General features: G+C 54.5%; 3 protein-coding genes across 8 annotated transcripts; 2 read left to right on the forward strand and 1 right to left on the reverse strand.

The window, feature by feature from the left end:
* The first annotated feature begins 23,229 nt into the window (after positions 1-23,229).
* On the forward strand, positions 23,230-110,112 carry PEMT (phosphatidylethanolamine N-methyltransferase). Of its 5 annotated transcripts, none has more exons than XM_030294658.1 (7): positions 23,230-23,321; positions 39,448-39,555; positions 90,349-90,464; positions 104,263-104,408; positions 106,953-107,064; positions 109,527-109,601; positions 109,814-110,112. In XM_030294658.1, exons 2-7 carry the CDS (start codon positions 39,463-39,465, stop codon positions 109,869-109,871), a joined length of 600 nt encoding a protein of 199 aa, XP_030150518.1. In that variant the 5' UTR covers positions 23,230-23,321; positions 39,448-39,462; the 3' UTR covers positions 109,872-110,112. The 5 variants fall into 5 exon arrangements, with proteins under 5 accessions (XP_030150518.1, XP_030150519.1, XP_030150520.1 ...); XM_030294659.1 differs by lacking the exon at positions 23,230-23,321 and adding an exon at positions 23,381-23,621; XM_030294660.1 differs by lacking the exon at positions 23,230-23,321 and adding an exon at positions 23,855-24,037.
* A 5,389-nt stretch (positions 110,113-115,501) lies between these two features.
* On the forward strand, positions 115,502-117,394 carry RASD1 (ras related dexamethasone induced 1). 2 transcript variants are annotated; one of them, XM_030294648.1, is made up of 2 exons: positions 115,502-115,975; positions 116,280-116,362. In XM_030294648.1, exons 1-2 carry the CDS (start codon positions 115,690-115,692, stop codon positions 116,360-116,362), a joined length of 369 nt encoding a protein of 122 aa, XP_030150508.1. In that variant the 5' UTR covers positions 115,502-115,689. The 2 variants fall into 2 exon arrangements, with proteins under 2 accessions (XP_030150508.1, XP_030150506.1); XM_030294646.1 differs by having other exon boundaries at positions 115,505-115,975; positions 116,206-117,394.
* A 1,224-nt stretch (positions 117,395-118,618) lies between these two features.
* On the reverse strand, positions 118,619-133,360 carry MED9 (mediator complex subunit 9). The gene is made up of 2 exons (XM_030294661.1): positions 133,049-133,360; positions 118,619-120,571 (listed from the first exon to the last, which is right to left on the reverse strand). Exons 1-2 carry the CDS (start codon positions 133,273-133,275, stop codon positions 120,355-120,357), a joined length of 444 nt encoding a protein of 147 aa, XP_030150521.1. The 5' UTR covers positions 133,276-133,360; the 3' UTR covers positions 118,619-120,354.
* Positions 133,361-139,581: the final 6,221 nt, after the last annotated feature.

A 139,581-nucleotide genomic window follows, 5' to 3' on the forward strand; every position in this document is an offset into this window, starting at 1 on the left:
TCTGTGAATTTGAGCCCCGCGTCGGGCTCTGGGCTGATGGCTCAGAGCCTGGAGCCTGTTTCTGATTCTGTGTCTCCCTCTCTCTCTGCCCCTCCCCCGTTCATGCTCTGTCTCTCTCTGTCCCAAAAATAAATAAACGTTAAAAAAGAAATTAAAGGGGCGCCTGGGTGGCTCAGTCGGTTGAGCGTCCAACTTCAGCCAGGTCACGATCTCGCGGTCCGTGAGTTCGAGCCCCGCGTCGGGCTCTGGGCTGATGGCTCAGAGCCTGGAGCCTTTTTCCGATTCTGTGTCTCCCTCTCTCTCTGCTCCTCCCCCGTTCATGCTCTGTCTCTCTCTGTCCCAAAAATAAATAAACGTTAAAAAAAAAAATTTAAAAAAAAAAGAAAAAGAAGAAAAAAAAAAGAAAAAAAGCTAAAACTATAAAACTCTTAGGTGAAAATATAGGAAGAAACCTTCATGACTTCGCACTTAGCAAAGGATCCTTAGATATGATGCAAAAGCACAAGTGACAAAAGGAAAGGAGATAAATTTAATGTCACCAAAACCAAAAACTTTTGTACATCACAGAACACCGTCAAGAAAGTGAAAGGACAGCCTACGTAATGGGAGAAAATATTTTCAAATTATATTTCTGACAAGGGTCTGGAATCCAGAATACATAAAGAACTCCTGTACGTCATGAACAAAACAGCCGACCAATGCTAACAGTGGGCCAATGATTTCAAAGTAGATATACAAGCAGACAACAAGCACATGAAAAGATGCGCCACATCATTATTCATTAGGGAAATACAAATGAAATACCACGATGAAATACCACATCACACCTACTAAGATGTCTGTAATTAAAAAAAGAAAAAAAAGAAAGGACTAGGTGAGGCCCGTTTCCTATTTGGCACTTTTTTTTTTTTTAATAATTTTTTTTTTAACGTTTATTTATTTTTGAGACAGAGAGAGACAGAGCATGAACGGGGGAGGGTCAGAGAGAGAGAGAGGGAGACACAGAATCCGAAACAGGCTCCAGGCTCTGAGCTGTCCGCACAGAGCCCGACGCGGGGCTCGAACTCACGGACCGCGAGATCATGACCTGAGCTGAAGCCGGCTGCTTAACCGACCAAGCCACCCAGGCGCCCCGCTTTTTCCGTATTTTAGATACTTTGCTCAAAAGAGGAAGAACTAAAGAGGCTTAGGATGGGTATTTAGAGGGTTGTGAAACTCGGCGAGGCTTCTGTGTGTGAATTTGCGAGTGTGTGAGTGTATGTTAGTGTCTCCCCTCGGCTCCCCCAGAACGGGGACGGGGATCATGACAAGGGTTATCGTAGCCCAGCACCTAGGATCAGTCAGGGACCCTCCACACACACCCCCTGCCCCTTCCAGCAGCCCCAACAGGTCCCCACTTTGCAGAAGAGGAAACGAGGCTCCGAGAAGCGAAGTGACTTGCCTAAGTTCGCACAGCGAGCCAGCGGCAGAGCTGGGATTTGAGCCAGGCCTGGGGCTCTCCTGACCTGCCCCGCGAAGCTGCCCGAAGGGCAGGTCATGTTTACACGGCCTCCACTGCAGATCCCTGCTGCGCAGTGCGCAGCCCCGATGACCCGACACGGCAGCCCAGCCCTGGGAGGTTCTGTCTGTTGGCCCCAAGACTGAACAAAGCAGGGGTCCTCTCTGACCTGAGAGTTGGGTCCTGTGTGCACAACTCGGGGAGCCTCCCGCTGCCCCAGAGGACGTGGTGACATAGCACGGCTCATCAATGGCTGTGGTGTGTGTGAGCCAGCTGGTTGTGCCTCAGAGTTGACATTTCCTGGCCGAGCTCCTCTTCTTAGAAAGAAAACACGGGATGTAGGGCAACTCCAACAGCTGTGTTTAAATGCCAGACTTCATTTGACCTTCAGAAGCAGAGAACGTTGTCCTGTTTCTCACAAACATTCCCATCTCTTCTCAAGGGAGCCCCGTTACTTACAAACACGGCAATTCTACAATGACCATGACTGCCAGGCAGCACTGTGCATGTTGTGCACTGCCTAACTCTAGGGAGAACACCAGTCTACGTAAAAGCACCCTTTTTCTGTTGCACAGTGCTCAACCTGTGCAACAGTGCCTGGTGGCCCTGAGCCTCCAGAAATATTTCCGCTGGGTAGACAGGTGAGTGGGTCCTCTGAAGCTTTGAGAGGGCAGGTGTGCTTGCCTTCTTGTCGATATGCGTCAAGATGTCTCACTTACCTTCCCCTACCCCCACATTCCAGCGGGCCCAGACTTGGCTTGTGTTAAAAGTCTCCGCAGCAACCCTTCCATATCTGACTCTTAATTTCTTGGGGTGGGGGGGACTTCGATGTACTCGCCCCTGTGTCTTCTGCCTCCTCTCCTGGTCTCTGCCATCTCCCTCTGCCACCGCCATTGTCCGGGTTGCTTAGATCCCGAGCCCTGAGTCCTCCCTGACTCCGCGACGTCCCTCCCTGCCACGGCCCAGGTCAGTAAGTCCTGGTGGTCCTGCCTCCTAGATACACTTGGGTCCCCTCCTTCTTCACCTCCCTACCTCCTATGTGTCCAGGCTGGCCAGCATCCCTCACCTGATGGGGGCTCCAGCCTCCTTCTGGCCTCCCTGCCTCAACGACGCCCCACTGCAGACCCTTCTTTTCCCTGTGGCAACCAGAGGGGGCTCTGAGAAATTAAATCGAGAGAAGCCAGACCCCAAAGGCCCCCTACTCTATGATTCCTTGTATATGAAACGGCCAGCAGAGGCCAATGCACAGGGACAGAGAGCAGATGGCTGGTTGCCAGGGGCTGGAGGGAGGGAGGATGGGGAGTGACTGCCCAGGGGTTCGGGGTTTCCTTTCGGGGTGGTGGGAGTGTTGTGGAGCCAGGTAGAGGGCAGTGACCGAAAGAACGAGATGCTGCTTCATCTGCATACTTAAAACATTGAATGGTGGGGGCGCCTGGGTGGCGCAGTCGGTTAAGTGTCCGACTTCAGCCAGGTCATGATCTCGCGGTCCGTGAGTTCGAGCCCCGCGTCGGGCTCTGGGCTGATGGCTCAGAGCCTGGAGCCTGCTTCCCATTCTGCGTCTCCCTCTCTCTCTGCGCCTCCCCCGTTCATGCTCTGTCTCTCTCTGTCACAAAAATAAATAAACGTTGAAAAAAAAAATTAAAAACAAAACAAAACAAAAAAAAACATTGAATGGCGGATTTTATGTTATGTGTGTTTTACCACAATCAATACAGAATTTAATCAGATGTGGTCTGATCAACCGCCCTCCCCCCCACGGCTCCCCAGATGCCCTCACAATAACCCCAAATTCGGTGTGGGGCCCCCAGGCTCCAGAACCTCACCTGCCCCTGGAGGGCTCAGTCCTCTGCATATCCCGGGGGTTCCTCCTCCAGGCCTCTGCATGGTTTCCCCTCCCCCTTTCCTCAGACTTTCCAGGGCTGCCTCTTCCCCACCTTTGAGGCTGCACCCCTGCTGACTCCTGAGTGCCTGGGACCGAGTCGGGGGGGGGGTCTTTGTGGTCTGGATGAACGGAACTTACCAGCTGGGTGGGTTCCTCTCGCCCCGTGCGGCTTCTGGCCACTGGCTCGCAGGGGCCTCTGGCCAGCTGGTCAACCCTCGCCCTCCTGCGGGCCCGCCAGAGCTGAGCCCTGAGCACGGCCTCCTGGGAGCCCGGCTTCGTCTTTGCCCCTCAGAATCCTTTCTTCTGGCAAAAGATTCATCCCTTTGGCACGAGCAGCGTCGGATTCTGCCTCAGTGCTTTCTGCTTCTGCAAATCCTCCGGGCTCCCATGCCCCTCCCTGCTAATACCCGTGCCCTTGAGAACTTTCGACTTCTTCTGGCTTCGGGGAGGGGTTGTCCAGAGAACCAGAATCACACCCAGCACTTGGCACACACCACGGGCTAGACCACGGGGTAGGAAGGGCAGCACCGGGCTTGTTCTGAAACGTCCCTACCTGTGTAGCGATGGTTCCTAAGGTGAAGGTCAGGAACGTCTGTACCTTGTCAGCTGCTATGGCTGCCTTGAAAAGCCCTCGAAACTTTACCCGAAAGTCACCTTCTCAGTGAGGGGACCTTCCTACTTAAAATTGCACCCCTCCCATGCCCTCCCTGCCTCATTTTTCTTCAGAACCCTCATCACCATCGATGAACGGGGCAGAGGCTTTCCTAGTCCATAACTGCCTTGTCTGAATTGTTGGGGCGATGCTCACAGGCGGTCAGAGAACAGCCAGCCCGCCCCCCTTGGCTCCTCAGGGCACAGTCCTGGCTGGGCGTCGTCCTTCCTCTCCAGGACCATCGACGGCCCTTGCCCAGCTCCCTGCTCTGGCTTCTCGCTTCCAGACCTCCCTTGGAAGGGGCTGCCCAAATGCAGACCTTAGCACTCCTCGGCTTAGCACTGACCGGGTGGCTTCTCAACTTCCGCACCCCTGACACTGTGGGTGGATAACCCCCCATTGGGGGAGCTGCTCTGACCATTGTAGGACGTCCAGCATCCCTGACCTCAACCCCCCCGAGACGCCAGGAGCACCCGCCCTTGTGACAATTAAAAATGTCTCCAGATGTTGCCAAACATCCCCTAGGGGCAGAACCGCCCTTGGCCAAGACATCACCTTTTCTCTTAGGGATAATTTCAAGCAGATACAAAATCAGGGAGCACAGGGTGAAGAACCCCCCGGGACCTGTCACCCAGCTGCACAGTTATCAACCCCTGGTCAACCTTGTTCCATTCCCACACCTACCCAACACTCTCTTTATTACTTTGAAGCAAATCTCAGACATCGTAGTATTTTGTCTGCAAATATTTTGACAGTTCCCTCTGGAGAACAAAGACTCGGGGCACCTGGCTGGCTCATTCGGCAGAGCGTGCGGCTCTTGAACGCGGGATCATCGGTTCAAGCCCCATGGTGGGTGTAGAGCTTACTTAAAATAAAACAAAACAAAACAATGGCGTGTCTTCTAATCTATGGGCTTCTTGTCCATCTCTTTGATCCCTTGCAGTTTATTTGTTGGAGAAACCAGCTCTTGACCCCCAGAGTCTCCACGGTCTGGATTTTTCCTGGCTGCACGTCTGTGGTGGCGTTTGGTATGTTCTTCTGTCTCCCGTATCTCCTGAAATTTGGTGGTTGGGTCCAGTGCTTACGCAGACTCGGGGTGGATTGTTTCTGGCGAGAAGGGTTCGGAGGCAGTGCTGGGTTCTTCCATCAGGAGACGCACAGTGTCTGGTGTTCCTGTCTGTGATGTCAGCGGCTGCCTACCTTAAGCCCTGGCAGACTGCTTCTCCAGCTGCCCGGTGCCTGCCTCGGCCTGCCCCGGGCTTGTTGCGGGACCACACCGCTTGCCTGCGAGATGTTTCCCGGGCTGCCGGGGTGGGGTGGCGGTGGGGGCAGGCTCTCAGAGGCTGTGCCTGCTCTCCCCAACATCGTGGGCGCCTTAGCTGGGCAAGCAGGTCTCGTGCCTTGAAGGCCGTGCTGTGCACCACGGGAAAACTCTGTGGCCAGGACTCTATCTCCCAGAAGTCAGAGGTGAGGACTTCTCTCCCAGCCCTCGGGCAGTGGTGGTTTCACAGGTAAAGGGGAGAGAGAGGGCACCGGGGCAGCAGCTACAGCTGGGTAATGGGACGGGGGGTAGCACACAGGCCCCATGTGGGACCCGAGACTGGTGGAATGCTGTGGGCCCAGGAGGAGCAGTGGGCGGGCCTGCCTGCTCTCGCTGGATGCCGGGCTGTACCCTTCGCTTACGTATCAAGGCACCTAGAGACTTTAGCCTGAGCTCCCTGCTTTGGTGGGAGAACTACGCAAATCTGGGTGCTGGGGGATAAGAAGGGAGAGCTCTGCTGGGCTGGGTGTCTGAGGACCTCTCAGAGGGAGCGACACTTGACCCGCATCTTCAAGGACATCTTCTTCCTCTGGACACGTCGTCCGTGCGCAGTGGGGCCCACAATAGAGATGTGTTTAAACGCTTTTGTCTCCCCAAGGCGGTCAGCCTGCAGCTGGTGCTCACCATGTGGGAATGGTCTGGAAGGGTCCAAGGGAAGAGGAAGCCACCGTGGGAGTGGGTGACAGCCACAGAGGTGCGTGGGAACTAGCGAGTCAGGGCTCCTAACACCAGCTCCCGTGGGTTGCCCTGGAGGACCCACTTTACGTGGATTATTTTATCACAAGAACCCTATGAGAATGGAAGTATTATTGACATTTAACAGACCAGCAAACTGAGGCTTAGAGTGGTCAGTGATTCACTCTAGTCTCGCAAGTGGTAGAGGCGTAATTCAAACCCAGTTCTGGGTGATTCTAAAGGTGTAGAAAATGTAACTGACTGTGGTTCCTTAAGTAAGTCAGGGATCAATTGTCACCTAAAAGATGACTGGAGGTGGGGTCGAGGGCTGGCTTGGCAGTTGCACAAAATCATCAGAGTCCCAGGCTCCACCGTCCTCACTTTATGGCTTCCATCTCCAAAGTCACCTCATAGCCCAAGATGGCTGCTGGAGCTCCAGCTGTCTCATCTGTTTTATAGGCAAGAAGAAGAAGAGAGGAGAAGGAGCACAGACCTTCCTCCTACTCTAATTGGCTCTTTAAAGAGGGTCTCTATTAGTCCCACTCAAAAGCTTCCAGATCATTGGCTACCGCAGCTCCAAAGGAGGACGGGAAATGCAGTCTTAGTTGGGCACGTCGCTGTGCAAAGACCAGAGCTCTGTGAGCGAGGAAGAGGGAGATGATATTATAGGGCCTCCCTCCCCACCTCACCAGTCCCCAGGGGAGCCATTTTCCACGCCTCCCAGTTTCCCCGGAGCAGCGTGTCCCAGGACGCATGTAATCCAGACCCACCGATGGGAGTAACTTGAGGCTTTGCAAGTCATTCAGCCATTCTCTTCTGGACTGCTTTGCTGGGGGACGCAGGCCCAGAGAGGCATGTCCTGGGCCCTGTGCTGCAAGATGAAGTGTCACAGTCTCGCCGCTCGTCCCTGGCTTTGCCTGTGGTCTCCTACGGGGGACCCACGGCGCCGTCTGATGCGCGTAGAATCTGTGCTCGTTTATTACGCCGGTTGGTGGTTTCGAGCGTGTGGGCTGGTGTCAGCGAGACCCGGCTTTGGCCCTTGGCTCCGCCTTTCCCTGGTTGCATGACCATGGGCAAATGTGCTTGCTTGTTCATGAATTTTCATCCCCTCGCCTGTGAAACGGGCATCACAATTCTGCCACACGTATGTCGAGGGCTTATTTGGCGCCAGTCCATGCTCCATGGACACTAATATACTGAGCCTCACCAGTGGGCCTGTGAGATAGGGACGGCTGTCATTTCCATTGCATGGGTGAGGAAACTGAGGCACGAGGAGTTTAAGTACAGCGAGGGAATCACCAGGCTGGGAGAGAAACCTTATCTGACCGGAGCTCACTGAGGTCTGTGACAGGCTCCATTTAGTACCTCGTGCATAGTAGGTACTTGGCACACGTTGGCTAATGCTACCCTGTTCCCCAGTCCCCTGGCCTTTGGTGCCCACACTTGGCTAAACATTGTCTGCCTGGCTCTTTGTAGTTCCATTCGTTCCACTGGCTGTTTTTATTTCTATTTCCTTGGAATTCTGGATTCTAGATGTGAGTCTCAGTGGTCATTTGCAGCACACATGAGAAGACCAGGGCTTTGGGGCGATGTGACAGCTTCCCAAATGGGAGTAACTGGGAACGCGATGTTTATTCTGCAGAAACCAGTGACCCAGCTGCCTTCCCTGGGGGAGTGACCCATGGACTCTTCTTCCATAGCTTTGCCAGAGTGACTGGGATGGTCTCTGCTGGGAGAGGCCATGCGAACAGGGTGTCATGTCTATGCTGAAGGCTTACTGGGAAGAAGCACCAGGACAGGGCAGCAGGCAGATGTGGGAGAATAGGGATGGGAGCCATGAACTCTCCTGCCATTATTTCTTCACAGAGCCTCGGGCCTGGAGAAGACCAGGCCTGGTGGCCCTCTCAGTCCTAGAACAATGGGACTTTCTGACAACAGCCCTAGAAACAGGACTGGGGATTGAGGCAGACCCCGCCGACCGACTTCCTAATACCTATTCTGTTTGTGTTGACAAAACATCGCTTGGCTTTTTAATCAAAAGAGCCAGCCATGACCATTCTGTCACCAAATGCTCATGCTGATCATGTGACCCAGGCAATCGGTACTGAAGTAGAAGTTCTGCTCGGGGCATTTCTGGGAAAGCTTTTGCTCTCCGGACGAAAACAGGCAGGTGTAGTTAGCGTGGCCGGTGACCTTTCCCCGTCCGTGGACTTGTCTTGTATCCAAGTGTGAGGACTAGGGCCATGGCACAGCCATCTTGTGACTCCAAGGCCAAAGCACGAGGATGGAAGGTGAATTATATTAGGGAAGGTGGAGTCACAGTCCCTAATCCTAGCAGCTGCTTGCTTCTGGTTGTGTTATGTGAGAAAGAAAAAGAACCCCCTGCCTATTTGTTTAAGCCTCTATCGGCTGGGTTTTGTTTTTTGCAGGCGAATGTGTTCCTAACTGAGACCGAAGTGAAGGCAGAGGGTGGGTTGGGCCCATCAGGGACCCTGCGTGCTCAGAGAGGCTCATAACTCATCCTCAGGACTGCTGTGTGCTAAGGCCTTTACTGGGCCTTGGTGACATCCGGCAAATCGGGCCCAGACCCTTCCCTCTAGGGGGTCATGGTCCATCAAAAAAGAGGACACAAATTGTTCATTGGAATAGACTGTTGTACAATGCTCCGGGTATAAGAAATCCCTTCCCTTTGCAAAGTCAGGTGAAACCCTGCTCCAAGGCCCACATACCAAGCTTGGCAAAAACTACAATTGCTCAGGATCACCGGGAAACTGAGGGCTTGGTCAGCCCTAAAAAATCGAAGGGGACCTTTGTCTTCCGCCTTTCACATTTCTGCGGACCCGGTCTGGTTTTCGTTAAATAAGATTAGCTGCTATAACGAGGAAACCCCGAAGTCTCAGGGTACAGCACCATGAAGATTTATTTCTTGTTCATGTGAGTTGGGTGTGGGCTGGTGGGAGCTGGTGACTACATGGGGGTCAGCTTGGTGCAGCCTTTCCATCTTGTGGCTCTGCTTCCTCTAGGTAGGTCTTCGGGGTCCTCTCATTCAGCAGGGAGATGGGGAAGGAGAGATGAGGCCGGCACATAGGAGGGTCTTTGGCCTGGGAATGATGTCATCACTTCCTCTCATGTTCCATTGGCCGGAACTTGGTCACGTGGCCATCCCTTACAGCAAGGGAGGCTGGGAAATGGAGTCTCGTTGTGTGCCCAGAGATACTGTGGACACCTGTTGGCCCTCAGAGGTGATGGCCAGCGGTCTCCCTTCGTCACCTCTCCAAGCCCCTGTCTACAGCTGTTTCTCCTCACAGAGCAGCCAGTCAAGGCCCTTGGAGCACCTGGACCTTCCCAACATAAACACCTGAGCATGGGCCATCTCCAGGAAGCCCACTTGACCGGGGAAGGGCCCTCTTCTCTGGAGGCACCCACACCTGGGGTTAGAACAGGGTTTCTCAATCTCGGCACTATTCTGTTTTGGCTTAGATGGCTTTTGGTGGTGGGGCTATCCTGCACACGGTAGGATGTGAGCAGCATGCCTGTCCTCCACCCACAAGATGTCCATAGCACCTCCCAGCTGTGACAACCAAGTCTCCAGGCGTTGCCCAATGTCCCTGGGGGTGTGTATGTGGCAAAATCGTACCTGGTTGAGAACGCTGCATTAGGAGATGCCAGAACTTTAAATAAAAAAGGCTGCCTTCTCCTTGGTGGACGGCTGAGGTGCAAGGAGGGAGAGGCACACGTTGTGTCCTGGCATGTCTGTGGCAGCAGAAAATAAAACCAAGATGGCAACTCACTTACCAGAAAATCATAGTTAAAATAACAACGAGATGAGATCAACATTGTAACGAGGTCTCTGTAGGGCTGGGCGTGTTCCAAAGGCAGGACTGTCAGGTCAACTGCACGGGATCAGGGCGCTTTTCAAAGGAGGAGGCACTTCAACCAGGTCACAGGCTGGAGGACTTTGCCCAAAGGCCTTCGGTGGGTCTCTAAAGGCATCATGGTGCATTCTGGGAGTTGGAGGTGCCTTGATGTGACTGGAGTAGGAGTGGGTCCTGGTGAGCTACCTCGTCCAAGAGTCTGCCTTCATGCTGGGTTTAGCCCCCGCCTCTCTGTCCCTATTGTCCCCGTGCAGGCCCACTGTACCACTGGTCACCCTGCAATGATTTGCTTCTTCTCTAAACCCTGTCTTTTGTCCTACTGTGTCCCAGTGCTGTGCACATAGTAGGTGCTCAGGCTACTAAATGAATGAAGCAATCAATCAATAAATGAAGGAACTGATCCAGCACAAGAAGATTGAACTTTGGTCTGTGCAGTAAGGAGCCATTGCAGGGTTTTGAGCAGGGGAGTTGCCTGCTGTTGGGTGGAGGCAGGGAGGCCAGCTGTGGTGACTGTTCAGGTGGGAGCTGATGAGAGCCGAGAAGAGCTCTTTCAGAGAAACAGTTGTTGATGACTGATTCGTTGTGGCAGGGAGGGAGAGAGGGAGGAGTCTGGGTGGTGCAGAGAATGGGCGCCTAGGGTCACGGGCTAGGAGTGGAGGGGGGTGGGAGCGAGGCGCCTGGAAGACCACACACCGCCTTGTGGGGAGGAGTCCAGCAGGTGGGAGAGTCTGGGGTCTGAAAGGGAAGTTCAACTGAGCAATGGAAAATTAGGAGTCATTCACGTGTAGTGGCTGGAAGAACAAACACGTAATTCTACTTTTCGGAAGCTGGCTGTAGCTGTTTCTGCAAACACACAAGGCAGTCGCAGCCCTGATGTTCTGAGAAAGAGCAACTTTCCTTTGGAAGAATAGTCGAAAGAGCTCTTGGCTGGGTTACAGGTCTTGGGTTTGCCTGGAAGCAAGGTCGAAGGGGGAGAAGTGCTCCATTTCCCCCAGAGATGGGGAATGGGTGTGTGTATGTGAAAACGCCGGAGGGCAGGAGCAGGCCATTAAGAGACAGGGTTTCCTCAGAGACAGGGGCTGACACCCTTGAGAAGCTGAGATGGCCAACATTTCGTTTTAAATGACTCCTCCTGTGTAATTACCCTTTACGTTTGAACTCCATAATAGAAAGGTAAATAACCCAATTAGAAATGGGCAAAGGATCTGAACAGGCATTTCTCCAAAGGAGATAAACAGCTGATAGCACAGGAAAAGATGCTCAATATCATTAGCCGTTAGGGAAATGCAAATCAAAACCACAAGGAGATACCGCTTCACACCTAGGAGAAGGACGAGTATCAAAAAGACAGAAACAAGGGGTGCCTGGGTGGCTCAGTTGGTTAAGTGTCCGACTTCAGCTCTGGTCATGAGCTCACCATCTGTGAGTTCAAGCCCTGCATTGGGCTCTCTGCTGACAGCTCAGAGCCTGGAGCTTGCTTGCTTCAGATTCTGTGCCTCCCTCTTTCTCTGCCCCTCCCCTGCTCATGCTCTGTCTGTCTCTCTCTCAAAAATGAGTAAACATTTTTAAAATTAAAAAAAAAAAAGGCAGAAACGAACACGTGTTGTTGAGGCTGTGGAGGAGTTGGAGCCCTCACGAACTGCTGGTGGGAATGTAACATGGTGTAGCCACTGTGCAAAACAGTCTGGAAGTTTCTCAAAAGCCTCAGTATGACTCAACAATTTCACTGCTAGAGAACACCCAAGAGAAACGAAAAGGGAATCCATTAAAAAAAGAAACAAATAAAACCAATCAACCTGTACATGAAATGTCCACGGCAGCATTATTCACAACGGCCAAAATACGGAAACAACCCAGTATCCATCAACGGATGAACGGATGAACAGAATGTGGTATGGCCATACGGCGGAATATGATTCAGTCATAGAAAGGCATGAAATACTGATACGTGCTCCCATGTGGATGGACCTTAGAAACATTATGCTGAGCAAAATAAGCCAGGCACAAAAGGTCACACGTGTTGTGCGATTCTTCCAGAAGATGCGAATCTGTAGAGACAGAAGGTAGGTTAGTGGCTGCCAGGGGCTGGGGCGGGGACGGGGTGCAGGGTGACGGCTACATGGGGTGATGGAAATGTTCTGGAATTAGATCGTGATGATGGTCACACGGCATTGTGAATGTGACTAAAAATGACCAGTACACTTTAAAATGGTTAAAATAGTTCTTTGAGGAAGATGTGGTGGCAGCTGCAGCAGAGGCGGGGTCACCTACTCCTGCCCCTGCCTCCCTTCAGTTCCCTCTCCCCGAGGAACAAGGAATGAGGAACCGGTCAGTCAGGAGGCCACAGCACGGCTTCCGCTTCTTGAGATAGTGGAAAGACAGCCGCGGAACCAGAGGTGGCGGATCACCAAATTAGGATGACTCTGAGCAGCCATAACGTAAAATCTTTGGAGAAGGTGTGTGCTAACTTGAGCAGAGGTGCAAAGGAAAAGAATCTCACTGTGAAGGGACCAGTTTGAATACCTACCAAGGCTGTGAGAAACACTGCAAGAAAAACTGTCCGTGCTGAAGGTTCTAAGACTTGGGGTCCTTGCCAGATGAGGACCCGCAAGCCGCTCACTGGTTGACATTGTCCTGTGGCTGCTTGGCAGACATAACCTCCATCAGCAGCGAGCCAGCGGTCAAGGTTGAAGTGACCACTGCAGGTGCTTTAAGCGGCATTTCTCATACATCGATTACCAATTGTTAAAAAAATAAAAGAAAATAAAATGGTTAAGGGGCACCTGGGTGGCTCCGTTGGTTAAGTGTCTGACTCTTGATTTTGGCTCAGGTAATGATCTCATGATTTGTGAGTTCAAGCCCTGTGCTGGGCTCTGCTCTGACAGTGCAGAGCCTGCTTGGGATTCTCTCCCTCCCTCTCTCTCTGTCTCTCCCCTGTTCGCACTCTCTCTCTCAAAATAAATAAACAAACTTTAAAAGAAAGAAAGAAAGAAAGAAAAGAAAATGGTTAATAAAATGAAGTTTATCTCGACACAAAAAAATTTCTTAAAGTAGGTTCCGTGCCCAGTGTGGGGCTTGAACTCGTGACCCTGAGATCAAGAGCTGTGTGCTCCACCTACCGAGCCACCCAGATGCCCCCCGCCAATATTTTTAAAGTATATGGGAAGTCTCTGTACTTTCTGCTCACTTTCCCCAGAAAGCTAAAAGTACTCTATGGTGTATTAATTAACAAAACACACAGAAAAACACGAGGTGGCCATGAAGGGTAGGAAAGCTGTAGCCTCGGGCCCCGTGGCACCACCTGCAAGCTACTAGGCGTGGGGACACCCTCCCTGTGCATCTACTGTTGTCACCGCCAGCCTGCACCTCCCTGGCCCCGCCACGGTTCTCCCCTTCCTCTTTCTGAATGACTGAGCTTCCCTTTGGTCAGCAGAGGCTGCCTACAGAGAGCCCGTCAAAGGGCTTGTTTGTTGCCTTTGACCCTCATGACAAGCCCGTGAGGAATCGAGGGTTCAGGGAGGTCAGGACATTTGCCCAGGATCAATGAGTGGTTAAGTGGCAGAGCCTGGCCGGGCGGCACCTCGGGTGTGTCCGGTCCCAGTGTGCACAGGAGAGGGGCGTTGCCGTTGGGTCAGTTCCCAGGCAGCCCCTGGACAGCCATGCCCTGAGTCTGGAGACAATACACCCACTGGCCTGGAGACACAGAAGCACACTCACACATTCTGACACATGGACGTATACTCCCCCTGCACGGATCACACCTACACACACCCGCTGGCACCGAGATACAGGCAAGCACACATGGACACACACCTGCACTCACACTGAAACAGTCGCATCCACGTGTGCACTAGACACGCACTCGCATAGATGCTGAAGCACATTCGCCCACCTGGAAACACACACACACACACACACACACACACACACCGAAACGGACATTTATACCTACACAGTGAGACATAGACCCAGACAACTCATACACACACAGACACGCACAAATGCAGAAACACAGACCCAAACAGTAACACATTCCCATGAGGGGCTGGGCTCGGTAGCTGGGCTCCAGCCTGCAATTTAAAAGTGCTGATTACCTAAGTCCTGGGCTGGAGGAGGGGGAAACAGGCTGGCTCTGAGTTTCCCGTGGCCTGTGGGTCACTCTGACCCGGCCAGGCCTCACCACAGGCACTTAGCCATCTGGTGCCCGGGCAGCCGGCTCCAGCTGCTCTCACTGGGGAGAGTAGGAATCAGGGAGAGGGCAACTCGGGGACCAGGGCGGAGTGCTCCTAGGGGCCGCTCCCCTTAACCTAGGGCCACGTCTCCTTCCAATTCCTTAACCTCAGACTTTCAGAGTCCTTGAGTGTGGCGGTTACTGAATCCTGACGGTCACAGCTAACGGTAATAGCAGCAGCAGTGACAGCATTGCTGAACAGCATCGATTTGCTAAACATCTTCTGTGCGCCAAGCACCGTGCTGAGAGCGTTATCACCTTTGACCCTCACAACAAGCCTAGAAGATCAGTACTAGCCTCGTACCATTATGCTGATGAGGACACAGAGGTCGGCAGAGGCAAAACACCCTGCCCAAGCTGGTCTTAGAACCCAGGTTGTATCAGTCAGCTCTTGCTACAATAATGCTGCATAACAAACCAGCCCGGACGCAGGGGCTTACGGAGAGCGTTTATGCTCCTGTACGTGTCTGCGGGGTGAGGGTAGGTTGGCTGGTCTAGTGTGAGCTGGTCTCCTCCATGTTGGTTTGTTCTGGGGCCCAGGCTAAAGGGGCGGTGGTCACCCAGGATTTGTGCTTCTCATGGTAGGTCACCAGAGCACCAGAGGGCAGAGCATACCGCACAAGCCCATTTGAGGGCTCTGTTTATGTTATGCCCATTCCCGTTCCGTTAGCCAAAGCAAGCCGCCTAGGCCCAAAGTCAATGGCGCGGGGAAGTCTGCTCTCCCCACAACGGGAGGGGAAGAGTGAGGGTGAATACCCGCTGAGCGACAATTCAATCTCTCGCTCAGGTTTAACTCCGAAACCCGGGCTCACCACCGGTATGTGACGTTGCCTCTGTGGGCGGATAGCCTTGCACAGGATGGGACATTAAGGGTCAGGCTTCCTGGGGTGGAGGTCCTGGCTCCGACACTTCCTGGCTGTTGCTTAAGCTTTCTGGGCCTCACTTTTCTCATCTGTGCGACGGGTTGTGTGCAGTACCAATGGGATGATGTAGATCAAGTGCTTGCTACGAGGCCAGCACGTGGGAAGCCTTCAGCAGACAGCAGCTGATGTTACTGGCTGTTGTCTCTAGCCGTTCTCACCTGGGGGCCGCAACCCCCTTCCCAGAGCCATCTGGAAATGTTTGGGGGGGGGGAGTATTTCAAAGCGAGGGCCGGGGACACTCCATGTTTGCAAGACCCGCCCACACCACAAAAAATGGTCTGGCTCAAATGCTGAGCGCCCTCCTCCGGAAACCGGACAGATTCTCACGCGGGCACTTCGTGTCACAGATGGAGAGATCGAGGCCCGAGGAGGGGTGGGGGCTAGACCGGGAGGTGGCCTTGGGGTTCCTCGGTAAATACAGCGAGTCAGCTTGCCGCTGGGATGCCATGTACCAAGGACGCGTGGAGCAGGCAGCAGGGGTCACTGGTGAGGGGGTGGGATGACAGCTTTCCCGGGGGTGGCCCCACCGGAACTCAGCTGTACCGGCGCTACTCTCCTGAACCGGGCTGCCAAGCCCCAGTTTTATGAAAACAAGAACAGGCCAGCGGGTGACGACACGCACACCTCTGCGGAGGAGCGATCAGACGCTCACAGCGATCAAAGCTCAGGCCCCAGGATGGGCAGCGACACCACCACACGCGGGGGGGGGGCGGGGCGCAGCCGCACTTCGGTGACGTCCTGGCCGCCAGAGGCACAGCCTCGGGGAATCATGGGAGACAAAACCCACCCGAGGGGCAGTCTGCAAAATACCCTGTGTTCTCCCAAAGTGTCAGTGTCGTGAAAGACAAGGTCAGGCGAAAGGAATGTTCCACATCAAAGCCGGCGGAAGGCAACACGTGGTCCTGCGCTGGAGCCTGGATCTGATGAGAAAACGCACCAGGAAGGATGTTTTCGGGACAATCGGTGAAATTCGAATGTGACCTATATGTTGGATATGATCTTGTAGCAATAATACACTTCCTGATTTGGGTCACAGTCTCGAGGTTTCGTAGGAAAACATCTTTGTTCTTAGGAAATAGCCACTGAAGTATTTAGCGCGAAGAGTCTGCAATTTACTTTCAAATAGTTTATAAAAAAACATGATTACATATGGGGTGCTTGGGTGGCTCAGTTGGTTAAGCATTCGACTTCGGCTCAGGTCATGATCTCACTGTTGGTGAGTTCGAGCCCCACATCAGGCTCTGTGCTGACAGCTCGGAGCCTGGAGCCCGCTTCAGATTCTGTGTCTCCCTCTCTCTCTGGCCCTCCCCCACTCTTACTCTCTCTCTCTCTCTCTCAAAAATAAATAAACATTAAAAAAAAATTACATATAAACAGACAAGGCAAATGCTGGGAAACGATAATAGGCAAACCTAGGTGAAAGGTATATGGGTTTATTGTATAATTCTTGCAAGTTTTTGGTGGGTTGGGAAATTTTCCAGGTAAAAAAGTTTTTAATCACTTAAAATGTGCAGCAGTCTGGTTCGTGTCATTAAGAAGTTCAAGAGATTGTTAAAGAGTTGGGGCGCCTGGGTGGCTCAGTCGGTTGAGCGTCCGACTTCAGCTTAGGTCACGATCTCGCGGTCCGGGAGTTCGAGCCCCGCGTCGGGCTCTGGGCTGATGGCTCAGAGCCTGGAGCCTGCTTCCGATTCTGTGTCTCCCTCTCTCTCTGCCCCTCCCCCGTTCATGCTCTGTCTCTCTCTGTCTCAAAAATAAATAAAATGTTAAAAAAAATTTTTTTTTAAAAAAAGAGTAAGGCTCATGAGTCTTTTTGAAAGAAGGCACAGGAAGTGCATTGGTAAATAGTGCAAACAAAACAGTATTCTAATCAGAAAGAAAAGCACTTGGGGAAAATGCCCAAAATTGTAAATAATGGGAGAAAAAAACCAAATTAAGTAAGGTATAATTATTCAACTATTAAATCAATGTAAATATGTTTGGAATAATAATATTCGCTGCGGGCAGGTCAGGGAAATGGAAACTTCACACTTCTGCAGAGGCACAAAGCCTTATTTATTTTTTATTGAAGTACAGGTGATGCACGATGTTGTGTTAGTCTCAGGTGTATGGCATCGTGATAGGACAAGTCTGTCCACGTGCTGTGCTCACCGCCAAGTGTAGCGACCGTGGGTCACCATCCATCGCTATTTTTTTCAACACCACTGACTGTATTCCCTGTGCTGTGCCTTTTATCCCGGTGACTTCTTCATTCCGGAGCTGGAAGCCTGTATCTCTCCCTCTCCCTCTTCACCCCCTTTGGCTCATCTCCCCCACAGCTCCCTCTCCCCTCTGGCAACCATTGATTTGTTCTCTGTATTTATGGATGTTTCTGCTTCTTGTTTGTTGGTTCATTCGTTTTGTTCTTTGGATTCTGCATATGAGTGGAATCATATGGCCTTTGTCTTTCTCTGTCTGACTCATTTCTCTTAGCAGAATGCCTTCCAGGCTCATCCATGTCGCTGCACTCCTTGGGAAAGGAGTCTGGCTGTCTGGACCCTTTGCCTCTGGGGGTGAATCCTAAGGAAATAATCCTAAACCAGACTTCACACATTAAGATGACCCATGTGCCCCAAGAGGCAATGTCTTTGCTGAGGCCTGGCAACCCTTAGTTCTCATTGCTTCCCCGCCTCCTTTCTGGGTGCACCCCTGCTGAGATTTCCAAGTCACCTTCTAGCATTTGGGGCCACGGCTGCCTGTTTCTGTACCTGTGGCAGCCCCCGTTTGCCTCCCCAGCACTCAGTAGCACTCAGAGCTCCGCCCCACCCCCACCAGAGTGTTTCTGGAACCAAGCCAATAAACGGGAAATGCCATCTTCTCCTGGAGTCCCGTCGCTCGCCATTCCCCGGCCACCGTTGCTTGACTGGGGTGGGTCACCTGACCCAAAGGTATAGTTCTCACACCCTCAGCCACCTGGATGGACACCTGGCTCGCGTGGAAGCAAATGGATCTCATTTCTGAGGTTTATTATTTTTTAGGATTTTATTTTTCAAATGTTTAATTTTGAGAGAGAGAGCGAGCGAGCAGGGGAGCAGCAGAGACAGAGGGGGACAGAGGATCCGAAGCAGGCTCCATGCTGACAGCCCGACGCAGGGGCTCAAACCCATGAACTGTGAGATCATGACCTGAGCTGAAGTCGGACGCTCAACCCACTGAACCACCCAGTCGCCCCTTTTAGGATTTTATGTTTAAGTAATCTCTACACCCAATGTGGAGCTCGAATTCACAACCTGGGGATCAAGAGTGGCCAGCCAGGTGTCCCTCATCTTTGGGGTTTAAAAAACAAACGTATTATCTAATTTCCAGACGTTGGGAGATGTTCCAAACATTGGGATTTGCTTGCTAGCTTAATCCCAGTGTTTAGGAAAATAAACTATGTGATTGGAATCCCTTGAAATCTGTTGAGATTTGCTTTATGCCCCAGCATATGGTTGATTTTGGCAAATGTTGTATATGACCTTGAAAAGAATGTATGTTTTGCACTTGCTGGAAGGACTTTTTTTTTTTTTTTTTTTTAAGTAGGCTCCACGCCCAACATGGGGCTTGAACTCACGACCCTGGGGTGGAGTCAGGTATTCTACTGATTGAGCCTGCCAGGTACCCTGAGGGCCATTTCTGAGGAGATCACGGTATAGAGTTGGCTCCTCACGTTCAAATATGTAGCCCCACAGGGTTTTTCCTGCTTTTTCCCTCAGTTACCGAGACAAACATTTTAACCCCACAAGATTTTATTAGTTTCACCATCTTATTTATTTTATTTATTTATTTTTAATGTTTTTTATTTTTGAGACAGAGAGAGAGAGAGAGAGCAAGCGAGCATGAGTGGGGGAGGGGCAGAGAGAGAGGGAGACACAGAATCCGAAGCGGGCTCCGGGCTCCGAGCTGTCAGCGCAGAGCCTGACGCGGGGCTTGATCTCGAGAGCCGTGAGACGGTGACCTGAGCCCAAATCGAGTTGGACGCTTAACTGACTGAGCCACCCAGGCGCCCCCCTCCTTGTTTCCATTTTTGAGGGACGGCTTCACTGGACTAAAATTCAGTTTTGGCCTTCCTCCACCCACCTGACCTGAGAAGAGGTCGGTGTGGCTGGAATACAGACACAAGAACTGGAATGGCGGGGCCATATGGGACCTCTGGAGGCCATGGTGAGGAGTAATGACTTACCTCAGTCCTTAGAGGAGTAGTCAGGCTTCTTAGAAAAGATGAAGCTTTAACTGGACCTTGAAGGGTGGATGTGATGGAAAGAGAAAGGAGCAGAAGCATGATGTGTTTTGGGCATTGAGTATTTGGATAAGCGCTGATTCCGCGCTGGGTCCTGTGCTCGGCTTTTTATGTCATTTCCTCCGTCCTAGGGAGGCAGGGTTGCACACTGGTAAAAGGCCAGGGCTGGCTTTGGGCTGGCTGGCTTGAAGCGCATCACTTACTCAGCTGTCTGCCTGTGGGCCAGTCCCTTCCCCAGAAGTTGGTTCCCTCATCTGGAAAGCCGGAATAACACTCCCCGCCTCACAGGGCAGTGCCGAGGCTTAAGCGGAGTCTGCAGCTTTGTAAGAGCTTGAAGAGCTTGGCTGTTTGTTTTAATTGGTAGAGTTTTCTCTTCTGCTGAGCATCAGAGAGGGTAAGTCACTTGCCCCAGGCCCACAGCCAGAAAGTTGGGGGGGAGGGGGACTTCGAGTCTCACTTGCTGCTTTGATTTCCTACTCACAGATCCCATCCCTCTCCGCTTTCCATGGACAGGGTCGCTGGGGCCCAGAAAAGTGGTTTGCCCAAGAACACCCCAAATGTGGGAGTGGTAGAATCATTCATTCATTCATTCATTCATTCATTCCTGATTGAGTGCCTGCTTTATGCCAGGCATGATCCAGATGCCACGGAGAGAGTTGTGTATAAAAGGGATAAGAATCTCCATCCTCGTGAAGCTCACATTCTAGCGAGAGTGACAGATACTACACAGAATAATAACTAAATCAATTTGTTAGATGACTGTGGAGGGGCTGTGGAGGGAAATAAAGTTGGGAAGAGGATGGAGACTGGAGGGGGAGGTTGACATGTTCATAGAGCAGAAAGGTGATGCTCGACCTGAAGGAGGTGAGGGAGGGAGCTCTGAGGACATTGAGGGAGCAGCATTCCAGGCAGAAGGCGCGAGGCAGCGTGTGCAAAGGCCCTGAGGCCAGGGTGTGCCTGGGGTGTTCCAGGAACCACAGAGAGGCCAGCAGGAAGGCGGGGGTTGTCTGCTCTGTGGACGCTGAGGGGTCAGGGATGCCCTGCTAGTACCCACTTCTTGCTGGCCTTCAATGAATGGATTCAGGTGAGCCCTCTTCTCAGCCATAGGAGGTCAATGGGAGAGAGGCTCCTTCCTGAGCCTGGGGAGGAAGGGAGGGTTTACTCATTACCACTAGCACTGCCCTGCCCCAGCTCCCACCCCGACTCCCGCTGAACCTGCTCCTCTCTGGTTCCTGGACACTCCTCGGGCACAGTGGGGACAGGGGGGCCTGAATACAGGAGGGAGGTATTGGGCATTGTGGCTATGACTCCTCATTACCCTCCTGTCTTTATTTTTATTTATGTATTTTGAGAGAGAGTGTGTGCGCGTGGAGGGGTGGGTGGGGGGGTGTGGGGTGATAGTCAGAGGGACAAAGAGCGAGAATCCCAAGCAGACTTCATGCTCATCGATAAGCCTGACACAGAGGCTAGATCTCATGACCGTGTGATCACGACCTGAGCCGAAATCAAGAGTGGGACGCTTAACTGAACCACCCAGGCGCCCCTATCGTCCTGGTTTTAGACAGCATGCATGAGGTCTCCCATGCATGATGCCTACTCCCGCCCCCCATCCCTGCCCCCACCCCCCTCCCCAGGCTGTCTGCCCTGCTGGCTTCTCACCCCCTCTCTTCCTGGGAACTCAGGGGGCCTCTGAGCTGGGCTGGCCCTAGACCCCAGCACGTCCATGAGGGTAATGAATGTGATCTAAGAGCTGAGCCTCCGTTATATACAGAAGAGGCAGACAAACATTTGTTGAGAACCCACGGCGTGTTGGGCGCTTTTGTGCTTATTACCGATGCTGATCCCCGTGTCAGTCTTGCTCAAGAGATATTATGCCTATTTTGCGATTCAGAATAGGGAGAGGCTTCAGTTTTACCCAAAGTCACCCAATATGCAAACGCTGATTTTATTTTATTTATTTTTTTAAATTTTTTTTTCAACGTTTATTTATTTTTGGGACAGAGAGAGACAGAGCATGAATGGGGGAGGGGCAGAGAGAGAGGGAGACACAGAATCGGAAGCAGGCTCCAGGCTCCGAGCCATCAGCCCAGAGCCTGACGCGGGGCTCGAACTCCCGGACCGCGAGATCGTGACCCGGCCGAAGTCGGACGCTTAACCGACTGCGCCACCCAGGCGCCCCTCAAACGCTGATTTTAGTAATAGAAGCCCATTTAGTGATTGCTGGGAGCCACACAGCCAGATCCAAGGCCAGGGGAGGGTAGGGAGAGGAGGGGAAGGCAGTGAAGAAATGAAGAAGTGGCTTTTAGTTCTGATCTCCTTTTGTAGCAAGTGTCCAGCCACTGGCCAGCAAGGTCATCAGCAGATGTTTGCCCTGGAGCCGACTAGGAGATGTTGTGTGATAAATGGCTTCCCATATCTGAAGAGTAACCAAGGGGCAAAGAGAGATAACCCTGAGGGTGGAAAAGAGCTCTGTTTGTTACCACTTCAGGAAGGGTGACTTTGGGTTTGTATCATTAATACACACCCTGTTCAACAGTGGAGCAGGCTACTTTTGGAAGTGATGAGTCTCCCATCACTTGGGGCATGTAAACAGAAGTGGCTTTTCTATTTGCCAGGGATGCTGAGAAAGGAATATTCCAGTGAGAGAGGTTGGCCTGGATGATTTCTGCAAGCTTTCAGACCTGGGAGTTTTCCAATGGTCGAGCAAAGACTTCTGCCCCAAACTATCTTCCGCAGGAGGCTTTTGATCTGAACAGACCCAATCACATTTGAGTCTGCAGTCTGGCTTCTCTATGCCTGGGTGTTTTCTTTTCACAGAAGGTGGCAGGGGGTGGATTAGGGGTGGAGGAGTGGATTTCTCTAGTTGCATCAGCTCTGGTGTGACCTCTGACATTTACCTTTCTTTGTTCCCAGATAAACCAAACACACACAAACTAATTTTTCTGGCTTCATAAAACAACCAGAGCAGCCAGGTAGGTCAGGAGGAAACTGGAGCTTCGGCAAAGTAGACATGTGGTGGGGGTAGGGGAAAGGCCCTTAGGAGCACTCCACCTTGGCAGGCTCCCCAGAACGGACTCTGGGTCCAGGAGGCCCTGCCTGGACACCCCGAGGAAGAGAGCCCCCCCGACTCTTGTAACTAACTGATTAGGAGGCAAACCAGCTTTTGAGCACCTGTTGGGTACTCAGCTCTGTTGTGGCCAGTGGTAATTAAGTGCTTCCCGTGGGTCAGATCATGTGTGCTGAGTTTCACTGACACGTTATTTCCCTTTTACTTTTGAGGAAACTGAAATTTGCCCATAGTCATACAGCTGGTGCATGCTCCAAAGCCAGCGTCCTTCCTGCCCTTCCTGTCTTGTTGGTGGACCTGCTCCATCCTAAGGATGTGGTGAAGGTTGGGACTAGGTGTAAAGCAGTCGGCACAGGGGCAAGCACACCAGGGCTAAGGGGGAGAGAAGCAAGCCACCTAAATCAGGAAGCAGATGGCCTTGCAAACGTCCTGCGTGGGCTGGCAGCTTGCTGGGTGACTGCACAAATCTCTGGGAATCTGAGTCTATTTCCCTATATACGTAACACCCGGCTACAGAAGGGGCTCTCTGGGACCTGACCATCTAAAACCCCACCTACTTTTCTAAACTTCCTTCCCATTCTAGTGGGCACCTCCTCCACCACCACTCCACAGATCATCAGCCGTTTCTGGATTCCTGAAATATCCCTAGTCCTGTCCTGTCTCCTGGCCTTTGCACATACTGCCTCTCTTCCCAATTTGTCCTGCCCTCACACTTCACATGCCTTGCACCTTCTCCTGTGTTCAGGCCTCCCTCAAGGGATTCTCAGGCACTTTGCCTTGTCATCATCTGACCCAGCCCCCGGTTTCCTTCCATCTTAGAACTTACCCAAGTTATAATCCGTTATTCATGTTTTGTCTCTTCCATTAGGAAACAGTGAGGGCAGGGACCTGTGTTGTTCCCTACTGTACCCGCAGTACACAGACAAGTTCAGCAAGCACCCGGTGAGTGTACCAGAGAATGAATGAACAAAGAAGTGGAGGAGGTGTCTCTGACCGAGCCAAAGAATAGGGAGGCCGCAGGGGCGGGGGCCCAGGGTCCCGAGGAGTAGCCTCTGCTGGAGGCTACAGAGTGTGCTCGTCCTGTACCGCCTCTGGGCGAAAGCAAATTTCAGAAGGGGGCAGGGGACCCCGAGCCTGGGCCAAAGTCCAAGTCCGCAGGGGGCTGCGCAGGAAGCTACTTATACATAGGACCCGCAGCCGCCGCCTCCGAGCCCCACCGCCAGCCAAGGACAGGGAGGCCAGGTCAGTTGCGGGCCGGGTGCGGGAGCGGGGACCGAAGGGTCTAGGCGAGAGCCGCCTCGGAACTGGCAGTCACTGCGGCGCACGACCCTGGGACATATAGCTCTGGGCTCCGCGAGATGCCGTCGCGAGCTCCAGGAAAGTGGCGCTTCGCGAGGACAGGGGACTACATTTCCCAGAAGGCCGGGAGGAGTTGGGGTCACAGGCAAAGCGCCCCGGGCGGCAGAGCTTCCCGGCACCACAGGGCGGCTTCGGGCGGGGGCCGGGGGGCGAATTGGCGGCGGCCGCGAGGCCCCGGCGTAGTCTCTCTAGAGGCGGCCCGGCTGAGAGCATCTGGCGGCCCGGGAGCGGAGCCTATGAGCAGCTCGGTGGCGGGGCCGGACTGCTGCGGAGGCTTCGGCAATGTTGACTTTAGGCAGGTACTGACCGGGCCGCGCCGCCGGGGAGGCGGGGAGAGGGATCCCGCTGCCAGGTGGGTCTTCCGGGCTCTGCCGCCGCCGCCAACGCCCAGTGGGCGGGGCCACCCGTTACCAGGCAGCGGGGGCGGGGCGCGGTGGGGGCGGGACTGCGCGCTCGGGGGCGGGGCGCTGGCGTGTGCGCGCGTGCGAGAGGGATCGTGGATGTCACAGAACGAGTTCCTGAGATTTTGTGTGTGGGGGGCGGGGCGTGTGTGCGCGCGCGCGCCCGCGCGCCTCTGGGATTGTGTGGTCAGTTGCCCCAAGAGTGTGTGCCCTGAGTGTGAGTGTGTGGGACTGGGACTGGGCGTGGAAGCGTGTGAGGGAGGCCACGCAGGTGTATTTGGGAGTGTGCGTGGTGGCAGCATGTGGCTGTGTGGGACATGGGAGGCCCCTGCCGCAGTTGCGTCCCCCCTTCCCGGGGCTGGAGGCCAGCTCTGCAGCGGAGTCAAGAGAAAGGTTTTGCACCCTGGCATCTCCACCCCCTGGCGCTGAGCCGGCTGCAGAGCGTCGCCTCCTTCCCGGGTGGATGGGTGGAAAGAGTTTACAACCTTTCAGTGTTGTGCTAGGATGGGGTGGGATGGGCCCTGCTGGCTGGAGACCCAGCTGCCCGAGTCAGCCCCTTTGCAAAGTCATAGGCCAGAGAGTTTGTATTTTCTTGCTGTCTCTCCCCAGGCTCCCCCTTCCAATGGCTGTTCTCTCCAGGGTGTTCCCTCCTATCAGAGCAGCTTCCTTTCCACCTTTCCACCTTTCCACCTGTTTCACTTGTCAGCCACTCTCTAAGGAGCCCGGGAGATGTGCCTCTGCCCCAAGCGGCCTTTCTTTAATCTAGAGCATCTTCCCCCCCTTTATTCATTCACTGATACAGTCAGTCTTTGAGAACTTTGAGAGACAGTAAGCCCAGAAGCATAGAACCTTCTCTGATGGGGGTGAAACTGGTCAATGTTTTAGAGAGTAGCTGGCGGAGAGGTGGGATTGAAATCCCTATATCTGTGAGGAGTTGACCTGCAATCTGAGACCCGAGTGATAAGCCAGCGGGGCCAGATGCCGTGGGTGGAGGGACAGCAGGGCAAAGGCCTTGAAGGGGGGGAGTATTTGTTCATCCAACAAAGAGCAGGCTAGCATCTGACCCTGAGAGAGTGCAGGATGACTTCAAGTGGATAGGTGGCCTCGTGAGGATGATGTTATCCCATGGAATCCTTATGCTCTTTTTTTTTTTAATGTTTATTTATTTTTGAGAGAGAGAGAGAGAGAGAGACAGAGCGTGAGTGGGGGAGAGCAGAGAGAGAGAGGGAGACACAGAATCGGAAGCAAGCTCCAGGCTCTGAGCTGTCAGGACAGAGCCGGACGTGGAACTCAAACTCGTGAACTGCGAGATCATGACCTGAGCCACAGTCGGACGCTCAACCAAGTGAGCCACCCAGGTGCCCCCTTACACTCATAAACTGTAAATGGCCATCCAGGGATCTCTGGGCCACATGGTCCGTGGTGGGACTGCGATTCCTGTGTTCTGCCTTAGCAAGTGTTAGGAGTTTGGAATGCCAGAGCGACCTGGCTTAGGGGGCGGATGCTTCCTGGATGAATGACTCCGGGTGGAAGGGTGGGTCGCCATTGACCTGAGGTGGGACGTCTTTGAGCCGGAGGCCACCATGGGAGGGGGCAGCGGGCCCAGCGCAGGCCCAGTGGAATGTTAGGGTGCTGCCGGCTAATCTGAGCAAGGCCTGTGTTCTAGACCTGGCTGCAGGGGTGAGAATCAGCCACGGGGAAGGGATGATTAACTGGGTGTGTGTGGGAAGGGCTTTTCTGCTCTCTCCCTTCCAGAGCTTGGTGGGGCTGTGCGGTCGGAGAGAACGGGGAGTGTTTCCAGGGACAGGTCAGGGTGACCCTGGCTGACTAAAATTCATTTTTTTCCACTGCTGTTGATACAGATAAGCTTCCTGTTACCGAAGGATTTTTTTTCTTAAAAACGACAACAACACAACATTATTATGTATTTGTCTTGTGGTAGTTCTCCTCCTTCAATCAGAATCTCTCTGTTTTTTTTTTTAATGTTTATTTTTTATTTATTTTGAGGTGGGGAGAGGCAGAGAAAGAGGGAGAGAGGGAATCCCAAGCAAGCTCCACACTCAGCAGGGAGCCCGATGCGAGGCTCAATCCCATGACCCTGGGATCATTACCTGAGCCGAAATCAAGAGTTGGATGCTCAACCGACTGAGACGCTCAGGCGCCCCCCCACAATCTCTGGTTTTAATCAGTCCCTGGCCCAAGTGAGCACCAAGGTTTCTCTTCACTCCATGGACATCTGTGCTAGCCCAGCACCATCCGATAGAAATAAAATGTGTCCCGTTTATCATTTAAGCTTGTCTAAGGGGCACTTGGGTGGCTCAGTTGGTTAAGCGTCCGACTTCAGCTCAGGTCATGATTTCGAAGTTCATGGGTTCGAGCCCTCCCATCAGTCTCCATGCTGACAGCTTGGAGCCTGGAGCCTGCTTCAGATTCTGTGACTCCCTCTCTGCCCTTCCCCTGCTCAGCTCTCTGTCTGTCTCTCTCTCAAAAATAAAATAAACGTTAAAAAAAACCAAACAAACTTGTAGCCACATTTTAAAAAGTAGAAAGAGGGGCGCCTGGATGGCTCAGTCAGTTAAGTGCCTGACTCTTGGTTTTCGGCTCAGGTCATGATCTCATGGTTCATGAGTTCGAGCCCCCTGGTGGACTCTGTGCTGACAATGCAGAGCCTGCTTGGGATTCTCTCTCCCTGTCTCTCTGCCCCTCCCTCACTGGTGCCCTTTCTCTCTCTCAAAATAAAATAAATAAACTTAAAAAATAATAAAAAAAGGGGCGCCTGGGTGGCTCAGTCGGTTAAGCATCCGACTTCAGCCAGGTCACGATCTCGCGGTCTGGGGGTTCAAGCCCCGCGTCGGGCTCTGGGCTGATGGCTCAGAGCCTGGAGCCTGTTTCCGATTCTGTGTCTCCCTCTCTCTCTGCCCCTCCCCCGTTCATGCTCTGTCTCTCTCTGTCCCAAAAATAAATAAACGTTAAAAAAAAAATTAAAAAAAATAAAAATTAAAAAAAAAAGAAATCAGTGACGTTGCTTTTGACAGAATATTTTATTTAGCCTAATACCTGAAAAATACTATTTCGTCATGTGGCACACTGCAAGTTCTCAATAGCCACCTGTGGCAGGTGGCTGCCCTATTCGACGGAACAGGGCAGCCCTTGGGTACGACGCTCTTAACCAGCTAGTTTTTGTGTGCCTGTTCCAGCTGGTACGGAATGTTGGTTTTGTTTTTAAGTTCAAAAAGTCCCTCGTTGGGATGAGGAGTTTACCTGCTGTGACCTCACCGATCGAGGTCGTTCTTGGCCCTCCCTACCCTCCCTGCCATGGGATGCCAGAGCCTTGCTCCCCAGCCTGCCAGTTTGCTGTTCACAGACAGGGGCGCCTCCAGGACTCAGCAGATGGCTCCAGTGGGGCCTAGGGGTCCCGGCTTCTTGGAGAACCCAGTGTGGCAGGGCACAGTCACATGGGCGCCTCTCATGCCCTTTTCCATACGGACTCACCTGCTCTCGTGAGCAGATGGATGGTGTCAGGTGTCAAGAGACGCGCTTCCGTTTCTGGATCTGTAAAATGGGGGCAACAGTTACACGGTCCTCGTTTGTGATACAGGAGCCTGGGTAAACCATTGAAGACAAAATCCCTGTGGCAGGTGTGGGATGTCTTGACTGCCTTTCGGGGAAGATGTTTGCCTGCGATACAAATTGTTTTTAAAGAATCTTTTGATGTTGGGGCACCGGGTGCCTCAGTCATTTGAGCCTCTGACTCTTGTTGATTTCAGACCTGACCCAGGGTTGTGGGATCAAGCCCCGCGTTGGGCTCTGCACTGAGCGTGGGGCCTGCTTAAGATGTTCTCTGTCTCTCTCTCTCTCTCTCTCGCTCTCTCTTTCTCTCGGCACCTGGGTGACTCAGTCCATTAAGCATCTGACTCTTGGTCTTGGCTCAAGTCATGGCCTCTCAGTTCGTGAGTTCGAGCCCCACATCGTGCTTGCTGCTGTTAGCGTGGAGCTTGCTTGGGATTCTGTCTCTCCCCCTCTTTCTCTCTGCCCCTTCCTCACTCATGTATGCACTCTCAAAAATAAATATTTAAAAAATTAAAAAAAAAAAGATTCTCCCTCTCAGATGAATTTTTTAAAAATCTTCTGATGCTATTACTTTATTTAAATAAATATCAGTCCATTTTATTGGATGACTTATTTTGTGAAGTTCTCAAGGACATAATTTTTCTCTTCAGTATTTTGGATCAGTCAAGACAGGAGGGCTGGGGCTTTTTTCTGCCCCTCGTTGTAACCTTGGAGAAGTCATTTAAACTCACAGAACCTCAGTTTCTTCTGCTTCTGTTGAAATGATCATGCGGCTCTTCCTTATTTGTCTGCTAATGTGGGGAATCACACTGATGCTTTGATTGTTGAACCAGCCCTGCATTCCGGGGGTGACTCAGGATCCTGATGTGTTAATCATTTGTGTATGTTGCTAGAGTTGCTTTGCTTTGTTTTATTGTTGAGGATTTTGGTGGCCGTATTCATGAGGAGTATGGTTTGTTGTTTTCTTGTTGTGCCTTTGTGTGGTTTTAGTATTAAGGTAATGCTGGCCTCTTAGTGTGAGTTGTGAAATCATCCCTCCTATACTGATTTCTGGGGGATATTGTGTGGTTTTGGTGTTATCTCTTCCTTAAATGTTAGTAGAATTCATCCAATGAAACCATCAGGGCCTGGAGCTTTCTTTTTTGGAAGGTTTTTAAATGGGAATTTATTTTCTTTAGTAAATATAGGGCTATATCTTGGATGAACTTTGTTGGCTTATGTCTTTCCAAGATTGGACCATTTCATCTGAGTTGTTGACTTATGGGCATAAGCTCCTTTATTGCCCCTCTAATGTTTGTGAGGTCAGTAGGGGAGGCCCCTCTTGTATTCTCGGTATTGGTAATTTGTGTCTTCCTTTTCCCTTGGTCAATGTAGCTAGAGGTATTTTTTCCCAAAATACATGTTTTCGGTTTGATTTTTTTTTCCTCTGTGTTTTTCTCTTTTCAGTTTGATTGATTTTTGCTTTTATTTTTTCCTTTTGCTTGCTTTGAGTTTAATTTACTTCTCTTTCTCTATTATGTCAAGGGTGAAGCCTATGTTACTGTTTTGAGCCTTTTCTTTTTCATCAAGATAACACTTGTCTCTTAGCCCTCTGGCCCGCAATTTCTTTTTTTTTTTAATTTTTTTTTTAACATTTATTTATTTTTGAGACAGAGAGAGACAGAGCATGAACGGGGGAGGGGCAGAGAGAGAGGGAGACACAGAATCGGAAACAGGCTCCAGGCTCTGAGCCATCAGCCCAGAGCCCGACGCGGGGCTCGAACTCACGGACCGCGAGATCGTGACCTGGCTGAAGTCGGACGCTTAACCGACTGCGCCACCCAGGCGCCCCTGGCCCGCAATTTCTGATACTGCATTTTCATTTTCGCTCAGTTCAAAATATGTTAAAATTTCCCTTCAGACTTCCCCTTTGACCCATGGATCATTTGGAAGTGTGTTCTTTAGCAAATATCTGTCTGTTATTGATTTCTAGTTTAATTCTGTCATGATTCAGGAGCATTCTTTTATGCTTTCTGATTCTTTTATTTATTAAAAATTTTTTTAAGTTTACTTATTTATTTAGAGAGAGAGAGAGCACAAGTGGGGGAGGAACAGAGAGAGGGAGAGAAAGAGAATCCCAAGCAGGCTCCACGCTGTCAGCACAGAGCCTAAACCATGAGATCATGACCTGAGCTGAGATCAAGAGTCAGACGCTTACCTGACCGAGCCACCCGGGTGCCCCCTGATTCTTGGAAATTTAAGATTTGTTTTACAGCCCGATTTGGTCTGTCTTGGTGAATGTTTCCATGCTCCTGGGAAGAATGTGTTTTGCTGTTATCGTGGGACGTTCTACGAACGTCAGCTAGGCCAAGGGGTTGACAATATTGTTCAGGCCGTCCTCGTCGCTACTGATTTTCGCTCCTGCTGCTCCTACCTGCTCCCTCCTGCTTCCTAGCTGCTCCCTCAGTTCTGAGAGAGGTCTCCAACTGTCACTGTGGATTTGTCTGTTTCTTCTTTCAGTTCCGTCGGTGTTTTCTTCATGTGTCGGCCTCAGTTTTTAATCTGCAAGATGGGCGTGTCTCACAGTGTTGTCGTGTGGACTGAATAACACAGTAATAATAACTAACATCGATCCGACTTTGCCAGGTGCCAGACACGGTACTAAATGCTTTCTTCGCATTATCTCATTTAATCCTCCTGACAGTCCTGTGAAGGAGGTACCGCTACCTCAAAGCTTATGGAGGGCAGGATACCTGGGTGGCTCAGTCAGTTTAGCACCGGACTCTTGATTTTCTCCTCAGGTCATGACCTCACGATTTGTGAGGTCGAGTCCCGAGTGAGGCTCTGTGCTAACAGTGCGGAGCCTGCTTGGGATTCTCCCTCCCTGTCTCTCTGCCCCTTCCCCCACTTATTCATGCGCTCTCTCTCAAAAATCAATAAATAAACATTAAAAAAACCAAAGTTTACTCGGGCTCGTGGGGGGTGGCTCAGTCAGTTGAGCGTCCGACTCTCGATTTCTGTTCAGGTTACCATCTCATGGGTTCGTGGGATTGAGCCCCACATCAGGCTCTGCCCTAGAGTGCGGACCCTGCTTTTGCTGTCACTCTTTCTCTGCCCCTCCCTTTCTCTCTCTCTAAAAAAATAAATAAATAAACAAACACGAAAAAAATAAAACAAACAAACAAACAAACAAAGCTTACTGAGGGCACTTGATTTGCCCAAGCTTGTGAAGGGTTTGTGGAGCCCGACCAGGCTGGGGTGCACCGTGTCTTAGGACTGTGCTCTCTGTCCTGCCTCATTAAAGCCACGGCTGGGTGCCCGGTAACTTCCCAGTGAAGGTCAGCTGGCTTATTGTCATGATTACTCTTAATATATGACACTTATTTAAATAAATGTACTCAACAGCATCGGCCTAGTGGGGTGTGTCCTGGGCCCTTGAGGGTGAACAAAAGAAAAGGGGTCTGCAGCTCACGATCACGTTGCGCAGTTGAGAGGGCACCCAAGGTGAGGTGAGGGCCTTGAGAAGCACGGGACCCGTGGATGCCACTCCCAGGCCCGGGGCTCACTGATTAGGGTGCACGTGAGCCGCCAGGGTGGTTTTGCACTTGGCCCAGGACACACGAGTTGAGTGAAGCATGAATGAACATCTTCCTCCTTCCTGAAAGGAGTTGCGGATTTGGGGGAATTAGAGCAGCTGCTGGCCATTTCTTTTTGTTGTGGGATTTAGGAGCGCTTCAAATGCCAGCTGGGGGCTACCTTCCTTGGATCTGTGTCCCCTCTCTACCTTTTCCTTAGGATGACTGTATTCCTGGAGGGCCTCTCCAGAAGAGGCGAGATGTCTGCCAGCAAAACAGAGGGAGGGGACACAAGAGCCTCAGCCTTAGAAGCACCCTCTGCACCTCGTACTCTGATACTCGTTCTCTCCTCTGCCCAGAATGTAACCTTGGGGGCGAGGGGCAGTCTTGTCACCCCTACGTCATCAAAGAGAAACCCTGGGCTGAGACTGGTCACGGAAGGCCTGCCCAAGTGGTCCTTCCTGGAGGGTGGGAGTACCCTGACCCCAGCCCAGATTGTGAGCTGCCCGGAGACCTTCTTCTGAGCCAGATGCCCCCCCCCCCCCCGCCCCCGCCCCATGCAGAGGAGCTAAAACGCGGTTGGGAGCCTGCCTGAGTATAAAACTTCTTTGAGGAAAAAGACTCCAGCACATTCATTCTTGTGTCAGACACAGGGCTCTAACCAAAAGCTGCCCAGTAAATGTTGCCTGAATCGACCGAGAACGCCAGGGGCCCGCGGGGTCCCCCGGGAAAGGCAGCCCCCACCCTCACCCCGCTCCTCCTGCCCTTTGCTGTCTGTGGTGTGTGGATCCCACTTGCGATCGATGTGACTTTGACTCTCTGGGCCTCTACTGTTTGTTTGGATGTCACAATGTGACCCTGGGTGCTGTTGACCTGCGGCGAATCCTTCCCTGAAGTGTCCTCAAAGCCTGTAGGCAGTACAGTGAAATTGCCATGAGCCGCTTCCTTGCCGAGTCGTAGCGTTTCAGGAGCTGAGCCCATTCGTCCGTGACCTGAGTGGAATTCTTCCGTGGTTGGGTAGGTAGCGCCTCTCCTCTGTTCAAACACAGAGGTCTGCAGTCTGTGACCTTGGAGCGGAGTTCCATTCTTAGAATTAGCCGGTAGAGAAAGCCAGGACTTTTGCTGCTTTAACAAGATTGGGGCAGGGACGGGAGGGGTGCGGGACCCTCCCCTTAGTCAAGGCTGGCTGCCCACTTGTGTGCAGGGGTGACCGAGGGACCAGGGATCCAGGACCCTCCTGATCTGCTCAAGTGTGACCCGGGGTGTTTTGTTCTTTCCAGTTTTAGGAGGGAGGTCCGCCCTTCCCAGGTGAGTTTTGGGAAGTGACGACAATCAGGAAAGGACCTTCAGGTCTCTGGAGTGGGAAGCCAGAAGGGCCTCCCCTCTGCTGCCCGGAATACCCCTGTGGACCATTAGTCATTCTCCCCTGCTGAGCAGGCCCTTCTGCAGGCAACGCAGATCCCCCGCTCTCAAGGTGACCGAGGTGACCGGATGCTTCCTTCCCAGCAAGACAGTTTGACCCCAGGGCACGGAGACCTGGGTGGGAGCCGAGGTTTCGGTTTTACCCCGTTCAGCCCTAGTTGGGGGATCCTGCTTGATGTTACCTGCTGCCAGCTTCGGCAGGTGTTGTTAGCTGGTTAACCTTTCAGTACCTCAGTTTCCCTTCTCTGCTTCAGCTCCCACAAAGGGTGAAAGAAAGAAGCATATTTCTCCTGCTCCTCTGCTGTGTCTCTTTGGGAGCGTTCAAGACTTTTGTCCTTGCCCCACCGGCAGCAAGCAGTGGCTGCAGCACCTCTGAGTCCCAACAGAAAGCCCCAGTTTCTGTCAGGAATCCGGAAGGGCTGATCTGGCCAAGGCCTGGCTCTGCTCTCCTCCTGTGATCTGGGAGCTTCTCTGAGCCTTTGGCTTTCTTATCTGCAAAGTGGGCATTACAATAGTGCTTGCCGGGATGAGGTATGTGAACTTTAAATAAATGCTTTTTGATTGTGGTACCTGGCATCGTGAAGGTTCTTGAAGGAGGTCTTAGTCCTCAGACCCCCGCCCAGAGTAGGGCCTCCCTAGTAGATGCTCAGAAAGACATTGAGTTGAATCCTTAAAAATATCTGCCGCATTTCCAGAGGACATTGTTTTCCCCCAAGGGCCTGGTGGGGAAATAGGGGACATAGTTCCCAGTTCCCAGGCTGAGGCTGTTGCTCAGTTTCCTCCCTGGGGAGGTGTAATTTACACGCAGTGAAATGCCCAGACCTTAGCGCCCAGTTGGAAGGTCTGACACGCAAGCTCCTGACTGGCTATCCAGGCTCCAGTTGAGATGGGGAATATTTCCATCACCCCAGAAAGTTCCCTGTGCTCCTCCCAGTCAGTGCCCCACCTTGCTTCCCAGGCGGTCACAGTCCAGGTGGCTGCGCCTTCTTAGGCCTGCGCTGAACCACCGGTCCGGCTCTCTCCTGCTCAGTGTCCCCAGGCCTGGGTTTCCAGCCGTGACGCCCTGGCCATCGTCTGCACCCTGTCTCCAGCTACCTGGGACTCTGCTCTGTACCTCACGCTTCACCCTCTTTCCTCTGGCTTGATCACGCTGGCACAGGGTCAGCCCGTGGGACGGGAGGCGCCACGCTGAGGGCATGCCAGGTTTGCCTGGGACTTTGGGATTTCTCGTCCTCGGCCAGCCACTAGCTCGCGGCAAAAAGTGATGAGGAGCTGGGAATCCCAAGGCAGCGCAGGCTGTGTGGGCATGGCATGGGGCCCTGAGAATCACACCCGCAGATAACGCAGTTTGCCTATCCTTGAAATGAGGATGCTGATGATGGCGGGGGAGAGGGCTGGAGGGAGGGCTGTGGGAGAGGATATTTTACTTCTCTGTACTTCGTGAGAATAGACCACTGCCAGCTGCAGACCCTGACTGTTGTTCTTTTCATTGTCATGAGCAAACGCTGCCTTAACTGTGTTGGAGGGCAGGCGAACAGGAACAGAGAGTTCTGGCTTAGAAGAATAGTGGCCCTAAAAGGGAGTCTGGCTAACAATAAAATCCTTGTCTGTCCCGTTGCCGTATGAATTCCCGTGGGAAGTGTCTGCTCTTGTGAAAGCTAGCAAGGGTGAAAAGTACATTTCACGTGTCAGGTGTGCTGGCCCTAAGCTCCGCTGTTTGATGATTCAGAGGGCAAGCCTGGGTCTTAGAGGACCTTTTGTGGGCAGCCGTGGGTGGATCGATCGTGAGGACGCCTGGCTTATAGAGTTGATAAATGGGGTGAGTAGTATCTGGAGGGGACGATGGGTAGTGGAATTCAGGGAAGGGGGGGGTCAGGACTTCAGGACTCCTAGTAATCCCTGGTGCTCCTCTCTACACACACCTCCCACCTAGCTGTACACCCTACAGACGGGCAGGCCCCACCCGGGGAGACTGACCTGTCTTGAAGAGATCCCATCCCTGGGGTTTCTGAGAACCTGAGAAAGCCCTACCCCGCCCCTGGTCCGGCCAAACCACCTCCCGCCAATGCCTGCGAACACTGCTTGATTTCCCAGTGTAAAAGATGCCGTAAAAATATTTCCGAAGTGCAGCATCTGGGCGGCTGGTGAATCTGCGGCCTCAGAAGCAGAGGGATCCGCCGGCCGCCTGCCGGCTGTGCGCCGGCAGAATCTCCACGGTGGCCACTTGGGCAATTTCCTGCCTTCAGTTTGAAACCAGGAGGGAGGGGATCGGAGTCCCAGGAGCACAGGCAGCTGAGCTGGAGGGCTCCTTAGGGATGTACCTTTAGCCCCTGCTTTTTGCTCGTGATGAAATGAGAGCCACTCGTGGAAGATACAGAGAGGGAGGAAAAAAATGGCCCTTAGCCTGGAGGAACGATTATGCTATAGGGACAGATGACCAAATCCTCATAATAGGGTGGACACTAAGGGCACAAAAGAGAGTGCCCTGGGTGAAGTTAGAGGAGAGGCTCCCACTGGGTCTTGAGGGATGAGTAGGAGTTTGCCTAGAGGTGTCAGAGGCGTGGAGAGTATTTCAGACATGTGCAGACCCATGGTAAAAGGGTCTGGAGCAAGGTGTTTGGTGTGAGTGATAGGGTGGGGCAGGAAGGGTGGCAGGTGAGATGGACGCAGGGGAGTTCGTCGCCTGTCAGTGAGCGCTGGGATGGGTGAGCCCAGGGCAGGGGAGGAGGCCTGGGGATCAGAGCATGGCAGGAGGTGAGGCATGGGAAGCTGGCTGGGACTAGAGTGCCCCAGCCTGAGGGCAGTGGGATCAGTGGGGTCAACGGACATATCGGAGTCACGGACGAGAGGGGAGAAGGGTCAATGATGGGCAAGTTGTGGCTGGGTGTTGAGGGCTGAGATGGGGACCGGGGAGGAGGGGCAGTGAGGCAGGTGCTGCTCTGTAAGTGGCTGAGCAGGCCCAGAGCAGCACTCTGGTGGCTCCCCAGACCAGCTCTCCTTCCATCCCCCCCGCAACCCCACCCTCAGCCCCATCACAGACTCTCAATGGGCGGGTCCTTCCAGGCCCGGGTGCTTGATGAATGTTTCTTTTCACGCAGAAGACAGAACGCCCTTTGGTTCGGTCCCAGGTTCTAGAGGCTTTGGGGCTGAGGTGTGCATGTCTGTCTCTAGGGTGGGCGGCCTGTTTTGAGGCCCGCTCTGGCTGTTTGGTCCTTCATGGGTGGCTCCGCCTCTCCTGGCGTGTGCTCCAGGGCAACTTGGAATTTCTGTCATGGCCCGAGGCTTCATGAGGGGCCTGTCCTGAGAGCTTGGTACTGGCGCAGGGGGACCTCTGACCTGGGAGCAGACGGAGGAGGAAGCTCGAAGGCAGGCCAAGGGGTTTCCGGCCTCGTGGGTGTTGGCAGCGCCCGGGGTGCCCAGAGGCTGTGGTCGCTGTGAGGCCAGGGTCTGTTTGAATGTCACCCTTCCCCGTTCGCTGAGTGGGTCCTCCTGCGTCATTCGTTTATTAATAATGGGCTTGTGTGCCCGTGTGGCCACTTTGCCCCTCAGTCACCTTATCCACGTGTTTACTTAGTGGTGCCTTTGTGGCTTTGCTGGTTCATTCATTGGGTTCATTCATTCTTAGCTCTGCCCTTGGCCTCGTAGAGGTGAAGGTTTGCCCTTGCCTGGGAAGGATGTGCCGGGCCACGTCCTCCATGCTCAGTGACTTTCCAGAATCTTCCCACGCCACACTCTTGGGCACTGTCTAGATGGCAGGCTGAGTTACGCTGGGAGAAGGGGGCTCGGCGAAGCAAGAGTTGGAGTAGAGGGGGCTGCTTGTCCTCCAGGGCTGGGTGACCTGTGGGGCCGACCAGGTCAGGAGCATTGCCTACTCAATCCCCAAGAAAGGTAGAGACGGAGATATTCCTTGAAAGGATACTATTAGGATCCCCAAACGAAGTGAAACAGAACAGAAAATACCATCAAAGCCAACATTATGAGGGGCGCCTGGGTGGCTCAGTCGGTTGAGCGGCCGACTTCGGCTCAGGTCACGATCTCGCGGTCCGTGAGTTCGAGCCCCACGTCGGGTTCTGTGCTGACAGCTCAGAACCTGGAGCCTGTTTCAGATTCTGTGTCTCCCTCTCTCTCTGCCCCTCCCCTGTTCATGCTCTGTCTCTCCCTGTCTCAAAAATAAATAAAACGTTAAAAAAAATTAAAAAAAAATCCAACATTATGACAACGCTGTCACTCTGATGGACTTAGACTCATTTTACAATTTAGGCTTATTTTTACTTTGATTTGACGTGGAGAGTCACCATATTTTCAGTGCATTGGCCCTCAAGTCCTTTCTAAAAGCAGAAAGAAAAAGTCCAGAGAGTAATGTAGGGATACAGCAAATACCACTTGAAATCGGAAGTGTCCTACTATTTTTTAAATATTTATTTATTTTTGAGACAATGCAAGAGACAGAGTGCGAGCAGCGGAGGGGCAGACACAGGGAGACACAGAATCCGAAGGGGGCTCCAGGCTCCAGCCCAGAGCCTGACGCGGGGCTCAAACTCATGAACCATGAGATCATGACCTGAGCCGAAGTCGGACGCTCAACCGACTGAGCCACTCAGGCGCCCCTATCTTTTTTTTTTTTTAAGTTTTTATTTATTTATTTTGAGACAGAGAGAGAGAGAGAGAGAGAGAGAGAGCGTGTACCACCCCCCAGACACACATGAGTGGGGGCGGGGCAGAGAGAGAAAGGGAGAGAATCCCAAGCAGGCTCCACACTGTCAGTGAAGAGTCTGATGCGGGGCTTGAACTCACAAACTGTGAGATCGTGACCGAAGTTGAAATCAAGAGTTGGGCTCTCTACTGACTGAGCCACCCAGGCACCCCCTACCTTTTTTTTGAAGAAAGAAATCGGTGTTCCAAGTGTTCAGCTCTTCTGTTTTCTTGTCCCCAGAGGCAGGATGTCTCAATTCTGCCCGTGGGGGGATGCACTGGGGCCATGCCTGGAGACATTTTTGGTTGTCGCAACTGGGCAGAGCTACCAGCACCCAGTGGGTGAAGGCCAGGGGTGCGATTGAACACCCTAGGGTGCAGGGACGGCCTCGCCACAGAAAGTGATCCTGCCCCAAGTGTCAAAGTGGAGGGCAGGAGACCCCACTACGGATGTGGAAAATAGTGTGAATGTGTTAGCACGTTGCATGCCAGTCTTTTTTCTAAAACACACGCACAGAAAGAACATTTAGCACTGTATGGTTTGTGTTATTTTCTAAACATGTGTATATATGCTGTGGGAAATCTACAGCTCTCTTGATTCATTTGACTTTTTTTTTTGAGATTTGTTTAAGGGATCTCTCCACCCAACATGGGGCTCAAACTCACGACCCCCAGATCAAGAGTCGATACTCCCACTGACTGAGCCAGCCAGGTGCCCCTCATCTGACATGCTTTTCTTTAATGTTTATTTTTGAGGGAAAGAGAGAGAAAGGGTGTGAGCAGGGGTGAGCAGAGAGAGAGGGAGACACAGAATGCGAAGCAGGCTCCAGGCTCTGAGCTGTGAGCACAGAGTCCCGTGCGGGGCTTGAACTCACGAACAGCGAGATCATGACCTGAACTGAAGTTGGACGCTTCACCGGCTGAGCCCCCCAGGTGCCCCAGCACATGTTTTGAAGAATATCACAAGTCAGGGCGCCTGGGGGGCTCAGTCGGTGAAGCGTCCAGCTCTTGATCTCAGCTCAGCTCTTGATCTCAGGGTGGTGAGTTCAAGCCCTGCGTTGGGGTCCGTGCTGGGTGTGAAGCCTACTTAAAAAAAATATATATGGGGCGCCTGGGTGGCTCAGTTGGTTAAGCGGCCGACTTCGGCTCAGGTCATGATCTTGCGGTCCGTGAGTTTGAGCCCCGCGTCAGGCTCTGTGCTGACAGCTCAGAGCCTGGAGCCTGTTTCAGGTTCTGTGTCTCCCTCTCTCTGACCCTCCCCCGTTCATGCTTTGTCTCTCTTTGTCTCAAAAATAAACAAACATTAAAAAAAAATTAAAAAAAAATATATATGTCACAAGTTGACACAAACGGCTAGTTTGTTTTAAATTCTGTAGTTTCGCTCCGTTAGGAATGGGCCACATTCCATTTATCCTTCTTCCACAGGTGGACAGCTAAGTGGTCATGCTTTTCGTGACAGGCGTGCCAGATGGAAACATCTTTGCACATGCGCTTTGCACACTCACGGGCCTGTCTCTGGGACAGGTGCTCGGGAGTGAAATCGCAGGCAGTAGGAACACAGCTTTCAGTTCACACCTTCCTCAGCGCTCAAGACTATCTGTCGTCAGGTTTGGCGAGAGGAGGCTCGTTAATGTTGCTTCAGTTTGCATTTACCTGATTGCCAGCCCCTCGGCTTTGCTCCAAAGCCCTCTGCACGGTCCAGTGACAGCACCTGGTGACCCAGACATTGGTCCTGGCGGGGTCACTCCCCCTGCAGGGTGCTGGCTGCTCATCCTCTCTCAGAGCCACCGATTTCCGGGCATAGCGTCCCCGCACTCCGCTCTGCTGCTGCAAGCCCGGCCACCCTTCGACAGGGCACCACACGGCTGACCGGCTTTCGCCTTTTATCTTCCGTTTTATGATTACACAGCAGTAACCTTCGCTGGACTTGCCTGTGCCCGCGCCTCCCGGCGTGTTCCCGGAGGGTAACTTTGTTTCCGAGTTCCGGAGGCTTGTCACTCCTTGTCCCGCAGGTGGGGGTCGGCGGGGGACTGGGCAGGTCTCCTGCTGACGCTGGCTGTGTCCCTGCAGGCAGACGTCTGCGTTATGACCCGGCTGCTGGGCTACGTGGACCCCTCGGATCCCTGCTTTGTGGCTGCTATCCTCACCATCACTTTCAACCCGCTCTTTTGGAATGTGGTAAGTACCCTGCGCCCATATTATCTGGGCCAGCTGCACGGACGGACAGATGGATGGCTCTTCCCTCCCCACGTCTGTCTCTGCCAGCGTGGAATCGTCCTTTCTGTTTCCCCATCAGTCTCAGAGCCCAGGTAGGGGATGCGGACCAGGGAAGCCCCTCATTTTGGGGATCCCACAGCCCTGGGCTGCTGTGGGCTGGGCCCGTGGGGCTGTCCTGTGGTGCGGCTGCCCAGCTGTGCCCGACGATCTCAGCCTTCTCCTCGGTGAAGTAGACGGCCTCGGCTTGGGGGCTGCCTTCCTCCTCTGCCATGCTTCGCAGGGAAGCCGCTTTCTCGGGAATCCTCGCCCCCTCGGATGTGCTCCAGAAACATGATTATTTGTCCTGAATGAGGCTTCCTGTAAAAGGGTCCGCACATCGCTGGACTTTGTGTGCTGGGTGGCAGGGAAAACAGGAGACAGAGCGGCACCCAGTTCTTCTGTGGGTCCAGGGGACGCCCAGGGGACGCTTGGAGCACGGAGAGCCGGGTGGGACCAGGCTGTGTGGGAAGGGGGCCCCGAACCCTCTGAGGAAGGTGTGGGAATGCAGGACAGTCTCTCCTGGCCCCTGCCAGGATGTGGGGGAAGCTCGTGGGGTTTCTGGAAGCATGGAAAGGGGCGGCAGCGGTGCCCCCTGAGGCTCCTGCCCTGTGCCTGATCTCGGGTTTGCTGATGCAGAGCCACGGACATCCTGTGATCACCCTTGAGGGTAGCCTGAAGAATAAGGCCAAGCTCAGCGTTAGCAACATGCTGTTCCAGACTGTTTTCATTTCAGGTGACCACTTGGTCCCAGGGGCAGAACAGGACATGTTTTTCATCTGGTTTATGAGTTAGGTCTTTTCTCTATCTGGGGAGGTCACAGGTGGGTGGAAACGGGGGGTGGGGTGGGGGCGGGGCTGCTCATCTCAAGGAGGCCGCATTCGGAATGTTCTGTCCCTCCTCTGGCCGCCCTGAACACGCTGGGCCCACACCCTGAGGTGGTTGGTGGCGGCCCCCGTCTGAAGGCGACCTGAGGGGCGGGATGAGCTCTGAGGGCTTGCTTTGCCTAAAACCATTCCTCGGGCCTTCGGGGACCCCCGCCACACCCCACACGGGACCGCCTCCCTGTTCATTTCTGCTCTCCGTTCCTTCTCTGCCACTCACCGTCCCCACCCCCCAGCTTTCCTCCGGCAGCACAAGACAATGAAGGGTAAAAAGGGTATGTGGCAGGCTGAAAAATGGCCCCCGAAAGATGTCCACACCCCGATCTTTGGAACCTGTAAAGGTTTACCTTGGATGGCAGAAAAGGGGAGCTCTGCAGGTATTAAGGATGTCTGGATGGGGAGATTGCCGTGGATTGTTGGGGTGGCCTGAAATGTAGTCACATGTGTCCTTATAAGGGTGGGGGGCAGAGGGAGATGTGAACACACTGGCTTTGGACGCTGAGGTGATACGGCCACCAGCCAAGGAAGGCGGGGCCACTGATGGGGAAGGCGGGGCCACCAGAAGCTGGCACAGGCCAGGACTGGATTCTCACCTAGAGCCTCTGGGAGAGTGGGGCCCTGCTGGCTCCTTAATTTGGCCTAGAGACACAGATTTTGGACTTGTGGCCCACGGAGCTGTGAGAACGTGCATTCCTGTTGTTCTAAAGCACCTGGTTTGTGGTGATTGGTTACAGCAGCCACAGGAAACTGGTGCAGGATATGAGACAGGTTGTTGGTCCCTGCGAGAAGAACCTGCAGTCGGCTAGGAGTGTGCAGTGCTCTCCCCTGTTCACCATCCTCCCCCGGAAGGCCTGGCTTTGACCGCCAGTCCCACAGGCCTCCCCGTGCTGGGGGCTCGGCTCGCCGGCCTGCTGGGTGCGCAGTGGGTCTCCGGGACACTTTTTCATGCACAAGCCCCTTCCATTATTTCCCGCTGGGCCTTCCAACACTGTGGTTTTGCAAGTTCATTTTGAAGTCACTTGGTGGCCCACAGCCAGGTTGAGGTGCTTAAGATTTGCGAGGCAGGCAGCTCGTGTCTGTGCGCTCGTCGTAAGGCTGGTTTCTTTTGTCGTAGCGTTTGATTTGCCTTGTTTCTGCAAAAGTTGTACGCTGGCACGGTGTGTGGTCATTAGCGGGAGGGAGAGCTTTTCGGTCGGTTCAGAATGGGAGAAGTTATGGAAACACATTATGGTTTAGCGGGCTGCCGCTGGCTGGGCAGTGGGAACGGGACCGGGAGGCTGGAAGAACTGGTCTGAGTGGGACCCCAGCTCTGTGACACCCTGGGGACGAGAATCCCAGCAGTAAGGGAGGTCCCACCTGTGAAAGCCTTTGATGAGCATCGATTCAGTCCTCCCTCCCCGTGCTTGGCCATTGTGCTGAGTGCGGTTCACGCAGGATTTCAGCTGATTGTCACAGCAAAGGCTGTTATTATCCCCTTGGGAAACCAGCCTCCAAGAGGTCCACTCATCTCTTACTTACTGACGGCCCACTGCATGCCAGGCGCGGGCGGCACACTGCCCTGGTTCTAAAGGAACTGACGTTCCAGGAGGCAGACACCGTGTGGGTAAAAACACGCACTGCATACAGCAGGATGGGGCTGGGGGAGGGGGCGATGAGGCAGGGAAAGGGGGGAAGCTGGTCAGGGCAGGGGTGACCTTTGAGCAGAAACCTGTCCTCGTGTGGGAGGGAGCCCTCGGGTATCTGGAGAAGAGGAAGCAAGTGCAAAAGTCCTGGGTGGTTTCAAGGCTGGAATCCGACAGAGAGAGCGTGGAGGGTGGCAGGTCAGGGAGGGGGCTGGCCTAACAGAGCAGGCCTTGTAGGCCGTGGGCAGCACGTGCGATGGTTTCTGAGTGGGGAGCCGTGGAATGAATGGCCTGATCTGACTCCGGTTTTCTAGGCTGGCGTGGGCTGGTAAGAGCAGATGAGGGGTGAGGGTGGGGCGAGGGGGGGGCTGGAGGCCGTCACAGCGCTTGTGACCCAATGGTGGCCTGGACCAGGGTGGCACCAGCGGGAGTGGGAGAAGTGGTCAGAGTCTGGGCATGATTTGAGAGCAGGAAGAGTCAACGGGATTTACCCTGGTTTGGTGGGGAAGTACAAGAGAGTTCTAGTTGGGACCTAAGAAATAGGTATTTGGTCTTCAATCTGGCTCACAGCTGCCCGAACCCTTGAAATTTCCTAGGTGCTGAGTGTCATCAAGGTGTCTTGTTATGTTAATGAGGTGACTTATTAATGACTTATTAATGAGGTGACTTATTAATGAGGTGACCCCCCCCCCACACCATCCTAAGGACTGGGGAAGGGTGCAACCTTGCCAGAGGAACCAACCACCTGACCTCCGGGGAGGGGGGAGGAGCTGGAGGTCAGTTCAGTAGCCAATGGCTACCAAATAATGTAATCGGTTGCCTCTGTAACGCAGCCTCCATTAGAACCCGAAACGATGGGTTCCAAGAGCTTCTGGGTTGGTGAGCATGAAGATGTGGAGAGAGTGGCATGAGAGAGCGTGGACACTCTGCACCCCTTCCCCGTCCCCCCCCCCCCCCCCATTCATCTTTCCGTCTGGGTGACAATTCCTACCCTTTAGTATCCTTTGTAATAAACTGGTCATCAAGCAAATAAAATGGTTTCCTGAGGTCTGTGAGTTGGGCAGATGGTGTCAGACTTGCGTTGAATTGTAGGACTCCCCCTCCCCCCCCTCGCCCGCCAGCTAGCGTCAGAGAATTGGTTGGACGTGTGGGTACAGACTTGTAGAGGGCATGGCCACGTGGGACAACCTAGGGGCTGAGGGCCGTGGGGAAGAGACCTCTGTTCTGCCCGTGCCTGGGAGATTCTCGGTGGGGACGCAGGCCTTGAGGGTCTGGAATTCAGGGCAGTGGAATGGCTGGGGTTGGTGATGATGTCTGGAGTCACAGAGAGTGGCCGCCCTGGCCGAGCCTGGCCTTGGCTCCGGGCCGTCCGATTCTTCCATGGCCCACTGTCTGCCTCCCCGGGGCTGTAGCTCCTTGAAGAAGCTACGCCATTGGCTGGAGGGGCCTGCCCACTTGTCAGTGTCGCGGGTAGATGCGTAGGCACATCCTCCCCACCGGCACCGGCCCGGGGCCCATCTCTGTCTTCTTCCCGCCCCCTCCTCTCCCCGCAAAGGACTCTTTGTTGCTTCTGCCCTCTCCTTGTTGAAGCTTTGGGGAAACCAACACTATTGACCTTCACTGTTTCTTGAAACCCTGTGCCTCACACTGCTTTTCTGGCTCGCTCGGCTGTTCCTTGTGAACAGCTTTTCCTCTGCCTGTCATTCATTCATTCATTCATTCATTCACTCATTCCACAAACGTTCATAGCAGACAACAAACTGTGCCAGGCACTGCGCGAGTCTGCAGGACCCAGGGAATAAAGCTGCCCGGTCTCCATTGTTAGAGGTCACAAATAAGTTTGTAATTAAAATGGTGAAAAGGTCAGGTGCTGCAGAGGGACTAATTGGGGCTTTTCCCAATTAGTCATCTCAGGGCACCAGGACCTGTGGCTGCACCTGGGCATGTCCAGGCCCAAAAGACAGCTTGCTGTTTGAACTCTGGCCAAGAACCTCCCTGTGTGCTCCCCTACCAGGGGCCCAGGGCAGAGATCCAGGGGCCGGCCTTCACTCCTCACTGTCGCCCACCCGCCAGGATCTGTCCTCAGCAGTCCACTTGCTCGCCCGGTCAGCACTGTGGCCTTCCAGCCAGGTTCCCCGGCACCCCCTGTGCCTTTCCAGCCTTCCTCCTTTGTGAACGAACACAGGCCAGGGCCCAGGGCCAAACCACCCAGTGCCCCAGCTCTCAGTTGTTTAAAGGTAGGTGCCCCACACCTTCCAGCAGAAGGTGTGAGCCCTTTCCCCGGCCCCTGGAGCCCCTCTGCTGGGCATCCCGTTGTCTGCACACTCAGTCATCCTGGTCCCTGCCCTTCCCTGGTGATTCAGCCTCTTGCCGGGGGCTTCTTGCGTACCCTGTGTCACCTCTTCCGGGCAGTCGTCCCTGCTTCTCACAAACCCCCTCCCCAGCCCACCCTCCGGGTCAAGGTTGCCAACACTGGCACTGTTGACATTCTGGGCCATCCTCTTCTCTGTGGGATGTTTAACACTGTCGCCTGCCTCTACCCACTAGGTGTCCTGACAGCCTCAAATGTCTCCAGATGTTGCCAGGGTCCCTGAGGGGCACGGTTGCCCCGGTCGGTCTGAGTGAGGCAGCCCTTTGTGTCCCCTGCATGTGTCCTGTGTTCCCTCTGGTGTCACTGCTTCCCCTGGGCCTTCCCCTTGGCCTGAGTGTTCCAAGAGAGCCGGAGCAGCCCCCGCCTTGCTCCCCTGTCCCCCCAACCCTGGCCTGTGCCCGGCACCGTGTGCCATGAGGAAGGGCAGAGTTTCTGCTTCACCCCTCCGTGTGTGCGCCCAGCGCTGCCTGCACAGACCTGCAGCCAGCGTTTACTGGGTTCTCAGCAGCTGGCCTCTTCCCCAGTTTTCTGCCGTGGCGTCGGAGGAGGGGGCGTCTCCATCTGCGACGTTTGCATCTGCGTACTGAGACTCTGCAAAGGAAGGGATCTGGGGTGGTGGGGGGAGGGAAACACAGTGGGCCCAGCTATTCACGGCATCTCGGTAGAGATAAGATAGACGAAGCCTTGCGCCATTCCAGCTCTGGGAACTCCCTCCAGAGTCAGAACGCAGCATGCCAGCGGCAGGTGATGATGAGGTAGCCTTGAGCCCTCTCGCTGTTTACAAAAGAAAATGGTTTGCAGGCTTTGGTGTCTTAACTATTATCGAAGGCAGATTGCTTTGTCACGGACGTCAAAGCTGATTGAGCCTATCAGCATGTTTGGACCCGTGCTAAACTCTCGCCCTTGGGAGAGCTACAGGGGTGTTACTATTGATCCGGGTGGGACGGCAGGTGGGAATGGGGACCCCTGGCCAGCCTGGCCCAGCTTTCTGCTCCTCCTGGAGTGCCTGCTGTCTCACACCCAAGCCTGCTTGCGGGTTTCTCCTGCCTGAGACCCACCACCCATCCTTCCAGGGTCCACATGCAGCGCCCCTCCGGGCCCCCCCCCCATAGCCCCCCACGACCGGCTGTCCCACACTGTGTCCCAGCCTCAGACTTCTCTCTCTGAGGGTGGGATCTACAGCCTGTGTCTAGGGCAGCCCGCATCTGCAGGATGGCCAGCCTGCCTGTTGGCCAGGCCTCTCCTGGGTTTGGCCCTGAACTTACTGCATCCCCAGAGCCTGTCAGTCCTGGGTTGGGCACCCTATCTGCAGAGGGTGAGTGTGGGAGGAGGCAGCTGTTCCTCTCCAGGAAGTAGGGGCACTGGCCATCTAGCCGGTGGTGGGGGGTCCCTCCGCAGAGGGATGTTTTGTTGGCTCAATACCTGAGCTGGCGGCTGGGGACTTTGGAGGGAGCCAGAAAGGCAGGACAGTAGGTGGCGCTGTGGGCAAGGCGAGCGCAGAGCAGGGCAGGTGGGCCTGCTGCCTTCAGTGTGCCTTTGCCTTGCTCCCTCATTTTCTGGTTTCAGAGCCCCAGCCAGCAATCCGTTGGCTAATTTCAGGTGCCCCAGAGGACCCCCATAGGTGCCAGGGAGCTGACCCTGAAGACGCCGCTGGGCTGAAGCAAGGGCACCAGCCTGGCCCTTGGGAGGGCCCCTGGGAGGGAGGCCCGGGTCCCATCCCCTGTAGTTCCCACCCCACTCTGGGCCTTGGTTTCTCCATCTGTGAGGTGAGGACCCTCAGCTGAGGTCCTATCGAGCTCTGAGACACTGTGACCCACCCACTTTACCAAGTGCTGCCCTGGAATGTCCCTGCCCGCCTGGAACCTGCTCTTGGGCCACTGAGGTAAGGTCGTTTATCGGGAGTGCGATCTAAAAGTCAGGGCTTGACTGATAATAAAGCTTGCCGGTAGAGACAAATCTGGAAGAGAGGAGACAAGAGAGGGGTTGTGAATCTCCCGGGCTTGTGAGCTGCATGGGGCCTGCTGAGGTATGGCTGGGCTTTCTAGACAAGTGGCAGGGGCAAAGGGTGGGGGCAAGAGTTGAGAAGACCCAAGAGAAGGGGGTGTGTATGGAGAGAAGGTGGACAGATGGGCCTGGGGCCCCGGAGACAGGACCCTGAACACTGGCTTGCCACCCCGATTGTCTGCTACAGGCTGGCAGTGAGTGTGTGTGTGTGAGTGTGTAAGTGTGTGGCCGTGCACGTGAGAGTGTGTGAGTGTACATGAACATGCGTGTGTGTGTGTGTGTGTGTGTGTGTGTGTGTGTGTGCATCTCATCCAGACAGGCTGGGGAATTGGGACAGGGCGTGAACCCAGACTGTCTGAGACCCTCGCCCCCACCTGGCTTTGAGAGCTGGCTCCCAGGGCATGGCCATGTACCCACTGGGCTCTGAGGCTGTGTTTCCGGATCTGAAAACATCTGCCTCTGCCAGGGTGCGTCTTGCCTTTGTGGGAATGCTGAGCTGGGCCTGCTGGTACAGCCCGTGGCACAGGAAGGGCTTTTCACTGTGCAGAGCTGGCTGGCTGGCTGGACGTGACTGAGACCTTGGCTCCTAGAGCCAAGAGAGCACAGAACTCTGGTTGGCCAGCCACTTGTCTCTTATGACTGGTATCACCTGGGACACCATAGCCCTCCCCCAGCCCTGGCGCTCTCCCTGTCCCTGCCTGAGCTGTGCTCAGAGCTGGATTCTGCAGAACTAATGGCATGTCCGGTCTTGGCTCCATGGCTGGGGAGGTCAGCTCCTTGTCACCAGGGACCCGTGCTTTGCCCCTCTAACATCTCAATGTCGGCTCAAGTGCAAGATGGCCCATGACGTATGTGTGTGTGTGTGTGTGTGTGTGTGTGTGTGTGTGTTCTTTTCTGAGCCAGGGAGTAGATGGGTGTTTTTAGCTGGATGAAGTCCTGGCCACCCCTGCGGCCCCATCCCTGTCTGAACGGAGAGCTGCACTCGTCGCTCTGTGGGGCTGCAGGCAGTGGCCTGGCGGGGGAGCGTCGTGACATTGGCCGTGTCTAACTTTAGATTCTCTGTGTCTGAGCAACGTGGTGATGAAGTGCATATGGCGCCTCGAACTGGGTCAGCTCACAGTCTTTGCCAGGATCCCCTGGAGCGACATAGTTAAGAGCAGAAGTGGGAAAAGCAGAAGGAGGCTGTCTCCTGCGTGAAGCCCGGGCGAAACACTGGTGGACCCAGCTTTCTGCAATGACCTCTTCTTTGCTCTCAGCTTCCTGATATTCTGGAGATGCCATTTGAGTTTTCTTACAAATTCTGTGCCGGGTGGGGTGGGGGTCCAAGCACTTTTTCCATTAATGATTTGTTTTTCGTTCTGGACTTTGTGGCTTTGTGAGGACATCAGGCACTGTTAGTACGTATGGGATTGAAATGTGCACGTTGGAAAGGGCTCCTGGCTGAGTGGCTTGGGGAAGGGGACATCCTGGGATCCTTCCCTCATGGAGGGGTCCAGGGGGCAGAATTTTATTACCCTAGCCTTTCCTGGGTATTCTGTGCCAGCCTGCCCTGAGCCCTGAGCCCGAGCAGACAGGGCTGAGCATCCCCTCTGTGGCTCTCCCGCCCAGCTGCTCTGCTCGCCCACGTGCCCTGTGCATTCATGTTTCGCCTCCTCCCTCAGACTGAGTGCTCCTGGAAGTGGAGGACGGTGTCTTGGAGCTCAGGACAGGGTCTAGCCCAGCGCTAGAAGGGGTGGATGGAAACGTGTCCTTCCTTCATCGAGGGTGAGCTCTGAGTAGCCCGGGGAGTGGTGGGCCAGGCAAGATCATGCCTTCCTTTCTCCATCTGTGAGGAGGGTGGCAGGTCCTGACCCCACTAATGCCCCCCTGAGTGCCCTGTCGGGAAGTAATGAGATGCAGCCATGAGCGTTTTAGCAGCCTAGGAGCTGGCCTGCTGGTGTTGTTGGCTTTGCCTCCTTCCCGGGTCTTCTTCTGAGGCCGAGATTCCATGGAAAATTTCCAGGGCTTGAGTTTTTGGTCTCGTTTTATTGCTAACTTGCTCTGGGACCGGAGCAAGTCACTTTGCTTCCCTAGACCTCAGTTGCCTCATCTTAGGTCTGGGGGAGCAGCCTTTGCCCGATTTCCTTGCCATCTGGCAGCAAGGCTGTCGGGGAGGGAATGGGTGCAAAAGGGTTTGGAGGCATGAAGTGTCCGGTGTCATATTTGGCTCGGAGGAGGGGCAGCCGTGGGGGCTGTCTGGTCGCAGGCACGCCCAGAAGAGCTCTTGCATCAGTGGAAACTCCCAGGGCCGTTATCCTTCCAGCCACTTCCCCAAGCTTTAGGCCAAGTGCTTTCACTTGTTCCAGAATCTCCTGCCCAGAAAGTTTCCATGGCCTACAGATACCCCTTGGAGAGGGAGTTCTAGAGCTGGTGACCCCTTCCTTGTGCCCAAGAGTCAGGAATCAGCCAGGGAGAGACTTTGATTCAGAAGATGAGGGGGATGCACGTTGCTGGCCAGTGCTCTGGGGCCACGCCTCACCAAGCGGTACCCGCAGGCTCTCCTACGTTGTTGGGTGCCTCTGCCTTGCTGGGGAGTTCCGGTTCACCAAGTTGCCCGAGAGGCGGCCCCGCTCTTGCCACCTTTGTCTCCGATTCCTGCCCTCCTCCTTCCCTGTCTTGGCACAGGGAGACTCAAGAGGGCTAAGATGGGAGGTGGTCAGGCGCCGTGACCAATGTGGGGCTTGGGTTCCAAAGCCCCTGGGTGATGCCCTGTTGCATTTCAGAGAAGGCTCCCATGCATGTGTGCCTGCTGGACATGGGATAACAATTGTAGTTTGTTCAACGAGGGGACAGTATAGGCCTGGGGTGCTGGGCTCCTGAGGTTCTGGTGGTCCAGGGAGCCTGGACTGACTGGGAGACACCGAGGTGTGCACTGGGCAGGGGGCAGAGATCATGAAGAGAGGCTGGAACCACAGCTGAGCAGCTGGTCTGGAAGTCCTGGGTGGAGAGGAGTGGAGAATCCAGGCCAGCTGTTGGAAAATGGGGAATTAGGAAGGGCCTGGGGCGGGGGGGGGGGGAGCGGTGGGGAAGGCAAGGAGCAGAGGGTGGGAGGTGGAGCCTATGCAAATGTCCCAACGGTAGTTTCCGAAGTCAGGTGCCTCTTGTCCGAGGCTCTAACCCCGTACAAGGCTCTGCAGGTGCCTTGTGTTAGCTGGTGCCTGCTAACACATCTTTGCTACTTTTCACTCTGTCCCAATGCCCCTGCTTGCAAATGCCGCTTGGTGGGCCCGCTCGTGCTGGCCGGGTATGCAGAAGCCTCTGCTCTCACCCTCCTGGCCACTGCGGCACGACATTTGAATTGATTCCCAACTGGCCGGGAAATGGCACACACAGCAAGTGTGAGGTTCTCCAGCCTTCCAGGGCTGTGCTCACAGGCAGAGGATCATGGAGTGAGGACCGTGAGGTTGCCAGCCCTTCGGCTTCATGACTGGGGTGGGGGGGGGGTGTTATCCTTCAGGGTTATCCTGTGGCTTAGATGGGAATACAGCTTGGTGGGCGGGTGACACTCCGGGCACGTAATAGGCATCAGTCCCTTTGCCTTGAGTCCCCATCTGTCCGCCCATACGGCAGGCAGAGCTGTCATGGGCATTACATGATTAAGAGGCATGAAGGGGATTTGTAAGCAATAAAGCAAAGTACGAGCAGAAGGAGTTAGGTGATTTATAATAAACATACATTTGGTCTTCATTCCTGTTCCTGGCATAGGCTTCCTAAAGCCTTTGAATTTCCTAAGCGATGAGAGCCGCAAAAAAAAAGTCTCTGCTATGTTAATGAGGTATCTTATGGGAAGTCCCTGGGTCACCTAAGGCTGGGTACCGGTGGAGCCAACCCTGCGTAGACAGTTGGAACTTCCAGTCCCATCCCCGACCTCCCAGGAGGGGAGAGAGGCTGGAGATTGAGTTCAGTTCCAGTGGACAATGCTTTGATCTCTCATGCCTGTGTAATGCAGCCTCCATAAAGACCCAAAAGGGTTTGGAGAGCTTCCCCAGGTTGGTGGACATGTGGAGTTTAGGGGAGAGTGGCGGCCTTGGGGAGCATAGACGTTCCACACCCTTGGGGTGGGTGGTTCAATCAATTAAACCTCCAACTCTTGATTTTGGCTCAGTTCACGATCTCACGGTTCATGGCATCGAGCCCTGGGTTGGGCTCCTCCCTGGCATGGAGCCTGCTTGGGATTCTCTCTCTCGCTCTCTCTCTCTGCCCACCCCCCCCCCCCCCAATAAATAAATAAACGTTTAAAAAAAAGAATCTTCACACTCTTTCCCCACACCTCGCTCTCTGTATCTCTTCCCCCTGGCTGTTCCTGAGTTAACATCCTTCATGATAAACTGGTAACCGCGGAAGTGAACTTTTCTCTGTGAGCTGCCCTAGCAAATTAATCAAACTGGGGGAGGAGGAGTTGGTCACTGGACCCCCTAATTTATAGGCATCGGTCAGAAGCATGGATGACCACCGGACTTGAACTCGGCATCAGACGTCAGGGGCAGTCTCGTGGGATGGTTATCTGAGTTAATTGTTTGATGGTCGTGGGAAAAGCACACATATCGGAGGTTACTGTAACTTTTAGTTTTATTTGCTCATGAAGTTTTTTCTTTGATTATTTTTAAGAGTTGATGTATTTATTGAGGGGGGGGGGGAGGGGGGATCTTAAGCAGGTTCTGCGCTGTGCAGCTCAATCTCACAAAACATGAGATCAGGACCTGAGCCAAAATCGAGCTGGACGCTTAACCGACTGAACCACCCAGGCGTCCCTATTTGCTCATGAAGTTTTCATTGCCTTTTTGACCATGCCTCTATTTCAGGCCCAGACTTGCCCCTTCTTCCTGAGGGGGGGGGTCTGCTCTTCTCCCTCCAAAAGCCTGGGACTTCTCGAGCATCCTGGTGGCGAGCACGGTGGGTCACAGAGCCCCAGTGGTGGTCACATCTCTGTGGGAGGGGTGAGGTGAGGGGAGAGGGTTTGCCCAGTGCAGCTGAAGTGCTGAGACCCGTCCCCTGGCCCCCTGCCTGCCATACCCACAGGAACTCATATGGATCCCGGTGAGGCCCAGAAGCCCCTGCTGTCTAGGAAAGCCTGTACCCTCCTGCCTGTGCCCACCCCTTCCCACCCGGCCTGGGCTGGATGCCATCAGCAGGGTGTGACTCGTTACCAGCCACCGGTTCTCGAGGTCTGTGTGCCTGCACGAGGCTAGGAGCAGGGTGGGTTGGTCTCCCCGGAGGCGCCCCAGCAGTTCCAGGGTCAGATGTATGCTGAGGGCCCCGGGGAGCCCCCAGAGGACGTGCTGCCCCGGGAAAGGCAGCTTGAGCTGGGCCGTGGTTCACTGCCGAGGAAGGGCGCACATCCGAGTTCTTTCCCACCCCGTGGGACCACCTGTGCTGCCTCTACGACCCTGCCTGCCTGCTGAGCAGAGCATGGAGCCCCCCCTCCCCACTTGTGCCCAGCGGTGAATGGCGGTGACCTTGACAAACACGTGGGAACCCTTAACTGTGTGCCCCATCTCCTGCAGGCTGGCAGGCTGAGCCGGCCCCTCAGCTTTTCCCCTGTTTCTGCGAGAAAGACCGCTCAGCCTCAGCGGACCTTTTTATAAGGCGTCCGAGGCACTAGTGCCTTCTCGAGGCTTTCTTCTCTTAGCGATGAAGAACATTGGAGAAGGGCGTTGGTACTGTCCCGAGCAGACACCTCTGTGTTCTGTTCTGTAGAATCTGTCTCTGGTCACGTAGGTAGGAATCTTGGGCGTGGTCACAGAGGAGGTGGGTAGGGGTGGGCACCTGCCCCGGTCAGCCAGCTGGTTGGATGCGGTGGCCCTGCTCTGTGTCTCCCCACCAGTCTTTGAGGATAGGGACCAAGAGACGGTGGCCTCCTAGGGGCAGAGCAGCCCTAGGTAGGAACAGTGCCGTCCGCGGAGGGCACCGCCCCAGATTCTCCAGAAGCCGCAGCTGAAGACCAGAGAGGTTGCTTGGCCTGCCGTGGTCGCACAGCTGGGGGAGCAGAACTGGGCCTGGCAGCTGGGGCTTCTGCTCCTGCGCATTACCCTGCTGCCCCCATCCCGTCCCCTGGAGGGCCTGCATGGTGCACACACAGCCCTCAGTGGCAGCATGGCCTGGCCTGGATGAGGCAGAAAGCCGGGGCCCTGCTGGCGGGAAGAGGCCCTCAGAACACCTGCTGGGATCTTGCCCTGCGGCCCCCCTGCCCCTGGAGCCTGGGGTGCTCGAGCGTATCCTGCACTGACTTCTCGGCAGCTCGGCTTCTGGGCTGCTATAGACGCTGCCCGTGTCAATATTATGACCGCACGTGGATTTCCTGTGGGCAGGGCCACAAGTGCGTGGCCGTGAAGGCCAGCCACCTGGAAGGGAAGGCTCTGCTGGGGTAGGGCTGACACAGGTGTCCTCGTGGCCCGTCCTCAGTCTGCTCAGCCTCAGGAGCTCAGGGCAGTCATGTCCCCCTCCCCTGTCCCCCCACAGGTCCCCCCTGGCCCATCTTGCCGGGCCAGGGAGGGGTGGGGCGTGGGTTTCTGAGCATATGAACCTGTCTCGCTGATGATACCTCTTAGCTGAGGGACCTGGGCAAGATTTCTGGCTTCTCCGAGCCTTGGTTTTCTCATCTGTAAAATGGGTACAGTAGTCAGGGCCTCAAGGGTTGGACCAGAAGGTAGGTAGAACAGTACCTGAGCCAGCTCAGTGGCTCGCTCTTTCTTACCGTCCCCTTTGTGCCTGGCAGTTCTTCAAGGCCTGGCGGCCGGGAGCTTCTGTTGTGGAGCTGTCCTGCGGCTTTGTGGCTTTCGTCCTTCGGGACGGGCTCAGGCAGGCCTGCAGGGGCCTTCCCACCCAGCTTGGGAGGCGATGGCCTGGTCCAAGTCATGACCGGCTACTGACCGCACGACGAAGGCGAAGTCCTCAACCTAAGTTCCGTGCCTCGGTTTCTTCATCTGTGAAACAGGTTCACTGTAAGGTTCTGTCCCAGGGTTGTGGTGAGATGAGTGAAGTAATCCACGTGCAGAACGCAGGGCAGTGCCAGGCGGAGTCAAAGCCAGATAAGTGTGAGCTGTCGTCTGGGTCCCGTCTGACCGCTGCCGGGGAAATGCTTGATGACTGGCCGGCATGCTGGCCCTGCCAATCACGTGATGTGACCATGGGGCCTGGAGGAAGGGACAGGGAATTGTTTGTAGAGGACGGAAGAGATGGGAAAGTGTGCACACAAGTTCTGGCCTTTGCCGGTCACATCGCTCGTGGCCGCCGGGTCCCTGGCCTGTGTCCAGCTGGGCCCAGGCTCCAGGGCCCATGGAGATGGCCGGTGACAGGGCAGTTCCAGAGTGGGGAGGGCGAGTGTGCGGGAGCACGGGGCGGTGTGAGTGGAGGAGAGGTGGGAGGAGAGTGGGCCGCACCTCATCCGAGGCTCGGGAAGGTCGGGGGTGGTAGTGGGAGCTGAGGCTGGATGGGTGGTCTCGGGGGCCTTCCGGGGAGTTTGTACCTGCGCTGGGGGTGGCAGGGAGCCGATGGAGGCGGGGAGGCATGACGCCCACTGGATCTGTGGGCACGTCAGAGACCCCGGCCCAGTCCCTGCGTTGTTCCTGCCTGTGTGTGGCTTTGTGTCAGGGCCCGCTTGGTCACAAGGCGTTGATGCCTGCACCTGGGGGCTCTGCACCGTCGTCCTCCTCCTGGCCCTTCTCAGTCCTGCTTTAGGCAAGCATAGCGTGGTTGACAGGGCCGTGGGGCTGCATAGACCTGCCTCTGCTCCTCAGTTTCCTTGGTGAGGACACATATGCTTCAGGGGTAGGGCCCAGGGCCTGGTGGTCCACAGGTGGGGGTGGTGGGGTTAGGGGACCGTCACACGGGGCTTGCCCTTCCCAGGCGTGGCCAGGCCATGTGCCCAGGGGTGCGATGTTGGAGCCTTTCCCTGCTGAACGCAGGGCCTGCCCGCTGGGCTCTGTTGGATACCTGCTGGTCACCGTTTGGACTGGCAGTGGTGGTGTGGGGGGTGTTGCACAAGAGACTCGTCCTGGTCCTGGCCATCTGGGAGCCTTCCAGCCTGGGCCAGCTGTGTCTTTGCTGTGATCGGCCACGAGGCCGGGTCTTGGCACGTCTGGCGAGACATCAGGTGAGCTAGAGCGGCCAGTAGGGCTCCAAGGCTCTGACGATCCAGGAGGGCCACCGGGCCCCAGGAGAGCGTGGGTGACGGAACCTCATTGTGCGGTTCCAGTCCAGCCATGTACTGACCACTTGGCAGCTGGGACAGGCTCATCCACTCTGAGCCTCAGTTTCCCCATGTAGAAACTGGGGGAGGTAGGCTATAATACAGTCTTTTTTTTTTAATGTTTATTTTTGAGAGAGAGAGAGAGAGAGACAGTGGGGAAGGGCAGAGAGAGAGGGAGACACAGAATCTGAAGCAGGCTCCAGGCTCGAAGCTGTCAGCACAGAACCCAATGCGGGGCTCGAACTCACGAACCATGAGATCATGACCTGATCTGAAGTCTGATGCTTAACCGACTGAGCCACCCAGGTGCCCCTATGGTACAGTCTTTTCTGCTTCTATGTATTTGAGGCTGTTCTCTGGCTCTATCCTGTGCCCCGGGTTTCCTGGGGATCCTAGCCATGACTCGCCGACAGGCCTGAATGTTCACCCCACTCCAGAGCCCCAAATACGCCATCCAAACTGCCTCCCCACCCACCATGATGGCCCGTCCACCCTTCATGCCTGGGACACTGGCTTTTGGACGCTTCTGAGGACCCACTGTTGTGTGAAGGCCCAGAGGCCTATGGCAAGGAGTCTAGCCCTGAACTGCAATCTAGCTAAATGTTCTCCATCCCTCACTCACACCAGGCTCCTGGCCAGTGGACCCCCTTTCCCAGCAACGTCCTGCCGCAGAGTGCCACTGAGGGACGAGCGTGGCCTTAGATAGGCTGCCTGGGCTCCAGTCCTGGTCCTGCCGGCCCTGAGCAAATCACTTACCCTCTCTGAGCCCCTCGGCTCTCTCTGCCCTGCTTGACACCCCACGGGCCCTGGGATGCTGGTGCCTTTACCAAGGGCTACCTCCCCCAGGTCCCCGCCTCGAGGGAACACCTGCCAGTCCCGGACCTCTGCCTCTGCCCAGGTTGGGGAGTGTGGCCCGTCGTGGCACCCAGCTCCCGCAGCACCGCTCTCTGTTCCACTCTGCCCACCGCCCCCCACTGCCCACCCTGCAGTCCTGCTGAGGTTTGCTTTGCACCCTTCATCCCGCAAACACTCTCAGGGCACTTGCTCCACACAGCTCTGGGAGCTGGCAGGTGTTAGAGACAAATAGGAAGCCAATTCTAGAGCCCGATGAACCCACGGTCTGCTATGTTCTGCTAGAGCATCCCTGTCACAGTTCCAGAACGAGACTCCTGGAAATGACTTTCCCGTGGCCATGGCCTTCAGGGCTCCTGGGCCAGCCCCCGGCTCTCTTCCTCCGGGTCTTTCCATGTGCATCACCAGCCTTGGTCCAAGCGCCATTTTTTATTTCTCATTTCTGGTCGGTCTGCTGTGTGCATTTGCGTAAGCACCCCATGTCCTTTGCAGAATGAAGCATGGGGTAGGGACAAAGGCTAGCAGAGCTCAGTGCGGGGCTGTTGGGCTTGGGGCTCAGTCTGAGGCGTGGTCTCCACGCAGGGGAAGCCATGGGAGGAGCGAGCCCCCCTGCATGGGTGCGTCTCCACGAGGGGAGGGCTGGGCAAACCGACAGACTCCACAGAGGCAGGGGTCAGAGGGGTCGGTGAGCGCCAGGGGTCCAGCGAGACGGAGGAGGGATGCGGGGTCCGAGGTGTAGAGCTGTGGTTAGGGCCCTGGGGACCTGCTGGGGCTGTGGGCTTCTCCACGCCTTTTCAGCATCCTGCTTCCTGCTGAAGACACAGTCTTGGTTTCTGTTTTCCTGTGAGAGGTGGCAGCCCATGGGCCGTGGTGACAGCATAGTCTACAGAGGCTCTCACTTCCCCCCATTAACACCACCAGGGGCTTTCCCTGCAAACGAAGGGCACCTCGGCTCTCTTCTTCAGCTCGGGAGGCCTCTGGAAGGAAGGAGGAGGCTTTGGACAGCACACAGGAATCCGCCGGAAGGCAGGCTCTGTCCCGGAACAGTCCCGGCCGTGGCTGGTACCCCCAACCAGACCCTTCCCTCGGGACTTTCCTTTATTACTATTATTATTATTTTAATGTTTATTTATTTTTGAGAGAAAGAAAAACAGAGTGTGAGCGAGGGAGGGGGAGAGACAGAGAGGGAGACACAGAATCCGAAGCAGGCTCCAGGCTCTGAGCCGTCAGCACAAGAGCCCGACGCGGGGCGCAAACCCCCGAAGCTGCGAGATTGTCACCTGAGCCGAGACCAAGAGTCACATGTGTAACTGACTGAGCCACCCAGGCTCCCCCCTGGGGGCTCTCCTGTCTGGGCAATGGGGGTCGCAGGGCTGGGGGTCCAACGGCCCGATGACTGTGTCGTTAACTTGAAACAGACCTGGCCCTGTTATCGGGAATCACGGTCTGGGGGAGGCTCCTTACCTGCCTGTCACCCCCCTTGTCATTTCCCTGCCCCACTGCCTGGGCAGGTGGTGTGATGTGAGGCCCATGTGTCCTGTCTTCTCCCCGACAAGGAATGTGTCAGCTGCTCATGGCTGAGCCCTAGTTCCCATTGAAGTGGCCGGTGCTTAGAGGCCTCATATGTGAAATGAGTAAGCCAGACGGTCTAGAGAGGGCGCTACAGACACGTTTTCAGAGAGCCTAACGCACAACATACTGCTCCAGCTGTGGAGGACACACATCAATGGAGGGCAGCTCAGGGTCTGACTGGGCCCCGGGGTCGTCATGACAGGCATGGGCGGTCAGCATGGACAGGCCGCCATCCTCGGGGCCGATGAGGCCAAATCAGCCTTCAGAGAAGCCGGGAGTGCTCTCTGAATGGCACCCCAGTACAGGTCCTGCAGAGGCCAGAGGAAAGGGGGAGATTCAAACACTCGGCTGTAAATAAATGTCTCCTCTGCCGGACCTGAGAGACGGGGCCCCTGCCCTCTTTTGTGATGCATGCCTAGAAGACTGGTTCTGGAAAAGTCCTTCCTCACTTTTCAGAAGAGAGAACTGTCCTGGGTGGAGGGCACTTGTCCAAGGGTGTCCCATGAGCCAGTGACAAATGGGTGCCTGGGCCTTTGTCAGTGCTGGGCTGTCCTGGCGCTGGAGGAGGTGGTCCCTCGCCGGGCTGCTGAACAGGCTCCCTCTGGGGGCAGAAGCCACGTGTGCTGCAGCTCTGTCCTCCAGCACGTGCCTGGCCCGTCCGCCCCTGCACTTCCCAGTGCCGCCTTCTCTTCCTAGATGTCACCTTTCTTCTTGGAGAGATGGTGGGGGGTACACCCGGGGTGGATCCTAGCTCTGCCACTTACCGGCTGGCCTCAGTTTCCTCCTCTGTGATATGGGCATAATGAGCCTATCTGCTTGTTGGGTCTCTGAGAATTCAGTGATTTGGTCCCTGGGCGGGGTTTGGAAGGGTGCCCGTTTGCACTCTTGCAGATGCGTGCTGTGGTCACATCCCCAGATGGCACAGAGGCTGTGCACAGTCTATCAGTGTTGGGTGAATAAATGCATAGACATATGCCTCCCGCCCCCTCCCCCCTCCCCCCAGCCCAGCCGCTTTCACTTCCGTGCTGTCGGTTCTTGTAAAAAAATCTGCTGACCCTGCACTGGTTGATGATGATACAGTCTTGCAGTGAAAGGGCTCCATTTGCTGGGGCCCAGCTGGAGGCGAGCTTCCCGCACCCCTGCTGGCAGAGCTCCCCACCTCCCCACATGCTTCCCCACAGCGCCGCGTTTATGCCTCTGGAGCCCATGACAGCTAGCTCAAAGGCAGGATGGGGCAGGATGTAAATGCCTAGGATGTTTACATCTGTCGGTGCCTTCGTCGACCGCCAAGCCCTTCACTTGTTTTCTGGAGGAGGGAGGCCTGATCCGGCACCCGTAGCAGGTGGCAGGGGTGGAGGGGTCCGGGGCCCTAGTGCTGTCCCCTCACACTAAAAGCTGAGCACCTGCACGAGCTGTGACTTCGAGAGAAACAGACAAGAGGAGAGAAGAGAGGAGGCGTTGAAGGCGCCTGGCGTTGCCGTAGCTGGCAGGGTTCTGCTGCGAGGCCCCTTGGCTTGGCCTCTCAGTTTGAAGGTTTCATGCCCCCTCCCCCAGGAGCCTCTGACCATCCAGGCTGGCGTAGCCCCCGCCCCGTGGCAGGGTATGTGCTGCGTGGAAGGGACAGCGGGAGGAAGAACCAATTCTCCCCAGTGTAGCCCATCCCCTGCTGCAGCAAGGATATGACATCTTTCAAGACAGGCAAAAGCAATAAAGGGGAACGGATAGGTAGCCACAGAAGAAGGATCTAGATTTTGCTAGACTTTCCAAATAGATGTGCAGGGTTGGGATGGTTCGTGGGGCCTCACCTTGCTGAGCTGCTGGCCGTGAAGGATGCTGCGGAGGGCCCACGTGATGAGCTGAGCGGGGTTAGCGGCAGGGGCATCCATGGGCTTAAAGGACGCATGATTAGAGGGGCTCCAGAGGGTGAGGGAGGCGGGAGCATGATTTCATTTGAGGCGTCCCTCTGAAACAAAACCCAGGTGGCAGCTGGGAATGGCGGTCTCCCGTGCACATTAGCCTTCTCTCTCTCTCTCTCTCTCTCTCTCTCTCTCTCTCTCTCTCTGATCCTCACGGCCTCCAGGGATAATTACAGGATAATTATGGGCGAGAACATGGAAAGAGCAAGTGCTGCCTGCATTCCAGAAGCTAAGCGCTGTGAGCCCAGCTGGAGACCTGGGGGGCCTCTCCCCAACTGCCAGGTGGCTGACAGAAGGGCCGGTCTCCCTCTGTGGGGGCTATAGGAGCCCTGGCCCCCTGTTCTCTGGCTGCAGATCTGAGCCATGGCCCGTGTGGAGGGTGGCTTCTGGGTCCCCGAGAGCCTGGTGCTGGGGCCCCCGTGAGGGGATCTTACAGCCTTTCTCATCCCCAGCCCACCAGGTGCCTTCACACCTGCATGGAAACCTGCATGCTGGTTACTTTGAAGAATGGGCTGAGCTTGGGGTTTCTGGAAGTGGTGAGTGGGGGCGTCGGACCCTGACTGTGCCTCCCGGGTGAGGACCCTTCAGCATTGCCCCTGGCGCGTAGTGGGACAGATATTACTCCAGCCTGTGCCGGGCTGGAGCAGTGTGTTCAGAAAACACTGTTCCCTGAGCACGGATTTGACACCTTCCGCGGTCAGACTGAGACAGCCCCCCCTCTCCTGGGGAGCTTGGAAAGTCAGGTGTGAGATCCAGTGGCCTAATTTTAGACCTTGGGTCTCCATGTCAAAACAGCAGCAGGATAATTAAAAGAAGAAAAAAAGAAAGAAAGAAAGAAAGAAAGAGAAAAGAACAGAATGACAGGCTGGCCTTGGATAATTAAAAGAAGAAAGAAAGAAAGGAAAGAAAGAAAGAAAGAAAGAAAGAAAGAAAGAAAGAAGAAAAGAATGACAGGCTGGCCTTGGATAATTAAAAGAAGAAAGACAGGAAAGAAAGAAAGAAAGAAAGAAGAAGAAAAGAATGACAGGCTGGCCTTGGATAATTAAAAGAAGAAAGAAAGAAAGAAAGGAAAGAAAGAAAGAAAGAAAGAAAGAAAGAAAGAAAGAAAGAAAGAGAAAGAAAGAAAGAAAAAGAAAGAGAGAAAGAAAAGAATGACAGGTTGGCCTTGGATAATTAAAAGAAGAAAGAAAGAAAGAAAGAAAGAAGAAAAGAAAAAGAAAAGAAAAGAATGACAGGCTGGCCTTGGATAATTAAAAGAACAAAGAAGGAAAGAAAGAAAGAAAGAAAGAAAGAAGAAAAGAAAAGAATGACAGGCTGGCCTTGGATAATTAAAAGAAGAAAGAAAGAAAGGAAAGAAAGAAAGAAAGAAAGCAAAGAGAAGAGAAGAAAAAAGAAAAGAAAAGAAAAGAATGACAGGCTGGCCTTGGATAATTAAAAGAAGAAAGAAAGAAAAAAAAAAAGAAAGAAAGAAAGAAAGAAAGAAAGAAAGAAAGAAAGAAAGAAAGAAAGAAAAGAAAAGAAAGAAAAGAACAGAATGACAGGCTGGCCTTGACCCCTTGTTAATTATGAAGCAAGCACATTTCCACCAGGGACAGGAGGCCTCACCCAGGAGGGCTGCCGTCCATTCCCGCCCGTGGGGCCTCGGGGGTACCCAGACCCCTTTAAAAAACAATCATGCATGTGTTCTTTCTGAAGTCCCTCCTCTCTAGCACAGACGGGCTAATGGAACTGTGTCATCATGATGCGGGTCCTGGAGCTAGGATGCAGGCCCCTCTGCACACGGCCCCAGACGCTACACTTTCTCAGGACCACGTGCCTGTTCCAGTGTTTCTGACCCCTGTCCGCCCCTGCTTCTCGCCACCTGCAGTGCACCTGTCCCGTCTCCCTCCCGATCTGCCGCTTTCCTGCTGTTTTGGGCAGCCACGCAGTCAGGCTTGTTAGAATCACGTGTGAAGTAAAAGCACGTCAACCTGAGGCAGGAGTAAGCGTTCCCCACCAGCCCCAGGTTTGGACGGGTGAGGGCCCTGGGAGTGGACACCTGTGCAAAGCTGCATACCCTGGTTGACCTTGAAGATCAGCCATCTGGGGTGGCCACCTGGGGTCCCTGCCTTACCTGAATAGCCATCTGCCCCTCACCCCTGGGGACAGGGTCAGTTTGTTGTCTGTAGTATCCCCACAGTTATTGTGTTTAAAATTGTAAGTGTACGTGACACATGCACATGATAACAATTCAAACGGTGCCCAGGGGCATAGGGTAAAAATGTCTCCCTTGAACTCTGTTCCCCGGCCCTCCCTTCTGGGAGGTTCTCTGTGTGGAGAAACTCTCTTTCCTACAAGGGTGGCCCCCTTCTTTTCCTTCATAAAAGCGGAGCTTGCTGATCTTAGAACTGTAACAGGAACTGGGGCTCCTGGGTGGCTCAGTCGGTTAAGCGTCCGACTTCGGCTCAGGTCATGATCTCGCGGTCCGTGAATTCGAGCCCCACGTCGGGCTCTGTGCTGACAGCTCAGAGCCTGGAGCCTGCTTCGGATTCTGTGTCTCCCTCTCTCTCTCTGCTCCTCCTTGTACTCTCTCTTTCTCAAAATAAACGTTAAGCAATTTTTAATAAAAAAAAAAAAAAGAAAAGTAATGGGAACTAATGTTGTGTTTCCTCAGCACTAGGCCCTGTTCTACTGAACTCTTCGAGGAGCTCTTGGCGCACTTGGAGATTTTCACTTTCCTGTCCATAGATCTACGATATTCTTTTCCGTTGCTACGCAGGATTCTGTCGTATGGATGTCCTGTAATTTATTCGTCTCCCCCATGGACTTTCACCACCGTAAACGGTGCTGTCGTTACACATCCTTATCCTGCTCATTTGCTCACACGGGCGAGTACATCTCGGATCTGCATTCAGTGGAACGGGGGTCAAAGAACCAGTGTGGCCGTGACTGTGACGGAGATTGGCAGGGAGGCGAGTGTGTGAAGGCCCAAGCCCCCGGGGCTCAGAGCAGACCTCCCCGGTGGCTGGTGCGCCTGACCTCTGACCCCTGAGTGCCACAGGAGACCCTAACCGCTGCCCCAGCCGTGCGTCTGCGCGTCCAGCGGGGGCTCGTGTTTAAGCTCAGTCTGCATGGCAGCACAGGGAAGCTGTACGAGGTCGTCCCCAGAGGGACCGGGCCAGACAGACGTTGTGCTGTTCTGTCTTGTCCTCCCTGCGGGTGACAGAGAACCGAAAACGTCCCCGTCCTCGCAGGTCACGAGAAATGTTCCGGCGGGGTGGGTGATTAGCACAGAACACAGTATCTTGAACCCAGGCTGTACCCTGCGAGAAGAGAGAGTCCTCGTGCTCAGTGCTCTGTCCCCTCAGCTGTCAGAGACTTTCAGGGACAGTCACACTGCTGTGTGAAAGGGATTGGGTTTCCTCAGGACGCTGCTTTTTTATGTTCCTCGCTGCGATTGGGTGGAGTTAGCTCACCTCCCTGAGCTCACACTGGCTCCCCGCTTTTACAGCCTCCGGGAGGGTGCGTGGGCATGGTCTGGGGGCACAGGGACTGGGGGGCCACGCGGGCTCAGTGTGGCCGTGTGGCGGTGACGGGGACACGGCTCCCTCCCATCTGCTGGGCAGGAAAGCTGACCATCCGCCCACCCAGCAGAACAGAACTGCTTTTGCCCAAAGAATGGCTGAAATGTCTCCGCTGCTGTTGTCACCAGTAGGCCGTGGGTTTGGGAGGTGACCACCTCAGAGGAGCTGGCCAGAGGCACGCGGGAACCCTGGGCTGACATTACAACTTATCCAGGAATCTGAAAGTATTGAGAATAAGACGTTAGTTAAAAATGCCGCGGCTGTTTGTCACTGCAGGGGGTCCATCCCTCTCCTGGTCAGTAAGCCTTCTGGACAAATGTCACTGAGTTTGGGCGTGTGTTTGGCCTGTGTCACCTCTGCATTCCACTGCCTGCCATGGACTCTGGGACAAGTTTGGACACGGGCCGTGGGGCCTCTGGGTCCCTCGAGGGCAGGGGCGAGATGATCCCCAGCCCTGCTCAACACTTCTAGGAATCCTGCTCCCGCCCCCCTCACCCCCCAACCCCAGCCCGCGGGGCTCCCCGTCCAAGGTGCCGGTGGCCCTTGCGGACGGCCTGGTGTGTGCAGTTCGACCAACTCCCGAGTCTTCCGTCTGTGGACTGTGGGTCCTGACCTCCCGCAGAGGGTTCTTGTGAGGATGGGGGAGGTCGATGACGCCCTCACCGCCTGTCTCTCTCTGGGTTTCTTTGGTTCGGCTCATGTGTTGGTGCTTCTGGTTCCGTAACACTCTCCGGAGTTCAGGTGTCCTTCTTTCTTTTAGGGCCTTTGTCTGCCCCCTTCACCCCCCACAGCCAGTTGTCACCGCATTTGCAATTCTCTCCCTCCAGCTCAGTCACTGATTCGCATGACTTAGACTTGTCCCTCCCTAGTACCCCTGGCTTCTGTCGTGAAGACACTTCACCTTGCTAGATACCAAGTCCGAGATCCAGAACAAAACCTTTGAGCCTGCTCTGTCCCCACCCCTCTTCCAAAGCCCAGGCACGGGGGGGGGGGGGGGGCGGGTGACCCTGGCACTCTCACTGCCCCGGATTTGGCTGTGAGGGCTTCAGGCAGTGCGGACACCCCGGCAGGAAAGCAGTACGGTCGGAGCAGGACAGAGAGCGCCATTCCATGTTTTCCTGCCCGGAGGAACCTTCTTTCTGTGTTCTGTGTGGGTCTCGTTTTTATCTTTCAGGCCACGGTGTGAGGGTCGCCCTGCCAGGGAGGCTTCCTCGACACCCCCAGCCCACGCTATTCTTTCTGCCGGCACCCATTCTCCGGAGATCGCATCTCTGGCATGTCTGCTCCACCCCGGAGGCCTTCTGAGGGCCACGCCTGGCACGGGCAGGTACCCCGGAGCCGCCCAGAGGACAGACCCGCAGGCGGGAAGGCCGAGGCTGGCCCTCGCTTGCAGCTGAGTCTGGGCTGGTTCGTAAATACTCGCGCTGTCATCAGCAGGCGTGAACCAGCATTCGGAGCTCCTGCCTGGCAGAACTGTTTGCTGTTGAATCAATTCTCTCGAGTCTCTGCCGTCGCTGCTTGTATTAACAGCGAGCTGCTAATAGGGAACATTAGGTGCCACCCGATGGGGGAGCCGAGCTTTGCTGTTAAAGACACTTGGAGCCACAGAGCGGCGCTCAGCTCGGGGGGGGGGGGGGGGCCGAGAAAGGCCCAGGCTTCCCGAGCCTCGTCACCGGATCGCCCAGCTTCATCCTGCAGGTCGCTCAGACTCGTGCGGAGGCCCAGTCCGCTCCCCACCTCCTCTCTGTCCTTTAAAAGGGGGGGGGGGGGGGGGGCGGGGGGAACTGAGCCCGGTGGACAGAGGCCTGAGTCGGCATGCAGCAAATGAAATGATCCCAATTCAGCTTTGATGGCAACTGTGAGGGTAAAGAGACGGCCTTCGCCGGCATGTAAGCTTGGCAATTACCGGGAAGTAACTGGGCGTCCGTGGACTGCTCCAGATTGTGAGCACCATCGGCCACCAAGGGCCACGCTGTCTGATCAGAGGCCAGTTCAGCCTTCCCCCCTGAATGGAAGCCACTCCTCCCTCTTAATGCCCACCCCCCCCCCCCCCCCCAGTGGTAACAATTGTAGCTGTTCACCACCCCCCCCCCCACACACACACACCCCAGGATGAACAGTGGCTTCCTCTGGGGCTGGTTGGCTTTGGAGCATCTCTGTGCTGTGTCCATGAGCAAGGGGCTTGGTGGGCTGGACAGCGTGTGTGTGTGTGTGTGTGTGTGTGTGTGTGTGTGTGTGTGAGAGAGAGAGAGAGAGAGAGAGAGAGAGAGACAAGGCTGCTGCATGCTGCTGTTCACAGCCCTGCAGATGCCATATCTCTGTCTTTTTCTCTCTGTGCCCTTAGCAGACTTAGCAAACATTAGAAGTGCTCTGGGTTGCTTAAATCCTGTTACGCCCAGCGCCCCCTGGCCTGGCCAGGGGAGGTTGTCACCAACTTGAAACCTGCTCCTGCAAATGTCCTGGGGAAGGCCTTGCTGTGCCTGAGAGGGAGCCCTGGCCGTTTGAATGCGTACCCGCTGGGTTCAGGACTGCAGAGCCGGCACCGGGGCCGGAGGGAGAGTGTGGGCTGGGCTGGCCAGGCCAGGGTGGTGGCGATGGTGTCCAGCACATTCTTGCCCCTACCTTGGCTGCGGCACACGCTCTTCCCGCCCGATGCTGTCATTTCCTTTCTTCCCCCGTGACTGGGCCACCGCAAATGCAGAAGTGGCACTCAGCTTGGGCACTCAGCACGTCGGGGATTCAGCCAGTGTCCGAGTGCAGGGCACCTGGGAGGTTTGGGGAGGAACAAGGCATGGCCCCCTTTCCCAGGGTTCAGAGGATGCTTGAGGAGGTAAGGTGGGTATAGATTTCAGGACCCAGAAGTTGCTATGCTGTGAGCAAGGCACAGGCAGGTGGCCCGAGGGCTTGGAGGGGACAGAGCAGCCGGGCCACAGGCACAGACCCCCTTCGTTGGGGAGATTTTGGTAGGAAAAGGCAGGCAGGAGAGAGATAGGGTTCTCAGGCAGGGGCAACTTTTTTAATTGACAGATTTTAAATGTATAGAGCAGTGGAGAGAACAAACCTCCCAACACTCACCTAGATTCCAGAACATCTTGCCACATTTGCTGAAGTCATGAGTGCAGTGACACGTGTCCCCTCATCCTTTCATTGTAGCGTCTCTGAAACTGGGGACATTTCCTACCTCAGCACAACTTCATTATCACAAGAGAGAACATTTTGAGCAAAAGTTGGGAAGCAGGCAGGAGTAGGGTTTGTTCTCGAATGGAATGGCTGAATGAGTCATTGGATGTACCCAGCCCCTAGGCCTTGCTGTCGAGAGTCTGGTGGAGGAGCTGAGGCCAAGACCCAGGACGCAGGCCAGTGGGGATGGCTCCTGGGGACTGGACCCGCCAGGGATGAGGTCACCAGAGGAGGGTCTAAAGCTTGGCCGGCTGCACAGGTGTGATGTTGGCAGGCAGAGGTCAGGGACAGCTCTTCTCGGTGGCAGGAATGGTATGAGAGAGTCATGGAATCCAGGTGGCATGAATGTGCTGGGGACACGTGCAGGTGCATGGCCTCTTGGGGTGAGCTGGGACGCCAGGACCGTGTAGAGCTTCATGGTGGTTGCATCTGACCTTTTGAGGGTCCCCCCGGGGGTGGGTGAGGTGTCTCCAAATGCTTTACATGGAGCTGTAGCCTCATGGCTTGCACCCATTGCTGAGGTCCCACTCGGCGCACCCAACGTGCCTGGGAGAGTCGGGCTTTCCGGGGGGTACAGCCTGGCAGGGGACTGGAGGACGTGCAGGTCAGACGGCCCACTGTGGAAGCTGAGGACACTGAGTGGCCCTTTGAGTGGAAAATGCCCCGTGGGGTTAATGAGGGCCCGGGGCCAAGGTGGGCTCACTCAGGAACAGCACAGGTGTGGTCACCTGTCATGGCCTGGATGCAGCCTTCCAAAGCACGTACATTTCTAGCTCCCTTGTCGCAAACACCGGAGGTGGCAGTGTGGTGGCTCAAGCTGCCTGTGTTTCTGCCCCAGTCTCAGGTGGGGGTGAAGTTCCTGTCCGGTGGGAGAATGCTCTTGGCACCCACGCCTGCTGGCCAGCAGTGAAGGAGGCAGCCCCGTTCTGCTGTCGTTGACGGACCTGCGGGATGTTGGAGCTGGTGGGGATGTTAGCCTAACCCCCTGTCCTTTACACACAAGGAAACTGAGGTTGTGATGTGTCCCAGCAAATCGGGGGGACCCAGCCCGAAGGAGAGCTGTCCTGGGAGCTTACTGATTAGAAACATAGGTTCTGAATTCAAGGCTGGGCTTTACTACTGCTCAGCTGTGTGGCTTTGGCTGAGTCACTCACCCTCTCTGTGCCTCTGTTCCTTTATGTGTCAGATGAAGTGCTTTTCTCACAGATCGTGGTGAGGACTCTGGGGGACAATCCCTGGACAGTATGCTGCACAAAGCAGGGGCTCTGCTTCTCCTGAACCCTGTCCAGTGCTCTCTCCAGCCTCTAGGCCATTCCCAGAAGAGGCATTAAGACTTCTCCTAGCAAGGCTGAGTAGCTGAGTTCCTTAAAGCTGGATCTCTCAGCTCTCCCCAGCACCCTGGTGGCAAAGCTTCATGTTGTTACAAGCAACTGACAGTCACTAGGGTCGCCTTAAATCACGTGCATGGTTAAGCTCAGAGGTCGAAAGAAGGCATGAGCTTGATTTGGCCTCTGGCACAGGGACCGGCCTTGAAGTATTTGTCAGGGAGTTGCCGCTGCTGTGTTCTGAGCGGAGGGGCCCTGGGCCGGGGGTGGCGAGCACCGTCTTCCGCGACTGCTTCAAAGGACCGCCACCTCTAGAGGCAGAGCATCTCGGGGGTTGTCCCTTCACGGTGCCGTGGGCCTGGTAGAGAGCCACGACGCTGTGTTCGGGAACGGCCGGGGCGATGCCATGGAGCTCGCTGGCGGTGAAAGCGGTTTCGGGGTTGAGTCAATAACCGAGTGGGAGTGTGAGGTCCCTCCGAATGCTGGGGCAGCATAGCCCTTCTCGGCAATCCCCGGGGACGCAGTGAAAATGCAGACTGACTCGGCGGGTCCGGGGCGGGGGCCCAAGAGTCTGCATTTCTCAGAGGCTCCCGAGGGATGCCCGCACTGTTGGGCTGCGTTTGAGGAACTGGATTGGAGGCGGCGAGGCCGGCCTCCGAGGGAAGGCAGCTGGAGAGGAGCACAGGCGCGTGTCCGAACCCCTTCTGGCCTCAGGAGGCTCCAGAGAGGGCAGCATCTCTGAGGAAAGGAAGCGGAGACCCCTGCCCCGCCCCCCCGCCATCGCTACCCAGTGTGGCCTGGTGGCCTTGGGCCCTGCCCCCCTTCCCCCGACGGCTGCACACAGGCCCGGCCTTGGCTCAGCCTTGGTTCACACTCAGTCCTCGCCCCCTCACCACCTGCTGAGGGTCGGACAAACGGACGTGGACCAGCCACAGAAACCTGAGAGGCCACGCCCTCGTCTTTCTTCCTTCGTGAAAGACAAGCCCAGCAGAACGCAAAGCCCCTGCACTCGACCTGTTTGTGTCCTTGGTACGGCGCGGCCCGTTCTCAGAGACAGGCCCTGCCCAGCTCTGGACGCCCTGGGAGGTGGGCAGGTCGTGGCAGGTGGGGTGGCAGGGTGAGGCCCGGAGAGGTAATGTGGGGGCCACGGTGAGGTGAGCGCACTCAGCCGGGGTCACCCGAGCAGGCCAGCGTTCTGCGGGCTGTGTCATGTCGGTCCACGGAGACGGGGCCCCTTTTCCTGGATTAACTTCTAGGGAGCTCAATTAGGCAAACCACTTTCCTCAGCCCGGGGCTTGCCTTAAAGGATAACAAGATTAGCTGCACCTTTCTGGCTCAGACACTAATATTCTAATATTCACTAATGGGGCTTCACTGGCCCTGAAGCACCTTCTGGAAGGCAGTGCTGGGCAGGTGGGGGCCTGGGTGCTGGGCCCCCGTGGCCACGGCCCATCGGTTGGGCTTAGAGCCAGGGTGGGCGGCCCATTCCTCTCCGGGCAAGGGGCTCAGAAGAAATCCTTCTGGGGTTGCAGACCAAGCTGGCGGCCCTGGGCACAGTCCTGGCCCCATCGCTGCACTCTTGGGCAGGTCACTTCCCCTCTCTGAACCTCACAGTCCTTGCCTGGAAAATGGGCACATAAACAGTTCTCGCTGGAGGCCTTGAGAATATGTGCTGGATTCTTTTTCTGGGGCCGACTTTTCGAGACCAGTGAGTGGCCTTCTGCTGGACGCCACTCTGTCCTGCTTGCTGGGACTGGGGACCAGGCTCCTGGGGATGAGAGCCTGCCCACACTCCCTCCCCCCCCCCCCGCTGCTGCTGAGGCCTGGCGATCACAGGGGCACCCCGCAAGTAGGCAGACAGCTCGTCGTCACTGGCCTGCTAAGTGGGTGACGGGCAGCTGGCCACGAGGAGGGGTGCCCAGCAGCCACAACCCTGGGGAGCTTCCGAGGGCTCCTCCCAGATGGTGGGCAGCTTGGGCTGTGGGGAGGCGTGGAACTAGGGGTGGGAAGTGGGTCTGAGGCTGAGGGGCTCAGGCCTGTGTCCCCTCCGCCCACCCTATAAGCCCCCCCCATGGCTCCCTGCCCACCCTCCTTGCAGGCTGCTTGCCTGCATCCTCCGTGCCCTCCCCGCCTGTGGGCTGGGTCCTCCACCGGACTCCTCCTCACTCACCCCTTTCCTTTCTGTCTTGCCTTCAGGTCTCGGCTCAGATTCTTTTCCACGATGGGGTCTCTGTCCCCTCCGCCCCCCCAGGCCTTCGCCCCTCACTATCTTGTGCCTCTGCTCTGCTGCTGCCCCCGACGTGCTCCCGGGCCTTGGGCTGTGGAGTGTGGGCGCTCTCCCGAGTGGTGGCTGTGTTCCCTGTCGCCCCTGTGCCTGGCCCGCGTTTCCTGGCCGCCCCCCTAGGGTCTGGCACGGCGGTGGAGGGGACACAGTTGCTCCTCAGTAGCCGCAGCAGGCCACAGGGCGAACGAAAACAAAAGCACGTGCACAGCCAACCCTGTCTACAGCAGCTTTGTTTACAATAGCAGAGTCCCGTGACAGCCGAGTGTCCCTCGGCCGGGGAGCGGATAAACGAAACGTGGCCGTCCACCCATGCCACGGATCCCTTCCCTCACAGCCTCGGAAAGGAGCAAACCACTGAGGCGCAGGCACCGGGTCGGTGGAAAGGTCCCCGCCTTAAAAAAAAATAAAAAAAAAAAAAAAAAAAAAAGAAAGAAAGAAAGAAAGGGGAAAAAAAAGAAAAAATAAAAGAGGGCACCTGGGTGGCTCAGTCATTTGAACATCTGACTTCGGCTCAGGCCATGACCTCATGGTTCCTGGGTTCGAGCTCCGGGTTGGGCTCTGTGCTAACAGCTCAGAGCCTGGAGCCTGCTTCCGATTCTATCTCCCTCTCTCTCTGCCCCCCAGCCCCACCCTGCTCATGCTCTCTCTCAAAAATAAATAAACATTATAAAAAAAAAAAAAGAAAAGGGCGCCCAGGTGGTGCAGTTGGTTAAGCGTCTGACTCATGATTTCGGCTCAGGTCATGATCTCACGGTTCGTGAGTTCAAGCTGTGAGTTCAAGCTGCTTGAAATGCTCTCTCTCCTTCTCTCTGCCTCTCCCCTGCTTGTGCATCTCTCTCTCTCTCTCTCTCTCTCTCTGTCAAATAAAGAAAACTTTTTTAAAAATTTTAAAAAAGAAAAGAAAACTTCCCTCCAAGGAGGTTGAGGGGGTGGGGGTTAGAGACTACATGATTCCACATGTAGGACGAGGGGACAGAAAACAGGTCAGGGGTTGTGGGGGCAGGAGTGGGGGAAGGGCCTGACTGCGAAGGGCACAGGGAACTTTCCAGGGTAATGGAAGTGTCCTCTGTCTTCATTCGGCTGTGGTTGCATGACTGTATGTGTTTGTTGGAACTCAGAACTCTGCATTAACAAGGGTACATTTCTTTCTTTTTTTTTTTAAACGTTTTTTCATTTTTGAGAGACAGAGAGAGACAGAGCACGAACGGGGGAGGGGCAGAGAGAGAGGGAGTCACAGAATCCGAAGCAGGCTCCAGGCTCCGAGCCATCAGCACAGAGCCCGACGCGGGGCCCGAACTCACAAACCGTGAAATCGTGACCTGAGCCGAAGTCGGTTGTCTAACCGACTGAGCCACCGAGGTGCCCTAAAGAGGGTACATTTCTATTGTATGTGAGTTTTAGTTTTAAGTCTATAAATCTGACCTAAAAAAAAACCTCTCTTCTGATTAAAACTAATATTATTTCAAAAAAAAAAAAAACAAAAAACAAAAACAAAGAAAAAAGGCTGGCTGACCATAACTGTTAATATTATTATAGTGATGTTGATGTTGATGTTGATGTTGTATCTCTACACCTGGCCCCACCTAAGATTCCCAGGAAAGGCCCCAGCTGCGATTGAAACCCTGCGTATCCAGACAACCTCTCTGGCCTCCAACCAAATACTTTCAAATTTCCTTTCTGAGTCAGGCTGAAGTCCATGTAAATATTGACCAAAGAAGGCAGACTAGATTTTACACTGTGTTTGGTTAGTAGTTGGAGAGCCACTCCTGGGCTATTTTTCCAGCAGCTTTGTACAGGTGGGCCTTGTTTTATTTGAAATAAATTAAAAAAAAATTTTTTTAGCGTTTATTTATTATTGAGAGACAGAGAGAGACAGAGCACGAACGGGGGAGGGGCAGAGAGAGAGGGAGACACAGAATCCGAAGCAGGCTCCAGGCTCTGAGCTGTCAGCACAGAGCCCGACGCGGGGCTCGAACTCATCAACTGCGAGATCAGGACCTTAGCCGAAGTCAGATGTTTAACCTACTGAGCCCCCCAGGCGCCGCGATTTGAAATAAATTTTTAAAAAGATCCTAAATCAAGCATTGTAAGTGTGGTAGGAAAGTGCATCTATTTAGATGGATCTCACAGTGGATCTTTTGATAAGGTAATTACCTCTTCCTACCCCTTTAGTGTATATATTAAGTAAAATTTAAAAATAGATTTTTGGTCTGCTTAAGCGAGGGCTGTGTTTTTGAGATATGTAAGTCCACCTTTGCCCTGGCCCCGGGCTCCCCAGGACACATGGTGGCCATCTTCTTATGAGAAGCCACATGGTGTGTCGAGTGAGTGACAAGAGTTCCAGGGGCTGTCTCGTGGTGAACTGGGTGTCCTCCCTGCTTCCTGTCAAGGTGGGCACAGGTGGCATTCCTGTAGTGTCCTCCCTCTGCCATGGTGCAGGGATGGACAGGGAGAGCAGATCAGACGGGGTGGGCTACCCTATGGGTTCCTGCAGCCAGGCTGTCCCCTCCTGAGAGCAGACTGGATGCCAGGATGAGGTCCCACCCAAGTCACAGCTGTGTGACCATCTTCCAAGTCAACAAATGTGGCCCAAGCCCCCTGGAAGGCAGGGTGGCGGGAGGGGCCCAGCATTCAGCCCCGTCCATGTCCCAAATGCAGCAGGCTCCGTGGGAGTGGGTGGAGTGCTTTGTTCAAGGTCCCACTGCAGAGCCCGGATTTGAACCCAGGTTGTCCGTCCTCCCCACCCTCCCTGGGCCAGGGCTGCAGCCCTTCAGAAGGCTGTCAGCTTCTCAGAGGAGCGGAGCCTCAGGGCTTTCCTTTCCTCCCTCCCACTTCCCCCTTTCCCCAGACAAATATCAGGGCGGGAGAGGTGGCCACGAGGCAGAACGTGGTGAGTCGTACAGTGATCCTGTTGGGGGCCAGTGCAGGGAGAGGGCTCTGGAATCTGCTGGTCCCTGGGGCGGCTTGCGTCTCCCGAGTGGGGTTGGATGTGGGGAAGGGCAGGTGTTTTGGGTGGACGTTCCCTTCCCTGGCCAGGTGACTTCTGCATTTGGCCCTCGTCACCCTGAGGGCATGGGGTCCGGGGACCTGCAGGGATGGGGTCTGTCAGCAGCAGGGCTGCTCTTGGGGCTGTCAGCAGCAGGACTAGGGGAGGCAGAGGATCCAAGGCCCGGGAACAGGAAAAGTAGCCAAATAGAGTGTCGCTGTCCAACCCCGGGCTGTTCCAAGTTCTTGTCATGGGAGCTAGGCAGGCAGCAAGAGTTCTTACCTCAGAGCTGGCCCGCAGGGACTCCCTCTCTCCTTCCTTCTTTTTTATTTTTATTTTTTTTTTAATTTTTTTAACGTTTATTTATTTTTGAGACAGAGAGAGACAGAGCATGAACGGGGGAGGGGCAGAGAGAGAGGGAGACACAGAATCGGAAGCAGGCTCCAGGCTCTGAGCCAACAGCCCAGAGCCCGACGTGGGGCTCGAACTCACGGACCGTGAGATCATGACCTGAGCTGAAGTCGGACGCTCAACCGACTGAGCCACCCAGGCGCCCCTCCTTCCTTCTTTTTTAAAACGTTTTTCCTAATATCTTTTTTCTCTCTCTTTTTAAAAATTGTGTTAAGCTGGCGGGGCGCCTGGGCGGCTCAGTCGGTTAAGTGTCTGACTTTGGCCCCATATCGGGCTCTGTGCTGACAGCTCAGAGCCTGGAACCTGCTTCAGATTCTGTCTCCCTCTCTGTGCCCCTCCCCCATGTGCACTCTGTCTCTCTCAAAAATAAACATTAAAAAAATTGCGTTAAGATGCACGTAACAGGAAGGTTACCATCTTCTCCGCTTTTTGGGTGTACAGTTCATGGTATTAAAAACATTCACCCTTCTGCTTTCTGTCCCTGAATTTGACGATTCTAGATATCTAGACGAATCTAGAGATAAGTGGAATCGTATGGCGTTTGTCCTGTTGGGTCTGGTTAATTCACTTAGCATCACGTCCTCAAGCATGTTCATCCACGTTGTAGCGCATTGCAGAATTTTCTTCCTTAAGGATGATTAATATCCCACTGTATGGAGATACCACATTTTGCTTATCCGCTCATCAGTCAGTGGCCCCTTGAGTTGCTTCCACATGTTAGCTGTTGTGAATAACATTATGAACTCTTTAAGATCCTGCTTCAAATTCTTTTTTTTTTTTAATTTTTTAAATCTTTATTTATTTGAGAGAGAGAGAGAGCACCAGTGGGGGAGGAACAGAGAGAGAGGGAGACACAGAATCCAAAGCAGGCTCCAGGCTCCGAGCTGGCAGCACAGAGCCCAACTCAGGGCTCGAACCCACGAACCGTGAGATCCTGACCCGAGCCGAAGTCGGACGTTTAACCGACTGAGCTACCCAGGCGCTGCAAATCCTGCTTCAAATTCCTTTGGGTGTCTGATCATATGGTAATCCTGTTTTTAATTTTTATAAAATCTTTTCAAGTGTTATTTATTTTGAGATAGAGAGAGTGTGAGTGAGGGAGGGGCAGAGAGAGGGAGACAGAGAATCCCAAGTAGGTTCTGTACTCAGTGCCGAGCCTGACGTGGGGCTTGAGCTCATGAACTGTGAGCTTGTGACCTGAGCTGAAGTCAGACACTTAACCGACCGAGCCACCCAGGTGCCTCTGTTTTTAATTTTTAAAGGAAACGCCAGATAGTTTCCATAGCAACTGCATCAATTTACTTTCCAGCCAACAGGGCACAAGGTTGCCAGTTTGTCTGCACGTCCTGGCCAATACTGGTTACTTTCTGATTTTTGATGGTGGCCATCCTAAGGTGGGAGGTGGTATCTCATCATGGCTTTGATTCCCTGATGATTAGTGATGTTGAGCACCTTTCCTTGTGCTTTTTTCGCCATTCCTTGGAGAAATGTCTATCCAAGTCCTCTGCCTATTCTTGAATCGCGTTGTTTATTGTGGCGTCTCCTTCTTTCGAGGGCAGCATTGGCCCAACATTCAGGATGGGGCCGTCATGGTAAACAGCAGCTCAGCGATCTCGTTTGGGAACTTGGACAGATACAGGAAAAGTAGCCCAATACAGTGTTGCTGTCCAGTCCCGGGCAGCTCCAGATTCTCTCTGTGAGCATCCCCGGGCTTGGAGGCGGGTCTTACCTGCCCCCTGACCTGCAAGGGCCTGGTTTTAGCACTGCCGAAGGGCGGATTGCCCGTGGGTTTGGGGGTGCCGGCCTTGTGCTTCTCCCTCAGGTACAGAGAGCATCAACACTTTCTCAGAGGAAGAGCTGATTCTGCCACAGGCGGCCAACGCAGGGGGCGAGCTGCGAAGTCTCCCTTGGGCATGGGGTCCCCAGGTGTTACAGGCCTTGTGAGGGGAATGTGGCCCCATGCCATTAGGGCCCTGTCCAAACTCATGGGAGCTCACCCTTACCCCTCCTCCCAGCCTCGAGCGGGGGCGCCCCTGGAGTGCAAGCTCTTTTTTTTTTTTTAATGTTTATTTATTTTTGAGAGAGAGAGAGAGAGAGAGAGAGAGAGAGAGAGAGAGAGAGAGAGAGAAAGAGCGGGGGAGGGGCACAGAGAGAGGGAGACAGAATCCGAAGCAGGCTCCAAGCTCCCAGCTGTCAGCACAGAGCCCAACGCAGGGTTCGAACTCATGAACTGAAGTCAGACGCTTAACGATGGAACCACGCAGGCTCCCCTGGAGTGCGAGTTCTTGACAGAGAGTGACAAGTGTCCCGGGCCCCCACGTGGGACCAGGGGTGCTGGCTGTCTCCCAGGTAACTCTGGGGACTTTGGACTTGGCTTAAGTATTTAGGGGAAGCCAAGGACAGAGGCTTGGAGTCCACGTCGGGGAGGGGGTGCCGTGAAGGTGACTCCTGGGTTTGTGGCCCTCGGGGGCCAGGCATCCAGGTGTATACCCCTCATAGGGCTGCTGTGTGGAGTCACCGGCAGGGGACAGGAAAGCAAGTGTCCACCACCTTCATGAGCACTCGTCCCACACAGGGGAGACTGTGTCCTAGGCGCCGAGGTCATGTGGGGAGAGAGGACTCCAGGACCCGCAGCCACTCGCTAAGCCAGACCCGTGCCAAGGTCTCACGGACCTGGAGGGAACGGTGGGGTGGCCCTCCCACCAGGGACCTCACCCTTAGCATCCTGTTTAGTGACTTTTTTTCTTTCGTGAATCACGCTTCCTGTTGTAACCTAAGAAATCACTGCCTTAACTAGAAGTCATAAAGATTTTCTAGTATGTTTCCCTCCACAACTTTTATAGCCTTGGGTTTTACATTTAGCTTTATAACCCATTTTGAGGTCATTTTTGTACCTGAGGTCTGAGTTCTGGTTGGAAGTTCACTCTCGCCTGTGACTTCCAGGCCCGCTTGTTGAAACGCTCTCCTTTTCCCACCCAATTGCCTTTTGCACTTTGCCACAGATCAGTTGACCTTAGATGCGTGGGTTTATTTCTAGATGCTCTGTTCTGTGCCGGTGATCTATTCGTCTTTTTTTTTTTTTTAATTTTTTTTTTTAACGTTTATTTATTTTTGAGACAGAGAGAGACAGAGCATGAACGGGGGAGGGACAGAGAGAGAGGGAGACACAGAATCGGAAGCAGGCTCCAGGCTCTGAGCCGTCAGCCCAGAGCCCAACGCGGGGCTCGAACCCACGGACCGCGAGATCGTGACCTGAGCTGAAGTCGGACGCTTAACCGACTGAGCCACCCAGGCGCCCCTGTTCGGCTGTCTTTACACACGCTGTCTCAGTTACTGCTGCTTCATAATCCAACTGGAAATCTGGTCGGGTTCTAAGGCCTTTGCATTTCTATCTGATTTATAGTCAGGTTGTATCAATTTGCAACAAGAAGGCTGTTGGGATTTTGTGGGGGTGGGGGTGGGGCGTAGAGCAGAGGAGAGATCTGACATCTTAGCGATACCGAGCCTCTGGGCCTGGGGACACTGTGTCTCTCTCTCCACGTGTACCTGCCTTAAATTCTCTTAGCAGTGCCTTGCCACCTTCAGTGTGCCTATCTTGCATCCGTTTATAGATCCTATCAGTTTTCCTCATAGGTGGTCACGTGTCTGCCAGGAAAGATGTTTTACTCCTTCCTTTCTGATTTTTAAATTTCCTTTCCTGATCCGATTGAGCTAGCTGACCCCGTCAGTCCAGCGTTGAGTAGGTGGCGGAAGCAGACGGCTGTCTTGTTCCTGATCTAAAGGGAAAGCTTTCGGCGTGGTGTGAGCCGTGGGCTTTGCGTCGAGGCTCTTTGTCAGGACGCGGAAGTCCTTATGTTCCTGGCGTGCCTGAGTTTTTGTCGGGAACACGTGTTGGATTTTGTCGAACACTCTTTTGTATCTGTGAAGGTGATCATAACGTTTTTCTCGTTTGTTTGGTATATGTGGTGGATTTCATTGACTGGTGCAATTTTCAATGGCCAAACCAACTTTTCATTCCTGGGATAAATCCCACTTGGTCATGGTGTATTATTCTCTTAACCTACCATCAGATCCCATTTGCTACTTTAACTGGCATTTTGTCTAGAATTTTTGCATCGATGTTCAGAAGGGATGTTTGTCTCTAGTTTTCTTTTTTTTTTTTTAATTTTTTTTTTTTTTAACGTTTATTTTATTTTTGGGACAGAGAGAGACAGAGCATGAACGAGGGAGGGGCAGAGAGAGAGGGAGACCCAGAATCGGAAGCAGGCTCCAGGCTCTGAGCTGTCAGCCCAGACCCCGACTCGTGGCTCGAACTCACAAACCAGCAGATCATGACCTGAGCTGAAGTCGGACACGTAACCAGATGCCCCTATACTTTTTTTCTTGAGTGAGCATTGGTAATTTGTGTTTTTCAAGGAATATATGCATTTTTTTCGAAGCTGTCAAACTTATTGGTATAAAGCTGTTCACATGTTCCTTTATTTCCCTTTTAACATCCGCAGACTCTGTCGTGATGTCATCTCTTTCATTCTATTGATAATTTGTGTCTTCTTTTTTCTCCATCAGTCTGGATTGAGGTTTTATTGGTCTTCACAGGAAACCTGCTTGGTTTCACTGACTTTTCTCTAATGTTTTTCTAATTTCTATTTCATTGATTTGCACTCCAAAATTACACTGACATGGTTTCTATTTTCTCTCCTTTGTCTAGTTTCTTAAGGTGGTTGAGACTAATGATTTCAGACTTTGTTCTCTTTCTTTAAAAAAAATTTTTTTTTAAGTGTATTGATTTATTTTGAGAGAGAGAGAGAGCACGTATAGGGGAGGCGCAGAGAGAGAGGGAGAGAGAGAGAAAGAGAGAGAGAAGCCCAAGCAGGATTCGCACTGTCAGCACAGAGCCCGATGCAGGGCTTGAACTCATGAACCATGAGATCATGACTTGAGCCAAAATCAAGAATTGGACGCTTAACCGACTGAGTCACCCAGGTGCCCCTCTTCTCTTTCTGACAGAGATGTTCAGTGCTATAAGTTTGACCCAAGTGCAGCGTTAGTGCTGTCCCACAGGGTTTGTTATGGTCGGTTTTTATTTTTTTATTTTCATTCAGTTCAAAAATCTTTCTAATTTCCCTCTTGGTTTCTTGTTTTTCCCATGTGGTTTTTTGGAAATGTGTTACTTAGTTTCTAAACGTTTGGGAATTTTTTTAGAGATCTTTATGTAATTAATTTCTGGTTAATTCCATTGTGGTCCTAGAACATACTGTTATGTCCTCTTGGTTCATTCTGACGAAATCTTCTTTATCCTGGTATGAATGTTTGCCCTGAAACTTACTTTGTCTGATATTAATATAATATGCTGGCTTTCTTTTAAAAAATGATCTATTTGCTTATTTTAAAAATTCCAGTATAATTAACACGTTGTGACAGGCACCGAGTAATGGACAGAATTGTACACCTGAAAATAACATAACACTCCAGCTTTCTTTTGACCAGTGTGAGCCTGGTGTCTCTCGTACCATGGTTTTACTTCTTAACCTTATAAGTAAAGTATATTTCTTGTAGCCAGCATATAGTTAGGTCTTGCTTCCTCCCCCCACCACCCCAATCCAATGATCTGTCTTTAATTGTGATGTTTAGGCCATTAACATTTAATGTGATTATTGATGTGGTTGAGTTTAAATCAGTGTCCTTCATTCCTTCATGTCTGGTGTCTGGAAATCTATTGTGTATTTATCTGTTTTTTGGTTGTTTCATGTGAGAGGCTAAACTCCACCCATCTTGGCTGGAAGTAGAGAGGCCAACTGTAATATCTTAATATTATGTAATACTCATCCCGTGTTCAGTTTTCTCTGATTGTCTTAAAAGTATCTCTTTACAATTGGTGTGTTAGAATCGGGATCCGAATAAGAACTACCTTGCATTTGGTTGCATTGTTAAATCCCTTATAATCTAGAGTAGTATCCCATCCCTTCTTTCTATGTCATTTATTTATTGAAGAAACGGAGTCATTTGTCCAGCAGACTTTTCTGGGTTTGGGTGATTATATCTTTGTGATGCTTTTTAACATGTTCTTCTGCTTTAACATGTTCTTTCCTATAAATGGATAGATCTAGAGGATCCTTTATAGAATGTGCTGCATGTTCATTTGAAATACATGAAGTATGGGCGCCTGGGTGGCACAGTCGGTTAAGCGTCCGACTTCAGCCAGGTCACGATCTCGCGGTCCGTGAGTTCGAGCCCCGCGTCAGGCTCTGGGCTGATGGCTCGGAGCCTGGAGCCTGTTTCCGATTCTGTGTCTCCCTCTCTCTCTGCCCCTCCCCCATTCATGCTCTGTCTCTCTCTGTCCCAAAAATAAATAAACGTTGAAAAAAAAAAAAAAGACATACATGAAGTTGCTACTATTGGACTATTTGCCCTACTAATGGCCCTGCTGTTGAGCCTCACACTTCCTGTTGCGCCCTGTCTGGGAGCCCCTCTTCGAGCGACAGAGATGGGCCAGTGGATTCCAGAGGTCATCCTGGCCCTCCACTGTCAAGACCCCCCATGTTTCCTGATGGTTTTCGTCGTATTGCATGTCACCTGGGTCCTTATCTCATTTAGGAGTTGCAAAATGGTGGTGTTTTCATCCTGTCACTCTTCTTGCATTTATTAGCTGTGATGCTTCTGTACATAGAAACTTTTCCTCATCAGTGATTTGGTTACCCTGAAATGAAGTGCACTTAGCAACGGCAGGATGAATGCTTAATTTTTCCCCTTTTAAAAACCAGGTTTCAGAATACTGTGTCAGTGTCCTAGTAAGCTCCAAAGAGATTGATGATTTCTGTGTGTGTGTGTATGTGTGTGTGTGTGTGTGTGTGTGTGTGTGTGTGCGCGCGCATATATTTGACATATTTCAACTTGAAGTTTTCGCCAGTGTTCTGACATTTCTGCATGCATCTTTGTCAGTTTCTATTCCCACATTCAACATCTTGTACGTTTCCTATTATAGACTTGGAATTGGCCTTTGAACCAAGAAGCTCTGGTGGCTTTTAGTGGAAAATGATATTTAGAGACCACAGTCTGGATGCTACAGGTGCTCATTGCAAATGGAGAGGCGTGTTTTGTGGATCAAGCCAGGAAAAATGAAGTTTTTAGAAAGAAATAAATCATAAGTTCATACTGGTATTCCCACTCTGAAAGTTTTTGCTTAACTTTAGAGATTTTATTTTCGTATCTCTTCTCTTATAGGGGAAGTCTGGCTCCTAAGTATGTTAACATAATTTATATATAGTCAAAATAACAATACCTATATTATTGCTAACAATATGTTTACTGGATGCAGTTTAGAGTTTCTTTCTGGGGCTTTTTGTCCTTAGGCTATTTTATTGCATGAGGGGGGATTGGTCAAAATACTATGTTTTGTCTAAATTTTTTTTTAAGTTTATTTATTTATGAGAGATATAGAGACAGCATGAGTCATGGAGGGGCAGAGAGTGAGGGAGACACAGAAACTGAAGGAGGCTCCAGGCTCTGAGCTGTCAGCACAGAGCCCAGTGCGGGGCTTGAACTCGCAAACCATGAGATCATGACCTGAGCCGAAGTCAGACGCTTAACCAACTGAGCCAACCAGGCACCCCCAAAATACTGTTTTAAATTGCTTGAAAACAATTTCATATATAGTTAGGTCCCTTTATTTTGTTTTTTGATTTTTAGTGATTGCTTTGTTTTTATAAAACATTAAATGGTCTCACGCTCAGGCAGGAGACCTTCTGTGTGCCACAGGCCCCTCAGGTGTGACAGTCGTGCTGCTGGGTTGAAATTTTGCAGGTTGCCTGGGGGTGGGCGGCCAGTGTCAGGTTAATAAAAAGCTTTGTGCCCCGGCTTCCAGAGTATGGCTCGGGGACCCTCTCTCAGGCAGTCAAGTCCAGAAGCGAATTCACTGCAAGGGGGAAAGTCCCGGATGTACCTCGGAATTGATTTATTCACTCGAGAAGCCGGTAGGCAGTGTCCAGTGAGCAGGTAATGACTGCATGAGGTTGTGGGCAGCACTGAAAGGGCGTGTAGCTATGGAAGCCATTGGATGCGACCCTGTGCCGCTGGTTCTGTGTCGTGGAAGGGTGGCTGGCCCAGGCTTAGGGTTCCAAGGACTGAGAGGGTGCTCTGGTCAGATGGGGGTGGGGCTCACAAAGGAGCCAGGGCTGTGTGCACCTAAAGGACCAGGTGGAGCTGGGTGTCAGGGAAGGGCAGATGTGAGCAGCCCAGGGCTCCCTGGGGCTGGGCAGCCTTGCCTTCCTCCAGGGCCTTTCGACCCTCCCCCCTCCCCCCCACCAGCTTCCAGTCAGTGGCTTCCCGTCCCTCCTGGCCCTTCCAAGCCCTTGCTCATTTCTACTTAAGTTTGTTTATTTATTTTGAGAGAGAAGGAGAGAGAACGAGAACAAGGTGGGGAAGGGCAGAGAGAAGGAGAATCCCAAGCCGGCTCCACACCATCATCGCTGAGTGACGCAGGGCTCGAACTCATGAACCGTGAGATCGTGGCCTGAGCCGAGATCAAGAGTCCGACGCTTAACCGACTGTGCCACCCAGGCGCCCCGCCCTTGCTCAGTTTTAGATGGAACCGCCTGTGTGGGCCCCACGGAGTCTGTCTATAGGACGGGCAGAAGCAGGTCAGAGAAGCTGCTCACCAGTCATGTTGGCTTGAAGGCCTCTGAGCTTTCGTACATTCACGCATTCATCATTCACGAACCCCAGTGGTCACTGGGATCCTTTCTGTGCCGGACACAACACTAGGTACAGATAAGAGGTGGGATGCCATTTGGACGGTTAAGCCAGGCCCAAACTTCCTCAGTGAGCATGTGCCAGGAGTTCAGAGGTATGAGAAGGTCCTGGTTGTGGCTGGGATGATCTGGGACATTTGGCTCAACTGACTGAGCCATCAGCCTTTCTTCATCTGCATAGTGGTGGCCTGTCAGGCCGACAGCCAGGCCTTCTTTAGGTCTTTCAACTCCCCACCCGCCCACATCAGAATGAAAACAAACAGCAATGCTAACATCTGAAAGTTTGCCACGCTCCAGACGTATGCTCCAAGCGTTCTGTGTGCATTAACTCACTTCATCCTCACAGCAACGCTGTGCGATAGCGTATTATGTGATCGTGTACAGCTCCACCGTGCAGGTCAGGAAACTGAGGCAGAGAGAGGGAACGTGATCTGCCCTCGCTCGTGTTTGAACCCAGAACCCGATGCTTTTCGCCAGTGTCCTGTCCCGTTGGCCGCCATGATGAACGCTTAACGGTTGGTCATCTAGTGAAAAAGCCTCTATCTCACCTCAAATGGTGTATTTCAAAAATCCACCCTCAGGGGCCCTCACTGCAAGGACATGTAGGAAATTTGAAAGGCAGGTATGTGTCCAGAAAAGGTCCTCATCAAGTCGGAGAGATGGCTCTCGAGGCCCCAGCGTGGACTCTGAGAGTCTCCTCCCATGGCCCTTGCTTTTGTCTGTGGACTCCCAGAGGAAGGGGGGGCAGGTGCTGGTGCTTTCAGTGATTGAGACATCCTTGACTTTAATCATCATTATGAAATTACACATTTTACACGAAAACAGGCACCATTTGTTATGAATGACTTTGTATGGCTTTCTCCCCGTTTTCATTTCAAAACATTCTACTGTCTAACACCACATCTGGTCTCTAGTAGATCCCCAGTCAATTTGGATGAATTGGTAGATGGAGGCGTGAATGAGTAGATGATAGATGGGGGTGGGTGTGTGGATAGGTGGGCGGATTGAGTGGAAGGATATTTCTTTTATTCTTTTGTTTTAGAGAGAGAGAGTGCATACAGGTGCCTGAGTGCACGAGCGGGGGAGGGGCACAGGGGGAGGGAGAGAGAGAGAGAGAGAGAGAGAGAGGGAGGGAGAGAGAGAGTCTTAAGCAGACTCCATGCTCAGCCTGACGTGGGGGTCGATCCCACAACCCTGGGATCATAACCTGAGTCGAAATCAACAGTCGGACGCTCAACCAACTGAGCCACCAGGTGCTCCTGAAGGATGCCTCTCATAGCCTTCCAGAGCTGGAGACTTGCCCTGGTCTGTCTGAAAACACATCCCAGGGGCGCCTGGGGGGCTCAGTCGGTTAAGCGGCCGACTTCGGCACAGGTCACGATCTCGTGGTCTGTGAGTTCGAGCCCCACGTCGGGCTCTGTGCTGACCGCTCGGAGCCTGGAGCCTGTTTCGGATTCTGTGTCTCCCTCTCTTTCTGACCCTCCCCCGTTCGTGCTCTGTCTCTGTCTGTCTCAAAAAAAAAATAAATAAATAAACGTTAAAAAAAATTGAAAACACATCCCAGATGTCCCTCTCTCTATCCCTTGTGGCCACAGCCCTTCTTCTCAGCTGTTGTCACCCACACCCACTGTGTTCCCAGTGAGATACTCAGACAGTCACAGGATGCTTGGCAGGTCCTGGCACCCCCTGGTTCTAGCAGGTGCCACCGGCCTGCCAGCATCCCCGAGTAAGGATCTCCCGAGGACGCATTCTTATCTGGCCCCGGGCTGAGCAATCATGCAGATCTTCTATAATCTCACAACTCTCTGTGGTAGGCACTCTTCATATTTCAAGCGGAGGGAGTGGCTCAAGGGCACGCGGTCTGTAAAGAGCCCATGGCTCTCAGGCCTGCTGAGCTTGGCAACGACCTTGATGGTTTACACACACAGGACTTCCAGGTCGAGAGTCACTGACGTTCCTAGTTCCACGCTCGCGCCTCTGCTCCCTGGGCCTTAAACCCAGCAGGCTTTGGGTCTGAGCGGGAGGGACACGTTGCCGTGCGATGCTGGGGCTCCTGGCTGAAACCCATCCCATTGTCTCGGGGACTTGCTGAAAGCAGAGTTCTCCTTCCCTGTGGACGCCGATGAGGGTTATCTTTGCAGCTAAGAGGGCCATCATTCCCAGGGGCACACGGCGGGCCGGGCTTACGCGCTGCAGGCCTGACGTCTGAAGTCACGGTGGTGTGCCTGCTGGAGGCCGTGTGAGGAGTCCTGGCGCGTGGGCAACACACACAGGCACGGCCCTGGCGTGCGCCTCGTGTAACTCTGCTCACACACACGCGCAGGCTGCCAGCGGCCGGCAGCTCACCTGCATGCAGCCCGCCGCGACCCGGACCGCCGCGCCCGCCCCATCTGCCCGGAAGTAGGCCGCGCAGCCTCTCAAAGGGTTGCTGTGCGTGGGCAGGCCCGCCGTGGCCTCCTTGTCCAGATTTTTCGCCTCAGACCGGATGCCAGGCTTTTAACGGGAAAACTCTGCATGGTGAACTGTTGTTGGGTCACATGTTTTTAAAGTTCTGTGAGTTTGACCCAAACGGTTCTTGGGCTTCCAGTTGCAACCTCTGTCTGAGCCACCGGATGCTACTGCAAGGGATACCAAGAACGAAGCCCCGGAAAGTGGCAGAAAGAAGCGTACACCCTATGGGGAGGTACGGGTGCTCACTTCTGGGGACAGACTTTGGAGCTGCCTCCTTTCAGGCCAGACCCAGCATCGTCATCAGCACCATTGGGTGGGGGGGGGGGGGCGCAGGAGTATAAAAGATGCCAGGCTTGCTCCGGGGGCCAGAGACATGAGGGAGAGACAGTCTCTTCCACCCGGACGAGGCTATAGGGCTGGCATGCTTTCGTCCATACGTGCTCTGGCCCGCCCACCATACTGGGAGGTGGAGAAGGGATTTACTACCTTATTTTTTGTACTTCACAGCTGAGTCGGTTAAGATAGAGCCGTGATTTGCCTGCAGACGCACAGCCGGCTGGGGGCGGTCAGGAATTGTGACTGGTGTCCCTGGATTTCCATCCCCTTCCATTCTTGCTCCACCCGCCCACGTCCTGTTTCTTCTGCCCCGGCACAGAGCCCGCGGGACACATTTGCAAAAAAACAGAAAACGAATCAACACTTTGGAAGGCTTCCCCGTTACAGAGCTGAGCCTGGTGACCCTTGCTCAGGGGTGTGGGAGAGGCAGGGTTGCCAAATGTGGCAAACACAAGCACAGAGCCCCGGTTCAGTTTGGGTTTTAGGTAAACAGCAAAGGCAACATTTGGGACAACCTATGCTACAGATTATTTGCTGTTTATCTGAAATTCGGATTTACCTGGGGGGCCCTGTGTTTATCTGGCAACTTCAGGAGGAGGGAACGTGGGCATAGAGTAGGGGAGGGCTGGGAACGCCCATCTCCATTTGGGGGATTCTGGAAATCTAGAAGACAAGCAACGCCAGGAACGGTGACAGCAGAGCGTTTGGTCATTCTGCCTCCTGTGCCTACGCCCACCCGTCCAGCCCGCGGGACAGTGACCTGCGTCATTCTACAGCTCGGCCCCTGGCGTCCAGCCCCCTGCAGTCGAGCTGCGCTGACTGCTTCCGGCCCCTTAATTGGATGAAGTGTGCAGCTGGGCGCCCGAGGAAGGGAAGGTGGGGCTGCCAGGCAGAGAGGCAAATTAACCTTGGCTTCAGCAAGGCCACTGGCTGCTGATTTATTGATTGCCTTGAAATAACAGCCCAATCTAACACAGGCTGACCGAAAGGCAGATAGTAGTTATTCATAGGACTCCTCGTTTCCTCTTTCCCACATTGCCTGGTCCCGGGGTCCGCCACCTTTGGTTATTAGATTGCTCAGAAAGCACATTTATTACCCCACTGTTCCCCAGGTGAAGGGCGGGTGTGGAGGGCCACCTGGGAGATCAGAGGTGGCCATGTGGTCCCCAAAGGGCCTTCGGAGGAAAGATGTTCCATCATCCCCAGAAGAGCCAAGGCCTGGCAGAGGGTCCAGCCTGGGAGTCCAGAAGCCTGAGTACTCGTCTAGGCCCTTCCCAGCCCTCGGTTTGCAGGGCTGAAGAATGGACCCTCTTCCTGGTCACCCAGGAGTGTGCTATGGTTATAGAAGTGAGGAGTGTGGGCTCTGGGCCGGGGTCCGGTGTGCATCCTGGACACATCCAGTGAGCCCCACAGAAACAGGGGAGCATCCCCTCCTTTATTATTATTTTTTAAAATGTTTATTTATTTTTGAGAGAGAGAGAGAGAGAGAGAGAGAGAGAGAGAGAGGAGAGAACACATGCATAGGGAAGGGGCAGAGAGAGAGGGAGACACAGAATCCAAAGCAGCCTCCAGGCTCCGAGCGGTCAGCACAGAGCCCGACGCGGGGCTCGAACTCACGGACCGCGAGATCATGACCTGAGCCGAAAGTGGACACTTAACCCACTGAGCCACCCAGGCAGCCCAAAAGGCCCCTCCTTTAGAGGCTGAACTCAGGACCCCGTGGTGTCACACATAGAAGAGTCTGCCAGGGTATGTGACACTGACAGCTATTCTCGTCTGACCCTAGAGCTCAGATTCAACAAGGATTGGATTTTTTAAAAGCAGTTCTATGGAGGTATAGTATACATACTCTAAAATGCACTCATTTCAGGTATACAGTTTGAGTCTTGACCAAGGGGTGTGCCTGTGTAACCACCACTCTGATCAAGGTATAGAACATTTCCTTCCCCTCACGCCCTCTCCTCCAGTCCAGCGCCCCCACGTGGCCGCAGCGCCCAGCCCCCAGCCTCCAGCCCCCAGCCCCCAGCCCTCATCCCAAGCCCCAGCCCCCAGCCCCAGCAACCACCGCTCTGACTTCTGTCACTAGAGCGGGTTCCGCCTGGTCTAGAACCTCGTGTAAATGGAATTAGGCAGAAGGCACTCTTTTGCATCTGGCTCCTTTTGCTCAGCATATGGTCGATGACAAGTGTCCCTTTGCACGGTAGGATGTGCCAGTGGCCCACGCTGTGTCTGTGCAATCCGTACGGTGCGTGGCGGGTTTCTGGGAGGCAGAGCCATCCCCAGGAGCACAGAATGCCACCTGCTGCCACTTCCATCCTCCTTTTGCAGCCGGACAAACAGCTCCAGAGAGAGAAACGCCTCCCCGAGCGTGGGGAACACGCTGGGCAGTTCTGAGTCTAGCATGCAGTGTTCCCGATTCCCCGTCTAGCGCTTTCCAGACTGGGCTTGCTGGGAGGGTCACAAGCCCCTCAGCTAGAAGTACGTGACCCCTTATGTAATTTCTAACAGATTTCCATGTCCTTTTGAAAGCATAATCCCATCGACTGGGAGGAAAAAAATCAATGGCCTTTAAAGCGGTAAACTTAAAAATCACATACAAGGAACAGATGTGCCAAAGATCGTGGATTTGAACCACAGCTGGCTAACTGGATAGAAGGAGCCCAAGGGGTCATTCTGCTGCTCCTCCTTCTGGCCCTGTGACCCCACCAGTGGGAGGCCGTGGCTTCCTCACAGGTAAATGGGCCGTATATCACCCACCGCAGGCTCGTTTTGGGGGTTGAGCGAGCTCAAGCAAAAGCACTCAAAATTGTGAGATGCTTGAATTCATGGTTATTGTGATTTTTATCATTAGCCTCTTGGCATCCCCAGGGTTCTGGGATGGTCACCAGCCCTCCTCCTCCCACCAGAGCTCCCTCTGCCCGGGTGTCCTGCCCACCCTTGTGGCTTGAGTCTGGAGTTCCTGTTTGATGCCAGGCTGCTTCCTCTGGCCAAGGACACCTCCGTCCACTTTTCTGCCGGGCAGTCACGCCGAAAGGGCTTCTCTTTACCCCTTGGTCTGTGCCCCTTGGTCGGCTGCTTTGGAGGGTGACCGTGTCTTCCAGGGGGACCTTCAGCAGGAACCCTGTGCAGGCCACACAAACTGTCTTGAAGTCTGACCACCCCAGACACCCTCTGGATTTAGTGCAAATCTGCCTGGCTGGATTTCGTTCTATGGGATCAGGCACACAGATGGAAACTCTACTCCATGTGCTATCCTGGGAGACGCTGAGCTTCCTGAGGGCCGGCCTGGCGGTTTACTGAGCCTTTGAGCCACGGCTGTACTTGGTGCAGTGCTGAGCACACATCAGTTGGTTGAGTTGGGTTGAATCCTACAAGGCGAAGTGCTTTGTCAACATAGAAGTCTTTTGTGCATAAAAGAACATTATAGGGGCGCCTGTGTGGCTCACTCAGTTAAGCGTCCGACTTCGGCTCAGGCGATGATCTCGCGGTTTGTGAGTTTGAGCCCCGCGTCGGGCTGTGTGCTGACGGCTCAGAGCCTGGAACCTGCTTCGGATTCTGTGTCTCCTCCCCTCTCCGCCCCTCCCATGCTCATGCTCTGTCTCTCTCTGTCTCTCAATAATAAACGTTAAAAAAATTTTTTTAACTAAAAAAAAAAGGACATTATAAAGCAAGTAAAGACTACAGAATGGAAGAAAATATTTGTGAATCATGTATCTGGTAAAGGGCTGGTATCCAGAGTATATAAAGAGCTCGTACAGCTCATCAACAAAAAGATAATCAACCCAATAGAAAGAATGGCAAAGGACTTGCACAGACTTTTCTCCAAAGAAGACACACAAATGGCCCGTGGGTGTTCAATGTTATCATTATTCGGGGGGATTTCAAATGGTGTGATTTTCACACCCACTAGAATGGCTACAGTTTTTTAAAATGGAAAATAGCAAGTGTTGGTGAGAACGTGGAGAAATCGGAACCCTTACACACTGCTGGTGGAAATGCAACATGGTTCAGCTGCTGAGGAAAACATTCTGGAAGCTCCTTAGCGAGTCAAAAAGAGATTCATCCTATGACCCAGGGATTCCACTCCCAGATACGCACCCGAGAGAAGTGAAAACGCACGTCCACACAAACTGCTACCTGGATATTCACAGCAGTGTTATCCATAGTGGCCGAAGGGCAGAAACAACCCAAATGTCCATCCCCTGCTGAATGGATGAACCAAATGTGGTCTGTCCACACAAGGGGATATCATTCGGTCACAAAGTCACATGCCACAACGTGGATGAGCCTCAAAAACATCATGCTAAGTGAAGTGAGCCAGACACAAAAGGTCGCAAGGTTCTGTTTATGTGAAACTTCCAGAAGAGGTAAATCCACAGATAAAGAAAGTAGATTCGTGGTTGCCAGGGGCTGGAGAAGGGGGTGCAGAGTGACAGCTAATGGGTGCAGGGTTTCGGTGTGGGGTGATGGACGTGTTGTGGAATTTGACCCCGGCGATGGTTGTACAACTGAAAAACCCTTTGAGTTTTATCTCAGAAAATGTTTTTAAAAATCTCGAAATGGCCATGAGAAGTATGAAGTCTGACCCCGCGCCCCCTGTGGCCACCTGCAGGCCGCTGGGTGGTGCACTCGCAGCCCCTTGAACGCTCAACCCTTCCTTTCCGAATGAGGCCCCAGCTTCCCGTGGGGTCAGCAGAGGCCGCCTGCCTGGAGCCGGACAAAGGGTTTGTTTATCTTCTGGGAGAACTGAATAGTGATGGCAACAGCGGATCTGCAATCGAGGGGAAGGCCCAGGAACCACCTCACTTACCTCCTTCCCGTAAACTCCAGCCTACACCCTCTCCCTCTAGCCCTCTACCACCCAAGAAATCTGAGGACAGGAGCCGCCTCCTCTAGGGAGAGAGTCAGAGAGTCAGTGGCCTTTAGTCACTGTCTCACTGATTAGTTGCCGGGAAAGACAGATTCGTTTGGGAAGTGGAACTGGGCAGCAGACAGAGTCATTGCTGAGGCCGTGATGGAGATAATGGCCCCAGCAGCCCCCAGGATCTGGTCCTCCTGTAGGATCCCAGGACCACAGAGGGCCCCCTGGACCTTCAAGACCCTCCATATGTCTCACACACACACACACACACACACACACACACACACACACACATTCAGGGCCCAGGTGGGTGACGGGCTCACGTAACCAGAGACCAACCACCTTGACTCCCAGCCACTTCCCCTGCAGCATCCCCTGCTGTGTATTTGCCTTTTTGCACCGCCCCCGCGCCCCCCCCCCCTCCCCCACCAGGCAGCAGGTGCAATGGAAGTCCAATGGCAGCATGTGTGCGGAAGGAGGCTGGGGTCCTGGAGACAAGCAGAGCCGTCTGTTCGTTGCACTCCGCTGTTAGCTGTTGAAAGTTGAGAGTCTGGATAGGATCCGTTTGAAAAACTACAATAAGGGTTCTGTGGCCAAAATTAAAGACTTGCAAGTCTGTGCCTCAAGGGGCGCTGGGGAAGCAGAGGTGAGGGTGCGGGTTGCCCCAGGGGCGAGAGCGCCCTGCAGGCGGGGCGTAGGCGCTGGGTCTGTGATTCCCCCCTTGGCCTCCCTTCGTTCGCCAGCTCCTGTGTGTGTCTCTGTCCGGCTGCTCCTTCTCTGTTTCCGTGTCATGTGCCGAGACTGTCGGGAATGTGCGTGGCGGGATGCTGGGTTTGGAGCAAGGCCCAGAGGCTGGTCAGAGCCCTGCTCTGGCTGGCGTGCGTCTTCTGATCCAGGTCTCTTTTTGCTGCTCGATGTGTTTGTTGTGTGCTTCCAGAAGGCCCCTGTGGTCCGTCCGGACGGGCTGAGATCCACACGCAGCCGCTGTATGCAATTCTCCCTCCTTGGAATGGGGGCTCCAGAGCTTCAGAGCACAGAGAGACCTGCTCCCCGCTTCCCCCTCGGCCCCGGGATTCTCCCCAGTGAACATCTTATGTCGCCTTATTCTCTCCTCTGCACCGTTTAGGTGGCGAGATGGGAACAGAGAACCCGCAAGCTGAGCAAGGTCTTCCGATCCCCCTACCTGGCCTGCTACTCCCTGGGTGCTGCCATTTTGCTCCTGAACGTCCTGCGCTCGCACTGGTAAGCACTTCCCGGGCCGACAGACCGGATAAAGTCCATTTCCATTGGAGGCATCCAGGGCACCTGAGGGGGCAGCCCCTGCAGGCAGTGTTACGTGGGTCCATCCAGATACGGGGAGCATTGCGTCCGAACGCAGTCACCCCCTCCCTCTCTGGGCCATCAGACTCCCATCCGCAGAGGAGTCCTCGTGGCCCCAGGAAGGCGACAGCGCCACATGCCTGGGGTGCAGGCACGGAGGAGCACCGCGGACAAGGCCAGGTGGTCCCCAGTCTCAATGTGTAGACCAAGCTGCTGCAGGAGTCCCCTCCAGGAAGTGTCAGGGCAGAAGGCAGGTGACACTTGGGGACTGGGCCTCACGCAGGCTTTTTACAGCAAGCTGCTCAGCTCGTGTCTGGACCTGACGTGTTACCTTCCCGCCAGGAGAACTCATTCCAGATGATAAAGCGCTGCCCTCGGGCCTGGTGGCGGGAGCTGGTGCTGATGCTCAGACAGGAGGCGCGGTGCCCTACAGGCCACCCCTGAGCCCGGGGTCCTACCTCCACTGCTCTGTGAGAACCGCTGTGGGCGCCACACTGGCTCGTGAACTGAACATGGCCCGTGCGGTGCTGGAAAAAATGAGCGATGGCACAGGAGAATTGCAAGGTCCACTTGTCATGACAGATCAGGAGCCCTGGTGGCCCCGGCCCCCACGTGGGAGCGATCACTGGGGAGCCGAGTGGCGGCCGCTCGCCACGTTCCCCACGCCCTGCCTTCCCCTGTGGGCCCTGGGGAGAGGAGGGGAGGCGTGGGCGTGATGCCCCATTTGACTCGTGGCCTTTGCTTCTTTGCCTTTCCGGCTGCCTGTCGTCTCCTTACTTCCTCCACTCCAGGCCAGGCCAGGATGGCTATCCCAAGGGTCCTGGTCTTCAGAGAGGGCGTGGCCCCTGCCCTGGATTAAATGACACTGGAGACACTTCTCCAGAGAGGCCTTATTCCCCGCACAGAGGGGCAAGGGGCTTGGCTCGAGGCCCTGCCTAGGGTGCCTCCAGGCCTGCATGGCCCGTGTGCTGACCAGCTTCCAGGCCCTCTGACCCCAGGGAGCGTTTTCACATTTGTAGTCTCTGAGCAGAGAAGGGTTCCATTGTACAGACGAAGAAAGTGAGGCTTGGCAGGAAGCAATGGTTTGTTCGAGGTTTTCCAGCTCACGGAGCCTGATGTGGGCGGGAGACCAGGCTGCTTCACGGAGGACAACAGCTTAGGGAGAAAAGACCCCATTCACTTAGGAGGTCACACTGCCAGTGCGACCTTGGGCTGGGCTCATGGGTGTAGGAGGGGTCAAGGGAGGGGGGTTGGTCCTATTTGCCTACCCTTGCTGAGTGGGGTGTCGCCCCTTAAAACGGAAGGGGGCCCTGGGCTGCCGTCAGCTGGGCAGGAGTCAGTAGCACGTTTGAGCCCAAGCTGAGAGACCAGGCTCCCTCTGGCTTGCTTCTCTGTGAGCCCTGCCCCAGGGCTGCTCTCTGGATTCCAGGCACACAGTCCCAGGGCCGGGAGGAGGGCCGGTCACCGTGGTGAGGCCGAGGAAGGGTAGAGGGCTGGAGAGAACTTGCCCTTGTCCTGGCTCCCTGGTCTCAGTGCATGCTGGGTCCCCACCAGGGCCTGCACGTGGCCCGGGGAGGGCTTGGGCCCCACAGCCCTCAGCCCAGAGGCAGCAGACCAGGTGTCTCCAGAAGCATCCGTCAGTGCCCTGAATTGCTACCATCCCCGAGCACCAGGCTCGGGCAGCCGTGCTGGGCTCCTACCATGGCTCCTCACGCTTCACCACAACCCTTTGGGGGTGGGTATGGGAGCCCACGCGTCAGCTGGGGGCCAAGGCTGGTGAGCGGTTGAGCCAGGAGGCAAACCCAGCTGACTCGGATGTGCTGGCCCCTCTCAGGGAGCCTGTCTGTGTCTCAGTGCCGACTTCCCATTTTCTTGCCCACCTTGGTAACGGAGCCTCTGTCTCACCCCTTGCTCAAGCCAGTAACTTGGGAGGCATCCTTAATTGTTGTTGTTTCCCTGCTCGGTCCAGCAGCACACCTAGGGTCCCCCCTGGGGATCTATCCTGGATCTACCCTGGGATCTGGACTTGGGATCTATACCCTGGGTCCACCTCTGAGATCTACCCTTCTCCCTTCTTGTCTCTGGATTACGCAGCATGGAGGCCCTCGGGGACCCTGTGGGAACGGGCGTCAACTTGTGTCAGCTCTGCCTAGCACCCCCATCACGCTCCCCTGTGCGGTAAAGAATGACACCCGGGTTCCTCACCTGGCCCCGGCCGTGTCTGGGTCACCTTCCCCCTTCCCCTGGCAGGGCCCCTTCCCTGACTCTTCCTGCTGCCTCATTTCTGTCGGGTCTGGCCTCTCCTCCTGCCTTAGCTCCCGGCATCCATAGCACCTCCCAACCGCACCCTATGTGCGAAAGCCCCAGTGCGACGACCCGCTCCAGCCCACTTGTTGGTACAATAGAAGACCCGCATCTCTCGACCGACTGTGAGCCCCGGGAGGGTCAGGATGGTGTCTGCCCCGTGAGCCAGTTGGTCTCCGGGGCTCAGAGGGGCTCAGTGAGCACCCAGGCTCAATGCAGAGTGGACCGAGCCTGCCCTGGGAGGCCGGCTGAACCCTGACCCCGGAGAGAGAGGCCACAGGACGGCTCAGAGGCTCCAGTGCAGCCTGAACACTGAGGAGTGCACCAGACACGTAAACGAGTTGCTCGCTCCTTGGCCCTGTCCTTCTCTCCCCTGGGCCTCACTCCCTCTGCTGCGGTCACAGTGCCAGGGTTACAGCGAGGTCTGGCTTTCCCTCCCACCGCGCTCACCCACGGGGACGTGGCTGCCTGGGGTGCTGGGGGCGGGGAGAGAGGGTCTGGCCCAGACAGCCCACTCTTGGCCCTGACCGGCATGTGACCACAGGGCTCCTATGAAATGGGGGGCCTGCCCCCGTCACCTGCACATGCACCCCCGGTGATCCTTCGGTGTCCCTGGCCTGGCTGGGCACGGGCTGAGGTGGGGTGGCCCGTGGGGTTAGGTTGGGGAAGATTGTGGGGTCAGGCCACACCTGTGATGTGGTAGGAAAGAGGGAGCCAGGAGGGGTTCAGAGCCCGGGCAGTGAATTCACGTACCGGGTCGGGTTTTCAATTTGCAAGGGGCTACTTTGCCCTCCTGCGCTAACCTCTCTCACTGTGCAGCTGAGACGGACGTCCCTTTGGGTTCCCACTTGGAGGGGTGCTGAGGCAGGGAGAGGGAGGGAGAGGGGAAGGGATGTGGGGAAGGGAGGGGGAGGGGAAGGGGTGGGGGAAGAGAGGGGAAGGGGAAGGGGTGGGGGAAGAGAGGGGAAGGGGCGGGGGGGGAGGGAGGGGAAGGGGTGTGGAGGAAGGTGCCCTCCCAGCAGAGAAGCTGTGCAGGCAGCAACAGCCAATTCGTGTCTGCTCCGGTTACGAGACCCGCACTCCCCGTTGGCTGCTGGGCATGTTCGGGCCTCCTGTGCTGCCCACCAGCCTTCCTCTCCTGAGGGGTGCCTCCCTCAATTACTCGGAAAACTCAGCCGGCAGGGAGGCCCGAACAGGCTCCTTCCTTGTTCCGCAGCCCCGATCGTGGCACGGTCCAGCCTTGTTAGCCACTCTCCAGCTTAACTGATTTTTCCCTTTGTTTTCTTCCCTGGGGAGCCTTTGCCCAGAGGGCCTGCAGACACTCTCAGCCTTCGGAATGAATGAATGAGTGAATGGATGAATGAATGAATCCCATACCCTCTCTGTTCTGCCTCCCAACTAGTTGTTGAACTAGTTCAGGGGTTGGCAAACGGTGCCCCAAAGGCCCAAGCCCACTAGCCACCTGCCTTTTTACGTCTCACGAGCTCCTCTAGGTGCAGGTGGAATCAGACGGTATTTCCTCTTTTGCGTCTGGCTTATTTCATTTAGCGCAACATCCTCAAGGTTCGTCCCTGTTGGAACACGTGTCAGAATCTGCTTCACAATGCTAAGTGAAATGAGCGAGACACAAGGACTAACGGTGCCTGATTCCGCTCATATGTGGGATCTCAAAGCATCCAACTCATCGAACCAGAGAGCAGATGTGTGAGAGCCAGGCCCTGGGAGTGGGGGAAGTAGGGGGACATGTTGGTCAAAGGGGACAAACTTGCGGTTAGAAGACGAGTAAGTCCTGGAGATCTAATGCCCAGCATGAGGACTATATGCTTAATACCGTCTCGTATACTTGAAAGTTGCTAACAGAGTAGGTCTTAGAAATCCTCACTGCGCGCGCGCACACACACGACCACTCTGTGAGGGGACGGAGGTGTAACCCACCTTATTTTGCTAATCATTTTATAACACGCGTACATGAAGTCATCGCGCTGTGTGCCTTAACCTCACGCAAGGGGATATGTCAGTTCTATCTCAGTAAAACCAGTAAAAAAACAAAAGGATTCTGAATTTTTTTTTAAAGACTACCCTTCCTTCTTGAGGCTGAATGATATTCTCTTATAAGCAGATATCATGTTTTGTGTACCCATCTATCCGGGCACGGGCTCTTGGGCCACCGTCACCTGTCGGCTCCCGGACTCATGCTGCTGTGGACGTGGGCCAGCCCTGCCCTTGATTCTTCCATACCTAGAAGAGCATACGGTAGTTCTGCGGTTGACTTTTCTGGGGAACTGCCGTACCGTTTCTCGCTGTTTGAGCTTCCCACCAGCCTTGTTCGAGGTTTCTAGTTTCTCCCCACCCTCGCCAGTGCCTGCTATTATTATTTCTTGATAATGGCCGTCCCTTTTTTTTTTTAATGTTTATTTATTTTTGAGAGAGAAGGAGCACAAGTGGGAGAGGGACAGAGAGAGAAAAGACACAGAATCCGAAGCAGGCTCCGGGCTCCGAGCTGTCAGCAGAGAGCCCCACGCGGGGCCCGAACCCACGACCATAAGATGGTGACCTGAGCTGAAGTTGTCTGCTTAACCCACTGAGCCACCCAGGCGCCCCGATAATAGCCATCTTTAAGGGTGTGGACTGTTTTGATCTGTGTCCCCTGAGCGTTTTTTCACGTGCTTATTGGCCATCTGTCTATCTTCCTTTGAGAAATGTCTATTCAAGTTCTTTGCTCATTTTTAAGTCAGGTTGTTGCTGTTGACTTGTATACACAGCTTCATTTTATTACTTTTTAATTTTTTTTTAAATAGTTTATTTATTTTTGAGACAGAGAGAGAGCATGAACGGGGGAGGTTCAGAGAGAGAGGGAGACACAGAATCTGAAACAGGCTCCAGGCTCTGAGCTGTCAGCACAGAGCCCGATGCGGGGCTCGAGCCCACGGACTGCGAGATCATGACCTGAGCTGAAGTCGGTTGCCCAACCGACTGAGCCACCCAGGCGCCCCACACAGCTTCATTTTAAATGGTTCTATAAGTGTCTACATGGTATCCCAGGTTTTGCCTCTCGGCCTACAAAGCTGAAAATATTTATTTTCTGGCCTTTTGTGAGAAAGTTTGTCAGCCCCGGACTAGTGGGTGACTAAGATCCCTTCTAACTCAGATCCATAACTGTGTGATTTTCCGTGTCAGGTGTCAGCAAAGTTTTTCCGTAAGGGCCAGATTATAAGTATTTTTGACTCTGAGGGCCATGCGGTCTCTGTTGGCACTACCGGAGACAGCCCGTCAGCATGTAAAGAGTTGAATGTGACTGTGTTCCAATAAAACTTTATTTACAAGCACAGCCAGCGGGGCCAGATTTGGCCACAGGCTGTGGTTTGCCAGCCCCTGCTCTCCATGAAAGGAAAGTCCCATTGCCGTCTTTGGACATCCAGGTCCACCTGGAGGATGACGTCCGGGACCCTGGGAGACGGTGGGAGTCAGAGCAGCCTGGAGGAGGGGCCGGTGCCCTGGGTGGGCCTCAGCTCTGCTCTCGATGGGCTGGCCTTGAGCAGGTCACTGAGGCCGTCTTGGTCTCCTGTCTGAAACGGAGCAGGAGTCCTTGATCCTCTCCCAGGAGGGGTCACCCGTCCCTCACTGACCAGCTCCTCACCGAGTGTGTGGCCAAGCAGGGGATCCCGGGCTGGGGCAGTGACGGTCAGACCTTCACGCTTCATTCTAGGGAGCCAGTAGGAAGTGGGTAACGGAGGATCTGTGATGCCTGGATCAGGCAACTTCTCCGGCAAGAGCTAGAAGGCCCCAGGTCCCTGGTCTCCTGACAGGGGTGCCTCCTTCCTGCAGGCCCCCAGCCCAGCACTGCGGGTTCCTAGGAGACCAAGCAGACAGGGCCACCTTCAGACGTGTATACACCAGCAAAGACCTCTCTGGCTTATTCTTGCATCCGGGGCCTGGGAGAGCTGGGAGGAAGTCCCGCCACGTCCAGCTTCTTATAGATGATAGCTCCTCAGCTCTCCCTTCTCCCTGGCTTCTGCCAAGAAGTTGTTGGTGTGGCCCGGGGTCTGTCTTCCGGGCCATGACTTTTCTCTTGGTTGGACTTTCTCCACCCCAGAAAGTTTCTGGGAGGAGAGAGAGGATGCTCACAGGCAGGACTGTTTTCTGTTCACCTTCCCCACCAGCAGGCTCTTTCCTTCCCCTCCGGCCCTTCTCCCACTGCCCTTCCCTCTGCCAGCTTGGTGATCGGGTGGGTGGGGCTTCCAGAAAGGCTGGTGAGAATCCTGGCAAGACCAGCTCCTGCCCGTAGCCGACAGCCCCCCCACATTATCCCGAGCACCCCTTTCCACACATGGCTTCATTTGATCCTTCGAGGTGTGTTCTCTTTTTCTTTTGTCGTAAAATACACATAGCACGACACCTGCCACTTAGCCATTTTAGACTGTATACAGCTCAGTGACGTTTAGTACACTCGTAATGTTGCACAACCACTTTTGGCTAATTCCAGAACTTTTTCACCCCGAACGAAAACCCTGTACCCATGAAACACACGCCCCCTCCCCCCCACCTCACCCCAGGGCACTGGAAAATCTGAATTTGCTTTCCGTCCCTATGGATTTGCCTGTTCTGGACATTTCCAATGTGTCTGTTCTTATCTGTGTGGAAGCCACAGCTTCCGTGGTCGGGGCGGGGGTGGGGGGAGAGCAGCAGTGAGGCGGGGTGGGGGGTAGAGAGCACATACAGCACGTGCACGCAACTGAATGGAGCTCAGATCACGTGGCTGTCAAAGCCCTGGGCAGGGGTGGCAAGAGACCACTGAGCAGCGGGTCTGCTGGGTGGTCAGGGCCCCGTGGCCGCTGATGGGGGGCAGGGGGGAGGGCCAGGCATCTTCGTCAGCTGGTCTGCCCCAGCCGGGCAACCAGAAGTGGTCTGGGGGCCTCGGACAGGATGAGTAGACTCCTTATCTGGAGGCCATTAGCGCTGACCTGTTTGTGAAGGAGAGGGAGGCCTGACGGGCTGGGGGGCCTCTGTTGAAGCCCCCTCCCTGCCGGCTGCATCCCCTGCACAGCCAGTCTCAGTGGGAGCCTGGTGGCCTGGAGCCAGGGTGGCAATGTGTAGACAGCCAGGCGGGGCCCGGGCTCCCCGGGGCTGGCACTACAATTGCCTACCTTCCGCCAGGATTGCGGCCTCACGGCAGATGTGCAGGTGCACAGGGCATCAGGGGGCCTCAGGTATATTGATCAGTCACTCAATGGAGCGGTATTCCAGGACCCTTCAGAATTGCCTGAGGTCTGGTGAAAACAGGGACATGAAAGTATGGGGACAGCCGAGCAGGTGACTTCCACTCACAGCGTGGGGCGCACCTCCAGCAGAAACGGGGCCGGGGCCGGGGCCAGGGCACCTTCTCCCCCTCCGTGTGCTAGTTGCCCCGGGGGCAGGTGCACGGCGTGCACGGACTGGCCAGATTGGTGGGTGTCAGCACTTGTGGCTCTCTGTCCCTGTTGTCATCTGTGTGCCAGTCATTCCTGAATCCAGGGCCCTGCTGGAACCGCTCACAGGATGTGGACAGGGCAGGCCCGATGGGCAAGTGGCCACGCAAAGGTGCCAGCAAATGGGGCAGATGGGGACAGTTCACTGCAGCGGAGGGCTGTCAGAGGGTTCAGTGAGAGCGCGGCTGGAAAATGGGGTGGGGCCTCCCTGGGGCTCCCGGGCTGCGGGAGGACTCAGATCCCTGTTGCTGTAGGGCCGCGGTGCTCGGCTCCTGGTGTCCCCACTGCTGCCGGGAATGTGGTCCTCCCCACGGCACAGTGCTTTGACTTCTTCCAGGCCAGCGGGAAAAAGTCTCTTGGACTTCTCTCTGCCCTCCAGGCCCTCTGTGAAAGGTTCCCCAGTACATCCCCACTTGACCAGGGTAATCTCCTTTCCAATGAACTGTAATTACATCTGGAAATGCCCTCACTTAGCCCCATCAGGAAGTGATGCCTTGGCGTTCAGAGGGCAGTCCACACCCAGCGGGAGGAATTCTGTGGGCCGGTACCGGGGAGCCCCTTGGAGGCCTGCCCACCCCGTGGTGGAAAGGAGTTCTAGGCGGCGGGAACAGGTGGGGCAGGTGGGGTCAGCTTTAACTCTGCAGGCTGGGGAAGGGCCTTGGTTAGACGTGGGATATGGAGTGGAGGTTTCTCCAGGAGGAGGAGGCTGGGGCAGGAGGCAGGTGGAGACGGAGGCCAGAGCTGGGGAGGAGCCAGAGGTCCACGCAGACTCAGAGTCCTGTGATGGGGCAAGTGACTGATGTGGGAATGAGGGGGTCCCCTCAGACACCTTTCATCTCGAATGCCTAGAGTTCTGTGTATCCTGCCTGGGCCCAGGGGAGCTGTGGGTGGGGCCTGTGTCGGGACCTTTGGAAGCAGAGACCTGAAGCCCCTCAGTGCAGGTTGGAGAGCTGGAGAACTGGCTGCTGACCAGGAGGGGGGCCGGGGAGTCTGGGTTAGGCTACTCTGAGGCACACGGGGCCTGGCTGTTGGATTTCGAGGACGCTGCATCTCAACAGGGTAGGTCCAGATAGTGGGGTCAAGGGGTCACTACCTGGGTCAAGGCCCAGGTAGTGGGGGCCGAGGACCTCCAGCTGGCAAAAGCAAAAATAAGGCAAAAATAGGGCCCTGCCCCCAGCACCACCGCCCGCCCACCCCTCTGCCCCCTGAGGCCCACTAAGAGGCTGGTTGTCGCCTGGGCTCCTCCCCTGCCCCACCCCGCCAACTGCTCTGTTTCCTGATTTGTAAGATAAGACAGACCCTCTCTTGGCTGTGATGGGTTTTGGAGACACTCTGAAAAGGTGCTGTGTTCATCAAATGTGCGGGATGAGTACAGCATCATAGCCCTAAATCCTAGACACCCGATGACTTTTCAAGGGGTTACGTAGGAGAACATTTTTGTTTTGTTTCGCTTTAGCACTTGTAGGTTTATTTTATTTTATTTACTTTTTTTTTAAAGATTTTTTTTTAATGTTTATTTATTTTTGAGACAGAGAGAGACAGCGCATGAGCAGGGAAGGGGCAGAGAGAGAGGGAGACACAGAATCCAAAGCAGGCTCCAGGCTCTGAGCTGTCAGCACAGAGCCCGATGCGGGGCTCGAACCCATGAACCCCGTGAGATCATGACCTGAGCCAAAGTCGGATGCTTAACCGACTGAGCCACCCAGGCGCCCCTTGTAGGTTTATTTTAATGTGGATTAGGAAAAAAATAAGTCCGCGCACCAGACGCCAACGTTCATGAATCGTTTTGCTCAGCGTGGCTGGACCCTGAGGAACGCGCTAACCTAAGCCTGAAAGGTAGACTGTGAAGTGAATCGCCGTTCAGGTTCGCCTGGAGAACACGTGAGGGCGTCCTTGAAGGGCTGAAGTTTGTCAGCGCTGGTCAGTTGCAGACAGACATGGCCACCAGCCGGTCTCTTGGCCGAGCCGGGTGCCTGGGGTGTGGTGGGGACACAACGGGCTGCAACACCCTCTCTCCGCCTCCACTCTGGGTTCCGGGATTTCAGGGGAGCAGAGCACAGACATCCTCAAGTCACACGGGTGACCGAAAGCTCAATCCAGGTTTTAAAAATAGAACCCGAGACAAATGAATGAGTCTCTCCACTCCCACCCCCGGTGCAGAATATTTCCAAAGGAAATTGCCTCCTGTTATTTCATTCTATTATGAAGCGTGGCTCATAGAGCCACTCATCCCTCCATTAATTTTCCATAGGGAATGGACTGTGCCTTCCCGGCTTAATGGAGGATCTAGAACACGACGGATCACCTGACTGGGGCCGGGCCCTGCCCTTCCAGGAAACCTGACGCCTGTGGTCCCAGAGAGCCCGTGGGCCGGGCAGTGCACAGGGCATCTGCATAGAACCCTCGGGAAGGGCCTTGCCCGCTTTCTCTGCTGACCCCAGAGAGAATGGGCTGCAGAGCTTTGCGGGGAGTGGGTGCTGAAGGAGCTTGGAAGGTGCTTTCCGCTGGCCCCTCCTCTTCCTCTCTTCCCACTGGAGAAGGCATGCAAAAGGAGCCACACGTGGACAGAGGCCTGGGTCCAGTCTTGGGCAGCTGCCCAGCCGCTTCAGGGCCTTCTGCCCATCACTGGCCCTAGATCTTCCCTTTGTTAGGAATCTCCATCTGCTTCCAAGCAGATGGCTTCTCCTGCAGGGTCATCCCCCTGGGAAGCTGCTTCAGGCCAGCACATCAGCGAGAAGTTTCCATTTTCATCGCTGCCTTTGCGGCATGCGCTCAGAGCCAGGCGACTCACGGGCTTCTTGGAGGATGTGAGTGAATTCTGGTGGAGGAACCAGAGCCAGCCCGGCGCGGAGCCTGAAACCGAGGCCGGATTCTCTGGAACCCCATATCGGTCCCCTCTGGGAGGTGGCTGGGCTCCCTCGGCCCCCTGGGCCCCCAGTACTTGCCCTCCTGCTGCAGTAAGCTGACGATGTCCCCTGCTCTGCTCCTCCCCGCCAGTGACTTCCCACTCACCAGACGACCCCAGGGCGCGTCTCTTCCGCAGGCTGCTTTCACACCGAGCTCCCGAGCTCCCGTGCTGGGCTCTGCCCCCAGCCTCTGCCTGGGCTGTTCCTCTTTCTGGAATTCTCTCTCTGCCCTTCTCCTGATGAATTTCTTCATCGGATCCCAGCTTGAGCCTTGCCGTGGCCTCTCCTAGGCCCGTCAGGTGTGCCCGCCCGTCCCGTGGCGCCTGGTGCTTCATCACACGGTGTCACCCTGCGTTCACACCTCTGTCCTTCCCACTGTCCGCAAGCCCCATAGGAGAGCCCGGCATGTCTCACGCTCACCAGAGTGTGCACAGACATCGGTTGCAGCTCCACACAGGGCGATGAGGGGTTACCGTCACCATCTACAGAGGCAAAAGCCAAGGTTCGGGGCACCCAAGTCTGAAAATCGGTGCCGCTCTTTGCCAGGGGCTCTTTTATTGGGCTGCCATAAGGTGCCCCCCCCCCCAGAGCACTCGAGGCAGATGGGTACGCTGGGCTGGCCAGGGGGTGCCCGCTCTGCCTCATTTCCCTCGGTTTGGGGGCCAGGGGGCACCCCAGGCAGGGAGGAGCAGGTGCTAAACCTGCCAAGGGCCAGGCGGGGGGGGTTCACTCGAGCCCACAAGAGCACAGAGGGCTGAGCATCACCCCCACCCACCCACCCACCCACCCACGTACATACTCCGTCTCTGCTGGGTGTGCAGGTGAGCCCCACTTGGGGTGGGGCGGTCAGCCTTACCAGAGCCCGCGCCCTCCTACGCACAGGAGAGGTGGGGAGGGTGCGGAGGCTGGGCGGGAAGCTGCCTGTTCCATGGCCTCAGCTGCTGGGTCTGCGGGGCTGAAGGTGTGCCTGCGTCACGGGGCTGCCCAGAGGGTGAGGGCTGCTGGCTTCCCAGAAAGTCAGGTGAGGGCAGAGAGGGGTGGGGCATGGGTGTGGTGACCACGGACAACAACAGGGTGTGCGTGACCCTGAGCCAATCCCAGCGGCTTAGCCTGGACCTTCGGGGTGACCCTGAGCCTGGGCAGCAGGAAGGCTGAGGGAGGGCGGTGGTGGGTGGAGAGCCGGGGGTGTGGGCAGCGTGACCGGTGTATAGGTGTGCTTTGACATACGTGTGCCGCTGTTTGACAGGTCACCATGCGGGCCTCTGTGTGCAGCGGGAGGGGAGGTAGTGGGTAGCGGGTGCTGCTTTTCCTTCAGTTGATGTGAACCATAACCCGTCCTGTCTGGTGCGTGCCAGGTGCCTGGGAGATACTTGAGCAAAGCAGAAGCAGCCTCTGTTCTCTAAGAGCTGAAAGTAGTTGGGGAAGAGAGTTCGAAGGGGGTGGTTTTTTAGCTCAAATAAGGATGGTTTTATAATAATTTGAATTTCCCAGTGGAATGAATGAGTGAGGATGGTGAATTTGTTCTGCTTGAAAGAGACTTGCAAACAGAGGTACCTTGTGACGGATGGATAGATACAGGATAGACTGATAGATGGATGCATGGGTAGATGGATGGGTGAGTGGATGGATGGGTTGATGGAGGGATAGATTGATAGATTGAGGGATGGAAGGATGGGTGGAAGGATGAATGGATGGAGGAGAGACTAATGGATGGGTAGGTGGATGGACAGATGGATGGATAGATAGAGGATAGTTGGATGGATGGATGAATGGATGGATGGACAGATGGATGGAATGATGGATGGACAGAGGATAGACTGATGGATGGGTGATGGGTGGATGATGGAAGGATGGGTGGATGGATGGATGGATGGATGGATGGAGGATAGACTAATGGATGGGTAGGTGGATGGATGGAAGGGTGGATGGATAGAGGCTAGACAGGTGGATGGATGTGTGGGTGGGTAGGTAGATAGTGAGCTGCCCAGCTAAGAGGTACCTAGTAAAGAGTGAGTACAAGCAGTTGTCCTGCATGAGGCAGGAGAGCCCCACGTCTGTTCTGAGTGTTATAATCATGGGGGAGTGGGAAGTATATGTTAGTGGTCCACGCACACACTTGCTCCCACACACATCCTTTCCTTTGAGTATGCCCCCCCCAGTGCCAGCTCCCCACTAGTGAGGCAGACCCTGAACCTTGCTTCTATGCATTACCACGAGCCCAGTCACTTTGCCCTGCCTGCACCATACCTTCCCATCTTCAGTAGCCAGTTGGAGAACCTGAACTTCCAAACCCACGAGCCCAGTCCCTTCCCCCCCTGTTTTCATCACTTGCCATTTAACAAGGCCTCCAATGGCTTGGCCCCAAAAGGAGCTTGGTGGGGGCATTTCAGAGGTGAAAGGAAGACATTAAGGGGCCTCTGAGGTGCCACCTGGGACGCAGCCAGCCCTGCCCAGGGACTGTGGAGGCCGCAAAGGGGGCAGAGTGTGCCCCAGGCTTCTGGGCACTGTGTCCACTCTAGGGGCGTGCGATGCCACCACCACACGCACGCTCTGCCAAGTGCAAGGGCACATGGGCACAGCCAGGGGCATGCATCTTTCCTGTTTTGAGCCACATTTGCCTCTGAAGTACTGGTTCTAACTGGACAGGCATCAGAGTTTGCAAACTGGTGGTCTCTAGGCTGAATCGAACCCGCTGTCACACGGGAGTCTAAAGCAGTTGTCATTGTTGCCTATTGCTAATAATCAGAGTATTTTACATACAAGTCGTGATTTCTGGCTTCCTAAAAAATAAAAAAATTTAGGAGGGCCCAGGGTCCTCATTCTGGTCACTGGTGGCAGGAGGGGGATGGGGGCTGCAGGGGCAGGACGGTGCTCTCCAGGAGCACCACAAGCCACCTGCAGCCTGCCTCACTCATTTGGGTCACCGGCCTGGCCCCAGCAGGCTCTGAGACCCCTGGACTGGCTATTCTGGGGGTCACCTGGGAGACAGAGGGGGGGAAGACAGAGCCCCTCTCCCCGGCAGTGATCTCCTGACTCTCCCCCCAGCTTCACGCAGGCCATGCTGAGCCAGCCCAAGATGGAAAGCCTGGATAACCCCACGGCCTACCGCGTGGGCCTTGCACTCCTGGGAATAGGCAGCACGTTTGTGCTTTCCAGCTTCTTTGCACTGGGCTTCACCGGGACCTTCCTAGGTAAGACCCCGAGGACTGGGGGGCACGAGCAGACGTACCCTGGGCTCAGTGGGGAGCAGGGGCTGGGTGGCCGACCTCCCTGCCCTCTGTGACATCTTCGTGGGGTGCACGGGAGGACCTCGCCACCTTCTTGCTCTGCCATGAACTCTGGGGCTCAGGGCGTCTTCCTTCCACCAGGCCTCTGCCTGGTCAGCTTGGGAAGCTGGGCTCTCCTATCTCATCCAGCTGGTCGGCCGCCAGGCCAGGTGGGATTTCCGCTGGCTGCATTTGGGCCCCAAGCCAGGGCTGGTGCGGGTCTGGATCGGGTGTGGCATAAGGGGGTGCCGTTCCTGATCTGCATTTCCCACTGCCTACGGCTCAGGTGCTTTTGGGCTGGGAGCCCAGTGCTGGCCTAGCTAGAGGTCCTCATGACCTCAGCAGCTTCTAGCGACTTGGAAGCCCAAGGAAGAGAGCAGCCGGGGAGGCTGGAAGAGCAAGGGCAGTCTTGGGGCCAGGAACGGAAAGGAGGAGGCGGCCCACAGAGGGGGCCCAGCAGGCAGCCGGCATGTGGGAGGTGCCCACCCCTCTGATGGGCTGATCTGGGGGGTCCCGGGTCCTCGCCAATCTCAGCCCCCAGCCCACTTCATAGACCTGGCCTCAATTTCCTCCAGTGCCCAGGGATGTCCCCGGCACCCTCCTGGTTTGCCTGGGTCTCTCTATCCACAGTCGCCTGGGGCCCCGGGGTACTGCGGGCTGCAGCGGGGGGGAGCCTGCAGCTCTGAAGGAGCTTGTGTTCACAGGCGGACGAGACCTCCGGGAGCGGCGTGTGCAGGAGGCCTGTGCCGAGGCCCGGCCTGGGCCTGTTGGGCACCTGTGGCAGTGGGGCCCGCAGGTGGTTTAGCGCCTCGTGCTCAGGCCAGAGCTTTAGGGTGCCCGGTGCTAGGGGAGGGGCACGCAGGCAGGAACCTGGGAGGAGAAGGTGGGAGCTCCTGGGTCTGCCAGGTGGGGGTGGGGCACTGGGCCAGTGGGAAGGAGGCCTGGGAGCAAATAGCAAGTTCCGGGACAGGGTGGCAGGCAGGTTGGCCGGGGTGTGTGTGTGGGGCGGGGGTCGGGGGGGTGGTGGCGGCGGGGGTGGGGGGAGAGGCAGTCAGGCGAGGGCTGGAGGTCGGGTGGGGGCCACATCACATGTGTCCCCTAAGGCCATGCAGGGGCCTGAGGCTTCACTCCTGGGCACGTGGAGGCCATAGGAGGGCTTGGAAAGATCTCATCCCAGCAATGAGGAGGTTGGACTGGCTGGATGGTGAGGTGGGGACAGGGAGGAGGTGGGGATCACGGTGTAGGCCTCACAGAGCCGGGGCCAAGGGCCACAGAGGGAGGGGGGCCGCCGTCCTGTCCAGCCCAGGTCCTGGAAGACCAGGAGTGAACAGCCCTGTGGCATGCGGGCCTGGCACAGGTGTGGGCACAGAGCTGGGAAGGAGCCGGTGGAGCCCCGGATGGCGTGCGGGGCAGGACCTGGTCAAGGCCGTGTGAGGCGAATCGCCCGGAGGAGCCAGGCAGGGTGGGCGGGCAGTGGGAAGGAGCCTGACAATAGCAGTCACCGGCGGCACACCGCCACCCAGAAGAGACGGCCGGAAAGTGCCGCTGGGCTCTGGATGTAGGGCACAGCGGCCACTTCCCTCCTGTGAGTCAGCCCCAAAGCGGGTTTCTGTGCCACCCGCCTCCAGGCCCGCAGCCCCATTTCCTGCCTCCTGGGAAGAAAGCCTTCCGCAGCCCCCGGGCAGCTCCTGTGCCCCCGCACCCTTTGTCCCCAGACAGCGGACTCCTCTGCCTGCCCCTGCCCTGCTTCTGCCTCGGATGAACAGCACTGTGCCCGTGGTGGTGTGGGCTGCCTACCGGCCAGTGCCAGAGACCGTGTCCCTGGGCCTCTTGGAGCGGCCTCAACGTGAGGCCTCGTCACCGTGTCTCGGAGGGGTGGAGGATAGGCCTGTCCGGGGTCGGCCATCTGATGGTCGCGCTCTCCACCGCGACCGGCTGCTCTGGGCTGGCTGCAGGCCGTGGTGGGCAGCTGGGGTGGAGAGGCAGAGCAGGCCCCCCGGATCCCTGGGGTGGGAGGAGCTCACCCAGGCCCCTACTGGGTGAGAAGGGAGGATCTGGGGGCAGAAACACCGGGTAGCAGGCAGGGAAGGGCCTCTTGCAGGAGGTGACATCAGCTGAGGGAGAAGTGCCGAAGGAGGAAAGATGCTCACTAGACAGAGCAGGGAAAGGCATCCCAAGCAGAGGGAACAGCATGTGCAAAGGCACAGGGGAAAGGGGCAGATGGGGGTGTGGGAAGGCTCAGTGCCTTAGCCCTTTCAGGACCCTGTGCCCTGTGAGGTGTCTGCATGCTGGTGACCCGAGTGGACCCACTGCTTGGGGTGTCCCTTGACCCAGTACGCTGTACAACCTGCTCCTTGGCTGGGCTGGGGCCTCCTGGAGGGCAGACCCGTGGTGCCCACCCTGGGGGCCTCCCTCAGTAACTGCGCAGCCAGGCTGTGACCCTCCGGTCCTGCCCCAACTTGTCCACAGGCGATTACTTCGGGATCCTCATGGAGGCAAGAGTGACCACATTCCCATTCAACATCCTGGACAACCCCATGTACTGGGGCAGCACGGCCAATTACCTGGGCTGGGCCATTATGTGAGTATCGGGCCTTCCTGCCCGCCCTCCCTGCCTCCGGAGGAAGACGGGCCAGCCTTCTGTCATCTGTGGAGCCGAGGTGTTCCTTGGGACTTTCTTCTCCATGGAAACAAACAACATCCTAGAACACGGGTTAGCAAACTTTCTCTTGAAGGGCCGGAGAGGCGGGGCTCCCAGGCCATAGGCAGAGCTCGGATGCTCAAAAGCAGCCGCGAGCCAGTAGGTAAATGAATGGCTGTGGTCGGGGACCAACACCGCTTCATTCCTGGACACTGTAATTTGAATTTCATAGAATTGTCATGTGTCGTGAGATAGTCTACTCTCTTTTTTAACCATTTAAAAATGTACAAATCATTCCTGGCCCACACACCACAGACTGCCAACCCTGTCCTGGAACATTAGGGCTGGCAGGTCCTGAGTGACCGCCAGGGCTCATGCTTCACCTTCACGCTGTCCAGAGGCCCCAGGCGGGGAGGCATAGGGGGCGCTGTGCGCTCTGGGCCTCAAACCACGCCCCCTCCGGAGCACTTCCTGTTTGTCCGTTTTGTGCGTTAGGGCTTCTTCCGTGGGCAGTTTTTCAGTAGAAAGCGTTCTGCTTTTATTGGACGCTCGAAACCACGTGCCTAGAATGTTGCAGGTGCTCCCAGAGACCAGAAAGGTTCCAGGACATCAAGGAACGAGTCTCAAATGGTGGCGTGTCGGGAGCGGGATGTTTCCTCGCGACCCCTGCCTTCAGGTGCAGCCCAGATCGGAGCGCTGGGCCCTGAGCGCAAGGAGCTAGAGGGGGACCTGTGGGTCTCGCAGGGACTTGTCCCCCTGCCCCAGCCCAGCCCCTCTCACCTGACTCAGGCAGTGGGAAGGTTCCATGCCCCTAGATTCACTCAGGCCACAGAACATCTCCCTAGGCCCCACCCTGCAGCCTCTTGATTCCCGCCGGGGCCGGCGCACCCAACATTCCCTGCCTTTTCTGTTCCTTTCGTCTGAGAGCTCCTTAGAGATGCACCATTGCCTGGGGCTGCCAGACGCTGACCCGGCAGGGCTGCTCCAGGCCTCCTGCAGCCCATCTGTCTCCCACCAGGGGCCCCACGGCTGGGGGAGCACTGGTGGGCCCGGGGCAGCAGGATTCCTGGGGGCACTGGGCACCGGGGCCTCCTGCTGTCTCTGGGCCCCCACCTTCCCAACCCCCTAGCCCGAGTGGGACACCCCACTCCCCAAGGTGCACAGCCGGTTCCCTAGGGCCAGCCCTGCCATCACCTCAGGCTCGGGGCCAGGCACGTGGGTCAGTCTGGACCTCAGCCTCCCAGTCTGCAGAAGGAGAGGATCCTTTCTACACAGGGCTGTTAGGGTGTCAAGGTCAAGAGTGTGAGAACACGTGGAAAGTGGGGAAGTTTCGTGTGGGTGTAATGGAGAAGGGGTACCCGCTTGGCTCACGCTCCAGGGCCCAGTGTGGGGGCTGTCCCGGGGGGTGCAGGCCCCTGCCCCCTGGCCCCATCCTCCTGGGCCTCCTCCCCAGCTCCTCGGGTGCCTGACTTATGGGTGGGGAGGCTCTGCTCACTCCAGAAAAACAAACCAGGGCCCGTGAGTAAAGCTCCCGGAGGGCAGATTTCATTTTAGCCCCAGAAGGGTCTCTGGGGTTGGCATCTCCACCCGGCAGTGGTGAGGGGCGGCAGACCCCTTGGCCCTGCAGGACGATTGGAATCGAGTCCACAGAATGGAGGGTGGGGTCTTCGCTGTCCCTGCTGGAGCACCCAGACAAAGAGACAGGGTGAGGCCCTGGGCGGAGGAGAGTGGGCAGGGCAGAGGGTCTCTGCACGGTGCACACAAGTCCTGGGGCCCCCAGCCTGGGACTTCCGTGAAGGAGGTAGAGCGGGGGTCACAGAGCCCACCTGGGGCCGTGTTCCCTGCTGGCTCCCCGGCTCTGTGTGGCCCCATGAACTAGTTTCCCTCTCTCCTCCCGGCCATCTGGATGCTGTAGCCCGGCCCCTGTGGAGCCTCTGGGATCAGAGGTAACTGGAAAAAGCGGGACCAGCTGGACAGCAGATGCACCCAGGCTCCTCCGTGTGGCGGTCACCGGCAGGGAGCCTGTGAAGGGCCCCCTGGACCCTCCACATGCAGCTGGGGGTTGGGGGGCCCTGGACCCGTTTCTAGAAAACACCCTGAGAACACTGTCACTGGAGGGCAGTCATAGCATTTGTCCCCCCCCGCCGGAACATCGTCCTCTGCAGAAAAGGACATGCTTGGCCACTCGGGCAAGTCTGAGAGGCCGGATGTTCTTTTCATCCCTGCTGCGTCCTGAGCCGGGGGCCGGGGACATGAAAAAAGGGAGCGTGGGCCCCCCTTGGAGGACCAAGCCCTACCAGACAGGCGGTCAGCCGGCGGTCATCGGGTCAGGACCAGGACGGCGGGGGCCCTGGTCCGAGAGAGAAGGCCGGGCGCGGGAGCTGATAATGTGTTCTCCGCAGGCACGCCAGCCCCACCGGCCTGCTGCTGACTGTGGTTGTGGCCCTCATCTACATGGTCGCCATCCAGTACGAGGAGTGAGTAGGCCCGCCGTCACACATGAGGAGTGTGACCGGCCGAGCGGCCGACAGGAAGCTCAGAGCGGACCCAGTGGGGCCTGGGGGGCCGGGCAGGCGGTGACGCGGCAGCCCGGGCCTCCTGGCCACGCTGCCGTGGGGGGGGGGGCACGGCCTGGGGTGGTGGCATCACCCCCGAGACCTGCTGATGGAGCCCCTCCCCCTCCCCACAGGCCCTTCACCGCTCAGATCTACCAGCAGAAAGCCTCCTCGTCCCGCAAGAGGAGCTGACCGGGCCTGCGGCCACTTCACTGAGGGTCTGCCGCGCCGGCCTGCCCCGAGTGCCAAGCCCTGCAGTGGGGAGCAGAGCGACTGGCCGCGGTTCCGTGTTTGCGCCTGATGAGGGCCGCTCAGTGCCTTGGAAACCTCTGCCTTGGGGGCCCTGGACATGCTGCCGTTTGGCCACTGAGCCCCCAGCCCCGCTGCCCCCAGAACATCCTAACTCAACAATAAAGGCACCCTGACGCCAGCATCCCCTTGGGCTCTCTGTCCGGCCAGGTGGGGATGGGGAAGGAGTTTGGGGCTCCTGGGAAGGGAGCATTCCCCTGAGGGCTCCAGGCCAGGCTGGTGTGGCCCTCCTTCTGCCTGAAGCCTCTCAACCCTGAGGCCAGCATCACCATCCGCACTCGGCAGGGCAAGGACTTGCCCAGATGTTTGAGCTTCCTGTGCCTCCCGTCTCACCCCCTGCCCCAGCACCCCGTCTTCCGTCCCTTTCCTTTGGGGAGCCAGCCCAGCCTCCAGGTGGAGGTGTCCTCATACCACCCAGCAGCCCCACACGCCAAGGAGCTCCCAGCCTCTGTGAGCTGCCGTCAGAGAGTGAAACACATTATGCTGAAAACGTAAAAGGTGACATGATGGTACATGGTGGGGGTGGGAGCCTGTCGTCAGCCAAGGAGATCGGGGTGGGGGGCCCTCTGAGGAGGGGACATTTGAGCTGAGACCCAAAGGAGCAGAGGGAGCAAATGGGAGGATTCCGGGCAACGAGAAGGGTGAATGCAAAGGCCCTGTGGTCAGAACAAGCAGCAGGCTGTGAAGGACCCAGCTAGTGAGGAGCATCAGCCAGGAGGTGCTGGGCCCCGTGGGGTCAGGCCGATGAGCGGGCCCAGTTGGCACCCCCTGGGGCATTTGCAGAAAGCTGGGCTGTGACCCCCATGCTCTCTGAACCCCAAGCCGCCAGGTCCAGCCCAGATGAGCTGGCCTTGGAGACATCATCCTTGTGCGGTGATCTGAGGGCTAACAGAAAAGCCCAAATGTGGTGACAGTGCAACCCCCTTTGGCCTATGAGGGGCCTGGCACTGGATGGAAATATCATGCCCCCGAAGGCTGACGTGGAACGGGCTGTGGGAAGGGACCAGTGAGGCTAACGTGCTCCCCCAGAGCTGCTAGCAACGCTTGAGCCTGCAGGGGGAGGGGAAGGGCCGGGCCGGCTGGACCTCGGACATTCGGCATGCACCTGCTCTGGGGCCCCGCCCCTCACTGGCTGTATCTCGAGACTCCCACACGGGCTGGGGTCACCCCCGTCTGGCAGCATAGGCTCGGTGACCTGTCCCGGGGGCGCAGGTCTGTCCCACCCCAAGCTCACGCTCCCTCTCTCCCGCTGAGGTGGGAGGCGTCGAGGAGAGGTGGGGGATCCCGATGCCGTGGGGTCGGGGTCCCCGGATGGAACTGGAGGTCCTGGGCCCAGCACCCAAGTCTCCCTTCACCCCCCCGTGAACTGAGGGTGAACTCAGCATCTCTGGTTAATGCTGACATTTCTCTCCTCATCCCTCGTGAGCCTCAAATCACCAGAGGAGCAGGCCATGTGATCACGTGGGGCCTGTTGGTCAAGCCTGGCTGTGGAGTCTAGTGGACAGGGCTGGCCGGCCCCTCCTCCTGGCCCCAGGCTTACCTGCAGGCCGCCAGCCCTCCGAGGACACAGGATCGGCCTTTCCCTCATTCGTGCTGGGAAACTGCCGTGAGCCCAGACTCCACCTGCCCACGGGCTCTTAAAGCCCCAGCCCCCCACTCTGTAGAGGGGCCACCATAGCCATGCCTGCCTCGTGAATGCACCTACCGCCCAAGCAGTACAGGCTGGGCCTCCCCTGTCACCCAGGGAGCTCCTTGAGCCCTTTTCTTTGGTTTCTGGAATCCAGAGTCTATCTCAGGCCTTGAGGGCCCACAGGAGGCATCTAGTCTGATCTTACCCAATGCTTCAATCCCTGCTTCTGCTGGCATACCCCTGAGAGCAGGGAGCTTACTCCTCCACAGGTCCCTCTGCACACATAGCCTTTAAGGATATGCTTGCCCCCACCCCCACCCCAATGTCAGGGCAGAACAGAGAAGCCCCAGGCGTCCTGACCCCTGGGTCCACACGGCTGTGGGAGGAGGGGCCCAGGGTGGGGCCAGAGCCATGCGCTGAGCTGGCTCCCCTGAAAGGGTCTGCTGTGAAGGGAGTAGAGCTCAGGCTGCCAGACAGCTGTGATCTGGGCCTGATGAAGGCAGCCTGTCCGAGGGGAACACCAGCTCTTTTTGGCCATTCTCCCGTTCAGGTGGCGGCTGTGGACCAGGGTGACATAGGACACCTTTGTGCAAGGGGCTGGCGGGGATGGGCTCCGGCTGGCACGACAGCGTTCTCTCGGGAAACAGCCACTCACCTCCACCCCCCGACGGGGGCCTGCCCGGCGCTCTCCTCGAATAGCTTTTCAAGGACGCCTACACTGCTCTTTGCCATCAGGCCCTGCCGAGTTGCAGATTTCTCGCCTTGGGGGCCAGCTGTCCACTGTCCATCGTGCCCTCACCGTTTGGTCAAATATTTTTAAAAGTTCCCATTTCACTTTGAGCAGGAAAATTGCTGCCCTGCCAGTAAATGATATTTACAAGCAGGCTCAGCCTCACAGATGCTGTTTGTTGCTTTATGACCAAACACACAGAAAAGGAAATCATTTGTAACCATTGTTAACCTGGGCAACATAAAAACAAGGCTTGGGCTGCTGGGACGTGGGCGGTGGGAAGCTGGGAAGCTGGGGTGGGGGGAGCAGGGGAGGTGTGCACATGTCCCCCCTTCCCCCAGCGCGTTGCCCAGAATGTCCACGGGCGGACCAGACAGGCTGATGGCGACGTGTGTCTTGCCTGACCACAGGGCTCACCTATTGAAAATATGTCCCCACCCCAGGACCACTCGGGTTCAGTCAGCCTGTGGCAGGGCCTTGCCGTAAAGTCACCAAGGCCACCCCGAAGAACAGAAAAGCGTAATTCAATTAACAAAGAGCTTGGCGGTGCGCGGGGGGCGTCATCCCTGTGTGCAGAGCTGGGTGCCTGCCTCAGAGTTGGCCTCATTCCTGTGAGGTGTGGGCATTAAGGGGGGGGGGGGTCCAGCTTCCAGTTCCTTTCGCTCAGCTCCTTTCTGAAGTTCCAATGCTTCAAAAACATCAGCATGTGTTACTTTCGTAACAAAGAGGTAGGCCTTTGCAAAAAAAAAAAAGCCAGAAAAGAGGCAGCCCAAACTAGCAAGCCTCACCCCTGCTTGCTCCCTGGGGGAGTGAGGCCCCACGGGCCACGCACAGTGGTGGGCAGGTGCATAGGCTTTGGGGGGCATCCATTTGGGGAATGAATGACCGATGTGCTCAGGGCTTAACTCGGCGCACGTAGGACAAGTCATAACCTGGCATCTGTGAGGTGGGGTGACGTGCCCAGAAAGTACTGGGGATTGTGGCTGAGAGCCCAGGCTGGGCCCAGTACCTGCCACTGGCGCTTACCAGCTGGAGGGGGCTGGGGGCACGATGTCAGCACCAACCTTGACATCTGCCCTGGGATGGGGGAGGGAGGCTCTATCCAGGCTGGGTTCCACCCACTGGATCTCTTTAGGGAGAGCTGGGTTCAAATCCTTGACCTTGCTGCCCTTGAGCCTCTGCTCATCATGGTGGCCTTCCCAGGAGTAGAGGCCACCTCGACTCTGGCCCCCTGGCACGGGCCGTCAGGAAGGAGCCAGAAGCCATTGGATTTCAGAGCCCAGCTGCCCATACCGCGCCTTTGCGGGAGGCAGCGGGAGGGCCCCTCATCTGGGGGTGACGTGAGCCCCTCCCGTGACCACCCCTCCTGGCATCCTTGTCTGGTCCCTTTCTGTGGGGAAAAGCCCCGCCCCACTGTCCGCAGCGGCCCTGCGTGCAGGGCACCGGCTCAGTTCTTTCTCACCTCAGATGGGGAGGGCAGGGTCAAGAGGGGTGGGGGGACCCAGTCCAGCTGGCCTGTCACATAACTCCTGCATAAAGGACACCCAAGGGGTGAGCCCTTGGGTGCTCCTCTTGTGATACGTGCTTTCGAACCCCCTCATCAACAGGAGACACAAGGCCTGGGGACAAGTGTGGAGGGGGTGGGGCTATGGGGGGTGTGCTCTGAGAAATGGGCCACGGATGTCCCACGGTGGGGGACAGAGCCACAGGAGGCGTGCCGTCGGTGGTTAAGAGCCAGGGCCGCCAGTTCCCTGGGTTCAAGCCCCAGCCCCGCAGTCTCCGTTTCTCCGTCTGTAAAATACAGACAGTAATAGCTCCTGCTCCTTAAGGCTGCCAGAAGCAACCATGTAAAAGCGCATGGCACAAAGAAACCCCCTTCTGGCATCGCCCTGGGGAGGGTGTGAGGTTCAGTTGGAACTCTTGTCGCAGAGAGGCCGGGTAAGGTGAACCCACTCCTGGTTACTGATCAATCTGCCGCCTGCTGGGTTTGCCTCTGCGCCCCGCTCCTCCCAGCCCTGCAATCTCATGGGTCATTTACTGTTGTTATTACTACCAAGTTCCTGCCCCCTAAACCGCATGTACTTTCTCATCCACAATGGGAACCAGAACCGCCATCTTCCAGAAGAGGAACCCGGGACGCAGAGAAGGCGAGAGGCTGCTCTGTGCCCAGGGCCTCCTCATGCACTCGCTCGCTCGCTCACTCCGTGTCTGGGAGGCCCAGCTCCCCAGCTCTAAAATGGGAATGTTCGCCCAAGAGACTCTCAAGACACAAAATGCTACGCGGGAGGGAGGAAGGGACGTTGGCCGACGCCTGACCAACGAAGGGCAAGTCTCTGGTCCTGTAGGTCCGCCCAGGAAAAGGATGCGGATGCGGACAGCCGCCGCCCGAAAATCCCTGCCCGGCTTCAGAGCATCCCCGGCTGGGCGAAAGGAGACGCTGAGGCCCGCAGTAGAGCGCGGGGCGGTGAACGGCTCATGTCGGATCCCGGCCTGGAACCTCGCGCCCCGCGTCTCCGCAGACCCCCACCCTGCCGCTCGTTCCCCGTTCCCCGCTCCAGCCCGGAGAGCGGCGCCCGCGGGGCCTCTGCTGCCCTCTGGCGGCCAGAGCGCGCAGCGCCGACCTCGGCGCCAACGCTGCCTCCGGGGAACAGGAGCGCGCTTGCAGACGGGAAGGGGGCTTCGGCGGGGGCTGGTTCTCCGTACGGTGGAGAGAAGGTGGGTACGCAAGGGCCTGCGCAAGGGGCCTAGCCCTGCTTAGCGCCTGCGATCACGCCGCTGCTATGACTGGACTGCTGTTGTTACTCTCCGGGTAAACGGAGGCCCAAAGAGAGTGAGTGTGAGCGTGCGGGTCTGTGTGGGTGCGCGTTTCGGGTGGGGTCCTTGCCCCAAGCCACGAAGGGTCAGAGGCACAGCCGGGACTACAGACCCGACGCCCTTGCGGCTGCTGGGCCCCGCGCGGTGGAAAAAGGGGTCCGCGCGCCCTTAGCCCCAGCGGGACCTGGGACTCGGTTTCTCCCCGCGCGCAGCGGGCGGCAGCGGGCAGAGAGGCCCGCGGAGGTCGCGGGAGGGGCGGCGGGGGCTCGCGGGGCGTGACGCACAGAGGCTGGGAGGGCGCGGGGCGGGGCGGCCACGCAGGCTGCATATAAGGGCGGCCTCCAGGCGCGGAGAACCAGAGCGAGCGACTTTGTGCCAGAGCCGGAGCCGAGCTCGAGCCGGAGCCCAGCCCCAGGCGACACCCCAGCCCGAGCGGAGCACAGCCTCCCAGCCGCGCCGCACCGCGCCCCCAGCCACCCTCCGTACTTCTCTCGGCCCCGCGTTCGCCCCCGCGGCCCCTCCGCCCAATGAAACTGGCCGCGATGATCAAAAAGATGTGCCCGAGCGACTCGGAGCTGAGTATCCCGGCCAAGAACTGCTACCGCATGGTCATCCTCGGCTCGTCCAAGGTGGGCAAGACGGCCATCGTGTCGCGCTTCCTCACGGGCCGCTTCGAGGACGCCTACACGCCCACCATCGAGGACTTCCATCGCAAGTTCTACTCCATCCGCGGCGAAGTCTACCAGCTCGACATCCTCGACACGTCCGGCAACCACCCGTTCCCCGCCATGCGGCGCCTCTCCATCCTCACTGGTGAGCGTGGGGCCGGTTCGGGCGGCGGTGGCGGGGAGGGAGCTGCGCCACCGGGAGGGCGGCGACCCCTGGTCCGAGGGCGCCCGGCGAGGGCCGGTCCCGACGCCGCGCGCCACGTGGAGAGGTCCGGGCGTCCCGCGCCGGGGCGGCCCCCCTGTCGGCCCAACTTCAGCTGTCCCCTCGGCCGCCGCCCTCACCGGCTCCTTTTCCGCCCTCCGTGTTCCCCGCAGGAGACGTGTTCATCTTGGTGTTCAGCCTGGACAACCGCGACTCTTTCGAGGAGGTGCAGAGGCTCAAGCAGCAGATCCTCGACACCAAGTCCTGTCTCAAGAACAAAACCAAGGAGAACGTGGACGTGCCGCTGGTCATCTGCGGCAACAAGGGTGATCGGGACTTCTACCGCGAGGTGGAGCAGCGCGAGATCGAGCAGCTGGTGGGCGACGACCCCCAGCGCTGCGCCTACTTCGAGATCTCGGCCAAGAAGAACAGCAGCCTGGACCAGATGTTCCGGGCGCTCTTCGCCATGGCCAAGCTGCCCAGCGAGATGAGCCCGGACCTGCACCGCAAGGTGTCGGTGCAGTACTGCGACGTGCTGCACAAGAAGGCGCTGCGGAACAAGAAGCTGTTGCGAGCCGGCAGCGGCGGCGGGGACCCGGGCGACGCCTTCGGCATCGTGGCGCCCTTCGCCCGCCGGCCCAGCGTGCACAGCGACCTCATGTACATCCGTGAGAAGGCCAGCGGCGGCAGCCAGGCCAAGGACAAGGAGCGCTGCGTCATCAGCTAGGAGCCCCCTGCCCCCAGCCCCCCACCCGCGTCGGTGACCGAACTTGAGGAGGACCTTTTTGTTTCAAAGTCACGTCCGGGCCAGCTCGTGCGCCCCGGGGCCGCGTGCGCGCGGACTAGCGTCTTCCCTCCCCGCGGCCCTGGGCCCGCGCACACTGGGGAGGCACTAACGAAGAAGGGACAGTCATCTGCTTTGGAAGGAAAGAGAACTGGACGAGACTGGGACTCCCCCCCCCCCTTCCCCGCAGGCGCCTGCCACTCCCGCGACAGGGGGTGGGTCACAGGCCGGCGGAGGGTGAATTTGTCTTGTTTCTGACAAAGACAAGAACGGGGGTGGGGGGAGTGAGTTAACCCCTGTTGGGCTTTGAGAAACCTGTCCTGCCCCCTGGAGGGTCAAGACTGGACACCTGGGGCATTATCTTGTCTGTGATCCTGGGTTGCCATGACAGCTACGAAAGCCTCTGCCCTCCCAAAACTTAAGGAGGTGCGGGTCAGATCATAGCCAAGTGACTTGTTTACATGAGTGTGTGAAATTGCACAAAGGAAAACAAAACACACACCTTGCACTTTAAAAGTTCTGATGTCATCGTAGACATGAACAAAATCTTACCCAGCTGTTTGTACCGTGTGTGTGTATGACCGTCCTTAAAGTTATTGTTACTGTTTTTATAAAATAAAATAATTTAAAACAGCCATGCTTTCTTTGCTTTTGGAAATGGCTCAGGTACAGAAGGGTGAGAAGGGAGGGGTGGGGTTTTTACTTCTGTGGCATTAGCCTCCCCTTCCCCAGACTGGAGATGACCCTGGCCTTTTGAAAATATCGCCCCCCCCCCCCCACCTCCATGGGAGAAATGGCTCCAAAAAAGCTCCAGATGATTGGGCCAAAGCCCATCTATGTGGGAATGGTTCCTTAGAAAGCCAGGACGATGAAGGGTTCCGGTCCTTGCTAGAGTTGCAGCCACAAAGGGCCTCTGGGATGTGTCCCAGCTGTTTTGTCCTAGACTCCCTACAGGCCCAGGGCAATGAAACGTCCTCAAACCTGCAGCCCACAGTCGGCCTGAGGTGTCACTAGGGCCCTGCTTTCCCAAAGGAAATGGAGCCTTGAGAGACCAATCCAGTGTCGGCCGCTGTAAGAACCATGTCCCCCAACTCCTCTCCGGGGCCTGCCACGTGGCTGTCTGGAGACAGTTCAAGATCCCCTGGCCACACGCGCCCCTCCAGCCCCTGGAAGCACATTGCTGCCAGCGCTTTCTCCACCTCCCGGTCTCCCCTCGGCAGTTGAGGGAACCCGTTCCCGACTCGGGACCCAGCTCTCCCTGCCACTTGTACCTTCAAGTTCGGGGCAAGGGACACCTGCCAAGCCCCAAATTCGTCGCCCCCCGAATTACAGAGAACACCCTCTGCGTGGGGTTGCCATGAGGAGTAAGTGAGGTGTTTGCAGAGTACTTAGCACAAGTGCTGCCACCCAGTAATGCAAATCATCGGTGGTCTCGAGAGGTGCTCGGCCCTGGGAAGGGCATTCAGTACTGTCCCAGGGAGCGGTTTCAGCCCTGCCCTGGTGAGGGCTGTTCCCTGCCACGACTGGACTCCCCTCCGGGCCCAGGGGCCAGTCCCAGGCGGGAGGGATGACCCACCAGGCCAGCTGCGTCCGTCCTCGGGGCCAGACGCAGCTCCGTAGGGAAGTAATTGTTTTTACACTGGTTTTGGCGTGTACATGCCGAGGGGGAGGGGGTGCAGAGTGGAGGTTCTCACAGTTTGTTCTCTCTCCTCGAAGCAAAATGAACATCTTCCCTCTCAACTATCCAAGACAGGTGTCCTATAATGAATTTCTCAGTACAGAAACCAAGATGTCCTGAGAGCAAGAGTACAAGTTCTTTTAATTATACTCTTGAAAAACGCCGTAAGTCAAAACCCTGAAATACAGGAAAGGCTCTGTCTCTGCCCCCAGGGAGAGCCCTGGTCTGTTTCAGCCTTGCAGAAAGGCCCCTGGGGTCTTGTAGTTCCGTGTGCTTCGTATTTGGTCAGAGCCTTAAAACTGGCCCATACGCTGCTCTGAGATTTTGCGAAAATAACTGATTCAGTTAAATAACAGTCTCCGGGGGAACTGGTCTAAGAGGTGACCACTACCCACCTCAATTCAGAGCCTGTTCTTCTGCCCGAGGCCACTGAAACCGGATACCCCCCTTCACAGGTCCGCAGGTCAACACAAATGGGGCCCCTGCTAAAAACATCTTCAACCAATATTCCTGCCAAAGAGGTCAGTTGGCAGGCATCTGTTAAGCCCCTGACTTGGTCAGCACAGCTTATGTGCCCATTTCTAGATCTAACCAATACGTAGTTACTTCTCCCCTCATCTTTGAGTCAAGGGAAGAGTGCAGAAATAAGGGTCCCATCTGGCAGAAATGAGGGGTGTTATCAACATTTATGAACCAGAACTGGGCTGTAGACCTTCCGGGTGTAGGCTATCCCCGCGCCTTCAGAACGATCCAGAACCATACCCTCACACCTGGCTGAGGGGTGATCAGAGCTGTCACTCAGAGCTGCAATTCTCCGAGCAAAGAGCACGTCACGATCGCCTCTGTCTGCGGTGCAGCGAATGTTGGTGGCTGACTCTTCAGTGACCAGGCCAGAGGGGAAACTGAGTTTTTAAACTGGGACCACAGGAATCTGAAACGCTGGAAGAGGCAAGGCCCGCTCACCTGGGAACCTGTGTGAGCCTGTGCAGAAACAACACTACCCTCCGGCCCCGTGGGCAGCACTGTGGGGTCTGAAGTGGGCTGGTCCTTCTTGAGCAAGAAACAACTGAAGGGGACGGAGACGAAGGGAGCAAGACCTACAAGTAACAAGAACACGTAGGTGGCAGAGAACCTGGAGACGGGGGCTGCCCAGGGCTCTGGGTTGACGCCCCCCAAAGACACAGTTACATTCACCGGCTCAAACATAAAAGGGAACAAACTATTCCGGGGGGCGGGAGGAGGGAGGAAACCACCTGTAGTCTTTCAAAACAGTATTCACTGCCTCACGGCTTTCTTTTACCGTTTTAAACCCGTGCCGTCTGAGCGTAGCCCCCATTTGTCCAGTGAATTCTATGCAAATGTTTCATGACACTGCTGTGAACAGAACAATGTGTACCTGGTACACACTGAGCATACCCAGGGGTGGGAGAAGAGGGAGGGAGGAAGCAAAGAGGAGCGGCCTCTTTCCCCACTGCGTGCTACAGATGTGCCCGCAGAGCCCGAATACACGGCAGATGGGCCCTCCCCGGAGGCAGGGGCAGAACCCTCTACCCACTCCCCAGCCTCCGGGAACCGTCTTCCTTCCACCAGCAGGCACTCGAGTTATTATGCATCTAGACATATGGATATATACTCTACAAGGAGGCCCCGACAAAGCCAAGCTCGCACGCTGGCTCCTCACACTAGTCAATGCCAAGTTCAGCTACGGCAGCAGCCACACCAGCCCCCGCCTCTCCGTTACAGAGTTCACAGCTGGAGTCCGAAAGAGCTATGCTCCGGAGGGGGGGTGGTGGCCGGGAACACGGTAAGGCCATGTGCTCTCCCCCTTCTTTCTCGGGCATTCCTGGAAGCCAGCCTCATCTACTCCTTGGGGATCTCAAACATGCAGAGGCTCTTGTACTTCTGCAGAAGTTCGTTCTTGGTCCTGACTTGCTCTCGGAGGCTGTGCAGCTGCTGCTGCTGCTGCTCGGGACTCAGGTGGATGCCGGGCATGGTGCTGATGACCTTCCGCATCTCCTGGAACTTGGTTTTGAGGGCGTTCAGGTCCTGGTGGATGTCGGGGCTGTCCTTGTCCATACTGCAGGGAGCAGAGGGAGGTCGTTAGCATTCATGGCTCAGACTGTGGCAACGCCTGGCTTCCCTCCCCTGTACCCCACAGAACTCGCGGTCTTCCTATGTCATCTTTTAGAATGCCTTGTTTTCTATGTCCCCTCACTAGGCTGTGCACCCCCACAGGACAGGGACCAGGTGCTGGGCTCACAACCGGCTCAAATGTAAAAGGAAACAAACTATTTCGGGGCGGGGGGTAGGGGGGGTGGGGGGGGAGGAGGGAGGAAGCCACCCTGTAGTCTTTCAAAACAATATTCATTGTCTCACGGCTTTCTTTTACCGTTTTGGTGACAGCTGCTCACTAAAGGCACCCCCACACCTAGCACTGCCATCGCAGCTCCTCTCGACGCGCCCGCAAAATTAGACGCTGACACTGCATTAGCTCCGAGGGCAGGGACTGTGTCTGCCTTGTTCAGAGCTGTATCCCCAGCCCCCGGGCGCTGTAGGCACTCATGTAACATTTGTTGCAAGAATGAATGCACAGCACACATCATTACCAACACCGGGGAGAAATGGCAAGCAAAACTTGCTGAAATACGACATTTCTTCGAATTTGAGACATTTCCAGGCCAATCAGGAAACCTTATCAGCTAGCAAGAGCTAATTTTAGCTGATGTTTTGATGCTTGAACCTGTTAACATAAGCACCCATTTCCACGGAGCTATTCATACATTTTAAATTAGTTACAAGCTATTGGAAATTTTTCAGCAGGTACCAAGCTTCTCCTACCAGTCATGTAAATTCCTTGCCTTCGGGTCAAGCTCATTTTAAAGACAGGATCATTCGCTTCATCTTCCAGCTAGCTATTGTCAGCTGCCCAGAGATCCGGGCTCCCCTTGTCACTACTAAATTAACAACAGGAACAAAACCTTCAACCTAAAATCAAAGAAACAGCCTGTCGGTTGCTCCTGTACATTTTTTAAAAGTGAGCGAGTGGATGAGCTTTTGCAAATAAACAGTTGGGACTGAAACTAAAAGCCAACTCGGTAAGCTGTGCTAAAAGTCACCCTTTGAGGCGTAGGAGGGAGAAAACTGTCAATGATCATTTATTTTTTTTAATAAGCGTCCATCCCTGATGGGAAATTTCAACCCAGATGGTGCTAATTCATGTTTATTATTCATCATGTCTCTGCTTACGCAGACAGAATATCCATCTTCCCTGGTGATCCACTGGGTACGCTCACACCCAGCAAATGAGAGGGCCCTGTTCACTATTTCCCAATAGCTCTAAATCAGAGGCAAGAGATAGAGAATCGCTCATTCTAGGGGCTGTTAACCAGCCAAACATTTCTTGTCATTTGATGCCCTCGCTTTATTTTTATTTTTTTTTAATTTTTTTTTCAACGTTTTTATTTATTTTTTGGGACGGAGAGAGACAGAGCATGAACGGGGGAGGGGCAGAGAGAGAGGGAGACACAGAATCGGAAACAGGCTCCAGGCTCCGAGCCATCAGCCCAGAGCCCGACGCGGGGCTCGAACTCACGGACCGCGAGATCGTGATCTGGCTGAAGTCGGACGCTTAACCGACTGCGCCACCCAGGCGCCCCTGATGCCCTCGCTTTAAATATACAGTTAACCCGAGTTCGAGCCCCGCGTCGGGCTCTGGGCTGATGGCTCAGAGCCTGGAGCCTGCTTCCGATTCTGTGTCTCCCTCTCTCTCTGCCCCTCCCCCGCTCATGCTGTGTCTCTCTCTGTCTCAAAAATAAATAAAACGTTAAAAAAAATTAAAAAAATATATACAGTTAATGGTACACCTTATCCCAGTTTCTAGGGAGGAGTAATTGGTATTCACGAGAATTGTAAATCATTTAGAAAGAAGCAAAGGGGGGGGGGCATCTTTTATTTTAATCATTTTAGATCTCAGCTCAAATCTACCACTCTGCATGGAATCCATCTGGATCTCTGAAATCATTATACTTGGGTGGCATATGTGTTAACACATTGTTACGAATGTAAGTCCCAAGGGAGTTTTGAAATTAAAAAAAAATACAGTTTTAAGAAAACTGATGGACATCATGAGTCTGAAAGGACCCAGTAAAAGCAAACAAATGAAAATACATAAAATGAGAATTTGTACAGAAGCAATGACAGTTCAGGTCTGGAAGCAAAACATAACCTGGCCCCCAAAGAAGATTTCATTCTGAAAGAAAAAGTGGGCCAGGCTTAGGATGCTCGCTTCTGAAAACCCCTGAATCTCCAGGGTTGCCCATATCCTTTACCCGGTGAACTTTCGGTAAAGGAGCCCCATAAAAGCTTGCCTGGAGGGAAGCTATGGGGAAAGGGGGGCACGGAGCCTACAGCAAAGGCCCCTGCTGCCAGCTTCTCAGCCTGCCCTAGTTGGTGAAGGTAAATAACCCAGAGCTCCTGGAGCGAGGAAAACACTCTATTCAGGAACTGGCTCGAACCAAGCGAGAACCTGCTAGGCCAGGATGACCGTGAAATACTCGCACCAAAAGAAAAGAGGCCCAAATATTGAGTGAATAAAGGCAGAAGGCTCCAAGTGGGCCTGCCTTTGTGTTCAATGTTAGTCATCAGCCAACTTTAGAAGGGGGGGTGGGGGTGGTGGGGAACAAAAAGCAAAAAAACAAGGAGACTAGGCCAGGCCGAGAAGCACGAAAATTGTGCAAGTAAGGGCCAGGTTAGGGAACTTTGGTCCTGCTTGCAGGAGTTTTGAAAAGGTGGACAAAAATACTACTGCTGTGGGTTGATGGACAGGCCACTTCTTCTCCATCTTTTGAGCACACCCTGGGCGATACTCGGCATCATGTGCACACAGACATTCTGTATGTGTGTCACCAGCCTCGGGGCAAACATCACAGGCTTTGAAAGGTGGCCTAAGAATGGTGCTGAGCGCAGCGCAGCTTCAGGTTTTAGTACGGGTGCTTTGGGACTTGAAGACGCCATCTGGCATCAGCTGGGCAAGTGTGTCCACTGGTAACTTAGAAGCAAAGGGAACCCAGCCGTCACTGAAGCCAACCTCCTCCCAAACTTGAGACCAGGTGGTAGCATGACCCCTTCCCATTTCTTCCTCCTCAGAATGTCTGTGACCCCCCAGTGTCACGCCCCCACTGTCCTATAGCTGACCCACCCTGGGACCAGTCCTTCTCACCCTCTCCTCCTTTCACGCTGCTTCAGAGACTGGAGTCTTTCTAAACCAGTGGTGGTGCTGGTGGCGGGGGAGGGGGAGGCTGTTGTTTTTACTTAATAGGTGCTTGAGGGAAAACCAGTTAAGAAAAACAGACTCCAAGGCTTAGAAAAGGAAGGTCCCTCTAATCCATGTTCCGGAGATAACCTCTGTTAACATGGGATACGTACTGCTCCGGACCCGCTTCAAAACATACAGACTTTTTTGTTACTTGCTTTGACAAAAATGTTACCGTTCTTGCTTTTTTCACTTAAGTTGCACCTTGGATGTCTTTGCATGTTACCACATGTACAATTATGCAGCTAAATTATTTGGCTATTGATGGGAATTTGGATGTTTGTAACTTACCACTTGCAATCAGAATGGCAACGGACCTTCTGTACCTATATCTGTAAGTACTTGTGCACGTATTTTGATAAGATGATTTCTCAGAAGTGAATTTCTAGGTTGAAGGTTGTGTGCATTACCATTTTTGACAGACTGCCAAAATGCCCTCCAAAAACACTGTACTGTGACCGTGGACACGACGCTTGTCCCTCACACCCTCAACGACGCTGTTACACAGCCAGCAGCCGTTGGTATTTTCCCTGCTTCAGTTCTGCCAGCGCCCAAGAGGGGCTCTGAACCTCCTACCCTTGCTTTTATCTGCCCACAGGATTACATGTGAAAAATGTTCCCTTTAGGAAGAGGCAACAAAAGGCTCTGCTGCTAAAAGAAACTTGAAAAAAAACACTGCTCTACAGAATAGCCCAGAACGTGTTCATCCACTTCGACCTCTTCAGATGCCAACAACTCCCAGCATGCCCTCCTTCCTGAATTTCAGGACCCTTGTGCCAACGGTTCCTGCACATTTTCTCCCTGGAGTCTGGGAGCATCTGCAAATGTCCAAAGTGGACCCCCAGCCTCCTCGGTACGCCGCATTTCAGATGGAGGGCGCTGAGCTGGAACGCTGTGCCCCACACGTGCGTCCACATGCCCCAATTCCATGTGCTTGATGTGCACCCAGCCTCTAGTCCTGCCCACTCCTCCTCCTTACCCCTGCCTCCTCCTCTCACTGGCACCAATTTCTAGACCCTTCCAGACCTGGGTCCTCTCCTCCTGAAACCCTCTGCCCCACCCACCTCTCCAGAATCCAAGTCTGAGCTCAAAAATTCCAAGACAACACCTCCCGGGCAAGTCTGCACTTGAAGGGGGCCACTCAGGGCCAGCTACAAGCAGCCTGTGGCCCTTCCAGGCCCAACTTCCCACTCGTCCCCAGACTCTGTGTAAATGCTCCCCGCGGCACCTGTCCTGCCGCACCAGGTCACTGCTGACCTGTGTGCCTGCCTTCGCAGAGCCTGCGTTCCAGGCAGGTGCTCCCTAAATTATGCTGGATGAACAGAGATGAAGTGGCAGAGGAGGCAACAGGCTTGTAAGCTGGCCCAGAAATAATTCTTCCAAACGGGCTGTAAATATTCCCTGTCTGGGTGCTCCCCCTTTTCACTGGGATTTGCCTGAAGGAGAAATGAAGGGCACAGAGGGCTCCAGTCACATGAGCACAGACTAACCCAATGGAGCCGGTGGGGTCCTTTCACAGCCTTCTCCACTGATGTGAGGGCTGCTTCCTGTTCAACCGGAGGACAGGCCTCAGCTGGCAGGGAGGGCCGGCCAGATGAAAATAGACCTTGCATCAGAAGAAGCAGCTCAGTAACATCCCGTATCCACGAAAGTGGTCTCGCCTGGGCTCTGAGGTCTTGCTGACCTGCCTCGACAACAAAGGGACTTGTTTTCAGCGATATGGCCCCAGCTTGAGAGGTAAAGGACGACGCTCTGTTCTCGTCACTTAAACTACTTCTGCACTGTCACAGATGGTTCCCCTTTACCTACCCAGCAGCCTAGAACACTTTAAGGAACTAAAAAATTCAACTTGAAAAATTGTTTAAGTACCCACATTGATAGAATACTTGTACTAGGTGAGCCACAGCCATCAAGGCAAGGTATTGACAATTGCAATTCAGAATTCCTAGGCCGGGACACTTGGTTCCAGACTTAGATTAGATCTGGCAAGTTTGAGGGGGAAAAGCAATGAACTTTCCCTGGTCCAACGAGCCTCATTTTATTCCTCCTTTGTTCTACATGTACTTCCACAATGTGATTTCTATACATGACAGGAAAGGTCTCAAAGAGTTGGGAGTGCTAACATTTCTTACCGGCATAAAACTGACATTTCTCTTTCCCCTTTCCTCATTCTTTAAAATTAACACAAATGTGTAGTTTTAATTATTCATTCAACCACGGGGCAGACAGCAGGAGGGCTGCAAATCTGTGGAGCCTCTCTCCGGCGCCAGGGAGGTGCATCCCAGCCAGGAAGACAAGAAGTAGGAGTGCTCCCCACCCCTCCCCCTCCCCGCACCTGCCCTCCAGTGTGGGAGGTGGCCTCTGAGCAGATCCATAAGCATATGTGGCATTTCCCTGGGCAGAGACAGGGCAGGAGGGCACGGCTGCAGAGGGCCTGGAGCGTGCACAGGGCTGGATGACTCCACGCACACAGAGGCACTAGGATCACAGCGACTCGCTCTGGGGCTCTGGGCTCTCTGCTGCGTGATCCAGGCAAGCCTCTGAAGAAGGTCCGCACAGAGCCCTGAATGGAGTGATACCAGCTGGGAAGGACAGTATGGGAAGAGGAGGGAGCCCTAGAGACCGGTGAGCAGAGAGAAATTAAACTGATAACATGTACAGGATGAATTAGAGACAGGAGAGATAAAGGCAGTTTCTAATTAAGAAGAAACTAAATAAGATCCATGGGGCGCCTGGGAGGCTCTCAGCTGGTTAAGTGTCCAGCTCATGGTCTCACAGTTTGTGAGTTCGAGCCCCGCGTCGGGCTCTTTGCTGGCGGCTCAGAGCCTGGAGCCTGCTTCGGATTCAGTGTCTCCCTCTCTGTCTGCTCCTCCCCTGATCGTGCTCTGTCTCTCTCTCTCTCTCAAAAAACAAATAATAAACATTAAAATAAAATTTAAGAAGTGACTGTAAGATCCAAAAATGAGGTTGGAAGACCTGGACCATGAGTGTTATCAACAGACTTGGAGGTAAAGGGACAGATTCCAGCCTAAATGTTCCACTAACCAAATCTCAGCATTTCAGCATTTCCTAGCATCTCAGACCAGCTACAGGAAGCAGGCCAGGAAAGGTCAAGGTGCTACGGGTAAATGTTGCCAAGAAAGGAAAGAGGGAAGAAGCAGCCTGGAGAGATCATTAAATGTGCCACGAAGATTTAAGAAGTAAAACAGTTTGGTGCTGGAGAACAGAATGTCCAGAAGTAGAACAGAAAACATATGGGGATTCAGTGCACGAAAAAGGCGGCGACTCAAGCAGAGAAAACAATGAATATTCAGTCAGAGAAGTGGGAAGATGAAAAAGCAGGGCCCCCTTCTTTCCATCAAAATAAATTCCAGAAGCGTCACAGAACTGAAAGGAAAAAATGAAACCATAAAAGTCCTAGGAAAAGGGGATCAATATTTATCGTCTTATCAGAGTGGGAAGGCCTTTCTAGTAAGGACCAAAATTCAGAAGCCATAAAGGTAAGGCTTACCAAATCTGCCCACAGAAAATGATATGGTTCCAAATGACAAAAACAAACAAATGAAAACCAGGAACAAAGGCAAAAGAAGAGGAACAACTTGGGGAAAATATTTACAATACACTTGACAGACAAAGGCATACCTTCCCCGCTGTACAAAGAGCGCATTAAAAGAGGCACGACCTAATAGGAAGTGGGCAGTTTGCGGGGGGGCGGGGGGGGGGGATACAAATGACATAACAAGTTGCATATGAAAAGATGCTTATGTGATAAAGCAAGACACAGATCAATACGACATATCCTCTCTGACCTATCAGATCAGCCCCAGTGAAAAAGCTGAATGGGGAGGGCAGGGATATGGGGGGAAAGACACAAATACACTGCTGGTAAAGCGCACACTGGCACATTCTTTCTGAATTTGCTAGTTGTGATCCAAATTTTAAATTCACATATCCCTGTGCTAGAAATTTACTCTAGAGACTCTCAAGAGTTTACAAGATGGCATTTACAAAGAGGGTCAGTGCAGCTCTGAGTGCAACAGCAAAAAGCCGGAGACCACGGAGTGTCCTTGGGGAGGGAACTGTTGACAGAGAGGACGGCATGGTCATGAAATGGAGGGCGGTACAGTTCAGGGACCCGGGAGGGAGGTGGAGGAGGGGAGGGACAGTCCCAGTTGTCATTTTGTATCTGTGGGTTGCTCTTTGAATCTATCTACAACTGAAAGTTTTAATTTTTTTTACAACGGTAATCCTTATGTATTTTTTTAAAGTTTATTTGTTTTGAGAGAAAGAGAGTGTGCAAGTGTGCACATGACTGGGGGAGGGGCAAAGACAGGGAGACAGAGAGAGAGAGAGAGAGAGCAAATCCCAAGCAGGCTCCATGGTGTCCTCGCAGAGCCTGACTCGGGGGCCTCACTTGCGAACCGTGAGATCATGACCTAAGCCGAAATCAAGAGCCGACTGAGCCACCTAGGTGCCACTACAACTGTAGCGGGTTTTTTTTTTTTTTAATTTTTTTTGTTTTAACATTTATTTAGTTTCAAGAGAGAGAGAGAGAGAGAGAGAGACCGAATGGGAGAGGGGCAGAGAGAGAGGGAAGGAGACGCAGAATCCAAAGTAAGCTCCAGGCTCTGAGCTGTCAGCACAGAGCCCGACGTGGGGCTTGAACTCATGAACCGCAAAATCATGACCTGAGCCGAAGTCAGATGCTTAACCGACTGAGCCACACAGGTGCCCCAACAACTGTTAATTTAAAAAAAAAAAGCTCTCTGGATGGTAGATTTCTGGGCCATTTTGGGTTAATCGAAGGAGTCCAGTCTACAGGATTGTGATGTGGAGAAACGGCTAAGGGGATGTCGCCCTCTTCACTTAGCGATGGCTGTGAGTGAAAATGAAAAATGAAAAACGCCTGTTCCCTCCATTCCGGCAATTCCACCGCTGAGGGTTCGCCTCCTCATAAACGTTCTCAAATACAAGGGTGCTTCCCGGGGTGGCCGGCAACGGCAATAACCAGGAAAACCCGCGAGTGTCCGTGAACAGAACACTGGCTACGTAACTGGTGGTGCAGCCACCTTACTGGGGAAGGCCTTCGTGTGTGAGAATGGAAAGGTGTCCAAAACGGACTAACAAGTGCAAAACAAACAGTACGGTATGATCTCAGTTTCCAGAAATTTTTTTTTTTTAATTTTTTTTTCAACATTTATTTATTTTTGGGATAGAGAGAGAGACAGAGCATGAACGGGGGAGGGGCAGAGAGAGAGGGAGACACAGAATCGGAAACAGGTTCCAGGCTCTGAGCCATCAGCCCAGAGCCCGACGCGGGGCTCGAACTCCCGGACCGCGAGATCGTGACCTGGCTGAAGTCGGACGCTTAACCGACTGCGCCACCCAGGCGCCCCTCCAGAAATTTTTTAAAAGACACGCATATACAGTTCCTGCCAGGATACTCACAATTAGTAGAAGTTACGACTGGTGAGGGAACTCCGCTTCACACGATTCTGAGTTTGCAACTGTGACTTTTGTGTACCTGAGGGTGCAGTACTCTGAATTCTTTATGAGAAGAGAAGGCCTAAGCTCACGGCAGCGTCTTTCTTCCTCACCTGGCCAAGGAGTAAACACGTAATAAAAGGGCCCCTGGGGAAGCTACAGGGGAGGAAGAGATCAAGGGCCTGCATGACCGAGCGGGTCCTGGCCCTCACCGCCTCCGGCCAGGCCTGCCAGGATGGCGTCCTCACTGGCTTCCAGGCAGAGAAGCCACCTCCATCTCGAGCACTAATCTGACTCCATGGCCGGAAGTCCTCGCTAGCTCCCCATTCCCCAGAGGACAGAACGACCGTGCGGGTGGGGGACATGTGGTCCTGGGCGCGCTGGCTCTTCCCAGCCCTCCAGTTCTCCCTCCCTTGGCTTGCGCTTCCGCCCCAGTCCCACCCCTACCAGGCCGCCGCCGCCGACGCATCACGTCCTTGCCCCCGCTCTTCCTCCTCCCTTTCATAATTTAGGACTCCCCACTAGCATCCATCCCAACAAGACTTCCGACTCCTCCAGGCTTCCCAAGGCCTCCTCTGCCTTCACCGACCCTACCACAGTCTGTCTCCTTTCCTCATCAGCCTAAAGACCCAAATACACGCCAATACGTATTGTAACATCACATCCTAGCTTTTTTTTCACGGCGAAGGCATCTTTCCTTCTCTCTGAGTCATTTTCCTCCGAGTGGATTTTCGCTCTTCTGTTTTGTCCTATCTTTTGCTAGGGCTTTTCTTCACATGCTTGGTGACCTTGGCTGCCCAGTCATAAAGTTAAGAGTAAAATACTATTTGGATTATGTGCATAGTGCACTGCTTTCACTATACTAAATGAAAGAAGAAAAAGGCATGATCCTATGATAAAGTGTTGATTTTGACTTGCATCAGATGGGGAGGGGGAAGCTGAATGCGAATAGAAAACATAAATATTTTATATTGCTAGTAAAAAGCAGGGTATGAATAAATAACGGAGAATATTTTTTTAAAAAAGTAAAACACTAAAAGGCTCAGTACAAGCTCTTAGTAAGAGTGATACTTCTTGGGGCACCTGGGTGGCTCAGTCGGTAAAGCATCCGACATCAGCTCAGGTCATGATCTCGCAGTTCGTGAGTTCGAGCCCCACGTCGGGTCCCCTGCTCATTCTCCCTATCTCTTTCAAAATAAATAAATAAACTTAAAAAAAAAAAAAAAGAGTGATACTTCTTTTAGTTTCTTAAAATGAACTAAGTTCTTTCTTGAGAAGCCCCCAATGTCTTTTCTTTGGGGCTGATCAGACACTCCAGAGGAGGGATCTCTGTCTCTTTGGCTGCCAGTCTCGAAGCCAGGTCAGGAAAGAAAGCTAGGGCTGGGTCTCAGAATTCAGTTTGTGAACTTTCTCTTAATCCCTCTTTTCAGGATTGGCTCCCTTTCTCCAACTCCTGCCATGTGCTTGGTGTTCCCCAGTCCAGAGATGCTCTGGCTTATCCTTAAAAATAAATCTTGGGAGAGAGTAACCCTTTGTCTGCCAAGATGGAAGAAGGGTAGTCACCTGTTTGCTTGGAGCGGGGAAGAGAACTATGGGATCTGACTCTTAAACAGACTTTAGGTAATCCTCCTGTTCATAGTTCTACTTCACCTCTGTTTCCAAGAGGGCCCTGGAACTGCCAACTCCTGAGATTCAGCGGGGGAAGCCATGGTCAAAGGCAGCTGCTTATGGATGCTTCTTGGGGCTGATGGATGGATGTGCCATTGGCCGTCTATTTTGTGATAACTGCCTCCTCTCCTGTTCTTTTTGGTTTCATTAAACACTCTTCACTGTCCTTTCAGAGGGTACAGAGATAAACACATGTGATCAGCTCACCATCTTTCAAAGAACACTGCTCTTGAGTATACTTCACAACGATCTCAGGATTTAAGTATGTTATCCCATTTCACAAGAGAAGAGACTCAGAGAAGCTAAGATCACCTAGCTCGAATACTATAAAACTGTAATCTGAACCCACTGTTTGAAGTCCATTCTTTTTTTTTCTTAATTTTTTAAATGTTTATTTATTTTTGAGAGAGAGAGACAGAGAGAACAAGCAGAGGAGGGGCAGAGAGAGAGGGAGGCACAGAATCCGAAGCAGGCTCCAGGCTCTGAGCTGTCAGCACAGAGGCCAATGCGGGACCTGAACCCACGAACCAGGAGATCATGACCTGAGCCGAAGTTGGAGGATTAACCGACCATGCCACTCAGGCGCCCTGAGGTCCATTCTTATTATTCAGGTATTAGAGAGATGAACTAAGGCCTGGAAAGGTTACATATGTACAAAGATTACAAAGCAAGCAAACATCAGTGTGTGGATTTGAATCCCAGACTACTTGACTTCAAAGCCCGTGTTCTTTCTAGTGTGTACCTTACTGCTCCGTGTTTAAGGCCAGCCCAACCCAACTGCTCTACTGGGGTGCAAGAATATACTCTCAGGGGCCCAGGAACTGTCTCTGTGACTGTATACATCTTGTGTTTTCATTTTTCTTAAAACCAATATATTTGGGTGAGTTTGGATAAGCCATTTATAATCCAGAACTGCCCTGGGATTTGGGGTCTGCATTTGTGTTTCTTTGCCATATGTCACTGCTGCCAGGAAGTGCCACTTGAGGACCGCAGGCTAATGAGAACAGAACAGAGTCTGCCTTACCCTATCAATAATACGCTCACGCCAAGTGAAGCCAAACGAAGGCAGGGTCTAATGTGAGAACAAAGGCTTTGCAGTTGTTCGAAAAGTGGTGGAAAAGCATGAAGTCATTCCACAGCAAGTGAATCTAGTCTGGCTAAACTCAAAAGAAGCTGGGCCGTTGACACACTGGACTTTCATTATCGTGGGGAGCAATTCCATTTCAGCAAAACATCCAAGAGCACGTTAATGTTCACCTGAATGTTACTGTAACAGTAAAACTCTGTTTTAATTTACCTTATTTTGGTTTTTTAATGGCTGAATAAGTTGTTAGCGTCCCTGACCGCTAGTGCCATGTCGATTTAGTAACATGACAGCAAAAATAATTTAGGCAAACATGGGGATCGAGAAGACTTTTGGTTGTACTTTTTTTTTTTTTTTTTTTTTCCCCTTTACAGGGTCAGTTTGAAAACGGGCTGACCTGAAGCCTGGCCAACAGAATGATACATCACCATCTTTGGCACTCTGTAAGAACACCGCACTCCAGGGCAACTTGTATCTGTGTTTCTTTTAACGATTCCTATCATCGACCCTCCAATCTCTTTGAATTATGGGTCATTCCCATTCAGGTCTTTTTTTCCGTTCAGACTGGTGAGCAGTGTGGGGGTGGAAAGTGGGCCCTTTTTACGGCGTACACCCCACAGCACTTAGCAGTGTGCCACACAGCGAAGATGACCCACATCGGGTGACAAAACGGAGGCTCAGAGAAGCCTGACCTGCTCCAGATCGCTGGGATGCAAACTTGAGTAGTGACTGCAGAGCCTGTGCATTCAGTCCCTACACTGGCGTCATTTTTAGGAATAGCGCCTGGCCGTCACGAGGTCTGGCAGCTCTCGGGGCTCAACCGTTTGCTGAGCTCACGGTGCGACTAGGTGTGGCCTTGGGAAAGGCCTCTTCCCCCGGGTCTGTTTCCCCGTCGGTAAAATGGGGGTGTACCCGAGAGCACCTAGGCCTCTGAAGCTCTGAAACAGGTGACGAGAAGCGGGGAGGGGGAGGGGCGTGTCGTGGCTGGTCCTCTCTTGGGCTCTTACCATTTGATGATGTTGTGAACCAAAGGTAAAAAGGAGTAATTCTCCTCCTCCTTCACGCCGGCAGGTGACTGAGGCCTCGGCGCCGGCGACTGCTGTGGCTGAGGCGCGGCGACCGGAGGCGGCGGCTGCGAAGGCGGCAGCGGCTTCGTCTCGGGCAGCGGCGGCTCGGCCGGCGGCGGTAACGCATCCTCGGCCTGCCGCCCGGCGGCCACCCCAGCAGAGGCCATGGCGCTCGGGACGCCGCCGGTCAGCAGGACCCCGGCGGTCAGCTCACCAAAGCGTCGCGGATTCCAGACGTCACCACCAGGAGCCCGCGGGGCGGGGAGAGGGACTTGGAAGAGGATTGTGCGCGTGCGCACTAGGGCGTGGGCGGGGCGACAGCGCGGGCGGGACAATGGGGCGGGGGGTGGGGCTGCTGTTATGAGGCAATGGGCGTTTGACGGGTCTGGGTTGGCTTGGATTTGATTGTAAAACGGAGCAGCTAAATTATTAAGTAGTCAGAAATAGATTTATTTCAGAAATAACATCTTATTCCTATTCCCATGACGAGGAGAGTCCAAAAGTAGCTAAAAAAGGAAGACTGAGATACGTAAGGCTCCACGTGGCCAGCCCTCCAGAAAGCCTCCCAAAGAACCGTCTGGAACCACACGCAGAGTAAACAACTTACCCAGTACCTGTTAAGTGTGTGAAGCACACTTAACACAACCTAGCGATGAAGAACCTACAGCTCCTACACCACGCGCGTGCCTCCAGGGGGAGAGGCAGCAAACCCTGACCGAGCAGGTCAGGTCGTGTATGTCTCTAAAAGCTCCGCGTGGCTAGATGGGGAGGAACTAATAATCTAACGTTTAATATGCATCTTCTAGATGACGGATGCAATGTTAAATGTGTGGGCAGGGGGTGGGGAAGGCCGTCCTGACTTCGATACAAGGCAGAAGGGGATTGACTAATGCCGGGAGTAAATATATCCTAGAGGAAAGTCAGTGGTCAGGTATTCTCCATACCTGTGGGCCAGTTCCTTAAGCCCCTAGGTCTCAGTTTCTTTATCTGTAAAATCTTAGTTCGAGGTCATGGCAGAGAACTGCTTTCTGACTTCAGATCCATGGCTGACTTCCAAAGGTCTGGTTTGCCTCTAGAATCCTAAGCCAAAGGGAGGGGACCCCTGGTGGTTTTGTAATTACACTTCACAAAACAAGTATGATATGGGAGCTGTATAATAAATTTCTGGGCAATGGGACACCCATCCTAAGCTTAGCTAGGGAGTGGGAGAGGTCATGAGCTAGGAAAACCCCAACCTTCCTCAGTCTACCATCAAGGGTCTTAAAGAGAGGCAAGCAGGCCCACGTTCAGGTAGCAAGATGAGCCATAGCACTTAAGAGCAAGGTGGCTATTCCCAAGAAAAGCATCGACGCTTTTCAGATGCATCGATGGTTTTCAGATGCACCAGGAGAGGTTTACGGAGGTGGATCCCAGGGAAGCCAGAGTGTAGAAGGAAGTACGAAGTTAGAGAGTGTGCTACAGAGGCTCTTTAGTGATGGGCCTTCGTAGAGCTTTCTGTGGCAAGAATTGCCCAGAGCACCCCGGAGGAAAAGCAAGGGGAGGGAGGGTCTGCGCGGTTTTCTTCTTGCTACCCATGGACCTCTCCACGTCAGGGAGGAGTTTTAAGAGTTCTGGTAGAGAGTGGAGGAGAAGGGCTTGTTGGGATCAGACCAGGTGTGCTTGAAGAGGCATCTGGGGAAATGGCTTGGAGCCATCTGGGGGAAATAATGATGGGGTAATAATAATAGTAATTACCACAACCACTGTGGAATAAAAATAGGTACAAGGAAGAGTCACGATTGTTATCCCAGTTAATCCACAGAAAAGCTCCAGGAGGCAGATGTTAGTATCTTCATTTCTTAGATGAGGAAACCAAGGCTTATGATGGTTAAGATACTGGCCCCAGGGTCACACAGCTGGCCTGACACCAAATCTATGGTCTTCACCAACAGCTAGGAGACCTTGGGTCTCTACTGGTTCTGTAACTTTATGATTCAAAAGGTTGAAGTGAAGTTTTTATTCAGAATTCAAAAAGCAATCTGATATTCATCGATAACAAACCCATGGCAATCGCACATCATCTTTCCCCTCGCGGTGTGTTTTGTAACTTAATCACAAGTCTCAACTTTATCATTGGCAGCATAATGAGGACATCTCTTTTAAAAAAACCAGAAAACGAAAAACCACTTCAAGTATAAATAGATATGGCTACAGAAAACAAATTGAAAACGTAGGAAGCATAAACACGTAGGGTGCATTGACAGTTCGCCCTAAAAATAGTTAATATAATTAGTGGCCAAGAGTAAAGCTGACTTCATAACATTGCAAGCAGATGTCAGAACAATCTGCTTGTGCCGGCTTCATTAAAGCTGAAAAGTGAGTCTGTTCGTAACTGCTCTGCCCGGAGTCCGAAAAGGCAGATGCTCCCTGATACGTAAGGACTGTATGTTGTTAGAGACATCGCCAAGTTCAGCTGTTGGGTCATTGCTTCCTTGGGAAGATTTACACTGTTGCTCAAAGAGCCTTCCCAGTCAAGTTGGTAGTTACAAGTTCAGGGCTATGGAGCCAGCCTGCCTTGCCTCCAGGCCCAGCACAGCCTGTGTGACTTCGGAGAGCTGAAGGACTGCCCTGTGTGCGGCCCCATATCCTCCCAGGAGGATTCAGTGGGCTATTACATACAAGTTACTTAGAAAAGTGTCTGTGAACAGTAAATATTCGTTCTTATTATTCAGATGTGGGGCTTGCTCCTTCACCAATGAGCAAAACCCAGGCTGATGGCAACTGGGAGGAATGAGGTAGATCAAAGCTCCCCAATGCGAATAGAACACAAACCGTAAATGCAAGCCGCATATGCTGTTTTCGATTTTCTAGTGGCCGCATTATAAAAAACCCCCCAAAAAACCAAACCAAACAAAAACAGGCGAAATTAATACCAGTAATATATTTTATTTAACTCAAGATGTCCATAATATTATTTAAACATGTAATCAGTGTTAAATGAGTAGAGGTACTTAACTGTTTTTCATACTGGCTTTGAATTCCACTATGTATTTTGTATTTAAAGTACGTCTCAATTTGAACAGCCACATTTCAACTGCTCATTTCCAAATGCAGCCAGTGGCTACAGAACTGGGTGGTGCCGTCTAAGAGATCAATCTGTGTCAACATAGCTCGTAATCATAATAGAGGAAAACAGCAGTTGCATAAAGGAAATACAGCATATTACTGTTTTTGAAACATATTACTGTGTTTGAAACATGAAAAATGAATACTACATATTGTCTGTAGATACAAGACACATCAGTAAAAAAAAAAAGTGTTTTAAAAGGGGCTAAAGGCTATGCCTCACGTTCATGAGACGGGGGATAGGCATGTCACAGCAACTTCCTGTATAGCGTTATATTTCTTTTATGTATTATTAGAAGACTTGAAGCAAATAGGAAAAGTATGAATAGTTGCCAAGTGTGGGAGCAGTCACGTGGGAGTTTGGTACAGAAGAATCTCGGCTCTGCTTCGATCTGGCCCTGTGACCTTGCACAAGTCATTTCACCGCCTTGTGCCTCAGTTTCCTTATCTGCAAAATGGAATCATAACAGCACCAATCTATTAGGGCTACTGTAAGGGTTACGGGAGTTAATGGATGTGAAGACCTGTGTGAAGTGGCATATGTACGGTAAGCACTATTAAGTTTTGGCTACTACTGCTGCTGTTGCTTTTTCAGAAAAAAAAGCCCCTTATAATGATTTCTTATAAAACGAATGTTACCACAAGAACAGATACAAAAACCGGGCTGCATCTAAGAATGGAACTTCGAGATGCTCTAAGTGGACCTACGCCACAAATACCCATGAATGTTCTTATGATACATTTCTTCTACGTGAGGTCCAAAAATAGTCATTTCTCAGTCAGACGGACATCATGGGGATTGTTACATCGATCATGTCATCGGATGATTGAAGGCTTTTTCATCAAAGCCGTATTCTTACACATGATTCATCCTTTTCTCTCATTGCCTAGAGCCTCAGGCAGGTTGGAAAAGCTCCATGATACTTTGATTTTGTGAGTTTAAAAAAAAAAAAAAGGCAGCAGTCATTGTTGAGGCCAAATGCAGTGCAACATATACCAGGAAGTGGCTGCCTCGAGCCACGATTCACTGCTTAAACGTCAGACAAAAGCCTCTTCCTCGGTCAATGCTGCAGATGGCCTGCCTTCTCTCTCTGAACTAGATTTCATTCTTTTCTTTGTATTCCTTCCAGCCATTCTCTCCTCTAAGACACTCTGTTATGCCCAATTTCTCAAATCATTTATGTTAGTGGTTTCATTTCTTGGAAGCCATCACCTTCGGGCATTTCAGCACACGAATCCGACCATATTTCTTTCAGACTCAGTTTAGTCCTCATTCCTTCTGTTTCTTATTTTCCATCAGACTTCCCCCAGCCTTGATACAATAAAAAGGAGAGGAGGAGCGCCCGGGTGGCTCAGTCGGTGGAGCGTCCGACTTGGACTCAGGTCATGATCTCGCGGTTCGTGAGTTCGAGCCCTACATCGGGCTCTGTGCTGACAGCTTGGAGCCTGGAACCTGCTTCAGATTCTGTCTCCCTCTCTCTCTGCCCCTCCCCCGCTCAGCCCCCCCCTCTCAAAAATAAATAAACGTTAAAAAAATTAAAAAAATAAAAATGAGAGACAATCCGTTCTCAGAACTAGGTTTTTTTCTAAAATAGTCATTATTATTCTGATACTATATTCTTTCCAATCTCTTTATTAAGTCATTTTCTAATTGTTAGTTAGCCAAGGTGGTGGTGGTTGTTTTTTTCCTATCTGCCAGCTGCTTCCCCACAGCCTCAACGTTAACCTGTTCTGTTAATCCTTTTTTTTTTTTATTTTTTAATGCTCTTTTTCTCATGATGGCCTGTCTGGTTTTTCTTACCCTTCTTTCCTTTTTGCGTTCCCCCCCCCCCCCCCCCACCCCTAGAAGTTACTTTGTTTCCCTCATTGGATTTACTGTAAGTCTTTTGCTTCTTGGTTACTAACCCTGGTTGCAAAATTATAATGAAAAATGATTATGTCAGGTAGCCTGGGTGGCTCAGTTAGATGAGCATCCGACTCTTGATTTAGACTCAGGTCATGATACCGGGGTCATGGGATCGAGCCCTGCCTCGTGCTCCACACTGACGCCGGAGCCTGCTTGATATTCTCTCTCCCTCTCCCTCTGCCCCTCCCCCCCCCCCAAAATGTTACAAATTATTATGCAGCGGGCAACTGGAATGCTAAGGAGGCTGTGTGTCTGGTCCCATTCTGGCCCCGTGGCTGGGCTTCTAGACCTCTTGGGACGGGAGGAGACTGTGTGGAGCCACAGGCATTCATAACATCCCCAAACTACAGAATCCAGCCAGCTCCAAGCTGAAAAACGGGGGAAGCATGGTGAGGGAACAGCGACATTTGTCCCATTGTCCTTCATCCTGTCCTTACAGCATGACTTTGAAAATGGGGTTCTGCGAGCTGTGAACTGTTCCTGCCGGTTCTCTGGTTCAAACACACTGTGTGCTCCTCGGAGCTGTCAGGAGACAGCCCTGGTCTGTCCAGGCCCTATGTCTTGGGCAACAGCTTTGTGCCTAGGACCGTGTCAGGATCTGTGAGACGGAAGGGAGGGAAGAAAAGGCTCCAGGCCAAACCGCAGGAGAACAGTCGCGTCGGTTCAGAGCTGGAGGGGTCCCGGTGCTTGTCTCCGGTGAGCCCCTCATTTTGCAGATGAGGAAGCAGGAGCCTGGGGAGACAGAATGACTCATTTCGGGTCGTGCGGCCCATTGGTGGAAGAACTGGGACATTGACACAGGAATGGGTATGTCGTGCCGACATCAGGAAGAAACCAGGAACCCAAGGGGACGTCCGGCCTTTCGTGACAATGGAGTCTCCGGCCTGTTTATGCCAGACACTCCCCAGCATCTTAACGGGTTTTCAGTCTGGAGAAAATGTACGTTGTTGTTCCTGCTTTGGAAAAATCCAGGGCCGGCAGCAAGGGGCGGGCTTGAACGTAGCTCCCGAGTGGAGTAGACGGGCAAGCGCACGAGGGTGTCGCGCCTCTGGCTAGCCATTGCTGGTTTGCGTAAGTCTCAATTTTCCAGGTGGCCTTGGTGACGGTTGGCAAGGGGGACTGCTTATGTCACCTCCTGACTAGGGATTGCAGCAAACTGCAGGGAGGGGGGCTATATGGGAAGAGTCATCCCCAATCCAGGGAGCCGAGGAGCCTCCTGCAGGTGAATTCACGGGCGGCTTTTGAAAACTCCTTGGCCGCCAAGCTTGTGAAAAAAACAGCAGCGGTCCAAGCGCCCCCAGGAGGCAGCGCTGTCCTCCACGCGGGCCCTGGGACTGTGTGTCAGAGCCACGCTGGTTTCCTGGCCGAGAGCTGGGTTTTCTTGCAGCATGATCCCGTGCGGAAAGCATAAGGGTGCAAAATTAATTTATGAAGCAGTTAAGAGGAGGCCAGAAGCCAAGCA

This window comes from Lynx canadensis, chromosome E1 (assembly GCF_007474595.2).
Source record: "Lynx canadensis isolate LIC74 chromosome E1, mLynCan4.pri.v2, whole genome shotgun sequence".
Lineage (NCBI taxonomy): Eukaryota > Metazoa > Chordata > Mammalia > Carnivora > Felidae > Lynx > Lynx canadensis.

Bases quoted from the DNA above. Each gene is read 5' to 3' on its own strand.
- PEMT (XM_030294660.1), top strand. From the start codon at position 23,975: ATGAGCAGCTCGGTGGCGGGGCCGGACTGCTGCGGAGGCTTCGGCAAT. The intron at 104,409-106,952 runs GTAAGACCCCGA...ACTTGTCCACAG, and splicing joins CTTCACCGGGACCTTCCTAG to GCGATTACTTCGGGATCCTC. The intron at 107,065-109,526 runs GTGAGTATCGGG...TGTTCTCCGCAG, and splicing joins TACCTGGGCTGGGCCATTAT to GCACGCCAGCCCCACCGGCC.
- RASD1 (XM_030294646.1), top strand. From the start codon at position 115,690: ATGAAACTGGCCGCGATGATCAAAAAGATGTGCCCGAGCGACTCGGAG. The intron at 115,976-116,205 runs GTGAGCGTGGGG...TGTTCCCCGCAG, and splicing joins GCGCCTCTCCATCCTCACTG to GAGACGTGTTCATCTTGGTG.
- MED9 (XM_030294661.1), bottom strand. From the start codon at position 133,275: ATGGCCTCTGCTGGGGTGGCCGCCGGGCGGCAGGCCGAGGATGCGTTA. The intron at 120,572-133,048 runs GTAAGAGCCCAA...TGCTCCCTGCAG, and splicing joins GTTCACAACATCATCAAATG to TATGGACAAGGACAGCCCCG.